Genomic DNA, 130505 nt, shown 5'->3' on the forward strand with positions numbered 1-130505 from the left:
AAAAAAGTGTTGAAGTTGCGCGACTGTATATATTAGACCGTGGTGAGGAATGTTACAACAGATGTGCTAAACGTGAGGAATGTTATAATGTTAGGTTAGGTTAGGTTAGGTTAGGTTAGGCTTGGTTAGGTGTGTAAGATTATATGAATGGTTACCACAGTTGATGGCACTGCACTCATTCTCCCACTCCACCTCAAATTACGTCACAACGACGAAATATGGCCGCCTTCTTCATTCAAGTACGACGATTTTCCTATATAAGTAAAGAACCTATTTAAGGCGGGTTGGGTGGGACCACAGCTCTCCCAGTGATCACATCGAGTTTCTACTACTCCACACTACAAAACTAAGGCATTTTCAGTGTTTGTTTTTAATTCCCTATACTGGCAATACCAAAATCCCTTCTAAATTAAACGATTTTCACTTCCTAAATCACGGGAACTACCTCAACGCTAATTTCACCAAGATAACTATTTCAGTTCATCCATAGACGCATAGCCGTGGTGGGGGGAGAACGGGCGAAATTATATGCTATTAGACTACCATTTCTACTATTTAATAGGACACTGTAGCTACGTTGTTGAAATAACTTGAGACCTATTAAAGGTTAGATTGCAAAACTGAAACAAGAACACAAAACAAACAGGGTAATTTAGTAATTTGAGGTAGGCCTATGCCTGTTTCAATTCGTAAGCGTAATGATGAGCATTCGATAAACACAGACACCCTTATTTTTTTTTAAGATAAATTGCTGGCAGTGAGGAAATCGTACACGTATTGAAGCTTTCCGAAATAAACATAATTAAATAACGTTATCGCGCTTTAATATATTGCAGTAAGGTTATTAATGTGCATCAAGTGTAACCACCTACGAAATATTATCGTTATTTCTCATTTTTGTAACAAAATCAATCTAAAACACTCATATTCCATTAGATATACATTGGCCTTTCCATATTCCATATCGCTTCTGCCCTAGATCAGCTGATCGAACTCTGGTGCTATTATCCAGTAAGCAAGCAAGCAAGCCTTCTATCTATTTTATCGAAGGATAGAACGTAATGGTTGCCAAGAATGGGTTTTAGTGCTCACCGGTTTAAAATCAGTGTTAATATTATAAATTGGAAAAACTGTTTAGTTTTGTTCTAAGCTTACCAAGTAGTAATGCTCAGACAAAGAGGATGTTTTATCTCATGAACAATAATTGGACAGATTTTCGAAACATGAGCATGACGAATCAGAGGTGAAAAATGCAGTCGACTTCAATTATTACGCGAGACAAAATCTGTCTCAAAATACTCCTAATTTGAGCTTAGCTGCCGAAGTATAGAATAAAGTTGTTTTTTTAGTACCTAACTGAACTGACTAATTTGTCTGTTTTCTATGTGAAATTTTGTCGATTCCTTAGTCTCCCGTATTTAATAAAAAAAAAAAGTTGGCAGCTCTAGTTCCAGCCTTCGAGCATGCGAGAGGTTTCAAATTTGTACAGGACGCCAATTGTGTGTCTAGATATATAACTACAGCGTCTTTGTGCGCGACTGTATGTATTAGACTGTGGTTATATGGGGAAGGAAGCCAGGTCTTCACAGTACTGTTTATTGCCTTTGTGCAGGTGGTAGTGTTGTGTAAAAGTGATTTAAAATACCTAAGTCGAAGAATTTGGAATTAAATAGTCTAAGAAATAAATATAAAAGATAGATTTTGATTCCGCAAAATGTGAAGAAAATATTACATAGATAGAGCAGCATTGTAGCTGCAAGAAACATACCAAAAACTTACAAAGGTCTTCGACATCAAATAATAAAACACATACACAATCTGAATTTAATGAGGATTTATGTAATATGATGCTTTCTGCAAATATTCCGTTCAAGAAACTTGATAATCTGACTTTTTTCATAGGTTTTCTGGAGAAATATACGAAGCAATATATTTCAAATGAGTCTGACATTCGTAAAAAATATTTATCTATCTGCTACAATGATACTATGACCAATATTAGTAAGAGTGTCAATGACAATAAAATCTAGTTTTCAATTGACTAAACAACAGACGCTATAGGCAGATACGTCGCAAATGTGATTGTAGGTCTACTTTCACGTAACTGTGCTGGTGAGAAATTTCTGTTGACATCCGAGACTCTCGAGAAAGTAAATAGTGAAACTATATAACGTCTTTTTCATAATGCGATGTGTCTTTTATGGTCAGAAAGGGTGAAATATGATGATATGCTACTTTTTATTACTGATGCTGCTCCATATATTGTAAAGGCAGGTAAAAATACGAAAATAATTCATATAACCTATAACCTGTCTTGCCCATGGACTTCACATATCTGTTCATTATTCAATGATGTCGACAACTTTATATCTACGGTTAAGAAAATATTTTTGAAAGCCCCTTCACGAATTGCAAAATTTAGAGAAATGGCGCCAGAAATTCCTCTCCCACCAAAGCCAGTACTTACAAGATTGGGTATCCGGTTAGAAGCTGCCAGTTATTATGCAGTCCTATACAATACAATTATACAAGTTATTAATGCTTTACATGATGGAGATGCATCTGCTATTGCAAATGCAAAATCACTGATATCTCGTCAACTGTTTGAGAATTAACAGTTTAATAAATAATAACTGTGCAATCTTGCCTGGTGCTACAAAATAATTAGACCAACGTCCAAAGGAATTAAAATAATAGAAAACGTGTTTAATACCATAAATAAGGCAGACCACGGACAACATGGAGAAAAGGTGAAAGAAAAATTCCAACAAATTCTGGAGTTACATGTAACATTTTGAATGGAGGGAAACACGACGATACTACAGCGCTGTTTTCATTTGCACCTCTAAGATCTTGTGACACGGAAATAAGCTTTTCTATGTTGAAAAACTGTTTGAGTGAGAGACGTCGAGCTTTCTCTTTCGATAATTTACGGATGTATATTTTGTTCAGTGTAATGCATCCTTGCAGTTAACATTTGAGATAAGTTTTTAAATCATCATAACTATATTACAACTTCACTCTAGTATTTATAGGTCGATTGAATGGAGTGATGAGGTTCTCATTACCAATGTACTCTCTTTCCGCTGTTTACGTGAGTGAATGACAACAGTATAGTCCGTTGACACTGAACTTAAGGCATAACGCACATTTTTCTCTCTTTAGTCAGGGGCGACCGGTCCTTAGGGGCCACCGAGGCCCCGCCCCACCAATATTTCGTCTCCCATATTTTTTTCGCATTTAAAATATGTAAATTTTGTTCAAGACAGTGTGCTGGATTCATAATTTGTTCAGTAAATTTCATCATATTACGCGATGTGTGTCAGTAAAACGTCAAATTTTGTATGACACTAAATATTGTGAGCTTGGGCCAGCGTCAAAGGGCCCCACAACTTCAATCACTTCAGCGCTTAACTGCCAACTGCCATGGTGCGCTGCGTGCAATGTTGCTTTCGCTACTGACGGAAATTCACGAAGCGTTACTTAAGTTACCGTTATGAGTATATGGTTCGTTGGGGCCGTCCAAGCTGGCCCACCTGGCGGACGGAAGCAACTGTCGCAGGTTTGTTCTGTGAACAACCGCACAGCTAACGGTCTGAGCGAGGTTCTAAAACAAAGTCTACAACCTTCCAATTTAGAGAATAAACTCATAGCTCACGCATATGATGGTGCTGCAGTAATGAGTGGAAACCAGGATGGGGTCCAGACTTTGATGCAGAAAACATTTCCTTATGCGAAATTTGTTCACTGCTACGCCCACCAACTTAATTTAGCTATAAGAAATACATGTTCAAAATGCATTAAACCAGTGAACTTGTTATTTGCAAATATTACTGGATTCATAGCATTCTTCTTCACTTCACCTAACGCAATGACCTACTGCGATCTGTGTGCAGTAAGGGCATACTAACCATTTCAGCAATGCGATGGAACTTTCAGTCCCGAGTTGTATCCTCCGTTAAGGGAAATAAAGTGCAGGTACTGAAATGCTTCAAAAGGATTGAAGAGGGAGATGACTCAAATGAATGGAATGGTATAACAGTAAGAGAAGCTTTTGGCCTAAGAAAACTTGTTAAATAATAATGAATTTTTGTTTTTCTAAATTTCTTTTATGACTTAATGAAACATGTTGATATATTATAGAATATAATACAGATGCAAACTGCAAATAGATTGAGAATATCTGACGCATTACAACATTTTGAATCAGCTGTAATGGAAATAAGAGAGAACACTAACAGTTATGAAACAAATGTCGATGATGAAGAAGATGTTCGTTTCCTCCAAGTAAGAGGCTGAAACTCAGTAGGCAAATAAATCTGTCGGCAGATGCCAAAGAAATATGCGATATCATTATCAACCAATTCAATTATGTTTCCTGCAATCACATATATTTGGCAGCTTTAATATGCTTGAGTCAAAAATATTTTCTTCATATAGAGATAAGTTCCCCATCAACCTGGCTAATATTTTCGTAAAAAAATACTGTCCTTTAATTTTGAACTATCAGTGATCTATCGAAATGATACATTTAAAGACATTTCCTACAACACTTGTTTCAACAGCTGTGTCAGAACGGAGTTTCAGCACATTGAACAGGATAAAAACATTTCTCAGAAACACCATTGGTCAAGATAGGGTGAATTCGTTGGCTTTCTGTTCTGTTCTTAAGGAGCATCTCCATAAAATTCCGAACTTAAGAACATGGTCATCGAAAAGTTTGCCAGAAAGAAGGACAGACGAGCACAACTTCTTTATAACTAATTCTCCAAATTGGTGAGTTTAATGTTGAATATGCGTTAGGCTATTATGTAGGTGGTAGTTTTAGTAATATTATTTTAAGTAGAAACAATTAACTAAAATGCAAAAAAAAATCTTGGTGCATTATTTAACGCATATCGTAAAATTTGTGAAATATTTGGCACCACCAACAAAAATGATCACGAGCCGCCACTGTCTTTAGTCATTATTATACGTTAAGACTTTATGACCTCTCTTGGTCTTAGGGAATCTGAATAACTACAGATTCGGAGATTTATTTTAGTTTGTTGTCACTGCAATGTACAGCACTACACACATTTCCTTTATTCAGAGACTTTATTAAAACGTTTTTAGTTATTAACAACCCACGTGCTTTTCTGAAACACATGCTGGTACTGGCAGTAGCAATTCCATTACTTTAACTTTCTAGCCGCTTGGGGCGCTACTGTAGCATCAGCTGTCGAATGTTGACAAAAAAAAGTATTGGTGTTGTGCGACTGGTATCCCTGATCACATGCTTGGCAGCAATCAGAAATTTGATTGACGAATTATATGTATGCTAATACATTTATCTCATTAGTAGACATGAAAATCGTAGAGTAAATTCGGTATATACATTTTGAAAAAATATTTATGGTGATGTGATATAGTGGAGAAAAAGAAGAGTTCGGAGATTATAGACTTCTTCCATATAGCGCTACTGAGCAGTTTTTGATCTGTGCTGAGCCAAAAAGAGTAATATAGCGGTAGATAATTTCAGAATAGTGCATTATCGTATTTCTTTCGTTTTTTTTTTCTTCGCAAAGGAAAGTGTTTTGTGGCCATCGTGGTTGTACATAACCTGTAAGGTGTGTATGTAATTAAATCATTTCTTATCGTTGTAATCTTATAAGAATATATAATAAATGTTAGAAAATATTATTCTACTTGCTAGATTTATGTAATTAATGCTTACATTTTTTAAGTATGGAGGTTTTTGACAGCTTCATAGGGAGCATTCAATGAACCATTCATCATCTTGCAACTGTGTTCCCTAATAACATAAATTATAGAACTAATATTGTCAGTATTTAGTTTCATGTTCGCAATTGCGTTGTTCTATGCCTAGATACACGTACCTATATATTTTGTGCAATTTATGTTACGTAATCGGGCAAATTGGAACGGTAAGTAGACTTATGATTTAAGGATCTGTTTTAAATGAATTTTCAATTAAATTTTGTCACGATATGACTTCTAATCTCAGCAGTAATAACTACCGGTAACATGGTATTACCACCCGCAATTATCGTCCTGTATGTTTAATAATAGGCAAGAGCCAAAATCAAAGCTGATTGGTAGTAGGCCTAAGCGTACTGTGGAATAAGTTATAAGGTATCTGACACACCATCGTATGAAGATAAGTTTAACTGTGCTATGGTTTATGTGTACAACGTACATAATGTGCGAGTATAAGGTTTCGTAAATTTTCGAATTATAATTTTAATAGAATTTGTATGTAGCATAACTTCGACTTATAACTCCAGGTTATGTTTTCGCCAGTTCTTCGTGTGTAAAGAAGTTTGAATAGCTATATGCCAGTTTTCATTCATACTATAGGAATGCTCAAAGTTATTGCTAATTTTATATTTACCGGTACATGATTATGTTTCAGAATGGCTCCAAGGTACGAATTAGCAGTAGGTCTTCGTAAAGGACACCGAACCACAAAAATACGTGTTGGGAAAACGAAGCAGGACAAGAAACATACCATTCGTCCATCCAGATTGAAGGGAGTAAGTCAAATTATTTACGACTATTGATTTATTATTATTTTTTATTTCAGTAAGTTATTGGATAAACTCCAGAACATGGATTGCACCCTTTCCCTCTTACTTAAAAATTCCAACCTTGTGCACACAAAATAAATTATTGGCACTTTTTCGTAAATATAATGATGCGCATTCGACAAACGCAGACAAATCTGCTCTTTTTGCAATCCGTGTTCTAAAATAAAGTAGTGACAACATAGATATAGGTAGCCAACAAGCAAAACTCAGCTCGGATTCCTCGCGGCACACATGGTATACCCCTCTTCTCCCCCCCCCCCCCCGCAGTAGGCGTGAGAGCATGCTGGGAACGGGAGCATACATCATCTGTGCGAGACAGTCTCATGTTCATTGGTTTCTGCACACTCTGAGTTTTCCTTGTTGGGTGCCTGTAGTACGAACATTTTATTGAACTTATATGGAAAATACATTTACATCCCTTCAGTATAATGACCAGCGTGTCCCTGTATCTTTTGCCAAATCCGTGGTAAGCGTTGAATGCTGTTAGCGAGGTTGTTTCTGTTGATCTCTCTCATGGACTGTCCTACTGCATGAAGCACTGATGCAATAACTGAAACCACATGTGCCGTCTCATTCTGACCTGTATGAAATGCGGTAGTGCATGGTTGCCACAAGCTTCAAGTAACCCTTGATGACATTGACGTACATTTCTACCATGGACTACCTCGATTTTTATCCACGATTGCTGCTCAAGTTAAGTAAACATGCTTTAGAGCAGTTAAAAGTAGCGCTCTACTTTAAGCTCGCACAATAATATCTGTTGTCATAGCAACCGGTTTTATCATTCAATACATCGACAGTATCTCCAACTACGATCACCAGTTGTCTCATATTGCATGCAAATACACATGATCCATTCCCGGCATTGTTGCCACTACTTCATTTACAACCTGTGTATAAAGAGATTACCAATAGCTCTTCGTCTGCAAACTGAAAGGAAAATGAAAGGCGGGATATCCAGGAATGAAATGGGACGATTGTAATGATTTATTCTCAGAAATTCTTATTTTAGAGTTAAATAATTGTTAAAATACCAGCCTTTCAAATGAAAAGGCTAAAGTGTGGTTAAAGTGCTTTTGTCACTAAAAAAAGAAAACTGCCATTTTTAAACTGCACAACAGTCTGCAAGTGTAATTAATAACTGTAGATGTGGAAACCTCTCCTCCATCTGGGAAATGTGTTGCAAACTTGGATCATTCTTCAAAGAAAATACATATTTTTCAAGAAATGCCTGATTACAAGGATTGTATCAATTGTTTTTCTCGGAATTACTTTATCCAGCAGAAATACCATATGGTCCACACCTGTGGAGTAACGGTTAGTGTGTCTAGCAGTGAAACCAGGTGGCCTGGGTTCGATTCCCGGTCGGGGCAAGTTACCTGGTTGAATTTTTTTCCGGGGTTTTCCCTCAACCCAATATGAGCAAATGCTGGGTAACTATTGGTGCTGGACCCTGGACTCATTTCACCGGCATTATCACCTTTATCTCATTCGGACGCTAAATAACGTACTAAAAAAATACCATGTGTTTTTACACGAACCATGCTGATTTGTATACTTATCACTTCCCATTCGCATTTTATTTTTTGATTTCTGTCTTTTTCTTTGGAAAGGTGTCAATAATGAATGCGTTTTCTTTTTCATTTCAGTCCCTTGAAATAACCAACTACCGTCAGAAAACAAATACAGTACAACTCATTATCTGAACACCAAATATCCAGGTTGCCAGTATGGATTGATTTTCAGAGAATATTAAAACTTGATGTCCCAATGTCACCTACAGGTGCCGCTTCCTAAAAGCTGTCCAAAATTACCAGTAAATTAATTTAAACATAAATCAGCATTGAAAATACCTTAATAGGCATCTGGTAACCGAATTCCAACACTAATTTATGTTTAAATTAATTTACTGGTAATTTTGGACATCTTTTAGGAAGCAGCACCTGTAGGTGACATTGGGACATCAAGAGTTAAGAGTTCCTTTAATGTTTCATTGAATGTATAGTACTTTAAAAAACATTTTTTATGTTTAGGTATTTGTAACTTTTGTTTTTTTAATACAGTATTGTACTTTGAAAATAACTTATTGCTAGAGTGATTTCACTTCTGACCCAGTCATCTAGATTTCTGCACATCCAGATTATGCCAATCCCCAGTTAGTTTGGATATTTGGAGTTGTACTGTAATGTGCTACTTTTGCAAAAAGATGTTTGACTATATAACAGTAGTCTATAATAATAATAATAATAATAATAATGTCCCACGCCATAGCGTCATGCTGAACTCTCATTCCAAATGAGTGCTCGTTGAGCCCTCATGGAGAAGGAATTTTCTCTATACATTTTGAGCAGTGTATGGGACCATTGCCCACCAAGCTTCTGATGAATTTGAGGAGCAATGCTAGGTAGCAAAAATCCAGTTTTGAAAACCAGTTGGTTGGAGGGGATCATCGTACTGACCACAACATACCTCCATACTGATTGGATGATTGTTAACCTCTGGTGAGCAATGTGGACGTGAGCCAGCAGTCGGTCTTGGCCCTTTTTGGGATTATAGTGATGTACCAAAGTACATATGATATTTCCATGCAGAAATTCTGCGTTATAATATAATGAGAAAAATTCTCTCCGGCACCAGGATTCGAACCCAGGTTTTCAGCTCTACGTGCTGATGCTCTATCTACTAAGCCACACTGGATTCCAATTCTGATGCCAGATTGAATCTTCTCATTTTAAGCTCCACCTCTTAGTTTCCCTATAGTGATCAACCCCTGCACATTAGTGTGATGGACATTGTGCTACTGTCGCACATCTGTGACACAATGCATGAGGGTTGGCCACTAAAGGGAAACTAAGAGGTGGAGCTTAAACTGAGAGGGTTCAATCTGGCATCGGAATTGGAATCTGGTGTGGCTTAGTGGATAGAGCATCAGCATGTAGACGTGAAAACCCGGGTTCGAATCCCGGTGCGAGAGAGAGTTTTTCTCCACTCAATCGATCCTTCACCTTCATGGGATGTTGTGCCACATATTATTAATAATAAGAATAACAACAGTAATAACAACGCAAGCCTACATTGCAGCTAAAATTTTTATGATCTCTTTCCAAACATGCTATCTCACATTCTTGTGACAACCTGGATGTTTGGGATTCCACAAAATTTCCTGATTCCTGTATACTTCATTTAGATTTGTAACTTATTCTATCCACTGCACTTTCGAAATTTTAAAAGGTAAAATATATTAGTAGTTCACACCAAACTAGGATGAAGTAAGAATGTCCTATCCACAGCAAATGCAGATTCTCTTTGTTGAAACAACAGATGATTGATAATGTGCCATCTACATCAACTGAATTGAGTCAGCAAACACATTCGTTCTTTGTTCATTCACCACGTGTATATATACGTGTTGGAAAATCGTCTGTAGCTGCATTTAGATTGGCAACAGGCCATGATTGTTTGGCCAAATACCTACATAGAATTGGAATATATCAGTCCCCTAACTGCCCATTGTGCAACTCAAACCAAGAAATGGATTCGGAACACCTCAAAATCTGTGCTTCAGTGACTGGCCATGATAATATCTTTGAAAAATATTGGAGTGCTAGAGGTCAAATGACTTTGTCAAACGCCTGGCATTAGAAAACAACAACAACACATATATATATACTCGTGTTTAAAGCACGATTCATATTCGTGAAAAATCAAGCAGTAAGCGTCAGTAATTCAAAAACAACTGAACCTGCAGTGTTTGCTACAATTTGTGTAGTGTGTGACTAGAGTACAAAACAACTTTTTACAGAATTGTTCGAACAAAACTGAAGAAAAGTCTGTAGAGTACGACTGGCTTTATACACAATGGTAGGCAGGTACAACTTATCTCGATCACTTTGTCTAACCAGGTCCAAAAGAAAATTTCAATAGTTTGGAAGAACATTAATAGCTGACTAAGACTTTTTAAAATCTTTGGTCCGAACTTTCCATCTGTATAGAAAACGGACTAGAAGAGGTTAACCAATTTCTGGGAGTGTATTTACAAGGCACATTGAAGTGAGAACTGTACTAGCAATGAAGGCAATAACTGACATCAGAGGACTGTGCTTGCTATCCATCTTAATACAGTAGATCTTGCTCAGAATCATAGAAATTGGTCTAGTTTCAACATATGCTGTTGAATTAATATAACTTCATCAAATGTATCCAGTGTTGAAGAAACTCAAGATGTAGACGAGATCAGAATGGCAGTCAATGCTTTCATCATTTCATTTGCAACCAACATGGACACAGCATTTTTGAGCAATTCTGATTTATTATGTATGACATATTATATTATCCACTACTCCATTCATAAGATGCTATCATGCAAATGACGAAGACTTCATATGATTTTGTCTGTCTTGTATACAATGCATTTAATTGTATGTAAAGTACATCAATTTTAAAATAACTTCAAATAAAAGTTGTATTATGCACTTTATATAGCATGATTTGTGATTGTTTACAGATTCAAACAAAACACACCAAGTTTGTCCGGGATCTAATCCGTGAAGTGTGTGGCCATGCTGGTTATGAGAAGCGAGCAATGGAGTTGCTCAAAGTTTCTAAGGATAAGAGGGCCCTGAAGTTTTTGAAAAGAAGGGTTAGTAAAAGCTTTGAAAGAAAGTATTAAAATCAATTTTTACCTGTTTTATTTAATTAAATTCCAGTTATTTCTAAGTAGAAACTTATATTAAACTTTATTTCCAGTTGGGTACTCACATCCGTGCCAAGAGGAAGCGTGAAGAACTGAGCAACATCCTCACACAAATGAGAAAGGCACAGGCCCAGGCAAAATAAATTTAATGTAAATTTATGTTCTTCTAATAAACTTTGAAACAATATACGTTTTTGTTTTTTGGTTCACATCTGGGAATACCTTTTCCTTTGGTTGTCAGATCTTTTATTTCTTGCATGAAACCATATATGCATGTACTTAATATGTACAGAACAACTGACATTGGATGTTGAAATAGAAATAATGAGAATGGCAGAGGTCATATACAATAAACAAACTTCGAAATCGCAACAAAAATAAGAGACATGGATATTTACGAAGAATATTGTCTTTAGGCGCTAACTTAAGTTTTGACTTACCTAGTTTATGAGAAAATTATGTAACTGTGGTTGTCATTGTTGTACTGAACATTTTCTCATCTGTATTAACATCTTTTCGCTGTAAGAAAAATCCTAATGTAAACAATAGCACGTGACTGAAGTGAGGCTTCATTGGCTAATGTTTGGCGCCATAGATTCTCAGTACGTGTTCCCGCCTACTGTTGTACATTCTGTTTCATGTTAAACAATTCCCGTTGCTCGTCAAGTAGACCTAACCTCACTATTGTGCATCTGTTTGCTCAGGAAGCATTTACTTTATAATTATTGTAATTAAAACTCACTTAACTTATTATATACTTTTAAAACTTTCTTTTTCTCCGTTTTTGAGAGGGTTTCCACTCTTATGTTTAATAACCACACACACCGAGGATGCAGAAGCCATACTTCAGTACCACGTGGTTAAGTGAACAACGACGAGTTCAAGTATCGCCAGCTTGTTACAAGAACAGACTACCTCGGTATTACTGTTGGTATTCATCCGCGTTCATAGTACATAACAAAATATAAAAGTAGCTTTTCTTTTACATAGAGTTTTACATATGAGTGAAGTTATATGTTTCATCGTATTTAACAACTACAATTCGATTTTTTATTTTCAAATAATACAAGATTATGGTTTCCAAATACGAACTATATTCTCCTACGTCATGTGAGTGTTTCGACTGGGAGCCAATCACGGGTATGACAGCCACGTGCTTGTGTTTACATTAGGATTTTTCTTACAGCGAAAACAGTATAGATGTTGAGCGTGTATTATTAATTCGTGAGAGCAGAAGTGATGCAAGTAACTGACAATCTAAGAATATTTTGTGATAAATTTTTAGCATAAAGGTCATCTCATATTATTCTTATATCCTCTCCTTTATAATTTGGTCTAATGACATCTGAATTGTAGTTTAGGCAAGCTTAAATGTGTAAATTTTAACAACACAGCAAAACTATGATTTTCTAAATAATGCCACAATTTTCAGCTCTTCTCGATTCTATGGTGTATGTATCAATTTGAAAGTGTCCATCTTTATTATTCCTTGGTCTCTTTCACGCTCACAGTTTTGACTATCATGTAAATATTTGTTGTTAACATATTTTCAGTGACGGACTCTGGATTTAGTCCATTAGTCTCCTGGCCTCCCAATATAACAGGACAATATTCTTCTGCGTTTGGTCAGGGTTGAGTTCGGGGCACCTTTTTATGTGGGCATCACCCATGATGGAGTCTTCTTTGCCTATGGTACAGCTGGCAGATTGGAGAATGTTGATCTTTCGAGGTGGGCTGCCAGGCAGTCATGTCCAGAGGCCAATCTAAATATGGCAACTGACTAGTTCCTTGGCTTGGTTTTATTTTATTCCCATAGGTCCTTTATTCCCTTTCACGTTAATGCTGCCATTTTCAGCTTAAGGTAGGCGCCCACTTACCAGATTGGAACCATACAGCATGTTCGGATTTTTATTCTTTGCATTATTTTAAATGGAGCATTGCTCACTTAACCATATCACCTCTGTCTGCATGACCGGATTCCGATCAGAATTCTTGCCAGAGAATTCTAAACGGATTTCCATACAGTCCAAGATGGAAATTGAAAATATCATGGCAAATATAACGATTGCAAGGCCTCCAATTGCGGTAATATTGAAGGTATAATGAAATGGATGATGCGAAGCTCATTTTATTAAGTCCAACAATATGAAGGCTTTATAATTTATGAAATAAAATTAGACTTAGAGCAGTGTAATATAGAGAAAGAACATATGGTACGAGATTGGGAAAATACTAAACTAACCAGGTATGTCCTTCATAGTTTAAGTTACAGAACTATTCATTTTATTTCCAGGTTCAGTTCAGAACATTACAATGAAATAATGTGCTCTAGTGGTAAATTACAACACTATTTGATTATTCATTCCGAAATGCGGACAAGTGAGCGATACTACAATAAAAATCCGAACACACCGAAAGAATTGTGTCAAATTCGTTTAATATTTGTATACAATATAGGCATATGGTTTTACTTCTCATAGGAGTTTTGTTTTTTTCATTTTCAGCGTTATCAAATCATTACATATTTTAATTGTTAAGGGATCAATGTCTCAACTCATTATGAAGGAACTCTAGAGTCTAAACATTACAGTTAATGACGGATTTATTATTTCATCATCCAATTTATTTTGAGTACATAATGTACCTAGATGTATTAAAATTGCATGTCTGTTATATTCCACTGCGTTGACTGCTAACTGGTGTGATGTCAGCGCCAACTCTAGGCAAAAAGCAGAATCTCATGCTCAAGCTGGTTTGAAGGTCATTGAAATCAGTCCTGATACATCAAAGGTACTGATGTGAAGTGTCTCCTATATGCTGGAGAGACTTTCTAGATGATTGGATGGTTTCTTTCAGGAAAGTGATGCACAGAACCTCTTAAAACATAAAAACAAATGAGGATGGCTCTGCTAACATAATAAGCATAGATTGCACATTCCATTTGATCAACATTGTAGGAGAAGCATAGCCTAGCCATGAATGAACAAATGAAGTTCCTTGACTAACGAATGCATTAGATTAGATTAGATTAGATTATATCTTTATTAGCCGATTGAATTACAAGTATTCATGCTATCGCAACTTCCATAGTGGGAAATGTTAAAACTTTTGTAACAATTTTTCTTGAGAGGTATGTAGAAAAATGCTCGTTGTGAACATTTTGGAGCAAGCTTTTGAATGCAGAACTGTGTGCTACCAGAAGTAATGAAATAGACTTTGTTCTCCATTTAATTTCTCTGTTGTTAACAAAAAGTAAACTACTACAAAAATCTGAATAACAGAAATATCTGAATATCACTTTGTGTCAAAGTTACTTACATTTACAGTAGCATTGTTTCCACTATACACTGAAGTGAATTTTCACTCTCACATGTGGCTTTTAACTGGGTTATGTACTCTCGTTTTCATTTGGCTACCAACATACGAGGTTTTTTCTGAATCCTGTACCCTTGGCTATCCCTCTAGTGCACTTTGCCAGTTGCAAAGGTATTTCCTAGGTATGTTTGATGTTTCACTACTGCTCTCACAAACTGAGTCTCGTAACTATCATAATTTAGCTCTCAGGTAAATGGTATTTTTATCCACTCCCCCTCCCCCCCTCATTATAGAGAGTAGTACTATTGCTAGAGAGAAATTTAAAAGATGTGAATCCAAAGTATACTTGCAGTTCAGCTATTCCACTTCCACACCAGAATGAACCTGCAATTTTTTTAAATTTAATAAAAATACATTTCAATTCAATAATATGAAATAATAAACTTAAGAGTTTTCTCTCTCCAGCATCACTTTTTTTTTTTTTTTTTTTTTTTTTATTTTCTACATGTGAAGGATGATGAGACTCATACCTTCGGTTCTAAATATGATTTAAGTTCGTAGCTCTGTATTTATTCTATCATTCATTGCTGACTTCAGGTATTTTGGAGGGAAGCCGACAAGATAGTATAGCAAACGAGTGATGGGTTTAATTTGTTTTAGAATTTTTTATTATTTTAGAAATTGATCTCTTATTGCAGAAACTTTTCATGTACCGTCCTTTACAGAAAATGTCATTTTGATGATAATGAGATTGATATAATAATTTCTGTAAGAAATTACCACAGAATTATGTTGCTAGACATTGGCAAAATTCAATAAATTCACAATTTTTATGTATCTGTCCATTACAACTTACCATATGCCACATTCCCGTTATGTACATAATACATGGACACTAAATAATAATGCAGCAAAACTTTTCAATAATTAGCAATGCAGCATTTTCTGAGGAAATATTTAAGACTTATACCAAATACCTTACTATAATAATCCGGACAGCTGTATACTAGCAGCATTGACATGAGTGCAAAATATTGTGAACCTGGCATCTAGCAGGGCGGTGTGGAATTACATCCACAAATACAAATATTAACATAGCGGGATTCCGACTATTGTTTAAAACGTGAGTTACTAATGTGGAATAATATTTTTTTTATCCAATGCCACCAGGTTGTCTTTCGACATTTCTGGTCTTCTCTCCTGGCTGTGGCTTAGTTGGGGCGCCTGGAAGGCGGAGTTACATTACCCCGATGATGTGATAGGATGATTATAATAATGTGGTGCCAGGAGAGGTCTTAAATCTAAACTTAACCTAAATTCCAGACCATGGACGAACACAGGAATAATCCCCTTTAAGGAAAAATTCCTGTGCTCTAACCGGAAATCGAACCCGGGACCTCATGAACTATAGCCAAAAGCTCTGACCACTAGACCATGAAGCTGGTCATGTGGAATAATATATGAAATATTTAAGAAATGTTGAATAGTATTTCATGTAAAATTATCTTATATCAAAGGTGCATATTATGAGAAATATTGCATACTTCATATTACTTTCCGTAATTAATTGTTACATATTTCTTCTTTAGTTTAGTGAGACAAAATCAATTCCAACATTAAGAATGAATTTACAATAATGCTTTATATACGCATTGCTGACAACTGCAAAGATAAAATTGATAGTAATCTGATGCTTGTAATAATTAGTAAAGGCATGTGGACAACAATAAGACTTAATTTGATAAAACCTTAAAATTTTTAATACATTTTAACTTATATTCATTTATTAGGTCTAAATAAAAAAGCTAATTTGTGTTTTTCTATCAACACAAAGACTAAGGAATTAGGCCTACTAAAGAATGTTGATGACTCACGTTTTGTGTTCCCTCGGAAATCGATTTGGAGCAATTTGTAATGCTGTAATTTTGTAGCAATTATAAACAGCACATATACACCCTGACATTTTAACACAACACTAATTAATAAAACTATTAACTACCCCAACAACAATATACATTGCAGTTGATTACAGTTTGTTTTGCGAGTATCGCCACACCAGCCGCCTAGGTAGCAGCACCTGGCGCAGAACTACTAGCTGTCCGATATTATTATAGTAAGGTATTTGCTTATACTTCATTATGGGTGTTAATACAAAAATTTCAGCATTCTTATTGTTTTTAGATAAACAGGATCAGAATGAAAAAGCAAAGAATAACAAGAGGATAACAAAATACAAAGAGATGCTGAAGACAAACAAAGAAGAATAGCAAAATTGTTTGAAAAAAAGATGCTCAGCAAAAAAAAAAAGAAGCCCGCAGCAAAGAGAAGATTGCTTTGGCAAATAGCAAGAAGAAGTTGAAGCTGAAAAGATTTAAGAGATGGAAAGAAAGAGAAAGTATAGAGCTAGAAAGAAAGAAGAATTTCAGAAGTCAATGTGAAAATTACTCTTTTAATAAAAAAAAAGCTGTAATAAAAAATTAATGTAAGAAATAACTGTCCGATGAGGCATGTAAAGTGCAGACTTTCTAGTATTGAGATGATATTAATCTCCAAGCACATAGGAAAATGGATTTCAAAAGTGTTAAGGACTTTAACAAAGGTGTTACACATTTTAAAAACTACATATGATGACAGTAAAAGAAGCATTTTCTTTGAAAATCCAGATTTTAATACGAAGCTTAGCAAATTTTAAGAGTTATGCCCATTGTCTTCACATCTTCAGAAATGCAACACAGTGTATACATTTGTCGCTATCATTCTAATTTTCAATTCACTGTTTATGCTCTAGCAAAAGTAGTTCCTGGCTTTCCATGTAGGTGCAAAGAGCTTTTAAAGTATGCTTCAGAAAGGTGTATAACTGGAGTGTGTAAAGAATGCAAAGTGAATATTACTGATTTAGTATCTGAGGAGTGTGACTTAAATAATACAGTAATGTACAAGCAATGGGTGGATCCTTCAGCAGGCCTAAACTGATGTCTTAATGATGGACTTAATTGAGGATGCTGTCTTTCATCTTCAGGATCAACTGTCAAATCTTAAAATTAATTGCTTTGTCAAGTGAGTGCAGGAAAACATTTTGAAGATAAGAAAGGTAACTTGGGCATTGGAGACTTGATCCTACACTTTGACTATGCAGGAAACTACTCTGCTGTGAGTCAGGACGAAATTCAGTGAGAAAGTGACTATTTTCACATGTGACTATGTCCTATGTAGTGGTAAGCAATGATTTATCCCATGATTAATATTCAGTATTTCAGAGGACAGTGATGGGGAGGCAGATGTGAAAATGCCATTAAAGTTAAAGAAAGGAAGAAATGTACTTATTGGTCCAGTTTATTGATGAAAGTAAGGCTCAGAGAAAGCATCAAAATGCTGGAATATCTTAAGGAAGTTTAGAGGATGAAGAAGTGAAATTAATGTTTATTTCGGAATATGTATTATATGACTCTCTTGTGTTAAATTCTATCGCACCTGGTTTACATGTTTCGACCTATCATTGGTCTTCTTCAGAACTGGTCGTTGCTGGTCTTGGCACCTCTTGTTTTGTTTCCTGTGAGGGTGTGTTTGTGTAGTGTAATGTGGAGTTAAAGAGTGTGTGTGTGTTCTGAAATTGAGCTGTGTGTTGAGAATTTCATTGGGGTGTGTAGAACAATATGAAATATACAGACACACAAAAACACACAACTCAATTTCAGAAAACACACACTCCTTGACTCCACATTACACTACACAAACACACCCTCACAGGAAACAAAACAAGAGGCGCCAAGACCAGCAACGACCAGTTCTAAGAAGACCAATAATAGATCGAAACATATAAACCAGGTACGATATAATTTAACACAAGAAAGTCATATAATACATATTCCAAGTGATACAGTGTTAAAAGTTGTGTAATCGATGTAGACCTATTAATGTTTATGATTGCTGCAAACAGTCCTAGAAGAAAAGTATTGAAAAGTAATGAACAAGCTGTGTCCTTTGTATATTTTAATCAAATTCTAGGTGGCCTTCTTGAACCCCAACTTGGAAAGAGTGATAAAATTAAAAGAATAATAAAAGAGTTAACATTAGCCCTAATAAATAAAATGTATGGTTTTAAGTAAAGGTATAAATTGTTGTTTAGTCAATTGTCTGAAGACAGGTCTGAACTTCACAAGTGATATCAAGAAGGCACCGCTTATGAGGCAACTAGGCCAGGGTATGGTGGCCAGTTCCTTTCTCCCCGAGTATAAATTATATTGCTGAAAAAAAGTTTCAGTACAGAAAATATATAATAAATATTTAAATTTAAGTAATCTGGTATCTAATTCATGATCCTTCAGTACTCAAACTGTCCTGTCCGTTCTTCCTTACTTATGTAACAGAGAGTAACAAATTCTGGGGGAAAAAAAAAAAAAAAAAAAAAAAAAAAAAAAAAAAAAAAAAAAAAAAAAAAAAAAAAAAAAAAAAACATTATTTTAATTTACAGCTTTAGGTATGTTTAAATAAAAGACTAAAGAACACTATACTTCACATTGTATTGACTAACTTCAAATAAATCACAGAAATTTCACCTTAAATATGCAGTAGTGTGGTGGATGTCTAAATTGTGTCCTGCCCGTTACATAATGAAATTATCAATTTTCAGCTTGCTTACGAAACATACTGCTTCCACTTTTAACAGATTGAAAGTACAGGCCTATCTACTGGATCGTACATAGTTATGACAATTTAGTTTTGAAAAACATATTACAAAATTGCTACTTTGTACTGAAGCAAACTCTCTAATTGTCCTTTCCATTACTAGGGAATGCCTGAGTTGTAGAAATGAAAACTGGTACCAACCCAAACAACTGGTGGGTGTAGGTGTTCGTAACTACTTTTTTTTTTTTCAGTGCTTGGATTTTCATGGTGTTTACTCATTAGTCACCCTTCAGTTGTAGTACTCCTTGTGACATCTATAAATTAGATATATGTCGCCAGCATGGAGCAAACTGAGTGGGGAAGTGATATACTGTCAGTCCAAGGAAAGTGTATATAAAATATATACATTGTATACAAAGAAATTGACGAATCTGAATACAGAAAGCAATTGAGAAACTAACAGCAGTTAATGGAATCAGTTGTCCTCCATTAAGAGAATAATAAAAGAGACAAGCAATAATTGTGACAGATGCTAGTTTTTGTGAGATCCCATAAGGATCAAAAATGTTTTTGTACAAAAGAATAAATTGAAATATTGATTAGTGTGTAATAGAGACATATAAATAATTTCTACATTATGGAAAGGAAGCGACCGAGACTCAAAACTTATTGGTTCCTACAGTCGCAGATTTTACAGGAAGAGTAAGTTCTGAAGTAGGGTTCCCAGACATTGGAAAAAAAAATACGGGACACTTATCAGTTATCACTAAGTAAGTTTAGTATACGCACCAATCAAATATGCCAATCTTTCAAAGTGTGTATGTATTAAAGTTTACTACACATTTAGAATTAGAATTAGAATTAGCAGCGAAATCCCATGAAGGGCAAGTGCCTCCTGACTATGTAGGGTGGCTTGTCAAACAGTTCCCGGTTAGCCACTCCGGGAATGATGGTCACTTTTGTAATGTCATATCTGAAGGGTCCACTGTTCACTAGTCACTGTTTAGGTTGCAAGTCACTTTGTGATTAGTTTCCGTTGTTGTCGGTCTTTCGCTGTTCTTGACCATAGGTGGCCGAATCTTGCTCTAAGTTCGTCTGCCCATCTTGTCTTCTGTCTTCCAGCGTTCTGTTTGCCAATCCTTGGGTCCCATGTCATAAGTATGTGTGTCCACCGGTTCACGTTGAGTCGCATCACGTGTCCTGCCCATTTCTTCTTCAGCTTGTCAGCCGTCTTTGCTGGGTCTTTGAGGCGTGTTTGTCTTCTTATGTCTTCGTTACGTAGTCTATGTCTGAGTGTAATGTTCAGCATCTTCCTCTCCATTTTCCGTTGGCACTTTCTCAGCATGTCCCGCTCTCTTTCCGTTAGAGACCATGTCTGTGCTCTGTATAGGAGAACTGGAAGGATGCAGCTGTTCATGACTCCGCTTCTTAGTTTTAAATTGTATGTCTTGTCTGTCAGAATGAAACTGAGGCTCCAAAATCTCTTCCATGCATTTCCGATTCTTCTTTGAATCTCATTCTGTCGTCTGTTGTGAAAGGACATTAGTTGGCCGAGGTAGATGTATTCAGTCACGTAGTCCAGTTGTCTGCTTCCTAATGTGATTGGTATTTTGGAGTTGTTAGTCATGACTTTTGTTTTCTGTGGGTTTAGTTGTAGTCCTACTTCCGTGCTGAGGTTCTGTAGCTCCACTATCATTGCTTTCAGTTTTTTGGCTGACGTGGCTAGGAGTACAATGTCGTCTGCAAACCGTATATTAGAGAGTTTCTTCCCGTCAATAGTTATTCCGTCATTGAGCTTTCTCTTTCTGAACATTTCTTCGAGAAGGCTGTTGAACATTTTAGGGGACATAGGGTCTCCCTGTCTGACTCCTCTTTCAAGTTTGAATTCTTTTTCTTCCTTGTCCAGTCTAATTTTTGCTGTGCTGTTGGCGTAAATTTTTGTTAATATTCTTATATATTTCGTTTTCACACCATGTCGTTTCAGTGCTGTCATGATGGGTATATGTTCAATTGAGTCAACTTTATAAACTAAGGGTACCGTCATTTCCCATAACTATGGTCCTGGAACACAACTATGGTCCACGACACAACCATTCAAATTTTGTACTCCATAATGTAGTACCTCGTTTATCTATATTTTTGCCGTACTGTAGTTTAAAGTCAAGTCCCTGCAGCTATCTACGAACGGTGTATGTTACTTCCACAATGTTCTTTGAATGGTTGTATCGTGGACCATAGTTATGGGAAATGATGGTAAGTAAACAAATAGTAGACAAAATTGTTAGGGAGCATATTTGCATTAAGTTTAAGCTTCCTTATGTAAGTTGCTTTCAAATTGTTTTTACTAAGTTATTACAGAAATAGCTACGAAATGCATTAAGTTACTCATGTGACAGACAATATTCTTATAAATTAATCTGCCTTTGCCTTATAATACTTCTCTAAAGAATGAATTTCACTTAACAATTGTTTATTTTGAAGAGTAATGTCATGAAAAGCAACACAGTCCTCACTGAAGAATGATTTTACGAGCACTGACTTTACTGTTTTTTACAGAAAATTTATTTTTCTCATCAGTCCATAGAGCGTTCATGCGAGAAAATAATCTTTCGACACATGCATTTGTTCCAGGGATACACATAATGAACTCCACTACCCTCTTCAAATTTGAGAGTTCTCCTTCAGTACTTTTAAAAAGATTCACCTAGATTTCATCTAAATGTTTGGTGTTGTCATCACTCACCCTGAGAAATTAATAACTCACAATAATGTTTCATCTACAGTCACCTGTAATGATGAAGTGCGATGTTTGTAATATGGAATAGACAGTGTAACTTTTCTGTTTTTTCTCAATTTAGAACTCTAAAATACGGGACGGAAAGCTGTCCCAAAGACTTTTCTCGGAACAATGGGATCCATTAGCGAGAAATGAGACGATCCTGTATTTTACAGGATGTCTGGGAATCCTATTCTGAAGGCCTTTTCAAAAAAAAATTTTTTTTTTTTTTCCCTGTAACCTTTTGGTTTGCAATGTATTATTATTTATACATTCTGTATTTGCTGTTTCTCAAAACATTCCCCTCCATCAACCCAATTTTGTCATTGACTTTCCACTTTCAATTCTTCTAAAATTTCAGAATTTCGTTTCTTTCTAGAATTACCATAGTGCATTTTCTATTCTTTCATTTTTTATTCTACCATGCAAAACAGCTGTTCACCTAGAAAATACATCGTACATTGATACAGAACAAGGTTTCGTGCAGACTTAACACTAGCCTATTGAATGTTCATTATAGGTATTATTCTTAATTTTAATATACACATATTTAATACAACACAATGTGCAAAAAATCGGGTTTTAAGGAACAAGCTTTATTCTTGTTCAATAGTGAATTGATTAATTATATTCAAAACACTGGTTCAATAGCAATGCTACTACAAGAAAAGAGACATTACATTTCAATTTAAATGTTATAGTACAATAAATTCATATAAAGATAGCGAATTATGAATACTATATTATACAAGAAACTTTATAAGCTCACATAGAGATCCTATTTTGGATCTTGAGAGAAGTACAGACATCCTATTGCAGGAAAAGTTTGCAATATCATCACATTATGAAGTGAAAGACAATGTAATTCAGTACCATGTATGTTAGTAAACTGAATTTTATCACCATATCACATAGGATACTTCTGTCCTTCCATCAACCTGTCAGTTTTTCTTTCATGTCTCGCCATGTAACTACTCGAATTTGTCCATTGAGCATTCCTAATGCAATCACCATATCATGAGGTTTCAGTTGTTCGAGTCCATCAAGCCATTGTGTTTCCCCTACTACCACTTGTGCCAAATCTGGTGTAGTTGAACTGCAAATAAAGAAACCACGTACATATTTTATAGAAACATGCATAGCAATAGAATCAGTGATGTAACAATTAAGTGAATGATAATGCTCGATAGTATAGGGAGTAGCAAAGGAACTTCACTTCCAGTTCTATGAAATTTTGTAATTAAATAACATAGCAGGGTCACAAACACAATGAAGACATCCTTAAGGAACTAAAAATAGAACTTATATTGGAGAAATATAGAAATGTACGAAAAATGGACAGGGATAGAATTCCACAATTATTGTAATTCTCAAGCACATGCCACAAAGAATAAGATCCTCTGAAGAGACTTCTGAATGACGGGCCAGAACAGGTCACACAGCCCCCAACTCTATGGCAGTTTGATAATATAAATTAAATGTCATTTTGTTTACCAAATTCTTTTGTACTGTTTTGAAAATGATTTCCAGAATTTACAGGACGGAAATATTTTCTGGCCTACACATTCACTCAAGGTCTTTATGGTTGCCTTCTCAAGAGTGCATTTTTTACTTAATAGTGGAATAATGCAGAAGTGTTTCTAATATTAGACCTCATGACTACATAACAGTTAAACATTGTGTTTGATTTATTTCACGAGGGCTGGATTTAGGATGGATCCTTGCACTAGGACATTTAGGCCCATTGTATGCCCTATATGCGATGATTGTCCAAGTCCAGTGGATGCCTTGGGTGGCATTCGTGAATAAGATGCAGACAGGCGGGCAATCGTTCCTGAGCCCTGCAGGTAGGTCCTATCATTTATACTGACAAGCCTTAGAACAGAGATCAGCAACGGAAACCAGTACTGCTCCCAGAAATCGCCCCAGCTTATTTTTACTATTACAGATGATAGATGAAATAGGAAAGTGGAGGGTGTTAGTGGAATGAAAGAGGGAAACGGGAGTACCTCAAGAAAAACCCACTTCGTCTGTTTTGTCCACCACAAATTCCACCCAGATTGACTGTGGATCGAACCTAGGCTGTCTGGATGGAAGGCACTGTAGCCACAGACACAGCACATTAATATGTTGGTAACACAAGTTGTGTCTGGTGGACGTATGCAGATAATTGAGGTGACATACTATAAAATCAGTATCACTAGCAAGAAAAATGCCAAAATTTTAAACAAAACTAGACAGTAAGGTTATTAGTGAGTGCTCTTCAGCACAAAGAGCAGGTCAAGACATTCCACAGTAACACCATCAGCCAGGACAAATACAGGAAGACTTAATGAAGTGAATAATGGAAATTTCAAAGAGGAACTATTTTCGAAATAACAAAGAAGTTTATGATTAAAAAATTACAATAACCTTCAATACTATTATAATTAATTTCGTTAATCGTAAAATTCTTCACAGGTACAAGTGCACTGTTAGCTGAATGACTGGATTGTTTACTTTCTACGTTGAAGACCTAGATTCAAGTTCCAGCAAAATTTGTGGTGGCAAAATCTTGCCCAAGGGTAGGTTTTCGCCAGGTACTCTCCTGTTACCATTTCACCAATTGCTTTATTATTCAAGATCCAACCCCCATGGTAAACTAGGAGCAGCACCAAAAGCAGAAAATTGCTCTAACAGTTCGAAGCATTATTCCTATACAGAATTTGCAGTTAAGTATAAACTACGGACTCTTATAGGCTGTTACATTCATAGGAATACCCTAAAGTTTTAGGAACCTGATGGAAACAAAGTGCGAAAAATTATTAAGTTTTTTTGTTCAATATATTGTTTTCATGACAAGTACACAATGTCGGAATTGTACTTTTAATGAGTGAGAAGTTTTACTTTTATATGAAGTGATGTACAGCTGGTACAAGGTAGTAGGAGTGCTTCTTTGCTATGTACTTGGTATCTTGAGAACAGTTGGTAAACAATGTCGGAATCGGTAATGTTCCTTCCTCTCAACCACTTCCGAAAGTAAACACATACTGTTTCATATTCTTCATTGTTGAGTCCACACCTGTGGAGTAACGGTTAGCACGTCTAGCCGCGAAACCAGGTGGCCCGGGTTCGAATCTCGGTTGGGGCAAGTTACCTGGTTGAGGTTTTTTCCGAGGTTTTCCCTCAACCCAACATGAGCAAATGCTGGGTAACTTTCGGTGTTGGACCCCGGACTCATTTCATCGGCATTATCACCTTCATCTCATTCAGATGCTAAATAACCTAAGATGTTGATAAAGCATCGTAAAATAACCTAATAAAATAAATTCATTGTTGACTGTCTGTTGATGAAATTGCCAGCTACCAGATGAAGAAAACAGACTGAAAGTGACTTCTGTGAAGGTAATTTTAATTAAATGTATATAATTTCACGAATATTGTAATGATAAATAAAACACTTTGTTAAAGACTTTTCAACTAGAGAAATATGACTGGTTTTGAAATACACATTACCAGGGTACGAATTGAATGTTTTCTCCAATGGGGGACATTAAAATAAAAAAAAAATCAATATTCATTATTTGTTCTTCATCCTTATCCAGGGAGTTTGGTCATCCGGTAAAACTGTTAAAAAACAGTCTGTGGATGCCTTTAAAATGAAAATTTAAATTATAACTGCTAAACAAAGGTTTTCCAACTCACTTTCGATAAAAATACTATACATAATAATTATCAGTACTGGCCGACTTGTATTGTTAACTCACTCAACTTGCATTAAAAAAAAAATTTGCATGAATGTGAGTGTGATTGTGAGTGTGCCGGGTTAATATTAATTAACCAATCATCACAAATATAATAATAAATTTCTAAATTATAGACATCAGCTCAAAGAATTTTGAGTGACCACAAGGGTCCTGAATACAATAAACATGTATAATAATGTGATGTGATACATTAAAGAAAAAAGAAAGTTAATTGTTGAAGGCAAATATAAGTTGATTAAATGAAATAGAGATGATGATGTAATATTTGAAGAGAATCCTTGATAATATTTATAAGAATAGACATTACATAATCAAAAGGAATGTGAAGTTCCTTAAGATAATTCCACGTGAATTTTGTGTTGAACCTCTACTGCCAAACAGCAAACCAATGACAGACCATTGTTTAAGAGGGACGTTGTACTTTTGAGAAAGATGCGGCAGACAAGGTTCATATATGGACTTCTTCTCAATATCAACCTCGGTGGCCTGATTTAGGTTTCTTTCGAAACGGATAGTAGGGTCAAGAACAAGAGCCCGTTTTAAGCGTCCGTTGATAGCAATAATGTCTGCCCGTCTAAAAGAACCATCTGATGATACACAATGTACTTCCTCATGAATTTCCCAATTTAAAGTTTTTAACGATATCGCCAAAGCATGTCGTACACGATGATGTCTAGCATTGATCAGCAGCTCGCCTTTGGGGCATTGTCCAAGCACGTGTCCAAGTGTTTCAAGCTCGCTACAGTCTGGATGATGGCAGCGGGTTGTGCTTAGAGTTCTGCCCGGTATTGTGCGAACCGCCGAAATATTGCTTGACATTTTTAAAGCATTGGTCCATTCTGAGGAAGATAGGCCCTTTCGATTGCTTACCCATGAGTTAGCCTTGGGGAGATCACTATAAACAATAACCCCTTTACCACGCAAGGTATGGTTTGTCCAAGTTTGGAATGCGTCATTTCTTAAGTGTTTACGAATTTTACGACCTGACCAGTTGATAGCATCAATAGCTGTGATATTCAATTTTGACAGAGCAGAAACTTTTTCACTTACAAGGTCCCTAACATTGTGGAGATGGGAGTCATCAACACGAAGAAGAGTATTACAGATATTTATGTGTTGCACATAAGCTTCCCAAGATGCTTTCATTAACGAAAGACCACGATATGTTTTAGGGGAGTAAAGCATTCCGTCTGGGTAGTCATGAGGAAGACCAATAAGCTCTTTGCAGGCTCCTCTGGTAACTTTATCTAAATCATTAAGAAATTTGGTTTTGATTTGGTAGAGTGGAGCACACTGTAAGGGATAAGTAAGAGTGGGCCAGAGATATTGATTCATAATCGTTACCTTCTGATCAGGTTTTAATAAAGGGGAGAGACAGAGTTTAGAGATATTTTTACTGAATGTGGTAAAAACTGCACATTTATCAAAAACGATTTCATCATTAAAATTAATACCAAGGTATTTAATGCGGTCATTAGGATTAGAAATGGATTGAATGAGCGAACCATTAGCGGACTGCCGCTGGGCAGCAACCTGAACACACGTTTCAGCGTCACATTGTTGACAAGTAACTCCATCTGTTAGCATAACCTTAAAGCATCTAATAGATGCTATAGAGTTACCAACAACGAAAAAAAAAAAAATGAAAATCGTTATGTACTGCATTAGTAGCATATAAAATACGGAAGTTATAAATTTGGCATCTGAAGGGGACAGATATTGTACTTGTCAGATGGAAATTAATAACATTTTAGCATGGGACACCCAATTCTCTAGGGGAGGGAGGGGGGATGCCAGGGATCATCCATCAATTCGCACTTGCATATTAATGTAATTAAATAAAATTATAATACAGTGACAATATGCACACGTGCAATGAAATGCAGTGGGAACCTAATTTGCTGAGTGATCATTAAATTATTCCAAAATGTACTCTATTATTAAAATATAAGTATATAGGTAGGTAGTAAGAGTGAAGACTAACGCAAACTTTGAAGTGTCATTTCAAACTGTCCTAATTTGTTTAGGTAGGGTACCTAAATATTCCTTAATATGAAAAATTGTTGACATGAAACCTAGGGCAAAAGTTACAATAAACTGCAGTAATTACCGGTAGGTATGTAAAGTGTTAAGTTAAATGTATGGATCTTACTCTGCTCCCGTGACTCATGGAGTGACAAGAGTTCGGATTAGAGCTCAGATTCAATTCCAGATGAAAGCAGAATTTCTCATTCCGTCATAACTTCCAGAATATCATTAGGGTTCACTCAGCCTCCCATTAACCTACCGTAAGAAACATTGGAAGCTCTACTTATTTGCTTCCCATGTGTCTCAATAATGTATATTAAAATACCTCTATCTTTTACTCTGTGACTACTTTATAAAAGAGATGTAAATTGCTGTTTACAATACCTCGAATGAGGAAGATGACATCCTCCAATCACATTTCCACTTGACACTTCAATAACTAATAGATTGTACTTGTTCATATGACTATGAGGCAACAGGATGAGTGCAAATTTCTCCCCGATAGCCAATAGTTTCCGTACTTTTCTCTTCAGATACACTTCACTTATTCGTGTCCTTGTTGCTAAACTTTCTAGCACAATTTGAGCATTGCCGTCTTCGTCATCTTTCACCATAGATTGCTTTATGTAGGACACTTTTCCATTCTGCACATAACAACCTGGAGTGCAAAAATTATGCACGGGATTTAATGGAATTTCTATAACAGAATTCTCAACTTCGTTGATATCTCCAAACTTACTGCCATCGCTAGACTCTTTTGGCCACGAAAATATTCTAACATGGTCCCTAGTTTTAGTCAGTAGTGAATGCTTCCCTTCGTACAAAGTTCTGTTATTTACACACCCTAACGCTGGCAACAAAGTCACTTGAATTACCCAATGACTGTGACACGAAATTGTTTTTATAAGAGTTCCTGTGCTAAGACACCAAATTTTGGCCATGAAGTCTGTGGCACCACTTAATATTAGATCTATTTCTGTACTAAGACAGATAGACATGATGACACCTGTGTGACCATAATATTCTCTGCGCAAACTGGCTTGACAACTGTCTCTACAGACATCAAGGCTCCAAGTTGTAATATGACCAGAACTATGTCCGAACACCAACATTTTAGCATCCTGCATCTTTAAGCAGGATATTCTTTTTGGTACCGAGAAAAGTCCAATTAATACATAATCATCTGTACGCCATATACCCACTTGGTCATCTGCACCTGGAAGAAAAATGAGAAGAACCGTGCATTCTAAGGAACTGATTCAAACAATGTTAGAGAATGAAATTCTAATTTTTACTAGTAATAAAGGCAATCGTACTTGCAATTAAATATCCTTTGCAGTAATCTAAGCCTGTTACTTGTTCTAAACTTAAACAGGTTGCTTGAATATCTCGATGATGAAAGGCTGACCCGTTATGAAGTCCTTCAATTTGTTTAAGAGTTGCTAAACACAGGACTTTCCAATTTACAGAATTATGTAGTACGGTGCCTATTCCCATTTGGTAACATTTTCTGCGCCATACATCAGTGAGTGACGATATCAATCTGAAAAATAACAGAAAGATGAAGTTGGTGCTTTACCATTATTTAATTTGAAATATTATCCTATATTACTGGTAAGTAGCATACCGTATCTCATTTTAAATTAATAGTAGGCCTACTACTTCAATAACGTACCCATTCCAATCTTTACTAACACAACAAGCAGATATTAGTGACTTTGTATCAATGTAATGGCATATTTGTTCCAGAAGTTCAGTCGGCAATGATATAAGAATATCTTGGTATAATATATTTGAAATAGTCTTTGAGATACTGTAACGTTGATTGGGGGAGCACTGCTGAAGGAATGCGTTGAATGTCGTAAATTGTTGTTTCGGCGATAAACACTTAAATTTTTGACACATCTCTTCAAGCCACTTCTGAAAATCTTCATCGTCTCCTGAAAGAAACGTATATAATTAACAGCAATTTGACACTTAATATTGAGGTTAACCTGTATGAGACTGTCTCCATATATAATTATAAAACCTTCTTGAACATTGCATTAACACATAATTATACATTATTTCACAAATTAATCAAAGTTCAAGTCATTTGCACTTAAAAGCAGGGAATTTCAAATAAGCTAACGTTTGTTTATAGCGCCTGGACGTTCTGCACTTTCCATTACTGGTGTTGCTACTGTTCATAAGGCATCAGCTAATTTTGACAGTTGGCACACGTGCAAGGTGCCGGGTTATGCTGAAGGGTGGGGAGGCGTGAGGATTGAGGATCGATACGAAGTGTCATGCTATTTTCTTGGAGGTTAATTGAGTAAAGCCAGTAAAAAAGTAAAGTAAAATAGCAAACATGAATGTTGTTGCAGCAGTTAAGATGTATATAACTAAAATGGCAGAAGAAAGTGGGCCTGGTATGAAAGTATTATTGATGGATAAACAAACAGTAAGTTTATTTAGGCACATTTGACATTTGGGTACCTATTATGTGAACCAAATGAAATGCATTTGATCACATGTCCCTGAATATTAAATCATAATTGATTTCGCAGATATTATCTACTAAGCGTATTCCATTAGTCACCAACATAACCTAACACTAACATCACTGACATTAGTAGCTATATCTGTCGGTGTCATATGTTTTTATGTGACATCCGAAGTTACTTTTTAGCTGCCTTCGTTTCTAGTTTAGTTCATCCACGACCAACGACACATCAATTTATTTGTACGGTAGGCTAGTCAATATTAGTTAATAACAGGGAGGCTGTGGCGTGTTGAGCTATTCTTTGATAATACGCAAATGAAATAAATTAAATTAAATAGCGAAGCAAATAAACAAACTTACGAAGTTAGGTACATCAACTGTCACATTAATATTTGAGTTAAGTTTAAACAAAATTAATTCAGTTTTTGTCTCTTTTAACATTCTCCTTGTTATAAATTTATAATAATTAACCAGATTAATTAAATATGATTAACTCTGCTGTTCTGTTAGATTTTACTATACGATGTACTGTTCGAGCCAATATGACCCGTTCTATTAAAATTGCATAATTACAAAATTACGTTTGCATAACTACAATAACATAGGTAGTTTACCATTATTGTTATTGTTAATACTACTGTTATTATTTATTTTATTTATGTTATTGTAGTCTTACATTCTTTTGTTTTTTTTTTAGTATTATTCCTGTTACAGTATTTTACTTAATTATATTATTCATTTGTTATTTTATTTTTGTTCATTCTTATTAAAAATTAATAACAAATTGAAGAAACATTTGACTCAAATGTTTAACTTATAATATAACACTAGGCCTTGAAAAATTATAGGCCTAGATTGAATCAAATGCTTGTGCTGTGTTACATTAACTTCTGTCTTATGTTTTGTGTAACATAAGGAACTATATTCTTTCTCATTGCTTACAATTTGGACACAAGTATGTGACATCACATGATATACATTTATAACACAATTCTTCCTCATTTCTTACAATTTGGACATAAGTATGTGACATCACATGATATACATTTTTAACACAATTGTTTCTCATTGCTTACAATTTGAACACAAGTATGTGACATGACCTTTACAAAATATATGTTTGCTGCAGTTTCCACACAACATGTTCGTTTTATTGTCATTGTTTGATGGACAGAACTTACAGCGTGCACGTTTTACAGTTTTTACTGTTGTAGACTCAGATACCGGTATTGTAATCACATTTTCAGGTTTTTGAATGTTCTTGACAATTCTGAGTGCTTTTTCTTGTCACAAAGCGTCCATATTTTTATTCTGTATTTTGATGGTTTGCTGGGAATATAAGCTTACATCTTGAAGGGACAACGATCTCAAAATCCTACAAACTGTTCATTGACAGTCACATTTTCGCCAGGATTGAAGAATTTAAGAAGGATCTTCATCCATTTCTCCCAAATGCAACGAATAGTATCAGCAAGTTTATCAGTGCGTCTTCATTCTTCTCTAGTAGACTTCTTATCAAATCGTAAGACACGCAATATCTTGCAAAAGATTTCAAGTAACATAGTTGCCCGAAAAATGTTTCTGCCCGTTCCCTGATCTTACAAACTTTTTGTTGACTCCCCATGAGATCGATGTAATCTACATCAGCAAGAAGCAAGAGTTTTACATAAGCCTGGAAAACAATACTGGTACTGTCGATATTTGTTCATTGCTGGCCATAAACTCGCCATCCTTCTATGTTTGTTTCCTCTATTATTTCATTTTAAATCATTGTAGAGAATATTGCTTCAAACGAACTTTTTATATCAGTTAGTGGTGGCATATCTTGTAACTTCTGGTGTAGTCTTGATGACGTTTGATGACGTGGAGGTGGATTCAACTGCTATTCTATAGCTTATTTTTTTAAAGAATTGACTTAACAATATTGACTGGTTGTTGACTGTCAGAATCGTCATCACTTTCACTTTCAGATTCATAACTTACATTATCTTCAAATTCTCAAACAGACTCTTCACTATTGGAGGAATTCACAATTGATACTAACTGAGCATTTGGAGTACAGTCTCGATCTTGTTGACTGTTCCATCTGTGTACCCTTTATCAATTTAAATTGCAATATCGCTGCTTCTGATGTGGCTTTATTTATGATATCTTGGTTTAATATTCTGTTTGTCCTGGGTAAGGAATTGTGGTCTTTTCTGCAGCCTTGTGTGATTAATAATAAGACTATCTCCAGTGTATGTTCCCATAGCAGTGTGACAGCTTACTTAGTGTGTTGGAATTTTAGAACGGGTTGTTTTCAGTTTTATACAACAATTGGTGTCGCTCTATCTTGTATGGTTTTCCTGGCTTACAGGCATGCTGGTTTAGATGTAATAACCTCTCCATTAGGGTAGTTACTGTGATACACTTTTCAATCGGTTTTTCCTGTGCTTTCAAGAGAAAGAATGATAGACTAATAGATCTGTAATTTTGTCTGGGTTTTCTCCTACTAGAAAACCGTCAGTCAGAAGACTTCCATTATTGATCCCACAAGTACAGATACAAGAAGTCAGCACTCATGGAACCCCGTAAATGGGTGTAAGGCTAACTACAACAGGGTTTCTCTCGGTGCTGTGAGGGGATTGTTGTGACACCACTACCACCACCTTTGTTCCATGTGGCCTTCAGCACTATTTCTTGGCTTAAATGAACCATTGCCCCATCAGGTGACAGCTCATCCTATCAGGACTCCCTGAAGGAGGTTCACCAACTAGGTAGCTTCCAGGGATTGAATTGTAGAAGGATAAGTTGCTTTTTTGTTGGTCAATCTGGCATAGGAGACCTTGCTATGACTAACACTTCCAGCACAGCTCGTAAGATTATTGATGCATGCAAGTCCTCTTCAAAGTCTTTCAGCTTATAGAAACAGCAGTTTATGATTGAAAACACTTTTTAAAATCTTCAAAAATAGATATTTAGGTCAGTTATGTTGAATTTACCTTATTTTGGAGGGAGTATAATATTTACATCTCTTGAATTTTAAAGTAATATATGTTTCGTATTACAGACAAGTATTGTGAGCATGGTGTATGGTCAGTCAGAAATTTTGCAGAAAGAAGTTTACTTATTTGAGAGAATTGACTCAGGAGGACAACAAGAAAGTATGAAACATCTCAAATGTATCACATTCCTGAGGCCAACAAAAGAAAATGTTGCACTTCTGTCTCGAGAACTGCGATATCCGAGATATGGAGTATATTATATATGTAAGTGTTCGCAGATTTAATTGCATTTTCGTCACTGTTAGGTTACATAACATTCGACATGCATTCATTTTAGGAACACTGAAAACATTGGAATGCTGATTAAAAATGGTGGCAAAATGGACCACTTTGGGTTAATGTTTGAATAACAGGAAGTATTACTACTGCTATTGCTGCTGCTGCCGCCGTCGCCCTTGCCACCAACCCTGCTGCCACTAACATTACCACTGCCATCACCACCACAACCATGACTACATGTACTACTGCTGCTGCTTCTTCCAGTACTACTATTTCTCCTACTACCACTGCTTATGCTAGCAGCAGGAGGAACAGTTTCTGCTGTTTTTCTGTGGGTTCCTCACTACATACAAATGTAGTGTATCTGCAAACAAGAATCTACATTACATTTCGCACGTTTTGAGAAAAGGTGCACTAAAATACACTATTATATACAGAGGTGGGATTTGCACTGTGAAATAACATACACCCTTGCAAGTCTAGTTTTTCAGGTAAAACTCCCTGTGAAGCAGACTTGAATAATTTCAAGAGAAAAATTGTTCCAGGGCCGGGTATCGATCCAGGGACCTCTGTTTGAATGGGATCGATACCAGGCCCTGGAACAATTTTTCCTTTGAAATTATTCAAATCTGCTTCACAGGGAGCTTTACCTGAAAAATTAGACTTGCATAATATATACATTACTGTAGGACATTAACAGAAAAACCACAATTCCAAGTCACACAGGAGAGTTCCTGGGTAGCTCAGTTGGTAGAGCACTGGTACGTTCAACCAGAGGTTCCGGAATCGATACTCGGCTCCAGAACAATTTTTTCCTTGAAATTATTCAAGTCTGCTTCACAGGGAGGTTTACCTGAAAAACTAGGCTTGCATAATATGTACGTTGCTGTAGGACGTTAACAGAAAAACCACAATTCCAAGTCACACAGAGTTTGTGTGCCCTTGATGTGGGTCTCTGGTGTCTGTCACTCCACTCGAGTTGTGTGGATGTAAGTGGAAAAATTGAGACGGTATCAGGTTGAGTTCCTAGCTCAGTTGGTTGAGCGCTGGTACGTTCAACCAGAGGTCCTGGGATCGATACCTGGTCCCAGAACAATTTTTCTCTTGAAATTATTCAACAAACACCCTTGTCCATACATGAAACTACTAAATATGTTATTTCATTGTAAAACTCAAGTACCAGTATAATAATAATAATTTGAGAATTAGATTGTAAACTACTGTTTCTCAATGCAAAACAGTACTGAAGTGTAATTGGAAACAGATCAGCTTTAAAAAGAGGATTAATTATATCGTGCTGTAGCTCTTATGGGAAATGCAGCATATTCATTCGACATGACATGGACCCTTGTTCTGGAATTTCAACTGGTCACTTCAATTCAGAATTTTCTGAATGTTTATGTTGTATATTATCAGAAGCTAAAACAAATTAATAAAGAGACGTAGGAGACGTCATAGACCCATGTTATGCAAATACCGTAACTCACTTTTTACATAAATGTTGTTGCTGTTGTTGTTGTTTTCTAATGCCAGGCGTTTGACAATAAAGTCATTTGACCTCTTGCACTCCAATATTTTTCAAAGATATTATCATGACCAGCCACTGAAGCACAGATTTTGAGGTGTTCCGAATCCATTTCTTGGTTTGAGTTGCACAATGGGCAGATAGGGGACTGATATATTCCAATTCTATGCAGGTGTTTGGCCAACAATCATGGCCTGTTGCCAATCTAAATGCAGCTACAGACGATTTTCGTGGTAAATCGGGAATTAACTGTGGATTTTGATGCAGAGAGTTCCATTTTTTCCCTTGGGATTGAGTTATCAAATTTTGTTTGTTGAATTCTAAGTATGTAGATTTAATAAATCTCTTCACAGAGTAATACGTAGATTTAGTAACAGGTTTGTAAGTAGCAGTGCTGCCCTTCTTTGCTAAAGCATCCGCATTCTTGTTTCCCAGGATTCCACAATAGGATGGTATCCATTGGAATACAATTCTTTTATTGAGTGATATTAATTGAGAGAGCATTTTAGTTATTTCTGCTGTTTGAGATGAAGGTTTTACATAAATGTAACATAGACTCTTGTTTGCGGTTACACTTTAAATATTGACAGTGCAACTAAACTTACTTTAGTACATAGCCAATCCAACTTACTCATTACTTTCGTTACTATTTTATTAAGCTGAGAATACTTTCTTAGTAGTTACTTCACGTTTTCTCTTGTTTCTGTACATAAACTGGCAATGTTCGCATTTTAATTTAAAACTTTTTAAAATATTAGCTTCATCTTGTTTATTTTGTTTCATGGCTAGGTGGTGCACAGAATGGAAAATAAGTGATGTGACAGGCCACATTTTGATATTTAACAACAGAATATAGATGAACAGTTACAGATCAATAGTCTAATGTAATTTGGCTTTAAATGGAATGGGCACTGATTCTTCTTCAGGGCCATATAGAATACCTTCTTGTAAGAACCCTTAAAATGGTTTTAATAAATGTGTTGGAGTAATTTCAGCCCTTACTAATCTTATGTTAGAATGGAATATGATTCCCAGTGTCATTCTAGAAGCTCTAACTGCATTAATTTATAAAAGGAAAGGTGAGAAAAATGACTCAATGAATTGAAGGCCTATTACAGTCAGTTCAGTCTTCCGTGTTTAATTAGAAAGTATTTGATCTTAAAGTAAGGTAGTATCTTAATGAAAATCAAAGTTTTGTAAACATATCTGAAACTCAGATCAAAACAAGTTTGCTTAATGGTTGAGATCTGGCAATAATCATGCTTGATATGATATGATGTGATATGATATATGATATGATATGATATGATATGATATGATATGATATATATTTTTTTTCGGTCCTGCTGACCCTGCACATTTCTGTATTTGGGCCAGCAGTCCCTTACTTACACTATTTACAACTTTAAACACAGACATATTGTAACTCTTGAAGCCTGTTTTTACTATGTCTTTCATGCCCCTTCACTTTCACTTAACCATCCTTCTAATTTATTCACTTCTTACCCTACTTCCCTTCTCTTATTCTCAGCTACACTTAAAAACTATTCCTACATTCAACTTCATTCCCCTTTTCTCATAACTAACTAAATATTGCCTTCTTGTAAATAACATAATACATTTAAACTTATGTAATGTAGAAGATCTAACCCTTGTTGACTATTTCACTAAAAACTTAACCTATTATTAAATTCGCTGTCTAAACACTTCTTACACAACACATTAGCTCTCGTACCCTAGAACCATGGTTTCACTTTATTTATAACACTATTTAAACAAAACTATTATTTTATAACACTGGAAATGTGCAACAGTTCAATTCCATTTATCCATTACATAACTAAACCTGCTATTATTTCAATCCACTGATACACCACTTTCATACTTGATATAACACAAGCATTCGACAATATAGGACATGTCCACTTGAAAAAAAATGTCTTGAGCAACAGACACTACCAATGAAACTGAAGAGTTCAGTTGAAACTCTAAGGCCAGGTGCATATAGAATCAGATGTGGCATGACATGGTTCTTTGTGTTGTGACATTTTTCTGTGTCGTGTCTCACAATGCCTTACAATAGCTTAACACTGTCTGCTCACGACAACTGATCTGCTGATTGTGTGAGTTTGGAAAACTGCTTAGCCTAGAAAATAGTGTCAAGGTGCATTTTCATTATTTTGGAAGAAGAAAAACAGAATAAACGTAGATTATGGGTAGTTCCATGGAATAAAAGACGTGACCTAAATGGACTCATGCAAGAATTAAGATATGTCTTGCCAAAACTCATTAATCCTCTTCAGATAGCGCCATTACACCAATTTTCAGAGCAATGTTTGGAAGATATTGATAATCTCTGACGAAGTGCTATCAAAGACATGTTATTTCTTTCATTGGATACACCAAATATTGTAGTATGTTACATACTTGTAAGAACTTTAGAGGACTTGGGCATTACGGTCCTCTGAGAACCTTAGCCTCTTTTATAACTGTAGCCCATCCTTTCCTATCCTTAGCCTTCTTTCTCCACCTCTTAACTTTAAGACTTCTCAAATCCTCTTCTGTTTCATCAATCCATCTTGTTCTTGGTCCCCCCCTTATCTTCTCTTTTTTTCTTGTATTTTCCCATTATAAACCCCCTTCACCAATTTGCCCTCATTCATCCTTACAACATGTCCCACCCATTCCAATCTTTTAAAAAATATATGTTGTTGTTGTTTAGTGAACTGTCAGAAGACAGGTCTGAACATAAAAAATGATACCAACAAGGTACCACTATATACGAGAAGGAATAAGCAACATCGATTTTGCGATAGTGCAGAATGTGATGCATAACTCTCGTGGAAGGTTACGTGAGTGTTTAAATTGTAGTGAGACACATTTAACACAAGTTATTTTCAGGACAAGTAAACATGGTAACCAAATAGCACATAACAGAATTTGTTTTGCTTGCATAGTTTACTTTATATGCAATATTATGACCTTGCAGAAATATTTAAAAAATCATACATAACCAGTGGCCAACCCTACATTTAATTTGCTTGGATAAAATATGTGACTTGTTAACTTTTATGCAGATGCCATATTATTTTCTTATTTTTGTGAATACAAGAAGAATAAAGTGTGAAGAACAGTGTTGTTAAAATTTGAATGATTCATGCACTTCACTTGTTTCTGATGTTATGAAAAATTTTCAGGGAATGATGCCATTGCCAGTTGTTTCAAACCAATAAAAAAATAATAGTGGCAACGTGTTTAGAGTTGGCAAGGAAACACAGTAAGATACATTTTAATATAAAGTAGTTTTTAGAGGAAGTTTACTCATGTTTTGTAATGCGTTTCAGATTTCAGTAACATTATTGCAAAAGCAGACATAAAAACTTTAGCTGAATCTGATGAACAAGAAGTGGTGAGAGAAGTTCAAGAATTTTATGGTGACTACTTAGCAGTGAGTCCTCATCTCTTCTCCCTAAATATCACTGGGTGCGCACAAGGTTGGTGAAAATTAATGAAACTCAGTAGGCCTACATTGTACAGATATGAAAATAAAATTTGGAGCTCCTTATTGTATAAGTTTCGCTTACAACACACTGCGCATGTACAATAAACAAGAGCCCCTGTATATATGCTACTTATGGACAGTTCTGCGATATTGTTACTTACCTACAGGTGGACTCGCATTAAGACTTGCTCCAAATTAATTCCATATCTGTACACTAAGGAATGAATAAACAACTTGGCTAAAATGTTACCAATAATGGAGTGGATTTGTTATGGAAATCTATAATTGTGTCAAATTTAATTTTTTTGAACGTAACATTTTTAGGGAAATATTTGGAATTGTGCAAAACTGATATACAACAGAATGGTTAAAATGAGATACTGGTAATAAAATAAACTGGAGACTAAGTTAGTATGTTTTGTGTCGACTTTCACATTTAATTTGAGGAATCAAGCGATCAGTGTTTTCGTATTTTCTTTACCTGATTTAGAAAATAGTAATACGTATGAATTGTTTATGAAGAAACCAGGAGTGTTCAAATAGCAGCATGGACTTCACTTGAACACAGCAGGTATAGTTGTGAATCTAGAAGCATGGAAATAGATACGTACTGATTTGCTTTAAATTGACACTTACTGTTGAAGTAAAGAGAATAACTAATTTAATAGACTGTTTCCAGGGACAATATACTTCATTTGTGTTATTCAATATTAATAAGGCTCGAATAGAGGGTAATTTATGCAGGAAATGTAAAACTTCAATTGAAAATATTCAGCATAGAATATCAGGTTGCCCCACAATGGCCCAGATAGATTATAAATTGAGGCATAATAATGTAACCAAAATTCTGCATCAAAAAATCGTTTATTAAGAGACAGTGTAACATATTTTCAATATAATCCATGCAAAATATTTTATATATAAAAAAAATTAGCAATGATAGATAGAGCAATTCCAAATACCAAATTTATAGTCAGCATACACAACCAAATATATCAACATAACTTTTGAAGAGAGCTGATGTACAAATCTTGTCATCAGTCATCAGCAATAAATGTAATTTCATGTTACTCTTCAAGAAGTTCTTAAATGTGTAGACATGAGTGAGAACACATTAATCTTAATGCTGTGTTGTTGATTACATGCTACTTTTTTGAAAGATTCTTTCGTAAACCTTATGAGCTATAGCCGGCAAGCAGACATAATAATGATGGTTGATTGGTAGCAAATGTTGAGCAGTTTATGATGTCATTCATTCTCTTGCACTCCAATATTTAGCATAAAGACTGGAAAATTGTGTATAAATTGGACAGTGAAGATGAATGTTCTTGATCCATATCTCCATTAAGATAATAGAAAGGACATATCGGAGATTCTACAGTACCAATTCTGTGTAATGTTTATTGAGACAATCACGGCCTTTAAGTATTAAGAATGTCATCATCATCATCATCATCATCATCTCTTACCGTGTCCTCATTTTGGAAGGTCGATTCCAAGTATACTTCCATTCGTCTCTGTCTTCCCAAGTTTTTTTCCTGTTTATTTCATTCCCCTTATATCCCCGTTCTTTAAGTTCTTCTGAATTTAATCTATCCATCCTTCGCGTGGTCTTCCCATTGGTCTTCTTCCTTTCACTTTTAAATTTAATATCCTCTTTGGCAGCCTTACCCTTTCCATTCCGTTAAGGTGCCCAAACCATTGTAATCTCTTATTTTCTAATTGTGTTGTTAATTTTTCAACCTTCAGAGTTTCTGTCTTGTGCATAATAAAATGTATAAGTTTTTTAATTTCACCTTGTATATTGAGGCCTGACAAGTCAGGATCCGTGGAAGTCACTTGAACCAAATGATGATCATAATGATGATGATGATAATGATAATAATAATAATAATATTAATAATAATATGTACTCTTTTTTTTTTTTTCATAAAAATATGTACAACCTCTTACTGCAGCCTAAGTTTGTATTGACCTCTTCTCAGTTAGACTTCAAGATTAATCTTTCATTGCCAGTAGCAGATCTAGTTTAATCTTCTTCCCTTAAATAAGATTACAGTGAGATAGTGCTGTTTCTTTAGTCAAGTATCGAAATATTTGACAATGTTACGTGCAAAGATTGGTTCAATGTTCAATATACCATGATTGTGTTATCATAAAAGTATATTTTCTATACCGGTACCTTGAATGCATATGTGTGCGTGCGTGTGTGTGTGTGTGTGTGTGTGTTAATTTAACCACTAATGATTATTCTTCATAATTTACTATTCTTTACATACTTTTTTTTTATTTTAAGGCTTAGCATGGAATCATACACATATGCAGAGAACTGTTCAAGGTATAACTGCAGTACTTCTGTCATTAAAGAAGTGTCCATTTATACGGTTCCAGAGCAATTCAGATATGGCAAAAAGACTGGCTGAGAAGATAAGAGTAAGTAATTATGTAAAACATTCTTTGTTTGACTCATCTCTTTTGTCACTTAACTGATCATCTCATTTTATCATTCAGATATTAGTATGCTTACTTGATTTCAGTTGTTTTGAATAAATTTGTACAACATTATACATATAAACTTTCTTAGTTATATTACAATAAATATATTAGCAAATCTTCTAACTACATTCAGGAAATTACAGACAAATTTTCAGCAATAACTTTTGGAATCTTCACGAATATTTTGAAATAGGAAACCTATTTCTCTTGATGCCTTGTTTTGACACTGTGGTTCAGTAAGTGAAGTACTGAAAATGCATCGTTACTTTTTGGTAATATATTTGCCTCTTTGTCTCATTATATGGTTCTTTTCAATATTAAACTTGGCTCTGATTGACTGGACGGTGTGACTTTTGGTGTTCCAAATAAGTACTTTAGTGCGATTCTTGGCATCTCTCAATGTAGTCCCTACCCGGAGATCTGATTGAGGGACTATTTTACCTCCGGAGAATTTTACACTAAGGGACGCCATGTATCATAAGCAGTGAAAAATATAGTGGGACTGCGTTGGTGTTAATCCAGCTTCTGTGGGTACCACTTCGTTACTTGTTAGCTTAAACAACAAGTTTAAGCCCCCTCACCACGACAAGGTGAGTACCCACGAGGGAGATCGTTACTTTAAGTAATAATTCATCTTTAATCACTTTATTTACATTCTCTGTGATTGTGTGATAATGCAAGGCAACAAGTTGGTAAAAATTGCTCAAAGTGTCGAAGGCTGACTTTTGTAGAGGTGTAATGCTGGGAAGTAATTGGCTATTTCGAATATACCTGGTACAAGTACCTCATAAATAATATCAAAAGCAACTATAATTATTATTAGTAGGTCCTCATTTGTTTCTATGACTCTCTTACATAAGTGTTCTAATATATGTCTCCATAGAAAGAAATCAAGCTATGTCAAATTTGGCGAATGTCCTTGCCATCCATACACAATAGGGCCACCTGTACCAATCCAACAACTAGGATAAGTTGCGTCTGACTTATCATTCATAATCTGTTTTAGTCCTGTCGAGTTGGAACTAAATTTTTTTTATACATTTCCAATGGATCCAACCATGTTGGTGAAATGTACTCTGAAAACTACCAGTAAATGTATGCAACCATGGAGATAACAGGTTCACCAGAGAAATAGACATTAACAGTTCCTGCCCAGAGATTTATTCTCATTTCTGTTGATTTAAAATGCAAATATCTAGTACCTAGACTATTCTCTATCCACATATGGCTGTTTCAAATGTTACATATATGTAATTTGTCATAAAGAATGCTTCTCTTGTCCACAGTATTAGGAAAAAGTGATTACTCAGATCAGCTCTGGAGAAATCTCTGGACAAATTCAGACTTACTTACTTACTTACTTACTTACAAATGGCTTTTAAGAAACCCGCAGGTTCATTGCCCTAAGTCCGCCATCAGTCCCTATCCTGTGCAAGATTAATCCAGTCTCTATCATCATATCCCACCTCCCTCAAATCCATTTTAATATTATCCTCCCATCTACGTCTCGGCCTCCCCAAAGATCTTTTTCCCTCCGGCCTCCCAACTAACACTCTATATGCATTTCTGGATTCGCCCATACGTGCTACATGCCCTGCCCATCTCAAACGTCTGGATTTAATGTTCCTAATTATGTCAGGTGAAGAATACAAGGACGAATTCAGATTGATGAAGAAAATCATCCAATTCTATTACTTGCATTTTTGAGAATAATATGAGCAGGCTTGGAGAACTGAGCAACAATTGTGGCATTACGTCACTCATCCCTTCCTTCCATTCCCGCGTCATTGACTTGGTAGAGGAGGAGATTTGTATTCAGTGTCTGTCTTCTGTGATTGCGTACGGGCCACAAATACGTCATTCAATGCCAGTGAACTGTGGACGGGGAACCAACGCTTTCCCCATGCTTTCCACTCCTCTCTTGCCAGTTCTGTATCCCTGGATATAAGTGTAGCTATTACGCAGAAGTCTAAAAGCATAACTGTGAGTCATGTTCATAGCATGGATATTAGTTCTATTACTTGTGAAAGGAGACGCACCAATACATTCTAGAACTCATCCTCAAATTTTGTAGTTACCTATTCTGATAAGGGAAGTTAGGCAGTCTTGTTTCCTCCATTTTATCTCCGCACTTCTTCCAGTTGTAATATTATTGTATTTTATCATTTATTGAGTATATTTTTAATTATTTTCTAATAATCTAATCATCTATAAAATGTAATTGTGTACACTTATTTGTCCTTTGTACAAAATTCCTTTCTGAATTTAGGTTTATGTTCTTGTGAGTACTCATGTGTCTCCCCCATATTGAAGCAAGGTAGAGTAGCACAAGTTATCTTAGAAGCTCTGGACTGTGTCACAACTCAGATGTTTGGAGGGAGGTGCACTGCTGTACACCGCATATTGGAAATATTAACTTTGTATATTTGAAATAAACTGTTTACAAATTCGTTTTTTATGCACACACACACTCAAACCGCACTGTTCACCTATACAAAATACATGTGACATATATTTCTATTAAAAACAACTAGCAGCAAAACCTCCCACATGTAAGATTTCGCAATTGAGATTAATGTATTTAGTTAAGTAATACAGCACTGTGAAAACTCTACTTTGCAGGAGAGGAGTTATTCTTGTCTCTTTCTTATATTCCAATTGCATCTCATATGTAGTCCATGACTCAGACATCGTGTACTTTCTCTACAGCCATTGTTTTGTGTAATTCCATCCTTGTTTTATTTCTTGTTTTGCTTTTTCAAAGCTCTAGAGATACTGTCAGAAATTTATGCATGAATCTCATGCCATCTCAAGGAAAAAAATGTAACTCTCTGCATCATAATTCACAGCTAATTCCCGATTTACCACGGAAATCGTCTGTAGCTGCATTTAGATTGGCAACAGGCCATGACTGTTTGACCAAACACCTGCATAGAATTGGAATATATCAGTCTCCTAACTGTCCATTGTGCAACTCAAACCAAGAAATGGATTCGGAACACCTCAAAATCTGTGCTTCAGTGGCTGACTATGACAATATCTTCGAAAAATATTGGAGTGCAAGAGGTTAAATGACTTTATTGTCAAACGCCTGGCATTAGAAAACAACAACAAACAACAACAACATATTTATATCTTTATCTGTTTCCTTTCATATGTTTATTTTGCAGTGCAGTCCTATATGATAAAAAAAGTCGTATTTTATTTTAGACATTTATTTTTTTAAATTATCTTCGACTTCATGGGTGGTGATTATCTAATAATTTATTTAAAGTATGATTATTTTTTCAGGAGGTATTATCCAAAGAGGCATCCCTTTTTGAGTTTCGACAGCCTGAAGTTTCACCTTTGCTGCTTATATTAGATCGTCGGGATGACCCAATTACGCCTCTATTGAATCAGGTCTGACTGCATATCTTTTTTTCATCGAATTGTTTACTAGAACTTACTTTTTTAATTTAAGTATCTTTATGTTTAATTAGATGTGAAATAAAACTATACATTATAAAGGTATTTATATGTAACAAGTTAAAAAAATTGAACGTTTTTTAAAATTGCTAAGGAAAAGTTTTGAACTGAATATAACAGTAATTGTCCACACCTGTAGAGTAACGGTCAGCGCATCTGGCTGCGAAACCAGGTGGCCTGGGTTCGAATCCCGGTAGGGGCAAGTTACCTGGTTGAGGTTTTATCCGGGGTTTTCCCTCAACCCAATACGAGCAAATGCTGGGTAACTTTCGGTGCTGGACCCCGGACTCATTTCACCGGCATTATCACCTTCATATCATTCAGACGCTAAATAACCTAGATGTTGATACAGCGTCGTAAAATAACCCAATAAAATAAAACATAACAGTAATTCCATTAGTAAGTGAATTGGATTGGAAGCATTTTGGAACAAGTTTAAACCGCACATTCAATATTTGAGTAGGATGAGGGGAAGGGAACGACTTATAATTTATTTTAATATTTGAATATTATTCTTTGTGGGACATATGTACCCATGAGCAGAAACAAAGCTTACTCCAATGTTATAAAACCATTAGAAAGTGATTTTTTAAGTTTTATGAAAATGGTATCTTCAAAAGAACGTAGATTTCTCTGAAAACAACCCTCTACAGAAATTTGGATCATCGTCATCATCATCATTAAAAGAAAACGTAAAATTTCTTTCAAAAACGTTCAAAAAGCTGCTAGTCAGTGAGTCAGTGTCAATTTGAATGCTCTATTTGTAGAGTATAGTGTCTTAAAAAACTTACTGTGAAAATTTTTAGAAGGAGAAGGAGGCTTGAAATGGTTGAGGATTTTTAAGCAGTGCAGTATAGTTGTTTTGGCAGAGGTGGTATCATGAGCCTTGGCTACATCATCCTTCACATCCTTCTCTCATATGGTTTTAAAGTGGGCAAATATTAGGAACAAGTGACAAGTGTTGTGTTGAATTAAATTTACCAAAGCAGAACTGCCCATCAATATGAATGATAATAATATGACTTGTTCAGAATTTGTGTCTAAGTTAAGAAATGAAAAATAATTATTGGATTGTGCTAGGAGCAACAGTCTTAAATAAAAGTAATATTAATCTGGCCCATAAAGTTCTCTGCATTATCTGCTGTCTTCTGAATTATTTTGAGGTGTATTATATCAGTTTTATTTCAATCCTTTACTTATGTTACTAAAACCAGGTTACTTGGGTTAGGTGTGTGTATATTGTTGTACTATATTTTAAGGTACTGAGACAGGATGTCCACACCTGTGGAATAACAGTTAGCGTGTCTAGCCGTGAAACCAGGTGGCCCGGGTTCGATTCCCGGTCGGGGGAAGTTACCTTGTTGAGGTTTTTTCCTGGGTTTTCCCTCAACCCAATCTGAGCAAATGCTGGATAACTTTCGGTGCTGGACCCCGGACTCATTTCACCTGCATTATCACCTTCATTTCATTCAGATGCTAAATAACCTAAGATGTTGATAAAGCGTCGTAAAATAACCTACTAAATAATAATAATAAAGAGACAGGATTAGTAATATTATGTATGTGTAAAATAGTAGGCAGTTATGAAAGGTTAAAAAAATCTAGAACTTACGTGTAAAAAGAACTCCAAATTTTTTGAACCTACGCTACTTCTGAAAAGTGGAAGGTGACAACTCTGTTTTTATTTCGAAAGTAATAGTTTACATGCACCTGGAATCCCTAGGGAAAGGGGAATTTTGAGCTGTAGGGGTTAGAGAAAAGTCTTATCAGAATAGCACTGAAAAAAAAATAATGCAATCTATGCTTAAAGAATGTGTTCGATAGAAGTGTTCATACACAATGGCACAGTTGGTGTGTTGTGTTGCGAGACCTAGTGAAGATGTCACAATAGCAATGTGAGGAAATTTGAGTTATAAAACTTCCATCATTCACAACTTCGGCATTTGAACAGTAAAGTTGTCTGCACTGAACTCTCATATCAATCTTTCAGTTTATTACCTTTAATAGGACTGAATGTACTAATATGTGTATTTTTTTCTCTTATTTTGTTTTGTGTAGTGGACATATCAAGCTATGGTTCACGAATTACTTACCATTACCAACAACAGAGTGAATCTTTCAGAAGTACCTGGTATTGCGAAAGAGTTAAAAGAAGTGGTTTTGTCTGCAGAACAAGATGAATTTTATGCAAACGTAAGTCATTATAAATTTTGTATAGTTGAAATGGTTGTCTTATATGAAATGAGGAAATTATAATATAGTACAGTGCAGTAGAACTGACCAAGAGTGATGGGTGGAGAGTACTCACACTAATCACACTGTCGTGTATCTGGAGCTCAGCACTAAACCTTAGTTTATTTTTTATTTATCTGCTTCTCGTATGGTTAGGATTGGTGGATTTGAGATCATATTTCAGGTGCCATGTGCTAAGGAGTTGCCATAGTCGACATGGGCTTTGTGGTGTACAATTTGATAAACGATTCTGCTCATTGAAGCAATGTATAGTGAGAAACATTTTTTTTTTGTTGACATTGTATTGTATTGTATTTATTAACATTTCATGGTATTCATATATGCTTACAGCTAGAATATGGAACAAGTCAAAAAACTTAATATTATTATAAAATCTTAATTTATAGTCACAGTCTAGATGAGATATATACAGACGAGATTTACAATATAGTCTACTAGTACAACACAAAGTTTTAGTATCAATTTCATGAAGTGTTATTGAATGTGATGAATTCACCTACAGAATAGAAGGCGTGAGAAATTAGGTACTTCTTTAATTTGGCCCTAAATAATTTTATGTTTTGAGTTTCATTTTTTGTATCGATAGGGAGGCTATTAAAAATTTTTACTGCCATATAACGCACTCCTTTTTGATAGCATGATAGACTTGCCGATGGAGTATGAAAGTAATTTTTTTGACGTGTATTTATGCTATGTACTGTTGAATTAGTTACAAAGTTTTCACGATTACATACGAGGAAGATTATTAATGAAAAGATATACTGACAAGCCATGGGCATTATTTGTAGTTTTTTTAAATTAGTCCTACATAATTCCCTAGATTTGGCACCTACTATTATTCTAATTACTCTTTTTTGTAATAGAAATATATTGTTACTATCTGTGGAATTTCCCCAGAATATTATTCCAAAACTCATTACCGAGTGGAAGTATGCAAAGTATATTGTTTTTAAGGTATTGATATTTACTATCTTTTGCATAGATGTAATAGCAAAACAAGCTGAATTTAGTTTGGGGGTAATTTCTTTAATATGATTTTTCCAATTTAATACATTATCGATTTTTAAGCCAAGAAATTTGGTTGTTGTTGTTTCTAATAGGGATCTATTATTAATTATTGCGCTAGAAATATGCGACGTTGAATTTGGACAGGATTTAAATTGAGTTATGTTAGTTTTGTTACAATTTAATACTAATTTATTGACTGAGAACCAGTCACATATTTTGAAGGGAATTTCCTCTGTTGAAGATTGGAATGTGTTGGAGTTATTGGCGTAATTACTATACTTGTGTCATCTGCAAATAATATGGGATGACCTACATCTTTTATTAGGGGGGCAAGATCATTTATAAACACTAGAAAAAGTAGGGGACCTAATATATGTATATATATATAAAATATATAATATATTGATAAAGAATAAATGATGCACCAGTACAGAAGGAGAACTATTGTTTGTCCACATACCACTTATGCTGTCCTAGTACAATATAGATGAAAACAGCTTCAGGGGCATATATTCTGGGTGTGTATGCCATAATGGGATACTTTAATTACTCTTATCCTAATCTCAATAATGATAAGCTATTAGTCATATACAGTACGAGGACACAGCTATGAAGAATTACATATTAAAATAGCAACAAAAGGTGCACGATGTGAAGTGTTCTTACAGAATTTTGTAATATTCACTGGAATTTTTCCCGTGGACCTCCCCAATTACGAGAGAATATATTCATGTAGCAATTTCGTATAGAAATTAATTGAATTCTCTTTAAACTAGAATGAGTTATCTGATGTGTTTACTGTTACATTTCAGAACTTACATTCAAATTTTGGTGAAATTGGACAAACCATTAAAGATTTAATGGAGGAATTCCAGAAGAAAGCAAAAAATCATCAGAAAGTAGAAAGTATAGCAGATATGAAATCATTTGTAGAGACATATCCTCAATTCAAGGTTTGTATGTTTCTGTTACTGAATATTTCAGTTAAATGTTATGAGAATTGAGATAAAAAAAACATATTTTCTTCTTGTTTTCATGTAATGATCTGTATATTGTAAAAATCTACATAGTTAGTCTATGAAACACAATGAAGAATTAAAAAATCAAGTGTAAATAACATTGTAAATAATTTTCGCATTACGTGAAAACTTTCTTGTCTGGTGAAGAGTACTGTATTTTGTTAAATATATACGTCTTGTTCTCTTTCAGAAAATGTCTGGAACTGTTGCAAAACACGTAACAGTTGTCGGTGAATTATCTTCACTTGTTACTCGACACCATCTATTAGAAGTGTCAGAATTAGAGCAAGAACTAGCTTGTCAGAATGAACATTCCCAACAATTACAGGTAGGGTAATATGTGCGGGATTGTTAATACAACTTTGGCGCATCATGGAGACGCTTGGATGAATGATGAGAAATCAAGTATCATTGGATAAAAAAAGTTTTTTTTTTTTGAGCATAAAGTTTTATTTTACTGTGGTTATGTGGTACTGCCACATCAGTTAATTGAACTAATGTTCTCTTTTTACCTTCAGCAACAATATTGAGTCTAAATGACAACTGTTCTGTCATTACAAGTCATTCCCAGTGTACTTCGTACTGATTATTGTGTAGGTTGTTTACTGGAATGTGTCTGTAGTATGGTAATGCATAAAGAACTGAACTATTTATTATTATTGTTATTATTATTATTATTATTATTATTATTATTATTACTACTACTACTATCATTATTATTATTATTATTATTATTATTACTACTACTACTACTACTACTACTACTACTATCATTATTATTATTATTATTATTATTATTATTATTATTAATAATAATAATATCATCATCATCATCATCATCATCAACATCATTGTAGATAGGTATCTAATACTCTTGATTTAACACTCGAGTTATTTTCTCTCTTACTTAGCAGTATTTAGATGTAAGACTTGTATTTTTTTGAAGTGCTTCACAGAGTGTAAATGATTCATATCCATTTCTTCTTCTTGAGAACACAATACACAATTTGGAGTAGACAGGATGCCAATCCTATGTAAATGTTTACTCAGACAATCATGACCTGTAAGGAGTCTGAACATGGCCACAGCAGATTTACGTGGTAGGTCAGGAATTAGGTCTTTCTAGTAAATTTTTCCAATAGGAATTTTTTGTAGTTTTAATATTTGGACATTATAATTATTTTTAATTTTATTTTTAATAACTTGTTTTATTGAATAATATGAAAAATTATAGTTTTGATTTTGTTCAATTTTAGTGCCTTTCTTTGCTAGAATTTCTCACATTACTGCTTATACCACAATGTGCGGAAATTCATTGAAGAACTATGATTTTATTTAAACTTTGGATTTGTTTAATCATTGAATGGATTTCTTTTATTTTTTCCATTTTTGGTTGATTTGTTGATACTATTGATTGTATTGTGGCTCTAAAGTCACTTAATATAACTATATTCTTGTAATGATGAATCCAAAAAAATAAATTTTGAAGGATTTATAAATAGCTTCAACTACTCCGTCAAAATATGTGGTATTTTTCTTCCACATTCTTATGGAAAGAAAAAAATTCAGAAGTATCACCTGCTCCAGCTTCTTCCTCAGGATCCATGAAAGAGTCATCTGTGTATATACAGCATGGAAGTGAAATAACCTTCCGGATTGAAAGGGGCGATAGAGTACACTTAAATGAGTAAAACCTATATTACGTTTTGTGATTCAATGCACGGTTAATTAGAAATTTCAGCAGTCCGGCAACAGAGCCGCTGACACACCCTTCTCATAATACAGATGTAAGAGGTCAACGAACTCAATCTATCTCGCTAGGTGAGCTACTCTGGCTACGACATTGCAATCTGCTCACATCATGTAGTGGCTTGAAATGAGTGGTTTTTAAATTAAATTTACACGAAAACCGTCCACGCTATTGAAATATGCCAGAAGGATAAATGATTATTTATTAAATTTCCTATTGATATGGACAAAAATCACGACCCTACTCGCAATAGTTACCGAATAAGAGGGTGTTAAACATTTGGGAAAGAAAATTTTTCTGAAAAACTATGAACTTTCCAGCAACAAGATATTACAATTTTTTGTTACACATAACATGAGCTATTCGCTCTGAAAATCTGCAAGGTTATTTCACTTGCACCTTATATACGTATGTCCAATTACTTAATAGATCATTACTACCATTGTCATAACTTGAAGTAGAAAATTCACGATTTTGTAAAATATATCAATATGTACAAACAAATATTATTTTATGCTTTCAGAGGATTCGAAAGCTAATAGGAAACACGAAAGTAAGGGATATTGATGCAGCAAGACTTGTTATGCTCTATGCTTTGCATTATGAAAAACACACGAACAATGACATAGTTGGTTTAGTGGATGCTCTGAAGCAAAGAGGAGTACCAGAACATTTGACAAAAGTGAGTAGTAATATTAATTTTCTGTATGTGCAGTAATATAAACGTATAATAATTTATTTTACTGAAAAGTAGTAATCGTCATTTTTAAATGTCTGTATGTGTAATTAAAAAAAGAATTCATTTGAACATAGAATGCTTTTTTATGCAATGATCTACCACTGTCAGGGCAAAATACGTCACTGTTAGATAGGTTAGATCAGCTATCAGTACCTTTAGCTAATGACTCGCAATTGATCTGTCCATTCTCTGTATCATCTGTGTTTTTATTTTCTTCCTGTGTTGTATGTTTTCATTGTTTTTGGGCAAAAGAATTGCACTTAAGTGCCTCTGCATTAAAAAACAAAAGTGTTAGCTAATCCTTCATTATGAGTTCAAATTCTGTAACTGTAAAACGTCATTCACAATACAAATTCGTTATGTAAAAGTAGTATTAACTTGAAAGTTAAGAAATCATTCCTTTAAATATGACCACTCACAATATGCTAATAGAGACACAACTGTAACAGCGTAAAATTAGATCCTTGCTAATTTCAAGCTTTTAAGTTGAAGTTCGCATAAAAGTGAATAATTCAGTCAATCACAAGATAGGAATGGTGTAGTAATGAAAGATCGAGAGTCAGACCGAATCACAGGAAAAAACTCATCATCAGAGCTTAGACCTACAGGGCTGATCCGCTCCTCGTTGGAATATGTGGCAGACCATCTCTCTAGCATTGTCTTGGTTTTACTACATTTCTTTGACTCGAAGGTCTATACTATCACCATCCTTCGCAAGTCTTTCATGGCTTTGACTCAAAAACTTAGAACTTTACACTCTTTGTCTTTACTCTTTCGAATTCAGCACACCTCAACACCAAATTACCTTTCGTCTCGTTTTTCTTCTCTATACTCTAATCACGATGTAAATACCAGATCACTTATCTGTGGCACACTAAATACATCTCTTCATGGAACATCTTGTTACTCCTCATCTTTTACAGTCTCTACCTCTTAACAATGGAATTTCTTGTCACAAAGTAGGCCTATTAGGGGTGCAAGACAATAAACAGTCACTGACTACATGGTAACGTCTTTCTTTAGACATGCATCCTGATAGTGCTGTATTTTCACAGTTGTCTCATAATAATCTCTTCCTATTATCTAACATTATTTGAAATATATTAACATTGTATGTACTGTACATTAGTTTAATTCTGCTATATAGTATGTATTTCATTGTTTAATTAATAGTTCATAGTATTTTACTGTTTAATTCATAAGTAGCTTTTGTATACACGTAACTTTTATCAAAATCAAATTGTTGTGTTCTTTGTAGCTTGTAAGTTCATTCATATGTTATGTATGTATACTTTTTGCTAGTTGAGTGAAAGAGAAGGTCTTACTGCCTTAACTCTGCCAACTAAAATAAATAATCATTATTATTATTTTTATTATTATTATTATTATTATTATTATTATTATTATTATTATTATTAAACATCTTTTTAAGGATGCAGTTCTCTGTCATCCTTTGTATACAGTGAAACCTGCCTTTGCAGTCACTTCATTTAAACGGCCACCTGGCCAAAAGGCCAATTTTCTCTGGAACCAATTGGATTTGTCATAAGATCAATACAAATTGTCTCTTTATTTAGCGGCCACCTCATGCTTCGGCCAGCGGCCGGGGTCTCTTTGGATTGGAACCTGACTATAACAGTCACTGTCCAACAAAAATTTTTTTCACGGATACTGTCTGACCTATTTTTTCGATGGTTAGAGGACAGAGAGCAATATCACGAGTACAATAGCTAAGTGTAGAACAGTACACCCTCCATATCTTGGGGTTAGTTGGTTAGTTTTATGACTCTTTTGTCACTTTCCACTCCGACCCTGCACAGCTATAAATTCTTACTCGCTTTTAAAGGATTGAAACACGGACATTTTCTATCGAAAATGTCACAGATGTTTTAGGTCAGTAGTTAACCATTCAAATTTTTTTTTTCCCTCCTCTTTCCATCTTTTTCTATTTGGACCAGCTTTTACGAATTTTTCTTCTTTTCATTCAGTTGATTCAGAGGAATTGTGACGTTAGTTTGAGTCTAACAATAAATCTAGAGTGGTATTAAGTTTAGAGGTGAGACGAAAAATGATTGAAGAAAGTGAGAAGGGAACATCTGCGAGAAAAATTGCAGAAATATTCAAATGTGGAAGGACACAAATACACGGTATAATTAAGATGAAATATTAAAATAATGGGAGGAAAATATGCATGGTGGCCAAAAAAGAAGAGAGAATCTGTGTTTAGTAATGTGAATGATTTCGTTTACGAATGATTCAGTGTGCGAGGGCGAAGAAATTGAGTTTTGAAAAGGCTAGTTGCAAGAATGGAAGAGGCTGACATTAATATGCTCGATTGTTGTACGCGCACAGTACTAAAAAGTCAATGAAATTCAGTACTTTCATGCTGATTCATAAAAAACCGCAACCTTAATCAAGCGGCCACCTGATAAAACGGCCATTTTACAAGGTAACTTCAGATGGCCGCTTTAGACAGGTTTCACTGTATGTTGAAACCAGTTATTACAACTAAATTCTTAAGTTCAATGAAAAGATAGAAACTAAACGTTTCGTTTAACCTAAGACTTTAGGTATAATAACTTTCAGGTGTTAAAATTGAAAACTAAGTGGTAAATTACCTAGTTGATTAGTTTCGACTTTGCATTAAGTCATCTTCAGAAATAGTAAAAGCCCTTGCTTTCTTCGGTTTCTTCAGTTCTTTTTCTGGGGGATGTGTTTGTGTCTGTCAATAGAGGTTAAGGGTGTTCGAGAATAAAGTGCTTAGGAAAATATTTGGGGCTAAGAAGGATGAAGTTACAGAAGAATGGACAAAGTCACACAACGTAGATCTGCACACATTGTATTGTTAAAGTTTGTGCATGCTGGGTACCAAAAATGTTGACCGTCCAGAATAAAGAGGCAAGGAAAACAATAGCTTCCGATCTGTTGTCGTGCTTCAATGTGGATGGGGAGGAGTTCTTGGCGAAAATTGTGACTGGAAATGAGACTTGAGTTCACTTTTTTGAACCTGAGTCCAAGAGGCAGTCGATGGAATGGCATCACACAATGTCGCCAAAGAAGAAGAAATTCAACAACAGCAACAATTATGTCAGGTGAAGAAATTCACAATTCAAGATAATGCGATCTGCAGGAAAAGTTATAGTGACATTCATTTAAGATGCAGAGGGTGTGATTCTGGTTGATTTTTTGGAGCAGGGGCACACAGTAAATTCTGTCCAATACATCAAAACCCTCAAGAAGCTTAAAGCATGTCTTTGGTGAGTTTGCCCATCAAAAGGCTACAGCAGATATTCTTCTTTTGCATGACAATGCAAGACCACTCACAGTCTATACACCACTGGCGAGATTGCGAAAATGGTTGGGAAGTTTTGCCTCATCCACCATACAGTCCTGACCATCAGACTTCCATCTGTTCGATCCACTAAAGAAGCTCATCATGGGCATCACTTTGAAGATGAGAAGGCTCTGAAAAATTCCGTGCGCCAATGACTGAGGAAGAAGGACCATGATTTTTACCACACTGGAATACCATACTCTTGTTTCAAGGTGGACAAAAACTGTGGAAAAGACGGAGATTATATTTAAAATTGATAAATTAATCGTGAATGTTGTGGCTGTTATGCTATGTAAATTTCATTTAATTTTCTTGTAAATTAAAAGAAAAAAAATAGAAGGCATTACATTCTGACTGCCCCTCGTAGATTCCATGGTGCATTGAGGATAATATCTAATATGGTAAAGAGGTCTACAGGTTCAGCACATTATTCCTAGAGATGGACGCTTTGACAAGATGATCAATCAGGCATCTATTTCTGGGGGGAGGGAGAAAGAAAAATATTGTTTTGATGAAATTTAATATTTTGTTTTGATTGCATATATAGAATAATAAAGCTTAAAAATAATAGATAACTTGGAGCAAGTTATAGTATCTAAAATAAATTTATAGTTAGCATTTACTTCTGATGAAATAATTTTTGTCTCTTCATTTGTAATTAAATAACCAATGTTGGAATTTTCTGTAATTTTTTTTACAGTTAATCAATAGCGTGATGGAATATGGGGGTGCACATGCAAGGCAAAGTGATTTGTTTGGAACTCAGGACGCAGTTGTAAAAATTACAAAAACTTTCTTTAAGGTAACTGGCTCTCATGTATTTTTAAACCAGTGTTTTTATTCATATTGTGAAGGAAATTTGTCGCACATAATATGTAACATAGACTAATAAGGATTTTAATTTTGTTAAATCTTAATTTTTAATTCTAATAGGGACTATCTGGCGTGGAGAATGTATATACACAACATAATCCTCTTATCAAAGAGACATTAGAAGAACTGATCAAAGGCAAGCTAAAGGAAACTGCATTTCCTTATCTGGGAAACGGTCAGCTTATGAGAAGGTAAGAAATATTCCTGGAGCTACCACACTTAATATTTGTGGAATATGCTTTCAAAATCATTAATATATTATATATCATCGGAGTAATGTAACTCAGCCTTCCAGATGCCCCAACCTCAGAAGTTGGTTACACATAAACCACTGTCAGGAGAGAAAAAAATTTCGAAAGACAATCTGGTGGTGTTAACCCCCCTTCCCCCAAAAAGAAAAAACAATAAGTTGTGAATATACTTAAAGATTAATTATAGGTCCTACAGAATTTATCTGTTATGGTAACAATTGTTATTAAAGGAGAAAAATTTGCTCCAGCACTGAGGATCGAACCCGAGTCCTTGGTTCTATGTACCAAGCGCTCTAACCACTGAGCTAAACCGAAGTTCAATCCACAGCACCGGATCACTAAGGCAAAAACACTAGAGGAGGGGGATTCGATCTGGTGCCGTGGATTGAACTTCTGTGTAGCTCAGTGGTTAGAGTGCTTGTGCTTGGTACGTAGAATCAAGGACTTGGGATCGCTCCCTAGCTCCAGAGCGAATTTTTCTTCTCTAATAACAATTAGTTGTGAAAATTTTGTTCAGCTTAGCTCAAACTTCAAATAGTACTGAATTACGCATTCTATGACAAATAATATGAATAATATTTCGTCGTTATAAGACATAAGTGATCATTTGATCGTGGTTTCTGTTTTTTGTTTAGCTATCTCAAGGGAAATTTATTTTTAGAATACAAGTTTAATTAAGAATTTTGTGTGGGCTCTGGCTCGTCTGCTAAACTCACTGCTGGATGTTGCAATTAATAATCATAGTGTTTATGATTTTTTCAAAGCCTACTTTCATTCTGAACATCTTAATTAAACTACTAGTATTCATCATCTACAGTTCTTATTGGTAGATTGGTTGATCTGTCATTAAATCAGTCGATGTTTTAGTCATAATATGACTGTCAGTATTAGAACTGGCTTTTTGGTTTTCAGTGCCAAATACATACTCGATAACTTTATTATTAATTCTTCACGATTGATATCTGATATCCATTTTCAATTATTATCTGTGTATTTCGAACTAGATTTGAGGGAGGTGGGATATGATGGTAGAGAATGGATTAATCTTGCTCAGGATAGGGACCAATGGCGGGCTTATGTGAGGGCGGCAATGAACCTCCGGGTTCCTTAAAAGCCAGTAAGTAAGTAAGTAAGTAAGTATTTCGAACTAGCAGATCAAGGTCACGTACAAACGAACAAAAGTACAAACCACGCATGAGTCACTGAACTGAAAACTGTGAACTGAAGCACTAGTAGAGGCTGTCTCAGCTGGCTTTAGTTGAGGAGAATGGTCCAGAATTGGGGTAAGCACAGGTGGCAAATGCAGTCCATTGCTTGACCTTGAGCCGCCAGTTCGAAACGCACAGATAATAAGTGTCCCATATTCAGGGTGGGACAAAGAAACGGAAGATTTTTAAATAGTGAAATGAAACTTTAGATACTGTATGCATAAAGATTAATTTTTGATCCTACAGAATATATCTGTTATGGTAACAACTGATATTAGAGGAGAAAAAGTCGCTCTGGCGCAGGGGATCGAACCTGGTTCCTTGGTTCTACATACCAAGTGCTCTAACCATTGAGCTATACCGAAGTTGAATCCACAGCACCGGATCGAATCCCTCTCCTCCAGTGTTTTTCCCTTTGTGGCCTGACTCCAAGTTCGACATGTATGTTGACATTTATATTAAGTGAACTGCTATTATACAAGGAGCACACTCAATTGAGTGACTTGGTGGCCGGGATTCCACAGTAATATGCACTGTTGCTCGAAGAATCTACGTAAAGATTCATTTTTGATCCTACAGAATATATCTGTTATGGTTACAATTGATATTAGAGGAGAAAAATTCGCCGGGGATCGAACCCGGGTCCTTGCTTCTATGTACTAAGCGCTCTAATCATTGAGCTACGCTGGAGTTTAATTCACAACACCGGATCGAATCCCTCTCCTCCAGTGTTTTTCTCTTTGTGGCCTGACTCCAAGTTCGACATGTATGTTGACATTTATATTAAGGTCGACCTGGTTGGCGAGTTGGTATAGCGCTGGCCTTCTATGCCCAAGGTTGCGGGTTCGATCCCGGGCCAGGTCGATGGCATTTAAGTGTGCTTAAATGCGACAGGCTCATGTCAGTAGATTTGCTGGCATGTAAAAGAACTCCTGCGGGACAAAATTCCGGCACATCCGGCAAAGCTGCAGTTGCGAGCATCGTTAAATAAAACATAACATTTTTTTATATTAAGTCAACTGCCATTATATAAGAAGTGCACTCAATTGAGTGACTTGGTGGCCGGGATTCCACAGTAATATGCACTGTTGCTCGAGGAATCTACGTAAAGATTAATTTTTGGTCCTACAGAATATATCTTTTATGGTATCAATTGATATTAGAGGAGAAAAATTCGCTCTGGCGCCGGGGATCAAACTCGGGTCCTTGGCACTGTATCATGCAGTATCATATACGTATTCTTGAATGTGAGAATCATGTGGAAATAAAGTTGTAGTTGGTTTGATTCTGAAACCTATTTATAGCTGAAAATTAGTAATCAAACTTGACTTGCCATTTCTCTTTACAATTACAGGCCCCAAGACATCATTGCATTTATTGTTGGTGGTGCCACATATGAAGAAGCTCTAGCTGTTCACCAATTAAATAAAAATAATTTTGGTGTTAGAATTGTATTGGGTGGAACGACCATTCACAATTCAAGCAGTTTCTTTGAAGAAGTTCAGCAAGCCATGCAGGGTGTTATCAGACGTCACACACGCATGAGGAATTTATGAACTCCGAAAGAAACTTCTCAGTGTAATGAGTGAGTGCAATATGTACATTATGAACTTGATTTGAAGTGGCATTGGTGGAGGTTAAGATTATTTATAATACAATATTAACAATAACAAGTATTAATATAAACGGTATAACTTATTTCTCTTATTGTGTGTTGTCTTTCTCTTTATTCAGTAACCTTGCCATAAGCAGTTGAGTAATCTTGCATTAACCTACTGTAACCTTTTTATGTTCATAAACATGTCATTACGAGATATGGTGCCAGTGGGGGCTTGTGTGGACAAGAGTGTTCAACCAAAGTCAACCCTTTGCTATCTTTCTGCCCCTTCCTTCCCACTCCATTGCAGCTGTAACTTATTTCAGAACACTTCCAATCAAATTCACTTGTTACTTTAATTTTTGTTATATTTAGCTTTTCCTTATAGTTGCTTCAAGCTTTCTTTATCTCGTTTATTTTCGTTATGCTTCCATCTATTGTACGTTTTGGTGCACATTTAGGTTAATTTACAGCTGCACCTTATTTCAGAACACTTCCAATTAAATTCACTTGTTACTTTAATTTTTGTTATATTTAGCTTTTACCTTATAGTTGCTTCAAGCTTTCTTTATCTCGTTTATTTTCGTTATGCTTCCATCTATTGTACGTTTTGGTGCACATTTAGGTTAATTTACAGCTGCACCTTATTTCAGAACACTTCCAATTAAATTCACTTGTTACTTTAATTTTTGTTATATTTAGCTTTTACCTTATAGTTGCTTCAAGCTTTCTTTATCTCGTTTATTTTCGTTATGCTTCCATCTATTGTACAGTTACCCTGAAAAAGAATGAGACGATTCTTGGTCGTCGGAAGTTAAAGTTCTACAGCGCGGTTCACTCGATATCGACGTAGGGATACATAACATGACAGATAGTACAAGAATTGTTACAAGGACCACAACAAGGACAAGGACCAGAATAAGGATCACGAAGAAGACTGCCATTTAAGGCCAGGATTTCACAACATAGCTCGAGTCCCAAAATATCATTGCTTCACTGTACCGAATGGCAAATGCCTGCTAAGGGATCTACATTCTGGACTGCTGCTATCACTGTCTTGTCTCAGTAGCTCATATAGTAGCGTGCCGGTTCCATTGTATAACTGAAACGTCTCGTGTTCGATCCCAGGTAAAACATTTTTTTTATTGAGGTGTAATTAATTTGTTCATAGTTCCTCGACTGTCTAATTTGTCGAAAAATATGGAATAATTTATGCCCAATTTCTGGGTCTTACAAGTGGGCTGAACCTCGTCAAAAAAATAAATCTTACTTGGAAGTTAAAAGTATTCTTCCTCAAACAAAAATCATAAGAAACAAAAAGAGACCTGTTAACTTAAAATCTTGTCCACATGCCATCAGCTTCTATTACAGCTCTAAGTCGATCCGGCATGGATGTCACGAGATTGTGGAATAAGTTCTGATCCCCGGCGAGATCTTCCCAGGTGTCAACAACTTGATCCCACAATTCGTCTCGATTTCGAGGGCGTAGGTGGGTATAGGTGGCTATCCTTCTCTTTTTCAATTCCGCCCATAAATTTTCGATGACATTCAAATCAGGTGACTTCGGAGGCCAATTAATGATTTCGATCTCGGGTCTCCTTTGAAACCATCTTTGAATGCTTGCAGCATAGTGCACGGGATGGTTATCCTGCTGGAACAGCAATGTTCCTTCGGGAAAATGTTCTCGGGCGGAGGGAAGGAATATATTTTCCAGAATGTGCTCGTAAGTTTCCGCATTAAACCGGCCATCGATGCGTTCTATAACGCCAGGTCCATCGTAAGACATCCACCCCCAACACGATATGCTAAAGCGCCCCGATCTTTCACGTCGGTGCACATAGCGCTGATCATGTCGGAGACCATCCTCACGATAGACACGGACAGGACCTTCGTAATCACTCGAGATGGTTGTTTCGTCGGAGAAAATTACATTTCTCCAATCGAAATCCACTCGATTGGTAGCGAAGGCAAGACGGTCGACAGCTTGTGCTTCCCCCAATATTTCCATTTGCGCAGCCCTCCGGCTCCTAATACCGCAGTTCCTCAACCCGCTGATCACAGTCCGTGAAGAGCCGGGAAAGTTAGATGCTGCTCTTATTTCGTTAGCAGTCAGAAAGGGGTCCTGTCGAACTGTCTCGAATAAAAGAGCATCCTCTTCCAATGAAGAAATCCGCGGACGCCCAGGAATAGGGCGATTTTCGACCTCCCCAAAATTTTGGTAACGATGAACCCATCTCGCGGCTGTACTTCCAGGAACACCGACCAAACGGCCAGCAGATCTAGCCCCATATCCAGCCTCAACTAGAGCTATAACTCGCTGTCTCATGTCACGTCAGTTCGCCATTACGATGAGAAATGAGAGATGACGATAATACTTTAGTGTAGACAATGACTATTTAACATGATATAGAATTATTGAAATAAGAGGCATCTTGCATAGTAAGAGTTAATAAATCAACCCTAAATTAAATATCTAAATAACAGGATATAACAGGAAGTCCAACTGTTGCGAAACTAATCAAATTAAATCTAATTACATTAAATAAACAAACCCCAAGTTATGACACCACATTGCTACAGCTAAATTGCATGTTATTAACATAAGCATTGAATAGGTCCGTGGTTGTGCGTTGGACGACAAAACCAAACATCGAAATTTCGAATCTTGCCGAGGAATGTAACTTCTTGCTTTTTATAATGTAAATCAGACTTATAACTACAATCATTCATATTTCTTACATTATTTATTAATATTTATAGCCAACATTGAATTTGTAAAGAAAAGACTTTAGAAATCTCATATGGAATTTGTGATCTGTAGTGACATAAACATAGATTATCTCTCGGAACTTTTCCGTAAAAGTAAATTAAATTCACTCCTTGAAAATGGAAACCTTATTGTAGGGTCATTTTCCCATAGCATACAAGCGGAAGTAACACAGCCATTGATAAACGTTTTGTACACAGAATTAGACTGAATTCCTATTCGACAGGACCTATAATCAATGGCTTGTCTGACCATGATAAACAAATCCTATGTGTTTCCAATGTCACTGAACAATTTCAAAATATTAATTTAAAAACTAAGAAAGGATCGTAATTGCTGTATCTAGTGATTATTTACATTTATGTCTACAAAATGAATCTTGGAAAAACATATATGATACTGGTACTACTGATATTAAGAGTAAATATATTGAATTTTTCACTTAATTTCATAATCACTTCAGTGGATGTTCTCCACTCAATGTTGTGAAAAAATTCAAAAGTTAAAACATGTAGATAACGCAGGGACTTCAAAATCTCGTGTATTAAAAAGAAGAATCTATATGTAATGAATTGCAATGTAATGATCTTCATGTTCTTAAATACTGCAAGAAGTACAGTGTAATTTATCAAAAATTATGAAAGAGGGAAATAGAATATATTTGAGTAGAAAAGTACAAAATTCAGATAATGCAATTAAACCTATTCGTAATATTATTAAATTTAAACTTGTAGATATCCTAAGAAAGAAAATATTTTGTTGTGTATATCAATTCTCGATGCCCGTGCGTCCTACTTTAAACGGTTCAAACCTACCCGCGCAAACTAGAGTCGCTGCTTTCTCTCTCTGAGAAAGCAGGTTGGCTCGCTTTTTTCCCTCTTGTGAGGGAGAAAGCAAAGATCGCGCGGCGACGAGTCACGTTGGCAATAGAAATACCCCCAGGCACTGTGACGTCAATGGCGTCCTCAACCACCATTGTTCCGAGGGGTATAAATATAACGCATCTCCGCGACTTCAGTCCCAACTCCACCTCGCCCCGTTCAGTGATCAATTGATCAATCTCAGCCCCCCTCGCGTATGTGGTACCTAAGAGGTTACGTCCAATTTCGGCTTCCCCTTCAAAATTTTCTAGAGCTCCTTCAGGGGAGCAGCGTAACCCGGAGTGAGACTAGTGGCCAACAGGCTTGGAGCTCACATATTTAGTTTTGTACAGCCCCCAACCCCTTGCAAGGACGCGTTTTGCGTACCTTTTAAATTTTCCTCCCAATTCTCCTTCGATTTTTCGATTTTTCGATTTCGACTTCAGTCACTCGTTCGTCAGATGGCAAAGAGGTAGCGCTAGCGCGACCTCCGTCACTGACAGCAGTCTCCCAACCAGGCCTACGCTATGGTTGTCTTTTGTTCGGACGTGTCTGCACATGGCCACCACTCCGGGAACAGGGAGCCAAGCTGCGCCCCTGTCTCCTGTATTCTTTCCTACACTAGCCTCACTTCTTACTCAAGCTCAAAGTTGTTTGCCCAAAGGGCAACCTGTTTTAGGGTCTTACATATGCCCTCTTCAGGTTACGATGTTTTGTCTGTAGCGACAGTTGAGGCTTGGTCCCGGCTAGGCTTCGCTCGTTGGACTCTTTACGGGTCAGCGTCTTCTCCGCTCACACCAGGCTGCTGCGTTGGCCTTGGATGCTGTTAATCTTGCAGATTATTGTGACTGGATGAAGCTGTTCTCTGTGTTGGTTGTGGTTTACTTTTGTCGCGCGGCCCTATGAAGGGCCGCTGTTGGTTGTTTGTCTGTGGTTGGTCGTGTCACGTTTCAGTGGTGCTAGTGATAGTTGTAGTTTGTTACCCACAAAGTGGTGAGCAACTTGTCTTCGTAAGAGCCGTCTTGCTGTCTGGTTAGCTGTTGCTAAAGTCGTTCGTCTTGTCTTGGGTTGGGCGTCTGTCGTGAGGAGTGAAATTGTGAACATCACAATTTCATCTCGCAGTCTGTTGATCTGTTGGTCGATGTAGCTTTCTATTTTCTGCATTGCAGAATTTAGAGCTGCTGCTACGATTTGTTCGGTGTTCTGTGTCTGTTCTGTCGTCTCGGTCGTTGTCGGGTTTACCGCACTGGCGTACGATATTCCAGGTCTTGGTTCGGGAAGTTGGATTGGACTGGATTGTGAGGGTTTAGGAATTGGTGGAGGGATCTGTTGGGGTGTTTGAACCGGGATGTGGGTTGGAGTTTGTTGGGTTGGGTTATATCGGGGGTAGTTTGGACAGCGTGCTTGGCCCGTATAGTGGGTATCGCTCTTGCAGCTGGCGCAGAACTTGACTTGGTTGTCTGGTGGGTGTTTGCAGTGGACGGGATTTTTTCCGCAAGTGAAACACGTCTTGTCGTTTCGGCAGTCGGTTTTGTTATGTCCATACTGGGCGCAGTTCTGACACGGTCTGTGGAATACTGTCTCGTGGGCTGGCTCGACTTTGTAATTACGTCCGGCTATGTTGATTCCACATAGAAGTTGGTCGGCTGTGGTCACGTCTTGTACTATGAGTCGAACCATCTGCGTCGGCTGGTTAGTCTGGGCGGAGGTTATTCTAGAAATGCGCTTGATTCCAGGGAACTTTTCCCGTAGAATCTGCAACAATTCGTCCTCCGGGATCTGGGTGCCGACATTCTTCATGACGACACTGATCTCTCGGTTTCGTGGAAGTCTTTGTCCTTGGTGAGATGGTGTATGGACGATGAAAAGTTGTGCGGACGGTCCAAAAGTTCTGGCCGGTATGGCTTTAACAAATCGTTCCGCCTCGTCAATTGTCGGGAAGGTAAGTGTCGTCGTTCCTGTAGAGTAGGCCCAGTATTGTCTCGGAGTTTCCATGTTTAAGTTGTTCTGTCTTATAAGCTTCTGGATGAACAGTGGGTTATTGTTGTCAGTCGTGTGTCTAGTGATTTTCACAGTCGTTCTGCTCTTGAGTCGTTCACTTGCGGCTGTGGTGTCTCGGTCTGGTGGTGGTGTGGTTGCAAGGGAATTCTGGGGAGCAGGTTGTGGACTGGGCGTGACCTTCTCGGCTGCCGTGGTCGAACCGGCGCTCGCGGTTGGTCGAGTCTTCTTCTTGCGCCGTGACTTGGCGTTCTGCCAGTCTTGGTCTACCTCTCCTTCGGATTCATTTGAACCTTCAGAAGAGGCAGATTCACTCGCGGTGTAAAAGTACGAGTCCTGAATGTGTTGCAGTGGAGGGGTTTCGGGTCTGGTGGGTTCTGAGGAAGGACCTTCTGAGGGCCGGTCGGGTTTCACGGATCGGGATGGTGCAGGAGGGTCAGTCGGTAGCGTCCAAGGTCCTTGTAGAGTTGCGGTCGGTGGCGCAATGTAGCGGGCTTTCTTCCCGAATTGCTTTGGGTCGGGTCTCGTAGCTTTCTGTAGTTTGAGTCGTGTCGAGAATGTGAACACTCTCGTTCTTGGTCCAAGTGTCAATGTGTCGGCTCGATGAGGAGGTTGGAGCGTCGCTAGTAAGTCTGGGTCAGCGTCTTCGACCATTACTGATCGGTTCGCTCTTTCAGACGGCCAGTTTTTTAGTTCGGTCCATGGGTCTAGTGTTGTCAATTTAGTCTGTAGCGTAGTGGTCTCATGGGAGTTAGTTGTAGGTTGGTCGAGTGTAGTCTCAGTCGTGGTAGAGTGAGTCTTCTTTTTCTTCTTTCCCTTCTTGGTAGTTGTCGGAACGATGAAAAGTTGACCGCCGTGTTCGTCCGTGACGACTGCTGCGTCAGGTGGTTGTCGCGGCGGTCCGCGCCCGCCGCTGCTGGTGCTCATCTCAAGGCCAACCGGCGATGCTGTGACGCGAAGTTCTCGGAGATGCAGTGGAGCCTCTGCTGTACGTCTCTGTACCTCGTCCGTCGGCAGAATGATGATGATCTGATGATGTCTCGATGAACACACTTCTTACGTATTCTTACGTATTCTAAACTTATTTTATTCTAGTCTCACTACAAGCCTCATCACCACCTCCAACCCGCACACTTCTCTCCCCTGATCACCCTTATCTCTCACCATCCTGACTTCGACTCCCAGCTCTTATCCCGGCTTGTTCGATTAAACACAACCATCTCCTCAGCCCCCCCTCTAGAGTCGGTAAGTCGCGAGTGCGCTCTGTTGATCCGTCGATGATAGAGGTCACCCTTCCCCGCTCCTGAAGTCGGTAAGTCGCACAGTACGCTGTGTTGATCCTCCGATGCCAGGAGCTTGTTCTCGAAGTCGGTAAGTCGCACAGCACGCTGTGTTGATCCTTCGAATTAGAGAACTAACCTTCTACCTCATTCCATCTCTCTCGTTATCCTACCCCCCCACAACACACCTGAGAGCAAGCCGATTTTCCCCAGGCACTCCCGTTACCCCTACCTCCCTCTCATTCAAGTCGTACTTTACTATCACCCCTCATAACTCTACTCGCATCGAAGCCTCAGGACGAATTTCTAAACTAAACAATTTCTATCTCGACTCTCCCGTTACCCCTACCATAGAACTAGGAGGGAACCACAGTTATACTTTCTTTGTTAGCCTATTTCTGTAATAAACAAATGTTATTTTAAAAAACAGCTTTTCCTTTAAACTTCACCACAGTTTCATATCATCACCCCACCCACCAACTGCAGCCATCTTGTCACGTCACTCCCGTTTCCCCTCCCCACCTCGACAACACGTCGGAGAGCGAAACGACCAGGAGTCCGGCGTACGACAATTTTTTCATTAAAACCAATGATTATAAAGTAGAGGATCCCAAATCTATTGCAAATTCTTTTAACGTATTATAGTATATAGTGCAGAAATATTATTGACAACTTAAACATTCAAGATTTTGCAAAAGATACTGCAATTGGTTACTTAACAGATGTATTTAATAATTATTATTAATATATATAATTAGTCAATAACTGCAACAGTGCTTATACATTGAATCATAACATGAATAAAATTGAATGCAAACACGTAGATAAAATAGTTAAAATTAACTGCAGGGGTGAGAATGAAATAATCCAAAGCCATACTTTTAACAAAAATTGTATTTTGCGAGTGCATTTCTTACACATATGGGAAAGCTATTAATAAATTATTATAATAATTACTCAACAAATGACATAGCCTAAGGACTCTAAACCTTTGTAAAAGTTTGTCTATTATTATATATTTTTTAATTTCATTTTAATTGTTAGTTTTTAATATATATGCATTTACATTGTATATATGTGTGTGTATAAATGCATTCATTAGATTAACGTTTATAATATTATAACTTGTAATTTTGTATTGTTTGCGATCATTAACACTTAATCTCAGGACTTTGTAAAACTATATTTCAACGTTACTTAGCTATTTCAACGTTATTTAGACAAAAAAAAAAATTGTTGTGTAGACTAAGAATCGAACTCGCACTCTTCTACACAACACGCAGAAGTCTTACCGTCTGAGCTATGGAAACGACATGAAAGCTTTCCTTTCTGTGCGGAGTGTCGATCTAGTCATGAAGGTCCATTGTCGATTTAACTACACGATTTATGTATATATTTATCTTTTATTTACGTAATATTATCATATTTTTTGCAGTTTTTTAATTGAATTTCGGAACGATGCTAGTAACAAACCAAATAGCCTGAATTTAAGTAACTCAATATTCGTTATCTTGTGTATCGGTGCTCTGGTCTCCGATCATGCACAGTGTCTTACATCTGAGACTTAGGAATATTCAATCGTCTCATCCTTTTCCAGAGAAACTGTACGTTTTGGTGCACATTTAGGTTAATTTACGGCTGCACCTTATTTCAGAACACTTCCAATCAAATTCACTTGTTACTTTAATTTTTGTTATATTTAGCTTTTACGTTATAGTTGGTTCAAGCTTTCTTTATCTCGTTTATTTTCGTTATGCTTCTATCTATTGTACGTTTTGGTGCACATTTAGGTTAATTTACAGCTGCACCTTATTTCAGAACACTTCCAATCAAATTCACTTGTTACTTTAATTTTTGTTATATTTAGCTTTTACCTTATAGTTGGTTCAAGCTTTCTTTATCTCGTTTATTTTCGTTATGCTTCCATCTATTGTACGTTTTGGTGCACATTTAGGTTAATTTACGGCTGCACCTTATTTCAGAACACTTCCAATCAAATTCACTTGTTACTTTAATTTTTGTAAGCCGAATCACGTAAGTGAAATGGGTAGGCATTGGATACACTTTTATTTTTATTATATTTTGCTTTTTTTTTCGTTCACAGCTTTCTTTATATTGTTTATTTTCGTTTTTCGTTATGTTCCATGTATTTGTAAGTTTTTGTGCACATTTAAATTAGTTTACAAGTTTTAGGATGAGTATTAATTCATATTCTGAATTTTATAAACGCAAATGGTTAATTTCGTTGTATATTTAATTATAACTTAAACATAAAAAAAAAAAATGTTTATAGGATCAGTATTTCCAAGTAGAAAGGGACTGAACATTCCCGATTATTAATTGATATGCACTATGAGAACTAATGAAATTAAGTATGTATAACAGCAAAATTAGTGCGACTGTTCTCACTTGAACCAACCAGAATGCTGTCTCTGTTTCTGAAAATAAATCTGAAGGTAATTACATAAAACATTGCAAATAAAAGTAGAAAATATGATCACTCTGCTTGTTTGTCATGCTTTAGCATTGAACGGCTGGCACTCCATCAAATACTTGTAACGTGATTCACAAGTCAGTGTCTGCTACAGTTGTAGAAAGATGAAAGGAAAAAAGAAACATTAATATTAATTATTCAATGGCTTTCTTACATATTTGCATGGAGTGAATACTTAGATTGAGTTTCTATTTATTAATAATGCCGTGCTGCTTTCATCAGAATGTGAATTTGGACATACTAGTTGCAAACAGGTTAACTGATCAATTTTTGGCTCAAATTGTTGCATAATTCAAGCAGATTTTCGAGTGTTAAAAGGTTCCTCTTCAACAAGTATGTTAGCTTATGTTTAGTTTACATTATTTACACGGCATACTGAAAACAGGTGGCCAATAGCTCAGTTGGTAGAGCAATGGTCCTGGTGTCCATTCAGTTTTCTGTAAAATTGAGTGCTAAGTTTTCCCCAGGAGTAAAATGGTGGTCAGAGCGTGACCACATCATCTCATTCTATGAGTAGTGCAGAGATCATGAAAGCATGGTGCTTTACCCTCATGTCCCCCAACCACATTCATGGCATCTAAAGCGGATACCTTTTTTATGATAGAAATGAATTTACTGTATATCGTTTACTTAGACTCTTACATACATTTATTATGTAAAAAATTACGTCTTAACATTGATTTCATAGAAAAATGATAAAACATACTATACTAGCAACTGTAAAAAAAAAAAAAAAAAACTTGTGAATGGAATTAAACATGAAAATAATATACTGATTAGGGTGGAATCACTTTGAAAATCAGGTTGTCAAATGGTTTTCCCGTATTTGGTAGAGCAATCACTGTTTAGATAAAAGTCTTGTGTTAAATATATTGAATATTTTATTCTTTTATTAAAATAATAGAACGGGATTAAATTGGTATTTCTTCTTGATTGTTGTTGTTAAGTCAACTGTCCGAAGACAGGTCTGAACCTCACAAGTGATACAACAGGGCACCACTTACGAGGCAACGGGTTAGGATGGCCAGTTCCTTTTCCCCTCCATTGCATACATCACTGACTAGTTATATGTTACACTAATCTGACTTCAGATGCATACAAACAATTATTGTGCTTCTTCTGACACATATCGTCAAATGAGATTTACTGCCTGATAATATATTGTGATTCAATAAATCAAGTACGTATAATATCTATTGAAAACACCATCTTCGAAATTTTTTGAATGAATGGAACATTTTCAGTTATAGGATCTTTATATAAGTATTTTGATAATGTGTAGGTATACCTTTAAGATAAATAACCGAAAATAATTATCGAACATGCAATAAAACACAGAAAATAACATAGTGATCCACTTATTGTGCAACTTTCAGTTATAGATTCTGTATAGTATGTTATATTTAAATACTAGTTTCGATAATATATATGCCTTTAAAACAAAGGACCAAAAATAATTATTAGAAATAATAAAGCATGTAAGGTAAAGATGAAGGTATCCCTATTATAGGTCATAGTGGCCCATGGGGTAGTGGAAGGTTATAAGGCCCCCGTCGTTTCTAGACAATCAGCATTAGTACCAATAGGGATGTCAGTTCTACATGCTTGCCGTTTTTAATTCCAAGGAAATACAGTAATCCCTCCCCCCTCCTTATCTGCGGAATCTGTATCTGTGGTTTGCGTTATCCACAGTTAACCTCGGTAACATATTTTTTTTTCCGTAATTTAACGCCTAATCTGAAGAGTTTTATAGAAAATCTACACAGCAAAGCACTCGTGTTCACAGTTATTGTAATCATGTACAACACAACGTAATGTATTATTATTATTATTATTATTATTATTATTATTACAGTATTATTATTATTATTATTATTATTATTATTATTATTATTATTATTATTATTATTTGTTTCTCCTAATGTCTTATTGTTTGTAATTTGTCACACTATATCATAGTTCCAGTTATAACATGCATGTACACACTAAGCATGCGCAATATGTTATAACTGGAACTTGGAAAATTCAAGTGGCCCAAATTTTGTTTCTGTGTCTGTACCTTATCAAAATCGAAAAAAGACTTATTTATAGGGTTCGTTATTATCTGCAGTTTTCCATATCCACGGTAGGTTTCGGTACATATCCCCTGCAGATACAGGGGAATTACTGTACCTCTGGTACTTATTTCTATTAGAGACTACAAGTAAACCCTGGTGCCTTAGTGGGGCTGGGAGAATTAGACCAATGGAGAAAATCTGTAATTCTATCAGGAATCAAACCCAGTTCTTCCAGCTTGCAGCGCAAAACCCTGACAGCAACACTACTGTGGGCCCTAAAGCATGAAAAAATTTAATATAAAATGTAACTAATGCCGAGTTCTTGGCAACAAAGCCATTAACTCTCTTGCTCTCCAATATTTCTCACACACAGTGGATTTAGAAGAAAGGGCTGGACATTGCTGAAGATGATTCTATCCATTTCTTCCTGAGATCTGTACAAGAAGAAAAAATTTCAATTTTGTTCAGATTTCTCTGCAACCAAATATTGCATATATTTCTTCTTTCACACGAATCTTCAAGACTATATAACCAAGAAATTATATTAAATTAATGTTCTATCTTGCTTCATATCAATTCAGTTTTTTGTATTATTAATATTGATATTCCTTTTTTTGGAATTCACTTTCTTATCATATTAATCAGTTAATGTAATAGTTCACTGTGCACCTAAATAAAGGATAAACTTTCAGAACACAAAAGGCGGTTTTTATAATCCCAAAATTAAAATACCTGACATCATTTATAAACTGTATGGCTTCAAGTAGATGTAATTAATTTTGCTCAAAAACACACAAAATAGCTACTTTTATACTGTAACCCTGAGTGCATGATTAGCCGAATGACTAGAGTATTGATAACCCAGGTTCGAATCTCAGCGAGTCCAAGTGGAATTTGTGGTGGACAAAGACAGTACTTGGTGGTAGGTTTTCACAGGGTATTCCCATTTCCATTACTGGAATTCCACCATTACTCCATTAACATCATGTGGTACTATGTAGTTCACCTCTCATGGTGCACAGAGGGCCATGCCTACAGTACCAACAAAAAGAACATTTGGCGTGTCGCTTATAGGTGGGGACACTTGGGTAAATGATGCAAAGTCAAACCGGTCATTTAATAAAAAAATATATATATTTTATATTTAGAACATACTGAAAAACATTATTCATTAAATATATTTTCATATTATTCACTTAAAAATAGCCAAAATTAGGCCTATGGAGAAAAGATACCTATTTATACCCTTTTCTCCTTTCCCAACAATAGTGCATTATGAACACTGTTTATCTTGTGCTGTAAAGTGATAACATAGAACCATTTTGAATAATCATCTTTAAAAAACTGACCTCGGAAGATTTCTGCTGGCTTTTAAATGAGTACATTTCGTCTGCAGAAAAGTAAAATGCTTTTATTTTTATTAATTTCCTTAATTGTTATTGTTACATTAGTTTGCAAATTAATTCGTGTAGATATTTCCTGAAATGTTTGCCTCATAGCCGGTTTCACCAAGCTTCACCATGTTTTTAATGATTCATTAATTTATTTACTGGTTCATTAAATTATTTTTGTAGCTCACCAAGCATTTTTAGCCCTAACAAACCAGTAAAGCTATCATTAGTTTAGTGATAAAAATTTCTGTCTTTAAATTTTTAATGGTTCACTAGCTGCAATACAAAATGGCGGAATGTTTCGATGCAGAATTATTACATCTGGAACTGCTCGAAAATCAAGAGCCAGATGGAGATAATATGTTTGTTTCAGCAAGCAATTCAGAACACGTTACGAATTAATATCGAACTTCTTTCAATGCATGCGCCAGTTGTGTACAGATTCAGAACTAGTTCGGTATTTTACATTGTTGGAATGTTTCTTGAACTATTTTTTCAAATGTTGCAAAACACTTGGAGGGAATTGGAATATCATTTGAACATTGCAGAGCAAAAAAGAGGTGCTCACATGGAGATATACTGAACTGGATGTAAAACCTGGACAGTTTTATATAACATTAAAACAAATTTTCAGTTAATTACTCTCATGGCTAAGTCAAATTTTTCTTTTATTTCTTAATACCTCTAGCCCGGACATAGTGTATATCATCCTCCCTCAAATGAGATGACCACTGGAATCAGGCATGCAATAATTACAATAGCTATAATTATGGCGAAAATAAGGATAATAGTACTTTTCCCTTCTTTTTGTATATTTTGTAACCGCATTGCTTCAATGTTGGTCCACATGCGAATAACATAGCAGGTACACGATTTGCGATATAGTAGGCTGTGGTTTCATAAAAATGTTGTGATATAGTTATGAAAAATTCATTGAACACACCTATTTATCCGTAAAGAAGCATTACTTACTGTTCATTAAATGTTAAGAAAATTTGGTTGAACAGCTCGCATTTTAGTGAATTGTTAAATATTTCAATGTTCACTAGTTAATGTTTCATTTGAATGTTTTATTGAAGCTTGGTGAAACTGGCTATCAGAGTTTTGAAATAGAAGCATAAGATTTTTTTACATAAAATAAAGTTTTTTTTTTTTTTTGCATAATGGATAAGCAGTTTTGAAAAGCCATTAATTTACTAATATATTAAGGCATAAAATGGCTCTGAAGTTTACAATTAGAGTCATAATTATTCTGTCGGGTGGTGATTGAACCAACCCTGCTCTATGGCAGTGAAAGCTGGCTGGTATGTAAGAGGGATATCTGCATAATGAACAGGAGCAGACATGAAGGTGTTGAGACATTGCAGAAAGAAAGGCTGGACCTTGTTTGCAATGAGAGGATCAGGGAAGAGTTGAGACAAGAATTCATAAATTTTGTGATAAAATTATGATATTCGATGTCCAACATTTATGGTTAAATTGGCTCTTAATGACACTGAATGTGAATAAAATCAATCAAATATCAGAGAAGAAATTACTGTACACAAACAGTATGCCAAAAACCATTTTTTGATATCGAAGATATTGAAATCATTTATTTGCGCGAAAATCTCGAAATTTAACTTTTGTAACATCACAATATTTTCCCTTGAGAGACAGTATATTAGTAACAATAACAGGGGAGTTGCTTGCTGGACATTGAGGAAGTAGGACGTGTTTGGTCAGTGTCTATGACAGTGTTCAGTGCAGAGGTTAGGGGTATACAAAGTAATGTAGGAGCTCAGGAAGTTGGTAGAAGAACTTGCGAAAGATGTGAAGCAGGGGTTTGAAAAGTGTAATGCTATCGTAAAAATTCGGGAACGGTCTTGTGGTCTGAAAGGTATGGCGGAGATGTATCCTGTACTGAAGCTGTGTAAGGACTCATCCGGACTTGTAAGCTCATCCGGCTTCAGTACAAGATACATCTCCGCCATACCTTTCAGACCACAAGACCGCTCCTGGGCACTGCGTAAATCCAAGCATGATGCTCCATATCTTTTCCAACGAATTCAGTGATATAATTATAAAACAACTACTTGTAAATGCAGTCTCATGATAGTCACTGTGTAAAAGGTCATAAGAAAATAATTGTTTCGCATCTGAAAGGACTGTATAAGCTGCAAAACCTTCAACTTAGATTAATTTAATTTAATATGTCATCATTTTAAATATGTGCATTCATTAATGTTTTATCTCATATTTATATTCTACTTTTTAATACAATATGGTTAATGTAACCCACTGCATATCAGCACAAGAGTTCAATAGAGGTAATAGTGATCTGAAGATGGTTTATAAAACAGAAAACGTTCATCTAGTAAAATGAAATAAAAACATCACATTGTAATATTAAGATAAGTTTATAACGGACTTAAAGAAAATTTTGTTAAATTATGTATATGACTGAAACATGGATGAGTGCTAATGATAAGGTACAGTTTACGAACCATTGTAGTTTCAATGCATGTAGTAGATATAAGGGGAAGAGAGGGCATTGGCCGGAAGGGATTAGTATGTTCTATGAAACACATGATTTGATGAAAGTTAGAGGAATTGATATTAATTTAGAAAGTGTGATATGTGCTAGTATAAGGAATGGCGCTATACTAATGATAATTATTGGCTTATACAATCAGCCATCATCATCGAAGTATTGCAATCTGTTCTTCTACAAAGACCTGGCGGAGAGAGTGGTAGATTTGCGGTGTAATCTATCCCGATGTTAATTGGGGATTATAATCCGAGGATCAGAATAGAAAATATTTCTTTCGGAGATTGGGCGGATGATGAAAAGAAAGTGAGAAAAGCGAATAGATGCAGTAAAGATAAGGTGGTTAATGTAGAAGGTAGGGAACTACTTGCATTTTGTGACGCATTTAGCTGTGAGATTTTAAATGAAAAATATGGGAGAGATGAAAAGGGGGATTTAACGTTTGTTAATGCCAATGGGGGAAGTGCTGTAGATTTTATTATATGCAGCAAAGACATAATACCATTAATTAAGGATTTCTGGATAGGAGAAAGGACGGGCTCGCATCATTTTCCTGTTTGTGTGCAGCTAGAAATAATGGACGAGACTAGGCTAACTGTGGATGGAAGGAATAAAGAGGCACAGGGAAGATCGGTACCAATATATAGGTGGAGGGATGAACATAAGGACGTGTATATACAGAAATTGGAAGATGGTCTGAAGGACGTTGACTCACTCATGGCAGAATAGATCACATTAATTATTCAGGAAGCAGGTTCTGTAATGAAGCTAAAGGGGAACCGAAATAAGACACAAGAAACTACTAATTTCTATGACAATGATTGTAAGAAAGCTAAAAGGGAAATGGATCAAGCATTGCAGGGTTTTAGTTAGGGGGCGATGAGGATCGAGGAATATATGTAGCATGTAGGAAGCTGTGTAAGGACATTGTATTCGAAAAAAAGACACAATGGCAATGTAACATAGCTGAAGAAATCAGACATGTCGCAGGATGAGGGAATGCGACGGAGGTGTGGAGATCAGTGAAGAAATTGTGGAAGGGCCCATATGTGGGAAACATCTTGCCAGAGGCATGGAAGAGCCTCTTCCAGGAAGTTATACGAGGGAGGTGGGGAATTACGTGGTGTAGACTTTAATTTACATTCAGTGCTGCAAGTATCAGAAATTGATATTATATTAGATAGCGAATTTACAATCAATGAGGTGACGAAAGTTTTAAGTAGTTTAAAAACTAACAAAGCACCGGGTATAGATGGGGTACCTCTTGAATTTCTCAAAGAGTGCATTAATATACAAGCAACTACAAGTAAAATCACGGACATGTTTAACAACATTTTCATGGGAGAAAGTTATCCTAGTGAATGGACATCAGCAATTATATGCCCAGTCTACAAAAAGGGAAACATGTCGGTACCTGATAATTATAGGGGGGTGACGCTTTTACCAACAATGGGCAAAATTTACTGCAAAATTATATATGAGAGACTGAGGAAGTGGATACTTCAATAAGATAGGCTCTCTAAATTTCAGGCTGGTTTCAGAGAGGATTACAGTACTACAGGTAACATATTTGTTTTGGACACATAAAGGCTAAAAGAAACACAAAAGAAGAAGGGAAAACTGCATTGCGCATTTGTAGACTTTAAAAAAGCATTAATTCGGTAGAACGTGAAGTATTGTTGTACAAGCTGTGGGAAAAAGGAATGTCGTCGAGAATGATTAAAGCTATATCAGCAATATACGAGAAAGTAGAGTTTTGTGTAAAGTACGATCGTAACAAAGTTTTGGAAAATGTGGCTACTCGTAGAGGAGTTAGACAAAGGTGTATACTCGCACCTCTTCTTTTTAATATATTCGTAGATGACATACTAGAGATGGTCGATAAAATCGAATCTGAAGCTCCAAATTTAGATGGGATCTCCATACCTGCACTCTTATCTGCAGATGATCTGATCTAATGGACTTCAACAGGAACTTTACTGTTTGGAGAGTTATTGTAGTCAGTGGGGCATGACTATTAATACAGACAAGACCAAGACAATTACTTTTAAAAATGGATCTGTATATAGTAGGGATGAGACCTGGACTTACACCAGATAAATATTAGAAAATGTAAAACATTTCATATATTTAGGGGTTACTTTATCAATAAATGGAAGATGGACTAAGCATACTGACATAACGAAACGCAAGTGCGGGGTAAAGAGTGCGGAAGTATGGAAATTGACCACTAAAGTGCCAAATATTCCTGCAACAACATTGGAGCTAGTATACGGAGCTGTGGTCAGGTCGTCTATGTTGTATGGGGTGGGAATCTGGGATTGGGAAAATACGGAAAAATTAAATAAGATACAAACGGATTTCCTAAAACAAATACTTGCAATTGGTAGAAGCACAGCTAATTGCGGGGTGTTAAACGAGTTTGGGCTTCAAAACGAAGCAATTCGTATGAAAGTCAGGGTGATAAAATACTGGCTGAAAATTATATTTGGGGACCAGTCGATTCCATGGTCGATTTGCTACAGAGTTCAACAAAGAGAGGGGTGGGGAAAAAGGGTGGGTTTATAAACTGCAGAGAGGGCTGCATCATATAGGAATGGGATGGGTGTTGGGAAAAAGGGGAAAATAATAGAAGAAATGTATGGCGTAATGTGAAGATGCATTTAATTGACATTGAGAGGCAAGAGATTGAGCTCCAATGTTCGGAAAAATCCTCACTACATTTACAATCAGATCTCATGATAATTGGGGGAGGTGTGATTACATAAATTCTTGTAACAAGACAGTAGAGCAGGTTTAGCATGGCTAAGATTGGGGAATGGAAGGGTAATAATATTGTCATTGAAGGAGAGCATCTCTGTTCTTTGTGTGGGGAAAAGGACTCCTGGAGATACATTTATCCCAGTGTGACGAAATGGAACATATTCAGAGAAAATATCTTCCACCCTCGATGCTAAGTTAGAATAGGGGTTCGCTTGCATGTCTTCACCTCATAGGGAACAGAGAATGCAAACAAAAGATTGTTCCTCTTGAAGGCAAGACAGCTTAGAACTTCAGTTTATGATGCGAATTGACGAAGGGATAATGGTAACTATTCAGTTATACACTTTTATGCCTGTTTGTATGTTAAGTCAGGATGTATTATATTATAATGTGTTTTGTTTGTATCATTTTCATATTAATCTGTGTGTTCTTTTGAAGAGTGGTTGTATCTAATCATAGGTGAGGGGGGTGAAAAACTACAAAGTAGGACTTGTTTTATACAGCACATACGGTCAAAAGACCCTTGCATTGGATTTAAGAGAAATGTATGATAGTGTAGTGCATCTGTATATATAATATTGCTGAATAAATCCATCTATCTACCTCTATCTCTAACAATAATAGGAGCAATAGGAGCAGTAGCTGTAATGGTGATTGTGGTGACAGCAACAGCAGTAGCATTATTAGTTTATTTAACGACATTTTCAACTATACAGATTACTTAATGTAAATTTAACGTGGGCGAGATATGGCTGACGAATTTTTCCCCAAGTCCTCTGTCTATGTAAATCTAAGACATAGGGCACACAGCTTTACTATTCTCTCTGAGAAAGACATGCTATGGATTTTATCGCCCTTTAAAATTCACCACCTTTAGATGCAGATCACCAACGACTTTATATTATAATAAGAAAGTAAAAGTAACAAGGTGGTGATCATACAAATCTATATATTGGTACCACTAATCAGTGAATAAAGAGGCAACATTGATCCTTAAACGTTCTTTAATACACTTTACACTGAAAGCCCATATGGTGAATTATGTGAGGAGAAGAAATAAAGCTGTAATTTTGAATATTTTTACCAATGAACTTAGAAACAGAACAATCAATATGCATGAAGCATTATTATTTTAAATTTACATTCTTTTTTCCAAACTGAGAAAAGTATCACACCAACAAAAAGCTACAGCTACAATATGTTGCACTATAATATATGAAAATACGTATAAAAAAATTCAATGCATTACTTCTGACATTAATATACGACTACATATTGGTCATGCAAAATTTGCATATAAATTCGATGAAACAGTACTATACAATTTTTCCTACGATTCTTCATTATCTGCTGACTCAAACAATTCTTCATAGTCATCTAATCTTTCACCAAGATCATCCCTTGCTGACACCTGAAAGTATACAAAAAGAAAAAAAAATTAAGTTACATAATTGTGTGTAAATAACTGTTCAGGAATGTTGTTACAATAATACTAAAAATATGTGAGAAATGTCTCATCTTCAAATGTAAAGAAAACATATCGTTGTGGTTTAAATAAGTTTCTTCAACTCTTTTGCATCATTAATCAGAAACGTGATTGTGTCATAAATAAGAAAAATCTCTTGAAATTAATTTTTTTCAGCACAGTATTTTCTCTGCATTTATTCTGTAGAAAGGAAAAACAAGATTTAAAGATTTTTTTTAATGTGGAAGATTTTATTCTGTAATATTGTAGACTGTGTGCAACCCATCCCTTTCCAGCCCAGAAATTATTTTGTTTTACGGTGAAAAATTATTTTATGATAGAAATCAGAAATTTGTTTTCAATTTACAGTCACTTTCAATATTGTAGTGAATGGTGAGTGTGTTAATAGAATTGAATATTACTCCTACGAACTTATTTCCTAAGGAAGTTTCGTTATTTCAAACATAAAAATCACATTTAAAGTCCATGCTATTTTTGTGCAATTCTAGAAAATCATAATATGTATGCATTTTACATATCAAATGAGAAATATTATTCAGTGGGACCATAAAACATAATAGGATTTATTTTACATGCCAGACAACATTAATTTATATATTCTGAAAGTTCAAACCCTTTTTAAATACAGTTTGCGAAATATTGTTTCGAAGTAATGCAATAAATACCGATAACTTTTAATGCGTACATCACTTCTAAATCTGTTTACAGTAAGGACAGCTTTATCCTTGAATGTACTAACATTTAATTTGCAAAATAATAAATGAATAAACAACATATCGTCTGTTTACAAGCAAACCACATTAAGTTAAAAATATTACTTCTCAAAAAAAAAAAAAAAGTCGACCTGGTTGGCAAGTTGGTATAGAGCTGGCCTTCTATGCCCAAGGTTGCGGGTTCGATCGCGGGCCAGGTTGATGGCATTTAAGTGTGCTTAAATGCGACAGGCTCATGTCAGTAGATTTACTGGCATGTAAAAGAACTCCTGCGGGACAAAATTCCGGCACATCCGGCAATGCTGATATAACCTCTGCAGTTGGAAGTGTCGTTAAATAAAACATAACATTTAACATTTCTCAGAAAAAGGTGTGTATAATGTACATAACATTTGTGTATAAACTTTTAATTGAAAAATTAAAAACACATGACGAGAAACAACTTACTTAAAATAATATTTTGAGGATTCAGTTTTCTTAAGAGCTTTGAAAATGCCTTTTTCTCAGAGGTTTTTGAATGAATGTGTTTTGCTTGTAAGCCGATGATATAAAGTTTTGCTCTGTTGCCATTAAGTTAGTTCAGACATATCAGTACGAAATTTCAAGCTTCCATGATGTGATTGAGTTGTGCAAAAGATTTTGAGGTGAGTTGATTTATTTTCTCTGATGTTTAGGATTTATTTACTCAGGATCATATCGCTCAAGATCAGAGACCTATTCCACAAAAATATGCAGTCGTACATTATAAGTAGAATTTCTTGTAACAAATACAAATCAGAAAAATTGTGTTCCACAATAGCTTCTTGTCTGCTTGTATTTCATAACTACATACTCGTATTTATTAGTTAAAAGTAATGTTCGCATTGCTCAATGCCACAATAGTTAGTAACTTACTATTTTCTCTTACAAGTTTTTCCTACCCTTTTAAATGTTATTTATTAGTATTTTATACAGTATATTTGCATCAAGTGATTTGAATATTTGGTCAATAGCAGTCATGAAAGTGATAGTAAAGTTAGTAATATTTGCTGCATATTTATAAGAGAGCACAATATCAAAATTTTGCATGATATGGGACATAGGTAGAACATTCTACATACAGAAGTAAAGCACTACTAACTAAACATCAATTACACTGTTTACTTATTCATGATATCATAAAAATCAAAAAGTGTTTACTTTAAGTTGTTTGAAACATAAATGAATTATTACGTCACTTGTGACAGTGAACTAATTATGTATAAGTACCGGTAATGTATGTGGGGAACTATGCTAGGTAGCGAAATTCAGTTTCAAAAGCCATCTATAAAGTCTGAGAGAATTATTGTGCTAACTACACATTACTCTTGTACTGGTTAGAAGATCGTCACCTCTGCAGAGGCATGTGGACATGAGGCCAGCAGTCAGCTGATCGGCTTTGGTACTTCATGGACTGTCACATCACAGATTACAATAAGTAATGTCTTTGCTAGTAATATACAAAACATATATATTGTTTTGTAAAACATCAAAATACAACTCTTCACAAAAATTATGCAAACAATAAGAATCTTGAATGAATATGTATTATCTCGCCCAGTGTGGAACTATTTCGAAAATCCAAACTGATACAGCGACACAGCATGTAAATTACTATTGAGAAGCCAGAAAGAAAATTAACTCCAATTCCACGAGCATGTGCAACTAACTTACTTTACAGGAATTTTTATTTGTAACTTGTAAATTATCACTCTGTATTTCTGTGGACTAGATCCCAGGAAAGGTTATCTACTCTTTTGGGTCCAATATACATAAGTGAGTCAGTAAGTGACAAATTGAAGTAGAGACCTACATTTTTTAATAAGGTGCCTGAGTCTATCACTGCTAGATGTCAATATCAAGATAATCTATGTCCGTAAAAGTGGCACAAACAAAACAAAAAGCAGCAGTTGCAAGATGGTAGCATTGTCTAGCAGAGATTTTTCTGGGCAAAGGGTCTGGCAGCAAAGAATATTTATAAAGAAATGCTGCCTTTGTATGGTAAACATGGTCTGTCTACAATTGGGTGCAGAAGTTCCTTGAAGGATGGAAAAGTACTGAATATTGAGTCAGTCGGCCAGTGGAGATTGTCACGGAGGGAAATGTGCAACAAGTTGGCAACTTGTTCTGAGGAGACAGGATGAAGGGGGGACGATGTGCTAGCCTGAATAGTCACAGGTGATGAGTCTTAGGTGCATTATTACCAGCCGGAGACAAAGTGTATATCAATTCTCAGCTCAAGTCACCATTGGTATACTCGTACATAGGTGCCACCACCTTGCAACTGTTGTTTCTTTGTTTTACTTGTGCACACATTGATAATACTGCCATCTATTTGCGACAGCTTCAGTGTCTCATTAAAAATGTAGGCTGATCCTTCAATTTGCAACTTATTGACTCTTCTCTGTACTTCAAATAAATGAACCAATCATAACAGACGAAATTAACCAAGTGATCCTTCGAGGTTTCGACTAAAGAAATATGACCTGAGAATTAAATCTGCAAATAGTTACGAAACATCAGAGAATTGAAATCGTTATTCACATTTACAAAACTTAAAATCTTCTTGGGTGCTATTCATAGACATTTCGCAGCATGCGTTACGAGCATACTAAGCTAGCCCCGGCTATCCACTGGTTACTAGTACAGAATTCAAATCAATCCTATCACTAACACTGGTTTATGAATACGAAAAACGCTGATAATCCACCAAAAGCCCACGCTAAAAATGTCTATGAATACGGCCCCTAAAGTTTAGATATGGTTGCCTGTACGTTAAAGTTGTCCATTAGGATGTAAGATAATATTTTATTAAGTAAGGTGGATGGTTTAGTCTGGAATTGAAGATGTTACAGGAATCTAAAGCAGCAAAATTATTTTGTTCTTGCAACATCTAAAAGATAGGAAGGAATGAACTGTATGTGATTGTAAAAAATTGTAGCCTACATTTTCTCGCTATTGTTAACAAACACAAAAACCCACACAATTAATTCAAACTTACGAAGTGGACGAAATTAAGGTGCTGCAGAAATGTCCCGTTATTTCTTATAACAAGTGGGATTCATGATGTTTGCTATCAGCTTTACATATTCAGGCTCTAAAAAGCAATATATTAGCTATGAGAAGACCATATTACAAGCTATAATAAGAAGCTTAACAATCTGGAAATACTATCTTCCACTACGGTTTTAGCAGTAATATATCTAATTACAAATCGAGCAGACGTAGGTTCGATTTCTGATGTCATGTTCACCACTATACCAAGGAATCCCACTACTTGTGAATGTCTAATGTTGGTTCATAATCCTCGCATGAGTGCCAATGGAACAGGCCAAAGAAGTCAATCTTTGAAGGCAGATGAATTTACTAATTAAGTACCATACAGTATTTATTTAGCTCATTAACAGCACTCTTTTGGTGCATTAAAAGACAATGACAGAGCATTTTTTATTTTATTTTAAAGCATAACACTAAGCAGTTTCTATGCTGAACATAAAAAATGAAATCAATAATCTGTTTATCACATTCCTACAAGTATTATAATTTATATTTAGAAACTTAAGCAATTTTGGTACATGTAGTATTTATGAATCAACATAACGAAAAAACATATACTAATACGCAACTGTATACAAGACACTAAAAAAAAAAAAAAAAAAAAAAAAAAAAAAAAAAAAAAAAAAAAAAAGAATAATGATTTACCGTATTCTCTCTTAATAGAAAAATTTTCTTCCCTTTCATATACTAATATGCTTACCTTTTGTCTGCTATTCCTGTAACAAAATATACTTTAGTAAAGCTGAAACAATATATAAAAAAATGTCGTATAGCTCATGAGAAAAACCAAGCAATGCAATTAAATTCGCTAAGACATTTTTCGTAGATTATAAAATTATACAAAAGAAAGACGAGATGTGTACAGTAGTGGCAAAAAAAAAAAATGGACCGACCCTTGTAGCTGATTTCAGAGTCTTGTTCACTCCAGAGCATGACAGACTGGTAACTTAAGACTTTCGTGGTTCGAATCCTGCCTGGGAAGGAAACTTTCTTTTGTTCCTTATTCAAATTTATTTCCAATACTTTTCGATTGCAGCGATATTTTACTATTTAATTAATTATTATTTCCAGAACATGAATTTTACCAGCAATCGAAAAGTATTTGGGAATAAATTTGAATAAGGAACAAAAGAAAGTTTCCTTCCCAGGCAGGATTCGAACCACGGAAGTCTTAGTTACATGTATATCATGCTCTGGAGTGAACAAGGCACTGAAATCAGCTACAAGGGTCGGTTCAGTTTTTTTTGCCACTACTGTACATATATAAATATGAGGTTATTATTCTAATAATAAAAATATGAAATTGAATTTACAATTTTTTCGATGATGCACTAATGGGAAAATATATTTGGCAATAAATATTAAACTTGTAAGGATAACTTCAAAAATAAATGAACTTGTGACTTTTCCTAAAACAAAATTGTAAATTATGTTTCAGATATACCAGAAGCTATGGAATGCATGGTAGTGAATTCACATCTGGTATAAAAGTGTTCACAATTCTCTTATTTTAAACCAAACTATATAAAAGGACTTGAAATAGGTAAGCTATCTTAGAATTGTGCAAATATGATGTACATAAGCAATTTCAATGTCAAGCTTAATAGTTCGTTTCTATGCCTCAAAAAACTATTAAAGCAGTCATCTATAAAGGTTGTTGTAAAATATTTCATTCAAAATTACTAGGCATATTTGTTTATAAATATAAGCAATAACATAAACTATTTATTCAATCATTTATGTATTCATTGTATGAAGCATATTGCTGATAGTAGTGCTACAGGATGGGCCAATAACGAGGTAATTTCATTGCATTTAGTGACCTTTACACACAATTCTAACCATGAGCCAGAATGAGATGCAGAATCATAGGTTTTGTGTGCCATTCAAGAATAAGTAAGTAATTGTAAATCACGTTCAGAGCCGAGTAAGCATGAAAATGAACTCAATTGCACACAAAAAAATGTATTTGTAAATGCAACACCACATTCTTTTGTATGTACTGTAATTACTTAGCATGTGAAGTTTAGATAATTATGTCGAAAACTTTTTGTGAGATAATAACCATTCTGCTAAAAAAAAATTCAATTTAATGTCCTTTTCTTGTTAATCAATATGAACCTTAGACGTTACAGAACCAGAGAGAAATCTTTCCTGAATCATCGCATGTATGTAGTTAGCATGCTGAAGGAAAAGAATTTGTATAGAGAAGGCTTTGGGCATTAGTCATTAATTGGTGAAATGCTTGAAATTATCCTAACTACAGAAACTATTTCCACATGAATAATAAAGAATTCACTGATAATTATTAGAGTTCAGTGACAAGTTACGTAAAAGAGAAAATCTAATGTGGAAGGTAGATAACAAAGTAATGCATGTTTGTCAACACTATATAAGACCAAAAGGGGTAGAGTGAAAGTATGCACATGGATTTGAGCGCTACAGTAGCTTGTCTTTGCATTATCAGATACACACATGCCCTAAAAGCTAAAGTGACATGTGTTTCTGGCTATTCTTTCCTCTCACTCTCGCTTACTATCAGATCTTACCTACAAGACTAAATTGCATTCAAACCAAATCCTGGGGCTTTTTTAATATGAATTTAATGGAGGGGGACACTATGGCCCAGCATTGCGACCTTGTTCAGCTCTATTGCGCTAGCCCTCTGGTGATGCATTCCCAAACCCACATCGGCCAACCACACTAAGGTTCTCTGGTCCAAGTTTCGAGCAGGCAACCCCACTCGTCCCTAGGCCAACCCCATCCATGCACCGCTGGCCGGCATTCGGGGAACGCTACGGAATGATAATGAAATGGAGAAATGGTGATGGAATGATGTAAATGCCTAATCTGGGGAAAAATGAGAGAACCCCGGGAAAAACCCCAACTGTGACCTTGTCCGCCACAAGTATCACTACGGATTTTTTCAATAAAAAAATCACAGACCTGACCAGGAATCGAACCTGGGCCGCCTGCGTAACAGTCTGAAGATCTGACAATTCAGCCACCACAGAGGCAAATCCTGGGGTTAAAACTGTATGTGTAATGGCTGTTACCATACTCGGGAGATCAAAAGTTTAATCATTCAAATTACGGAAGTTGTTTCCTTTCTTTAAACATCTTTAGAGAAATTAAAAAGTTACAAACAGTTTCGTTCCACTCATACATTTAACTCTAAAAGTATTTAAAAATAATCTACATTGCTTTACATTACTGAACAACGTTAAATACTGATAATCATTTTGTATATTTATTATATCATATTGCTGTAATGTTATGGCATTATGCTTGTATTTACATTATATGAAATATATTTTTTTATGGTGGTATAAAATTGAAATGTTGGACGTTTGTATTATGCATAGTTACAAAAAGTGAAACTAAAAGCATATTACTTCTAATATGTTTACAACTAATTTGTAGAGTAATGTGGAACAAATAATCTTGTAACAGTTACTATGCGTGTCTGTGACAGTACGATGCTGCAATTTGTGTATTTCATAAAATGGTGAAGACTGATTGTTAAAGTGATAGCTAAAAAAATGGCTATGGTTACAAGTTTCTGGCATGTGGTCAACAAAGCAACTGCAAACAAATATTTAACGAACAACATACGTTTGTTCGTCCATTCCAGTTTTGTAAAGCTCTTGCCATTCTGTCCCACCTCCATAACAAGGTGAGATGGCGCCAATTCTCATGAAGGTGCTCTTGTGACCAAAATTGCCATTTGTCAGGAATCTGTAAGTGGTTGGCGTGGAAATCATGCATACCAAATTTTGTGATGAAATTGCTGAAATTTTAAGTTATGATAATCGTGTTAAATGTAGCTCCCTTTACAGTGTTTTCGCGAAGATCAAATGAACTGAGCAACAAGAAAAAACGAGTTTAAAAATAACAGAAGAAAAATTATTTTTAAAAGAATGTAACATAAGAGTAGAGATCGGTTTACTCTACCTGAACTAGTCCAGTTGACAAAGCATAGCCAGTCATAGCTACAGTTGCAAATAAGCCAGCCAATATTTGGTTTCTTCTACGATTAGGAAAATCTGACTCAGAATCTGTAGTTTTTGCCCTTGTTCCTTCTTCTGCAGTCTTCTTTGCTTCATACTCTATTGAAAGATCATTACCAATATTATATTGTGTACAATTTTGAAACTGGAAAATATGATTTCCTCATACTTAATGCTAACACTAATACTGAAGGTCCAATACCTGATTATGATTTTTTTTTTTTCCTTATTGGTCAGTGAGGAATTAAAAATCGAAATACAGTACTGAGAGACTTAATGTTTTAACCGTGCTAAAATATTATGTCCTAGTAGGATATCACTAATGTATTCTATTGCGCCCTGACTGATGACTTTGTATTCAGTCTCTTGTGGAGATACTGTCTAGACCTATCTACATTAAATTATAAATACTGTATAATTCATTCATTCATAGTGTTCTGCCCAAGGGCAGGTCTTTCACTGCAAACCCAGAATTCTCCAGTCTTTCCTATTTTCTGCCTTCCTCTTTGTCTCCTATACTGATAAGTAGAGCCCGGATGTTTAGGCATTTATTTTGGTTAAAATACGCAGGCATATAGGCACTAAAAATAGTAAAAATAGGCAGTGAAATAGGCATTTATTAATCATGGAAACAGACAAATACTTAATAAACTATCCCATACGGTACTCACTTTCCTTGGTTACATGTCACAACAAGATGCTTTTTTAAGTTGTCAACTGTCATAGCAAGCCGCTATTCAGAGAGAGCCTATATCTTTCTGTCTCTACTTTCTTTCAGAGATCGGGAAAAACTGACTGTGTATTGTCTCAAAAAGAGGGGTGTGAGAAGGGATTAGAGACTTCAAAGTACACATGACTTGTGCGTGCAAGCGACAAAAGTAACAGGACCTGGAGACTTGCTTCTAATACTTCCCTCATCCCATTTCTTTCGCTGGTAAACCACAAAGTGACCTGAGCACTAACAGTTATACTGTTCAAACATGTTTGTTAAGTGACATAAAAGATGGAATCAGTAGGGGAGAAAAGTTTATGACTTCTTGGAAACATATGTATTGCTGGAGAATAAGATTCTCAGCAAATATTAGTGTGAGGTGAATATATATTTTTAATTTGCACAACCGTTCTTTTTTGTTCTTGGATATAATTTATTTGCGGTTTATTTTAAATGCATTAAAAATATAGAGAATGTACAATAACGATGTAAAAAGGCAGTAAACTTGAAATAGGCAAAAAAAAAGGCAAAATAAAAATTGGGCCTATCGTCCCCAAATGTGTGGAAATGTGTTTATCTCTAATAGGTCTTTCATACATACACTCAGTTTAAAAAAGGCATTTTGCTTAACATCTGGGCTCTCCTGATAAGTAATTTCTTTAATGGAATACTGAGCACAATATACATAAATATTCAGAATTAGTAATATTTTATTCAATGACTCTTTTCAACTGCAGAAATTATGTAGTAATCAAAATTCAACATGTTCGAGAAATGGCCGACAAATTTTGTTTTGAGTCGATAGGCTTCTTTTACATGCCATAAATACCTCAAAATCTGTGCTTCAATGGCTGGCCATGATAATATCTTTGAAAAATATTGGAGTGCAAGAGGTCAAATGACTTTATTGTCAAACGCCTGGCATTAGAAAATAACAACAACAACATGCCACAAATCTATGGCATAGGCCTCCCAGCTTTACTTTCCTCCTGATGTAAGTCATGCTAAAAATTTTATCGCCCTTTAAAATCCATTGCGCCTGGCTGAATTTAAACCTGTGAATCTCAGATCCAATGACCAGCACAGTAACTATAAGATCACAGAGAACGATGAAATACTCGAGAATGATCCTTTTATAAACTCATAATAAATTTTCAAAAATCTAGGTTCACTGAGCTTGAGTTTAGAGTTATTGTGTATAAATGTTGATTCACTAATTACAGAAAACTGGAAATGGGATATGCAGTACTTATAGCAGTTACATTATGTTTACTAATGGCATATTCTCTTTTGTGTGGAGAGGGAAGACGTGAATAAATGATCATTCTTTAAAGGAGCATATCAAACAAAACATGGAGTATTTTCGCAATCACCTGACTGAAGATTATCACATGTTCCTCCGTAGAAATGACTGCGAAAAATTTACATATCATACACATCATAATGGAACAAAATTCAGAGATAGGCACAAGATTGTGCCTCGTTAATTTACGATGGAGCAGAAATATGAATGAATTAATGTGTCAGGATTATGCCTATGAGGCAGATTGTAGCAAACAGAAAACATACCGTATTTACTGGCATATTAAACTCTCTTTCTTCATCTTTTTTTAATGGAAAAAAGTATGGAGGTGTCATATGTGCATATGTAAAAGCAGTAAGGAAATAACATTTTTAAAGTTTGGTAACAGTAGTTCTAAATATATCAATTAGTTAAAAAATATATATATTTTCTCCGTGAAGTCCATTACATTCAATTTAAATGACACAGAGTAACTTGCTGGCTTTTTGCTCATTTTTACATTCACACCTGACACTGATCTCTTTCTCTAAATGACTGACTTCAGAAGTATGGTATGCGAAAACTGCTATCATCATCAGAAGAAAAAAGGGACTTTGTTTCTCTGTGCTGTGAGAATGAAAGAACAGGACAGAGAGTATGGTCGGTAGTTTGAGGAAAAAACAGACAAAGAGAGATGATCCTCTTTGTCAGTGCAGAGACAATTGAAGTACAGGGACAGCTGGATAGAGGGTAGTTTCAGAAGCGAATTTCATCTTGCAATCTTTCGATGAGCATTTGTGATTGATAATGTACACTTACTTACAAATGGCTTTTAAGGAACCTGCAGGTTCATTGCCATCCTCACATAAGCCCGCCATCGGTCCCTATCCTGTACAAGATTAATCCAGTCTCTATCATCATATCTCATCTCCCTCAAATCCATTTTAATATTATCCTCCCAGCTACGTCTCGGCCTCCTTAAAGGTCTTTTTCCCTCTGGCCTCCCAACTAACACTCTATATGCATTTCTGGATTCGCCCATATGTGCTACATGCCTTGCCCATCTCAAACATCTGGATTTAATGTTCCTAACTATGTCAGGTGAAAAATACAATGTATGCAGTTCTGTGTTGTGTAACTTTCTCCATTCTCCTGTAACTTCACCCCTTTTAGCTCCAAATATTTTCCTAAGAACCTTATTCTCAACCATCCTTAATCTCTGTTCCTCTCTCAAAGTGAGAGTATTGATAATGTACACTAATGTGCAAAAGTCTTAGGCAGGAATTCTGAACCTAGAGCCTTGCACTGTACATTTTCGGAGCAGTCTAATATCCTCTTTTACATTTTGCTCTTAAAGTAGAAGGGGTCTAATAAGCGAATAAATACGGTATTGTGCATGACCTCCATACTGCTTAACAGTCTTGTGAATGAGGTTCAGAATGTGGTTACAAAGGAGCTCAACAACATTCAAAAGGACATTTCTGATATACATTAAAAAAAATTGGAACTTACGTTAAGTCTGAAAGAGGAGTAATTCGAAAATTAAAAATAAATTTCATTGGTGTCTCACCTTATTGATAGCCAATTTTACAATTTTTGTTTAATAATGTTTCAAATATTGTTTTTCTTAAAATAATAGTTATATCCTATTGCACTTATTTTTTAGCCAATGAGAAATTAAAAATTCTTCTGTTTTTAACGGAATATGATTTGAGATTTGTATTTGAATTTTAATACATAATTCGAACATACCTTGAATTGCATATGGGAAATATCGTTGTGTAATGCGAACAACAAATTTGACTAGATTACTACATGCTTTGAGGTAATTCTGAAGTGCTGGTGATGGGAATGGTACTTTTAAAAGAGGAGCGAGATATGCATAAACAGTTGCATCCAACGATGTAGGATGAGATCCAAAAAAGAAATCTTGTTCTCCAAGACGTACTGAGAGAGTAGTTAGGCATTTTTCTGCTTCGCCATACACCTGTAACAATCGTACAATTGCTACATAACAAAAGATATAATTATGTGTGTTGTGTGTGTTGTTAATCAACTTTTCTTCTGAAGTAAGCATAAAAGATCATACATACATCTGTGTACCTCTATATATCCTTATACACTTTTAATAAGATTTATTAAATCTACATACTTAGACTTCAACAAACAAAATTTGATAACACAATCTCAAGGGAAAAAATGGAACTCTCTGCATCATAATCCACAGTTGATTCCCGATTTACCACGCAAATCATCTGTAGCTGCATTTAGATTGGCAACAGACCATAACTGTTTGGCCACACATCTGCATAGAATTGGAATATATCGGTCCCCTAACTGCCCATTGTGCAACTCAAATCAAGAAATGGATTCAGAACACTTCAAAATCTGTGCGTCAGTGGTGACCATGACAATATCTTTGAAAAATATTGTCAAACCCCTGGCATTAGAAACAACAACTTTTAATAAGAAACTAATCTGTTTCACATTTGTACTAAATTAAAGCACTTAATGATACAAAACAAAGTAGTAATTTGCAAAGGCAAACCACCATGCTGAATTTATACAAAACTATATATCCATTTTTCTGAGAGTTAAGTTCTTAGGTGTATTACAAAATAGTTTAGAAAAAAAAATATATAAGTATGTAGATGTGTATATTTATAATGTCTATTATCTTTATTTTGCTTTAAATAGGCCTATAGCTCAATTCCTTACAAAAACAATTTTGTGATAAGCTGATTCTTTCATCTTGTTCTAGATAACTTATTGTATTACACCTGAGATTTCATTCATAATAAAATATGCGAAGACCATATTTATATTCCTGTATACTCTTTATTATTCTACACCCAGGCCATTGTAACTTTGCACTTGATAGTTATTATTTGAGTTGACAACCCTTCCTATGAAAAAGTTGAACCCATGCAGTAGTCTTCTGAACCAATCAGAACACAGCATTTTCTATCAGCTGCTCCTGCTGCTATGTGAAGCACTGCTGTGTTGCCATTTTGCTGCTTGCTGTGTCATATGGTGTTACTACCACGTATGTAATTTGTGTTTTAGTGTTATAAAGTTATAAATAATTTGTAGCACTGCTATGAAATGTCACAAAAAAGACGTGGTTCAGAAAATAACTAGCACAGTGAGAATCCTTTGTGTAAATACTTAGGTACTAGAATTAGTGCGAAGGAATCGTAAATTTTATAGGGAGAAGAAGGACTTTGTCCATGTAGGCTAAATAAGTGTCCCTCCTTTTCTGCAGATAATGTACGACAGTGTATAGCAGAAACGTTAGGCTTTTCTAAGAGGACAATAATAAAGAACAGAGTTACATAATAATTACTATTTGAATTAACGGAGCACAATAGCAAACTCAAACTCCGCCTAAGTTATGTCAGCTATTGTGTAGTGGTCATTGTGGTAATGTCGCATCTCTAACTACCAGCATTACGCAAAGCTGACAGGTACAAGATTATTACAGTGTAAGATCATATACTCACATAAGATTCAATAGTTAATGGATCATCATCTTGATCATATAAGGCTTCCAGATGCGTCTTTGCTTCCCGTTCATACCTTCCAGGGTAATAGTAGTTGTAAGGCAGGGGAAGTGCCTTTGCATACCATGGTCTGATTAATTCTACATAATTTTTTGTATCTACCCACCTGTAATAGAAATTCATAGTTTATGTAAATAAATTCAAATTTATAGTTCAGTATAGGAAAATACATATTATGTAATTTAATATGTAACTTAGCAACATCAGAGACGATGTAACTGTGGTTATTTCATTTGTGTAGCACCAGTAGTCATTTTTCTCTTAATGAGAAATTAACTGAAATATACAACTATCCATTAAACACTTCCATATCATTGTGCCAAAGCCATCTACATAGAAAGCCAGAGCCTTAGGTCGGCAACGCTGTAAATAACTGTCAAGCAGATGCCTACATTACCAAAGCATGTTGTTGTTTTTAATGTCGATTTTCAATGTAAATGAATTTTATAAGATAAGTGTGTGTTGATGAAATCACAGTATTCACGGTCATACCAAACATTAATTGTTTATGTACTTACTTAATGGCTTTTAAGAAACCTGGAGGTTCACTGCTGCCCGCCATAGCAAGACCAATCCAGTCTCTATCATCATATCCCACCTCCCTCAAATCCATTTTAATATTATCCTCCCATCTACGTCTCGGCCTCCCCAAAGGTCTTTTTCCCTCCAGCCTCCCAACTAACACTCTATATGCATTTCTGGATTCGCCCATATGTGCTACATGCCCTACCCATCTCAAACGTCTGGATTTAATGTTCCTAATTATGTCTGTGAAGAATACAATGCATGCAGTTCTGTTTTGTGTAACTTTCTCCATTCTCCTGTAAAGTATTTCAATATGAAATAAGTTGATTCCTTCACTCTGTCATGTAATGTCTTTAATAATTCAAAGATGTAAAAACAACTAAGTAATATCACTACTATTGGTGTAGTGAGCAAAATTCATGATTCGAAGCTGCGTTCATGGAGAATCTCAGACTCATCTCGCTACCATCAATTCCACCAATGTTAAATAAATGTAACATGCTAATATAATGCAACATGGAAACACTCACCATACATACTGAAGTGCAAGGTATAGTTGCGCCTTGAGCAGCTGTGTATAAGCAACTACCTCAGCACACTGTTTAGGAGTGAGTCCAAAGTCTGCGCTGAAATTCTAAAACAATATTAATTAATAAAAGCATGTTTGATTTAATGTTTTCCAATTCAGGTTTTGAAATTTACATAATAATAGATTTATCTTGCTTTCTCTTACTAGGTACCAAATTAAGCATAATTTTAGGAAACACAAGACACTTTGACGAAACAGGGAAAAAAATATCTTGGTAGCCTATCTTTAACAGCATGGTCACATGTAAAATTACTTTACAAGCAAAATAAGTTTTCCAAATTTCCATGTTTGTGTTCAGTCAACAGTCCGAAGACTGGAACCTTTTTGACACCAATAAGGCATCACTCCATATTCTACTACATAGGCCCTAAATTACAAAAAAATTAAACACTACAATACAAACATTAAAATTATGAAAAGGAAAACTCTTCTTATATTAGGCCTACCTTTTTTCTTAGATATGCTGCTATTTCTGGGAAACTACTTAAAACTTGTTTACCATGTTTGAATACTGGTAATCTTCCATTTGGTGTCCAAAATGGATTATTGGTCACACAGGTCTGTAAAGGTACACCCGAGAACTTTGCATATGCCTGCAACAAAACTCAATTTATTAGTGACAAGTTCGTAATTGAAAACAGGTAATTCTCCACAAAAGCTAGGCTATACGCTGAAGGAAGCAAAACGATTTTTTTACTTCACTGGCTTCTGTAAGATGTAGGCCTATATAGTGATGCACAATACTTTCAACATACAAATCATTTGATACTTGTTGTTTAGTAAACTGTCCGAAGACAGATCTTAATCTCAAGTGATACCAACAAGGCACCACTTACGAGGCAACTAGGCCAGGAGATAATGGGGTAGGGTGGCCAGTTCCTTTCCCCCTGTTTGATACTTATCTGTATATTTTAACGCTTTGTTATAGGTCCCTTCCTCCTCCCTTGTTACCAATATAATACTAGAGTGTATTACTTCTTCGGTAAGCACCTACGTACAGGGTCCGCTAAAGTTTACCATTGCTTCATACTTTTCTTGTGTTTAATGCATAAATATGTATGTTAGTTAAAATATGGACCCGACGCTGCAAGGCACAAGGGATAGATGAAGAAGAAGAAATTAAAATATGAATATTCATTCATGTGCTAAGAGACATGTGTAATTAGCCTATAGTTTGTAGAGTATGATTCTTCCGCTCACCCCACCCAGTGTATTTACATTGTAAATATTAATGATAATACGAGAATACGGTTCCTCACTGAATATTCTCATCAGCATGTTTATCATGAGTCATGCTTATACAAGATAAATTTCCTCGCCAAAACTTCCACGAGTAATACTCTATCAGTCATCTTTCTGTATTACCCTTATTATTATTTGTGAATATTATGTAGTTATTTAATGCTACTTACCATGACTTCTAGACAATGGAGATCTACAGAGGGAAGACCCCAGTCACCTCCCCAAATATTCAGTTCCATTGGTCGGTTCATTTTCAAAAATGTATGTGTTAATGATTTCTCAACACAAGATTAATTATGTCACTGTCCTTAACTCAACTAGACTACATATCAATAAACTAAACGAACTAGTTTCATCATATGAATGTCGCAACACGCATTGTTAAGAGAACATTGTTGAATAGTCATAACCTCAATTCATCATCCATACGATCATCCATGAAAGCAAACATGTAAATATCGATTTATCGATTGTGACAATTTGCAGACATTGTAGATGTAGCCAACATTCGAGAACTAATATATTACCTACTCATCAAATATACCTACTTCATTGCTTCATCTTGAGGGAAACAAATGAGTTAACAAATTCAATTAAATGCGTGCCGAACTTTCAAACATTATTTGTGAGAAATGAAAGGATATTTACGAAGGAAATAGTGGAACTAATTTGTGACCTATGGTTATTCATGTTCATAATCGAAGTATATCTTTAAGTAGCACGGAGGAAAGTATTTATGTCGATAATTTCAACATGCAAAGAGAGAAAACACTAATGGTTGATACTAGGAACATTGATCAGGTAGATGAGGTTAGGGCTAGTACAGATTAATGAATGTTAGTGAATTCAGACTTAATTTTATAACATTTTTCATCTTCGACTAGTTATTACATATGGTACAATGGTACATACACGTGGCACTTAATAGTGGTAGCTTGTGATTGTGAGTTTTATGTTCCACTGTGTTTTAACCCTCCGCCGGCGTGTAATTGTGTTAATATTGCAAGTTAGTGGTTAGATTAGGGGATAAAGTAAGTGGCACGAGACTGAGGAATGTGACAAGGTTAGAATGGGGCTAACTGAGCGATAGGAGACAGTGGACTGTGACAAGGTTAGTCACATATCTTTATTGTCTCCCTACGTCTGGCCACAGTTGGTGCCGCTAAAGCAAACAGATACTTACTTACGGGTTTTAAGGAACCCAGAGGTTCATTGCCGCCCTTACAGAAGCCCACCATCGGTCCCTATCCTGAGAAAGATTAATCCAGCCTCTCATCATATCCTCCCTCAAATCCATTTTAATATTATCCTCCCATCTACGTCTCGGCCTCTCCAAAGGTTTTATTCCCTTCGGCCTCCCAAGTAACACTCAATATGCATTTCTGGATTCGCCCAAACGTGCTATATGCCCTGCCCATCTCAAACGTCTGGATTTAATGTTCCTAATATGTGAGTGCCTATGATTGAGGTTCTGGCTGATATGTAGGCCTATACTTATTATCAGGCAGTAATCTCACTTGACGATAGGCCTATGTGTCAGAGGAAAATGTTATGTTTTATTTAACGACGCTCCAACTGCAGAAGTTATATCAGCGTCGCTGGATGTGCCGGAATTTTGTCCCGTAGGAGTTCTTTTACATGCCAGTAAATCTACTGACATGAGCCTGTCGCATTTAAGCACACTTAAATGCCATCGAACCCGGAACCTTGGGCATAGAAGGCCAGTGCTATACCAACTCGCCAACCAGGTCGACGTGTCAGAGGTAGAACAATTGGTTGTATGCATGTGAAGTCTGATTAGTGTAGCTTAATAGCTAATCGGCGATGTATGCAATTGAGGAGGAAAGGAACTGGCCATCCTACCCCATTATCTCCTGACCTAGTTGCCTCATAAGTTGTGCCTTATTGGTATCACTTGTGAGGTTCAGACATGTCTTCGGACAATTGTCTAAACAACAACAGCAACAGTTAGGCCTATGTCAGGTGAAGAATAAAATGCATTTCTGCATTATGTAATTTTCTCCATTCTCCTGTAATTTCATCCCTCTTAGCCCCAAATATTTTCCTAAGCACCTTATTCTCAAAAACCCTTAACCTCTGTTCCTCTCGCAAAGTGAGAGTCCAAGTTTCACAACCATACAGAAAAACCGGCAATATATTGTTTTATAAATTCTAACTTTCAGCTTTTTTGAGAGCAGACTGGACGATAAAAGCTTCCCAACCGAATAATAACAGGCATTTCCCATATTTATTTTGCGTTTAATTTCCTCCCGAGTATCATTTATATTTGTTACTGTTGCTCCAAGATATTTGAATTTTTCCACCTCTTCAAAGAATAAATTTCCAATTTTTATATTTCCACAAGCCCTATTACCATATGAGCTATAGGGCATAGGGTAAAGGGTATTTTCCGTTATATTTAGACTTATATTTAAGTCTTCTGTGTAGTTTTGGAAGAATTTCAAAGTTTTATCGTCAAATAATAGAGAAAGGTACCATAAGTTTGTAACATTGGTGATTGCTGTTTTCTTTTTAATTCTGTGGTGTATAAGCTTGAATTCAATTTTAATCTAATTTTGTAATTGTAAATGTGTCGAATAACTGTATTATTAGTAAGCTCAGTCTACATAGGTAAATATGTGCCAAAGTTGTATCACCGTTATTTGTCAGATGTCGATGTATGCCTATCACCGAGCAAATTTATCACTTTGAATATTCTACTTAGATCTACAATTATGTGGTTGCGAGATTTTGTCACTATGGGAGTAGAGTGTGTTAATTTACACAGGTATAGCTGTGAACTAGAAATGGAGACCTTATACTGAAGGACAGCCATTTACACATTCTATGTAGGTACCATTGTTCTACACTTAATGTACAGACAAGAACTCAGCATTTGATCGCAATATAGGCTACATAGCAAGGTAGGAAGTATTTAAATTGCTAAATTTGTTTGTCACATCCTTTTTAGGCTAATTTTTGTGTTACAGATACGGAAAACAAAACTTACACAAGAAGAATTTAAGCATCGAAAGCGTGATATACTAGATGGAGTGGATTTGAGTCGTAAAGGTTGTATTGATGATCCTATTCAGGGTTTGGTACAATTTATCAACGAAGAAAGTGAATTCGTTACCACAAGCTCTTGTTCAGGAAGAGTTATTCTCTTTTGTGAGGTGAGTCAGTGTGTGATTGTTATTTACTATACTGGTACGTTTTTGTTGTGCCAGTTTATCAGAGGTAGGAGATGAACGAAATGTCATCTAAGGACATCACTGTTTTTACAAGGATTATCTTGAAGATTGTGATGAGTTGACTGATGCAACACTGCACCCTTGTGAAACATATGTACAGGATGGACTCAATTATGTTGTCCTTTTGGTAGAAACCCCAAAGCATTAACGGAGAAACTACAACAAATGAAAGAAATTTCGAGGCACTTGGGAGAGAGAATTAACAACGAGAAGACGAAGTACATGATTTGTGCAAGGGAGAAAGGAAGATTCCAAGGGGTGAGAGACCTGGAATGGGAAAAGGGAAGGTATGAGAGAGCTGGAGAATATAAGTATTTGGGGATACAAGTAACTGAGGACAACGTTAATAAGATTAAGTAAGAATAGCAGCAGGTAAGAGGTGTTAACAAGTTATTTAAATCCTCCAGGCTCTCAAGAAGGCTTAAACTAATTGTGTACCACGTCATAATTCGACCGGTGGTGCTCTACGGATGTGAGACGTGGACACTTACCGAACGAGATAAAAATAGGCTTTGAGTGTGGGAGAGAAAGGTGTTATGGAGGATCTTTGGGGCGATCTGTGAAAGAGAGGAGTGGCATATTAGCATATAGTAGAATCCCGATTATCTGTCACCCTATTAATCGATTGTCGGATTATCCGGCTTTTTTTAGTGCCATTTTTTTTTGCTGCAGAAATAGAAATATGCATTACAAGAGTGGTATGTTGAAGTTTTCATGTTCGAGGAAAAGTTTGAAAAAGCGAAACGTAGTTGAGTTTTTTTAATTTCCGAGAATTGAAAGAAAACATACCGCACGTGTATCGTACATTATTTTGTGCGAAGATCGTTTATTACATACCTCTAAGAGGAATTTCTAATTAGTTGCAATGAAATCTCCATCTTGGTTTCTGTTCAATGACGGCAAATTTGCAAAACAAATATCTATCTTCAACATTGTTGCTTTAAAATGTTTTCTGTGTTTACTATACTCCAGCAGGCCGTGATATACGTCTGTCTTTTTTTTCCCCCAGTCTATGATGAGTCTGGAATCTTGTTGATTTTTTCACGGCTTCCTTAATGTTACTTGCATCACGAATGCAGCAACTTTAGAGGAGTTGTAGAGTTTACTTAATTTTTGCAAATATTTAAAAACAATAATTAACAGTGCAATTTAGGTGAAATTGCAGCGGTAAGTTTTCAATTTATAATTATTATTATATTGAACGTCTCTAAAAATAATATGTTAAAAGCCTAAAGCAGTAAAATCAATATGTCACTTAAGCGGTAAGAAGAGGGAAATTGTTATGTGTGTTAGGTTGGGAATACTGAATGTGGAATTTTAGACTTTCCATGGATTGGTTTTGTGTGGAAACCAAGCAAATACGCACAATCTCGCACAAAAATTATGAAGTACTGTATGTTTCTACATAGGGTTATTACAAGCCTTTACCCTTACACAGTATGTAATAGGAATGCTTTGCTGTCGGTAATAGAAATAGTTAGTCTACTTATAAAATAGTTACTACAGTACCTGCTTTCAAATAAATTATCCCAAGAACTTCCACAAACCCGCGTACTATTCTGTCATCTTTACTATATTAGTGTGGGCATTTTGTATTATTTCTAAGCAAAATGTCTTCAACAGTTGCCAAAAGAAAACGTGCTGTGTTAATTACAGAGAAAATTACAACTAATTGAGAGATTTGGGAAAGGAGAAACTATGGTTAATGCTTGTTCATAGTAGAAGATTGGCATTAGGCGACAACTTTACGCGGTTTAATAATAAAAAAACAAGGATAAAGTGCATAAAGTATGTAAATCTACAATACGAGACTTCTACTATTCCTATCCTTCCACAGACAATCAACCATCGACCTGACCCTTAAGAACTCGTAGTTGACAACCGAATTTTTAGTGAACTCCTGATCAACTACATAGCACGTTAAACACAAGACCATGAAGGAAATTACGAAATTGTAGGTCAAAATATTCTGCACCTGATTTGTGAAAATCTTTTATGCTACGGATTATCCGATTTCTTTGATTAACCATTCAGTCCACCCCCTTCATTACCACGGATAATAGAGGTTCTACTGTAATCAGAAACTGTATCAAGACTATGGAGAAATAGACCTGGAAGTGGAAGCAAAGAAAAGACTATTGTACTACTTGGGTCATGTTATGAGAATGGAAGAGGAGAGAGTTCCCAAGAAGACCCTTGATCAATATCCAGAAGGTAGGAGGAAACAAGGGCAACCCAGGAAGAGGTGGATGGATGATGTCAGAGAAGATGTGCAGGTGCTGAAAATAAATTGGTAGAGGTGTGCTGTGGACAAGAAAGATAGGGCAAGAGCTGTAGGAGAGGCCAGGGTCCTTCATGGACTGTAGTGCCAGAAGAATGAATGAATGAATGACATGTACACAGTTTTGGAAGTTAATTTTTAAAAATGTTGTTGTTTTCTAATGCCAGGCGTTTGACAATAAAGTCATTTGACCTCTTGCACTTCAATATTTTTCAAAGATATTATCATGACCAGCCACTGAAGCACAGATTTTGAGGTGTTCCGAATCCATTTCTTGGTTTGAGTTGCACAATGGACAGTTAGGGGACTGATATATTCCAATTCTATGCAGGTGTTTGGCCAAACAATCATGGCCTGTTGCCAATCTAAATGCAGCTACAGACGATTTTCGTGGTAAATCGGGAATTAACTGTGGATTTTGATGCAGAGAGTTCCATTTTTTCCCTTGGGATTGTGTTATCAAATTTTGTTTGTTGAAGTCTAAGTATGTAGATTTAATAAATCTTTTCACAGAGTAATACGTAGATTTAGTAACAGGTCTGTAAGTAGCAGTGCTGCCCTTCTTTGCTAAAGCATCCGCATTCTCGTTTCCCAGGATTCCACAATGGGATGGTATCCATTGAAATACAATTCTTTTATTGAGTGATATTAATTGAGAGAGCATTTTAGTTATTTCTGCTGTTTGAGATGAAGGTGTGTGTTTAGAGACTATTGATAGAATAGCTGCTTTGGAGTCTGACAATATAACTGGATTCCTAAATTTATTGATGTGGCATAGAAGATTCCTGAGACTTTCCCTTATTGCAATGATTTCACCATCAAAACCTGTTGTTCCATACCCAAGAGATCTATAAAGTGAGAAGAGACAGCATGTAACACCTGCACCGGCACCTTGTTCTCTGGAGATCAAGGATCCGTCGGTGTATAAATGAAGCCAGTTTTGTGGAGGGTACCTAATATTAATTGTCTCTAAAGACAATTGTTTCAGTATTTCAGTATTTACTTCTGATTTCAGTATTTCTTCTGTTAAATTTAGATTATATTCTATATTTAATAGAGTTAAAGGGTTTGGTTTAATTTGTAAGTTTTCTTTTAAATTCGGGATATTGATTTTCTGTTTTAATTCTTGAACAATGGATATGAAACTTTTTTGAGTTTTCAGTCTACAAAGAGGACTGTATGAATGCCAATTGTTTCCTGGTAATCTGATAAGTTTTTCATATTGAATCAGTGCTTTTTCTTCTATTGTCATTTTGATGCTGTTAATATTAGTGAGGAATCTCATAGAATCTATTGGAGTTGTTTTGATTCCACCAGTAATGAGTCTGAGAGCTTGGTTTTGAACATATTCTATGTCGTTTATGAAAGGTGAAGTAATTAAAATTTCTCCACAGTATGTCAGCATTGGCTGTATAAACCATTTTGTATGTAGTGTTCAAAGTATTCCTAGAGCATCCCCATTTCTTTCCTGCTAGTCTTTTTAGAAGGGAGAATCTTTTACGAGCTTTTTCAGAAATGTATTTCAAATGGTTGCTCCATTTTTTAAAAATGTAAATAGTTCTTTATGATGTTCCATTCTCACTTAGTTACCTTGCGCTCTTTTTTAGATTTATGTGAATTTTCATGTGTTCTGAAGTGTTTAATTTGTTCGTTCTTTTTTGCACTGTAAGTTAACAGATATGACAAAAATGTCACCCACTACAACCCTTCATTTTATATTAGCTTAAAAACCTGTTAATCCTATTGAATAATTATATTTTAAAAGTTCTTTATTCGTATCTATAGGATGACATTAATGTTTCATAATTGTTTATTTTCATGAAAAAATCGTGTTATTTTCTGTAATGGATGTGATAATTAGCATGTAACATGTTTTTACTTTATTTTACATGAAAAATTATTGCTTCTCAGATATCCTGTGAACACATTAAGCTATAAGATGTTGAGGCATTTTACTACACATTAGCATCTTATTTTCACACCACAATTAATCATTTCATTTTTTTAGTGTGATGTGTCTGTTATAAAAGAATGACTGTACAATATACATAGAGGTAGCCTATTTATGTGAATTACGTATATCTATATAAACCATACAGTTTATAAATGAAGTCAAATGTTTTAATTTTAGGATTATAGAAAATGTCTTTTATGTGAACTCCAGAGGAACTTGTTTGGGCGCATGTGAAATGATTTAATTTAGGTAATTGTTTTGAATGAAATAAACTAAACATATATGATTTACAAAATAATAAAATAAACAAACAAAATTCTCATTTAAAACTTATAATCAGAAAATATGTATCACCTTCATAATACACATTTTTCACTTTTTTTTATTAACCCTGTAGTCCATTAGGATACATTTTATACTAAAACATTAATTTTTCTTGTAACTTCAAGTATTAATTGAGAAATATGCTTTCTGCTCAATTTTTCAGCATTATCAATAGCTTTTGTTCAGTAATTGTATTGTGTAATTTATTTGCAGGATATTTCAAACAGCAACAGTAAAAAAGGCTGTAAATGGTTATACACAAATCATGAAAATGTAAAAGAAGATGACATTTTTAACAGTATTGATCCAAAGGAAGGAAATAATATTCTGAAATATGAGCCACTTATACTTCATGTTCAGTGTCGCACACTGGAAAGTGCTAAATTAATGGTGAGTGAGCATACATTTGTAAAGGTTTAGTATTAGGAAGAATACAGATACAGAATTAAAATCTGGAGCGAGTCTTGATGGGAGTCCACCGGTATGTAGACAACAATTTCACATGATTATCCACAAGTATCATATACAGTATACAGGGGTCGACCTGGGTGGCACAGTCGGTATAGTGCTAGCCTTCTGTGCCAGGTGTTGCTGGTTCGATCTCAGCCCAGTTCGATGGCATTTAAGTGTGCTTAAATACGACAGGCTCATGTCAGTAGATTTACTGGCATGTGAAAGAACTCCAGGACAAAATTCGTCACATCAGTGATGCTGATATAACCTCGGCAGTTGCGAGAGTCGTTAAATAAAACATAATTTAAATTTATATACAGGGGCTCTTTTTACTGCACACGTGCAGTGTGTTGTAAGCGAAACTTATACAGTAAGGGAGCTCCAAATTTCATTTCTGTATCTGTACATGAATAGTGTTATGTAGGAAACACCGTTGCAAACAATGGGTGATCTTACTGAGCATATTTTCATAGCATTTGATACCATCAGAGATGAATGTACAACCCAGAGAATTGCACACTTTGTAATGAATGAAGTTGGCAGTCGTCATTTCGAAATTTGTTGTAAATGTAAAAGGGTATAAAGTTCCCCAAACTTAAATTACTCTATTATTTTTTATTTCCAGTGATTAGCAGTGACATGACTCATCATATTAGGGCTGTCAATCCACCATTTCTCATTCCGACCATGGGTCCCTTAATAAAAATGTTCACAATTCCTTATACATTTATGAAACGTCATTCCTTTACACCTTACATATTTGTCAAGGTAGAGCATATAGTTGACATTAGCATTCTGTTTCCTGCGGAAGTAAAATTTTGGTTACAGTACTAACTGGATTAGCACTGCATGTGACAAAGACTTTAAGATAATGTATAAAAATAATGCAAACTATTTTAATTGTACGTCAAGCAATGATTAATGAAATTTAAGACTGAAAAAGAACGAAAGATAAAATAACTTGAAAATGGTATCAAAGTACATTCCAAAAGTAAAAAATATTACAGTAGAACCTCGATTATCCATCCCTGAATGAACCATTCTGCATATTATCCATCGCCAAAAGAAGAGCGTTATTTTTAAACAGTGTACATTAATGACTGATACTGCTTTATTATATCTCTGTTTATCAGGCAGTACATCTCATCTTGACGATGTGTGTCGAAAGAAGAACAACTGTTGCATACATCTCAAGTCTTATAAGTGAATTATGTTACTAGTCGACATATGCATTGGAAGGGGAAAGGAACTGACCTCCCTACCTCATTATTTCCTGGCTTAATTGCCTCATGAGTGATGTCTTATTGGTGTCAATTACTGTATGAAGTTCCAACCAGTCATCAGACTGCTGACTAAACATGCATTCTACTTTCTGAATTGTGCCTAAATTACAATCTTGTAACTTTGCCCGAAAAGAGTAATTCTCAGTAATTACAATTAGTAAGCTTAGAATGGACATAAAAATAGAAAATTAGTTGTAGGAAAGTACAGTAGAACCCCGATTATATCTGACACCCTATTAACCGGTAGGAGAAAAGTTTTCTGGGCTATCAGGCCATGGTCCATTGTTTGTGTGACCAAACATTTCGTTCACTGCTGCGGTAAACATCTTCAGTTGTGTACCGTAGAGTACTGGTGCGGCTGGTTCTACTGCACATGCCGATGAAGATGTTCACTGCAGCAGTGAGCGAAACGTTTGGTTACACAACCAACAGATCACGGCCTGATAGCCGGGAAAATGTTTCTCCTATTGATGCCAGCCGTGAAAGCCTACACTCGAATATTACCCTATTAACCGATCGGCGGATTATCCGACTGTCTCTCTCTTTCTCTCCCCTCTCTTCTTTTTTCGCTGCAGAACAAAATATGAAGTCCTATACAGTTACTGGTTGGAGTGTGTTTTTTTCCCAACTTGTAAATTAGTCATTACCTGCTTTCACACTTCCACACAATTGTAAAATCCGTTCACCATTCAGTCCTTGTCCTACTGTTGAAGTGGCCGTACTGTATAACTTATATTATGTAAAATATCTTCCATGGGTATCGAAAGAAACGAAAAAAACGCAAATAATTTAGAGGTTGGGAAAGCAGAAACTTTATTTCATGTCGAATCAGAATATGAGATTGGCATTACAGCTGTGCGTGATTTAATAAAATAAAAAAAAAAAAAAGAGAGTAAAGTGTGTAAGTATGAATACCTATGTAAATCTACAACACGAGACCTCTATTCCTATATACAGTAGCATGCAAATTAATCCGAACACGACATATTTTTACATTTTCTGTCATTATTGGCCTCACTGCTGCTCATACCGCTTTACTTGACATCTGTAGTACGTGTAATTCCATTGTTGAAGGTCTGTCATTATTTTTTTTACAATATGTGACATTTTGCCTGTTGTTTTGTACTTATAAGCATTTCAGTTGTGTTAAAGACTTAATACTGCAATCCTGTGTACATTCTGTCATTTTTTCAAATGGATACAACTCCACGAAAACGGTCTAAAATTATAACATTAGCAGAGCATTCTTCTATGACACAGAGGCAAATTGCTGCAGAATGTCACATCAGTTTGGCTACTGTTAATTCGATCATAAAACGATACAAGGAAACTGGATCCATCACACCCCAGAAAAAAGGAAACTGTGGCCGGAAAAGGAAGACTTCACCTGCAGATGATCGTTTAATTGTCAGGAAAAGTAAATTAAGTCCTAGACTAACTGCTGTCGACTTAACCCGCGAGTTAATGGCTACCACTGGGGCGAATATTCACGTCACAACAGTGGGGCGTAGGCTTTTGGAAGCAGGACAAAGGGCTCGTAAGCCTATTAAGAAGCAACTGCTAACTCCTGTTATGTGCAAAAAACGCTTAATGTGGGCAAAATTACATCAACACTGGACAGTGAATGACTGGAAGAATGTACTTTTTTCCGATGAGTCTATTTCGAGGTCCACGGCCACCGTGTTTCTTACGTACGGAAAGGACCCGAAAAAGTAACAGCAGCTCATCTCCAACAAGCACCCAAATACCCCCCTAAAGTAATGTTTTGGGGTTGTTTTACACATGAAGGGCCTGGAGCATTAATACCTGTCAAGGGAATGATGAATTCTGACAAATATATTCACTTATTGGAAACCAGAATCGTACCCCAGCTGCAAAAATCATTTCCGGATGGCAGAGTTGTGTTCCAACAAGACCTGGCACCATGCCATACGTCTCGAAAAACGACAGAATTCTTCAACAAGAATATTCAGGTACTCTCCTGGCCAGGCAACTCACCCGACATCAACCCCATAGAGAACTTGTGGTCAATTTGCAAAAGAAGAATGCAAAAAATGGATTGTTCTACAAAGGGGAAGATGATTTCTGCCGTCATTGGTGTATGGTTTCGCAATGAAGAAATGAAGAATATTTGTGGGAAATTAGTGGAATCCATGCCAAATCGCCTCAGAGCTGTTATTAGGAACAAGGGAGGCCACATAGATTACTGAGGTATGTCTTAGATCCTTTTTTTTTTATCCCGTTTGAGTGTTTTTGCATAAGTAATTATGTTGTTCGGATTAATTTGCACGTTACTGTATTCATACAGTAGACAACCATCACAAGGAGTTCCCTTGGCCCTTAAAACCGGACTAACTAACTAGCATGTTAAACACAAGACCATGGAGAAAATTAGGCCTATGTATTATGCACTTAATTTATGAAAATCTTTTATGGTACTGGTACGGATTATCTGATTTTTTCGATCAACCGTTCAATTCACTCCTTTCATTACCACAGATAATAGGGGTTCAACTGTACAGAAAAACGTAACTGCCTTTTTACATGGCGCAAGTTAGATTTAGCCATTGAAAATGATAATATGGGTTACAAGGTTACAAGTTTTTTTTATTAACTGTTCATTATTTTCCATCTATTAAAAGTGATAATCGAGGTTGTACTATTATCGAAGACTTTGAAAAATAGCTGCCATGTAGATTAACAATTTGTTATAATTTAAAAAAAAATATTTGTTCTAGCATACATGTGCATTAGAATCGGGATTTCGTAATTCTGGGATTACCTTGGGTAAGCACGGAAAAATTATTTTGGCAGTAAGAAGCTGTCTGGGTCTGGAAGTTCCATTGACTGAAGATGGAAATGTGTTGGTTTCTAAAGAGGTGAGTCCATTTTACTCATTCACTGACTAACACAGAAATGGTTCAAAATTATGTGCATAAACTTTAGGGGTGATAACAGGAACGTAAGTAAGTGCAGTCCATATAGTCCTAGCAAGTGGCAATAATATATGGCACAAACAGGTCATTAGAATGATAAAAAAGAGAACAAAATATGTAAATGTAACAGTCAGCAACATTTTAATTCCAAACAGTTGGCTGAATCGTGACATGAATGGTGGTCAGGGAAACACTGGTTTTTCCATGATGCTGTTATGTGTTTGTCTCAAACAGTTTGCATTGTGTGTAACATGTTTTGTGTTACATGAAATGTTTCAACAAATGGATCATTTTCCACATGTTCGATTTGACGAAAACCAAACAACCAGAAATGAACTATGTTTCCACAGTTATCTGTCAACACTGTAGAAGGACCAATGCTGACTACAGCTCTCAGACTTGTTAGATTTGGTAAATCATTGCTCCCCTCTGCTGCGAGTTTTGTCTAGGCAAAGTCTTGTATTGCTGTACCATATCAGTATTAACATGTTCACTTGTAATACTTGTAAACACACAATCAGTTCATGACTAGCATATGTAATGACATTTTTGTAACCAATACCTTGTGGACAAGAGCAAGACATCTTGTTTATATTGTTACAAGACTTTGTGAGCAACAGAAGGCACAAGGGGTACCCATAAGAATAAGGTATCGGAACATGTTTGTGCGATGCTGCTATTGTGTAAAGTAAATGTATGCAAAATACATAAATTATTTTACAATTCATATTTAGAAAGTCTGAAAAGTTCTATAGAATTAATCACAACATAAATTTCAATGTCAGTCAGAAAACTTATCTGTTTATTGCAAATTACATTATGCAAACAAATTTTGAAAATATATAATGAATGTTTTCGCACTTGTTATGGCATCTTCAGTTTGACATAGGCACTTAATAATACTAATAAATAATAATAATAATAATAATAATAATAATAATAATAATAATAATAATAATAATAATAACAACAACAATACGAGCAATATCCATTACATTTTACATGCTGAAACTGCTCAGGAACAGGAAAAAGTCTCTAGTGGATAGACAAATGAATAACTGACTTATGTATACCCAATGTTTTATGATTTATTTGGGTATACAAAGAATTTTCTATAAAATTTAATTTGTTCCCTAGACAGTTTTGATGCGTGTACTTCAAATCAAAAGTATTTGCTACTTTATTATAAATAGGTTTAACCCTTTCATTCACTGCATCCTCTACAGAGAAAGCAACTTCAATGCCGCTTCATGGACAATGAGTTGTTGAGAGCAAGTCCTCTCAAGTGGACAGTTCATATCTGGAAATCCAGGCATCATGCTGTAAAAATGAGACTGCGCAATTCACAAAAACTTAAAAGGAGTCAAGAACAAACAATTAGATTTTTCCAAACAAAAACATAATTCGTGACTGAAAGGGTTAAGAAACTTTGCCTGTTTTCAATCTTCTGATGTAAACTATGTATAAAAGAGAAGTTTAATTAAAGTCAGCAAGCTATTTAAGATATTTCTCAAGGGAAAAAAGTATTAAAATGAAGGATATTGCGAGTGTTGCCCAGAAAATACACTACTTTTTGTGAAAAGTGCAACACCCAGAAAGAGTGGTCCAAATGACTTCAAACTCGGGAGATGTGTAGAACAGTGTACCACCAATAATTGATTACGTTTCCAGAGAGATGGTGTACACATAGCCCCAACAATGACGTCTCTTTATGTCACCAGCAAGGTCAGTGTTATGCCTTGCTCAGTCATTGCAGAGCTTCCAAACGAAGTGGAAACGTGAAAGCTAGTGCAGGTATGCCTCGTCGACGTGGAAGGACTCAATATCAGCGCGTGAGTGAGTTCAAATAGGGCAGAATGGTTGGTCTCCGGGAAGCAGGTTTGTCATACCATGACATTTTGGCTCGTACAGGGCATGCTGCTACGACAGTGATGCGTGTGTGGAACCAGTGGATAGAAGAGGGTTGTATGCAGAGACAAGCGGGTACTGGACCATATAATGTGACCACAGCACGGGATGACCGCCACTTTGTCGCAGGGCCATGATAGACCTTACAGCTTCATCTACAGTGAAGTCGATGTTGGAGTACTGCAACGGGTGTGGACCTGTCTGCGTCAACAGTTCATCACTGCCTTTTGAGGGCTGGACTAGTGGCTCACATGCCATTGCATCAGCTTCCATTGTCCAGAAACCACCAATATCTCAGACTGCAATGGGCACGTGAATGCCATCACTGGCATGCTGAGTGGCAAAATGTAGTGTTTTCAGACGAGTTTCGCTTCAACTTGTCCTACAATGATGGCCACATATGTGTTAGATGCTACTGTGGTGAACGTAATCTGAGAGCCTGCATTGTTGAGCGGCACAGTGTGATGGTTTGGGGCATCATTGGATACAATATGCGATCTTGCCTCCTACGTATTCAGGAAAATCTGAACAGCAACTGCTACATTAGGGAGGTTTTTAGAGCCCGAGGTATTGCCCTTCCTTCAGGCAACTCTACATGCTATATTTCAGCAGGACTTAAGGTCGGACAATGCCCAGTCACATGTGGCGAGGATTGTGCAAGCCTTTTTTGAAGAACAACGGGTATTACTGCTTCCCTGGCCTGCACGTTCGCCAGACATGTCGCACATCGAACATGTCTGGGATACCCTGGTTGGTTGGCAACTTGATCGTCATTATCCTCCAGCACCCACTCTTGACGCTTTGTGGACCCGCTTACAAACTGCTTGGAGCGTCGTGGCATGGAATCAGAGAGGGCCTGGATATGTTCCTGGGGGAACTCTGGAAATGCTTCATGGTGAAGAAATCATTACTGCAATGTAATATTTCGATAGCACAAATAGAGAAATATGGTTTTAAGGATTGTTTCCAGCAATTTTACTAATTGAATTGTTGACATCTTCTTTTTGTAAAAAGAAGGAAGGTTGGAGAATTGGTAGAATTTCACTTAGACAAGATAGTAAGTTATATAGTTCTATACCAACTTTTGACACAAAAGACTGACGTAATTTTTACATTATAATTTTAATAGTATGACATGATAAATTTACAATATGAAGAAGACATTAATAGAAATGTTAATGCTTGTCATATGTCTACAATTAAGTAAACATTCATATCACCCAAACAATTTTACACATATTTAATTTTCTAATCACTTATCACTATTGTCTATTAATACAATAAAAAGTTATCTCATTGAAAGGTTCTCACATTCATAAAACTTGTCAGTTACAATAATTATATATTATAGGCCTAATGAAGATTATTTGAAATTTCTAACTTCTAATACGAAAGTGAATGTCACAAAGATGACACGTACTTTCTCATTATACATTTTACACCAATGAATTTCCCTTGTTATGTTATGACTTTATTTTCTTGAGAATCATTTTTCAAAAGACATGTGAAGGAAATAATTTAATATGCACCCAAATAAGAAGAATGAACTTTGGATTACATGCAAAAAGTATTCTCTATAACCCAAAATTAGACACTTGACTTAACTTTTAAATTGTACAGTTTAAGTATGTTTATGTAATACAATTTTCACAAATTTACATAAAATAACTACATACATACTGTATATTGTAATAATTTCTAATATTTTTCTGTTGACGAAAATCGGCATTTACAAGCTATGTATAGAGTATGTATATTAGTGGTATATTGAGATTTCAGCCTTGTAACTCTAAATCTGTAAGTTGCTTTAGCAGCTCACAAAATGTATAAGAAATGTGTTTACAAGAGATGGTAAAAACCTGAACAATGAGACCGATCTGCTGCGACTTAAAAAAGTCGCAACAAAATTAGAAATTATTTTAGTCGAACGTTTTTCTGACGATTTTAAGTGATTCACACCCAGAACCACTTTTTTGCTTTAAGTGAAAACTCAAAATCGATTTTTTTTGCAGCACTACACTACTGTAATAAAGTTAAAAAATAGTTACGGTAATTCTAATACCTAGCACTTGTTGATTTACACAGTGAAAAGAATGCGATAGAAACTGAAAAATAGGTCGAATTGGCAACTGTTTTGTACCGAAACTGGCAGAAGTATCGTAGCTGGAGGAAGTATAGGAATTTGAGTGTGCAAAATAGTTTTAGTTCACGAAATTATTGACTCTTAACAATTAGAAATAATGTTAAATGAAATAACGTGTTAAAATACTCTAAGTATTATCGCTGCGGTCTCATGCTTAACATTCAGCAGGTCTCTAAAATTTAATTGTAATATTGTTTTCAATTTTTTGTGTCGCCACTCCAATCATTTGCCTCAATTTCAATGTTGCAACAAATAAGCTGCTTCCATTATAAAATGACACCTACTTGTCTAATCCACGTGGACTAAAACCGAGGTTGCAATGTCTTGTGCTGAGGACGAACATTAAGGTATGTGATTAAAAATTATTATTAAAGAGTTATTATTAAGAGTTACGAATGTCAACGTACTCGTACATGAAACGATAATAATAATAATAATAATAATAATAATAATAATAATAATAATAATATAATATCCATTTAACAATATAACAAACTAGTGCTTATTCTTATCGAGGAAGTAGACATGACAACGTGACACTTAGAGTGAAACCTACAGAGCAACAATCGGTCGGCAAAATTATGTTTTAAAGGCACACAGCACGTTATTGTATGATGCCGACATGTTAAGTATGAGGCCGCGGCGATAATACTCGAATCAGCTGAATTATTACTTCAGTAATTATAACTTCTGTTTTGTTCTTTCTGTTTTCAGTATGTGACATTCCTTACAAGGAAAGCAAACGAAAAGATTGAAGAAAATAAAGTGAGAACCCAAAGGTTTTTTCTTAATCTTCGTTCTGCTCTTAGTAATAAAGAACAGGGTATTAACAGTGGAAGGAAATAGGTTAGAATTCATGTAAAATGTATATATTCTAGTTTATTGATTTTATATATTCATCAGTTACTTACATGAAGTTAGTGTAATAGTATATGAAACTACATGTATTTAATCTTTTACAGTATTTGAGGTTTCAGAATATTGTATAATAAACTACTATAATGAGGGAAATAATTATAATCAGTATTATTATTTTTTTCAAGATTACTTCATTTGCTCCTCGAACACTTCGTATGATCTCATTATTCAGTACAAAAACTGTTTTGCTCTCTTCAATCAGCTTCTGTTTCGTTTCTTCATTCAGCACTTCTGCAATTCCATTCATTGCCGTCATAAGATCCTTTTTCATGTTTGGAATGCTATTCTCACCAAAATCTGTCACTGCATCTTCATAAGTCTGTTGACTTGACGTGAACTTGCTGAAAACAACACGTTTCTTCCTCAGTATTTGACCACCTGACATGAGACCCATGTATAGATGATATATGTAAGCCACGAGTTGATCTGGATCAGAATTTTCTAGTTCTCTTAAATGTAGTAAGTATTTTACCACACTTTCCCTAGGTTTATAGTCTTTCGCCCAGTCACTGCCTAAATAGAAACTTAAGTCTTTCTCAAAGCTTTCTGTTCTCTGCATGCCTTCGATACAGAGTTTTCCAACATGTGTATCTTTCAGCCGTACCATAGCTTCTTCAAGATAGCGGAATATTTCATAAAATACAAGCAAACCTTCAGCCCAAACAGAGTTATCTGAAAGTGCTGAAAAAAAACAAAAAGACAACTGATAGTTGAGACAGAAATAATAGTAAAATTGTTATAGATCCAGAATTTTATAATGACTATTGAAAATAAATTCTATCGTAAAAAATTTATATGTGAATATACAATGTAAAGAATGATTACATTCAATGCTCATTAAAAAAAAAAAAAATCTTTCTATGCGGACACACAAAGTTACTGGGTGCATTCTCTTTTTCCCCAAAATAATATCACTTTCTTACGTGAATAATATGATTGCAACCAAGAGCCTAATTTCTGTAATATATTTTTTTAAAGAAACAAATGCAATTGAATTCCAAAATTGCTTTAATAAAACAGATTACTGTGCTATGAAAATAATTCACAAATGACATCTGACTCACTGGCAGGATTAGCGTAACAGCCGATTCTAATAAGTGTAGGTATTCTCTTTCATATCGCCTGTACCTGCTTACAATTGTGACTGAAGAGTAACTCGATTGCCTGCCATGCACACTAACCTAAGTAATGGTCAAAATATAACTTCTGTTAACCATTCAAGTATATTCCAAATGGAAGCTTTCTTTTCGGTTTTACTTAAAGTATGCTATCTCAATTTAATTATATATAAAATTACATAAAATTGTATTTTAGATCAGTTCAATATAACAGATGGGACAGCAGTATAAAACAGGACAGTCCTGTACAGAGCAAAACATATTGTCATCTTATCTTCAACATAAGATTAAAATTGGTTGTTAGTTCGTTTTTTGAAGTGTAAGTTGTAAGTAAAAAATGTAAAATTATTTCAGGCTTCTACTGGTAATCTTCATTTGTGGACGAACATCATCCTTTACAGTTTTATGGAGGGATATGTGGTAGATATGAAACAGCTTCAGCTAACCATTCTTTTAAAATGTGTACGTAATTCCAGTGACGTAGCATGAAATTTTGAGCAGAGAAAGCTAACTCAAGTTGTCTTTCATGTATGAGGAAACGTATTGCAAAAATATAGTCTTAAAATAAATAGTAGTCCATGTCAAGTCAGCAGTCCGAAGATTGGTTGGAACCTCATAAGTAACACCAATAAGGAATCACCTCAAATGGTAGTGAAATATGATTTCATGGTTTACACATATCTCTAAGAGATAGACACATACAGTACGTATAATTTAACATTAGCTCACGCCCTGTCATATTTAGAGAAATCACAATATTAATGGTCAATAGATACAGTGTTAGTAAAATTACGTCAATCAATGTTAAAATCTTTATCAGAAGATTATTTTTGACTACATAAATTAGTGTCAGCAACGGTTATTTCACTCATTATTTATTATATCAGCCACAGTGCACACTAACACTTCAATTGAACACAACTCACGAAAGGGATAACTCGGAAGCTAAATTCTTTCTAATGGTAAAGCTAGCTTCTTGCGAGCCTTGTGACCAGGATAGTTTAATTAGAAATGGATGAAAAATCTGCAAGGTGGGTTACACAGAAGACTGCTTGAAAGAAACGAGTTTGTGGAGGGGATTGAAAGCTAGTGTGTGCAGGCTTCATGTTTACTGCTGTATCACAAATCATCCTGAGCTGCCGCATCACAACATTTAAGGCGTAAATATAAATTGTATTAAAATTAATAAATAATTTTGTCCATAGACTGCAGGTTTATTATGAAATTATTATGAACTGGGGAAGCTGAGCTTTTTAGCTTACAATGACGCTACACCACTGCTTAATTCATTATTAGAGTGCAAGGTTGTCCGTGTATTGAATAGCAACCACATACAGTAAAACCCCGTTTTAACATTCCTGTTTTTAAGGAATAATCTGTAAAGTCGCAGCCAAATTACCATAAGAATAACGTAATTAATTCCCGCTTTTGAGGAATAATTTTCAAGTGGATTTTGTGACAATGAAGCCTGAAATATCGAATCGACTTTCAATAATCAATAGTATCAGCATATATGATGATGCATCTCAATTGATAATAATGCGGCACCATGCAGTGGCGTTATTCTTTATGGTCTTGCTTTGCGTTGCTTTCACAGAGTATGAACTATAACAATTTTGTTGGGCCACCTGTGCTTATCTTCTTAAATAGTTTTTTATAACATTAACGTTTTCGATACTACTTATGTATCATCATCAGATGTTAGAGCATTGTGTTGACAATATGTAATGAAAACCTAGCCTCATGGTGTTTTATGAGTTTACTATTTGGTTTCATATTACTTATCGTGATGTCTAAGCCTTGTTAGAGTTAACATAGTGGTAGTCCGTTATGATTTCTTAGCCTAGGTCAGTGTCTCTAGTTCACAATAAAATACAATTAAAATGCAATATAAAATACAATAAGATACAGTTTTAAACAATTTAAAACACTATATAAAATATAACATGTAAAGTTCTATGTGCACTTGTTGGAATGGCTGTGTTGGTCAATCGTTTATGCCGTTAAATAGGGCGGTTTCTGCTGGTCCTAATTCAAAAATCATTGTCTGGAAAACGGAACACTTTTAAAGGTCACTGAATTTCTGTGGTTATCTATGCTGTATGTTGTTATTAAGACCATAATGGGCTTTTCACTTATAACCAGTATCACTCTAACTATTTAAAATTCATTGATGTCTACTAATATGCAAGTATCGGTGATTAGACGTATGTAGTTACAAGCTGTTTAATGTCGAGCTCGGTGAATCTAGCAAAGCCGTGCGTGTCTGCAACAATTACATATTATTAATAATATATTGCTTCGATGTTGATTTGTGGTTGGAACTTATTAATAATTGAAGTTTATGCAAGTGAAGTGACTTACGATTTTGCTGTTTGTCGTGCTGTTCTTGTTAGTTGCATGGCTTGGACTAGACTGACGGGCTCGCTCACAATATATTTCTTAATGAACATCGAATGGTATCGAAGGTGGGGAGGGAATTGGAGGTATCTGATTGGCTGTTGTATGTGTTTGTCTTGGCGGAAGCAGTTTAAACAGATTAAATAGTGGATTGTTTGTGTTGGTTATTTGTTCATTAAGAAGGGGTTGTCCTGAGTTGAATTCTTTTACAATATGAAATTGCTCAGCAGTATCTATTGTAGAGTTGTTTGTAATTCTTAGTACTTTTAATGTGTCGTTTATATTGGTTAATTCGTGATTTTCATCGATGAGGTGTTGTGCAAATTTGGATTTATTCCTATTGTAAATGAAATCTGAACATACCTTTCATAACTTTCATGTTTTTAAATTGTGTGGAATAGATTTAAAACACACTTACGGAATTAAATAAAGTAGAGTGAGAATTGCAATTATTTTAATGTATACCTGAGATGACGACATTGCTAATACTTACTTATTTACTTATTGGCTTTTAAGGAACCCGGAGGTTCATTGCTGCCCTCACATAAGCCCGCCATTGGTCCCTATCCTGAGCAAGATTAATACAGTCTCTATCATCATATCCCACCTCCCTCAAATCCATTTTAATATTATCTTCCCACCTACGTCTCGGCCTCCCCAAAGGTCTTTTCCCCTGTGGCCTCCCAACTAACACTCTATATGCATTTCTGGATTCGCCCATACGTGCTACATGCCCTGCCCATCTCAAACGTCTGGATTTTAAGTTCCTAATTACGTCAGGTGAAGGATGCAATTCGTGCAACTCTGCGTTGTGTAACTTTCTCCATTCTCCTGTAACTTCATCCCTTTTAGCCCCATATATTTTCCTAAGAACCTTTTTCTCAAAAACCCTCAATCTCTGTTCCTCTCTCAAAGTGAGAGTCCAAGTTTCACAGCCATACAGAACAACCGGTAATATAACTGTTTTATAAATTCTAACCTTCAGATTTTTTGACAGCAGACTAGATGACAAGAGCTTCTCAACCGAATAATAACACGCATTTCCCATATTTATTCTGCGTTTAATTTCCTCCCTATTGTCATTTATATTTGTTACTGTTGCTCCAAGATATTTGAATTTTTCCACCTCGACATTGCTAATAAAATGGGAAATAGTTAAACACACATTTATTTAAAAATAGCACCATATAGCTCTTTGTGATATGTAAATACGTAATATTTGACAGTTCATTCAAGCATATGGCCAGACTCGAATTCGAGCTAAGTTTTTTCGAATATTTTTTTTAATAATAATATTAAGTAGGCTAACTAAAACCTATGTAATGCACAGGTCTTTTTTACTTGCTACTGTGACATCATACCTACTTTTTTTTTTTTTTTTTTTGCTAATGGCGAGTACTTAGCTGTTCGTCAATCATCCATATGAAGCCAGTTGTGTATAGACCAATTTGTCGCCAGAGTTGTTGCCCAGGGTGCGTCATAGGAGGCTGGTCTATACTATACCAACAATGGAATGGTGATGAAGACTTGTTGGGATGCTACAGGGGAACCACAGCTTCTGGAGAAAATTTCTCTAGCCACTAGACCACTATGCAGCTTATACGAAAAATATATACCAGAGTTATTCCACAGTGCTCAGGCAGTCCATGTAGATAGGTTTCTGTCATGCACAGTTGTTCCTTGTGCAACATACAGTCAAGTTTCCAGAGAGTTTTTCGAGAAATTTGTACTATAGTTTTAAAGGATTATTCACATTATAGCCTATGTAACACACTCTTTCCCGTTTTCCTTCTATTCTGTGTCCGTAAGTTTAGTATTTAGAGTTTTAAGTGTGTATATACACACCATGTTCCACACATTCAATTACGGAATGTGTATGGACATATTTTGATAGTGTGCATATATGCATACAAAAGAATCTCTTCCATTCTGTTCATTGATATTTCCTCCTTTCCTTAATCGAGATGTGATATTGATTCTATCTTTATAATTGTGAAACTTTAATAGTTGTATCTTTTAGTTTACTTTGTTTTCATTTTGGAAATTGATCAACGGAAAACTACTTGCATTTCTGAGGCAAAATTTGTACTAAATGATTTATAAAATAGTAAATACAGTGATAATTTCAAAGGAATTATATCTACTGTAGACCACATTTGGAAAAAGTGATCATCAACTTTGGTTGAATATACAGTGAAAACTCAGCTACACTGAGAACACAATGTCATAGGTACGGCTAAGTAAGATGCTACACTTAGAACATAAGGTAATTTAATGGAACTGACATGGAACGGATAGGGAAGGGAAGGCAGAGGTATAGTGTTTTTTTTTTTTTTTTTTTTTTTTTTTAGTAGATTATTTTGGTATAGTGTAAATCAAACTTTATTATTTATATGTTGTGATCAAGGTATTCCTTTATATATTTTATTATTACCAGTAAGTCCTCTGCTAAGACTGAAGTGGTAAGTTTTCTAGTTATAGATTGAGAATGGCGGTCAGCATGTTTTGAATTTACAGTGTTCAAAGTTCACGTGGTCTAATGATATAAGACTAACACCTACAATTTTTCTTGTCAACACCTGTTGAAGTATAATTTCTACTAAGCTAATAGCTTTGTCTGTCACTTTCTTTTCACACTGGCAGATGTCAGAATTTTCCAGTTTGCTAAGATTTTATTTAAGTTAAGTGCAATTTCAAAAGCATCTGCTGCAATAAGTGTGTTTTATCACATAAATAAGAAGCAAGCATTTTTGATTTCTTGTTTAAAGCAAAGTTATTGATTTCAGTTCATTTTTTTTTTCAGTCTTAACCTTCACCAAGTTAAATTTAACTTCAAGTAAATGTAACTTATATGATGAAATTTCGTTTGTTAAAATTGATCATAAATAATTTTATTTTCTTTATTTACATGAAGACAGGTTTTCATGCGCGTCTTACTGTGGTTAGACATGTTTAGCAGTACTGCCTAATTTTGATTTGTATGTATGTTTAGTAAACAATCCGAAGACTGGTTGGAACCTCATAAGTGACACCAATGGAAAATCACTCATGAGACTACCAAGCCAGGAGAAAATGGGGAAGGATGGCGTGTTCCTTTCCCTTCCATTGCATACATCTCTGACTAGTAACATTGTTCATTAATCAGACTTGAGATGTATGCAACAGTAATGTTCTTCCTATGATACGTATCAAGTGATAAGAGTAGCCTACTGCCTGGTAACAGATTTATCAGCCAGAACGTTAATCACAGAAAATTTGATTTATAATCAAATAGGCTAAATTAATAGGAGTTACAATGGTGTTTGCAAAATATTATTTGTACCAGTTTGGTCTTAAACTCAACGCGTAAAAGATAGGCTATATATGACAAAGATGACGAACGTAGAAATGGGGGTATTCATATAATAGATGGCATAATCAATTTGGAGGAGCAACAGGCTAAAGTTCATTGCATTAAGAAGTGTTAAGATGACAATAAGTGGTTGATATTTTGCGTGGTTGTGATATTTTAAAGCACTGTATTCAAAATTATGAGTATAGAATTTTAAAGTATTAGACTGTGCCAAAATATATATACCTTACATACAGTGCTACTACAAAGGCTTTACCCTATTCCATAGCCTTGTATTATGAAAAGTATGAGACATACATTATTGAAAGTTATACCAATAAAAAGAGAAATTCATCAAGTTTTTGGTCCATCAACTGCTACAAGTGCTCGATGTGACTTCCTCGCATCATGCGACAAACATCCACTTGATAGTCTAACTCCTGCCACACCCGCTGGAGCATATCATGATCAACTCTAGCCACTGCCGCATGGATCAGGTTATTAAGTTCTTCAAGATTAACTGGCAAAGGGGGTACATACACTTGATCTTTGAGAAACCCCCATAGAAAAAAATCACAGGGAGTCACATCTGGCGACCAAAGAGGCCAACGGAGAACACACCGATCGTTGTTAAAAGCCCGTCCACATCAGTGTTGTGGTAGATGCTCATTAAGATACTCACGCACTTCCAGATGGAAATGTGGTGGAGCCCCATCTTGTTGAAATAAAAACCCTGGTTTGTCTTCATGTAACTGAGGCATCAACGGGCTTCTAACAACGATCGGTTCTCCGTTGGCCTCCTCGGTCGCCAGATCTGACTCCCTGTGATTTTTTTCTATGGGGGTTTGTCAAAGATCAAGTGTATGTACCTCCTTTGCCAATTAATCTTGAAGAACTTAATAACCTGATCCATGCGGCAGTGGCTAGAGTTGATCGTGATATGCTCCAGCGGGTGTGGTAGGATTTAGACTACTGAGTGGATGTTTGTCGCGTGACGCGAGGAGGTCACATCGAATACTTGTAGCAGTTGACCAAAAACTTGATGAGTTTCTCTTTTTATTGGTATAACTTTCAATAATGTATGTCTCATACTTTTCATAATACAAGGCTATGGAATCGGGTAAAGCCTTTTGTAGTAGCCCTGTATATACACACACACACACAATATTAACAGTAAATTATCCCTGTTCTTATGCACAATCTGATGATTGTAGCCTAAGCTGTATTTCAAAATGAGTAAGGAATCTTTGGGTCCTATTCCAAATCAATTTGGCTACTCCTATACCCATGTTAAATTATTCCTATTTCAGAGGTGAATAAAACAGAGTGTACCTGTATAATTATCTGATCAAATTGTGTAACTTAACACTATTTTTTTAGATAATAGGCTAAATGCAAACCTGAATTTACAAATTAAGTATTAATCTTTTAATGTCTTATAATTAAAGTCTTCTCATGATAATCTGCAAATATTTATTTCGGTCTTGTCCCTTTCTAAATATATAAAATTAACTCAACATTGTTACTTAAAAAAAAAAAAAATAGTCAGATTTTAAGGTTAAGAACGATACTTCGTATTCTGGTTATTAATGTGACTGTAGTTCTGTAGCTTAATGAAAAATGTTGATCATTGTTTCACATCAAAGGACTTTGACAGATATACGTACTACCAAAAGTCTATACTTTTCAACATGACGTTTCCATCGTTTACAAGAACTCACCAAAAGCAAGTTTGGCATTCACTAATGCATCACTGATGGCATGTATTTCCCTAGTTGCTTTCCTCATTTGCTTCGTAAACGTTTCTTCTGTCATTTTAATGCTTCAAGGAGGTTAAGTTTCAAGAATGTTCGTTTTACAATACAATCGCAGTTTTGATAAGTCACGCAAATTGTGTGACGTCGATTTTAAGTCATTATTTAAAATAGTATTGGTGGGTATAATCCAATTTAATGTTGCCAAGTGTCATGGCGGACGAGCGCAAGGCTACTGGTGACAACGAGCACAGAATTGTATTCTGTGCTCGTTGACTGGTGATTCAAAATTATGCATGTATGCATGGCAGCCAACACTACACTATTTAGCGATGAGAGAAAGGCTGCAATCATAGACAAATAAATAGAGGCTGCAATCATGTATTTGAAAAGCCAATTAGTTGTAACTATGAAATAGTGGACGTAGTTTATAGACAAAACACCAGAGTCGCATTCATACGATGCATCCTAGAGCTCTATATAGACAGAGTACCGCAAAGGTCGCCGGTGGACTCAAGCGCTCGCTCTGTTAACATTGCTGGAATAGGGAAATTGACGCGCTCTCTCAGTTTTTATGCTGTAAATTCCATTCTAGGGCACTGATAATAATTGTAAATATACTGACATGTAGCTAAATGTCTCACGCATGACACTATGAACTTTTAAATGTAATATCTCAATTAGAAGCGTTGCAAATACATGTTATTCGTGCATCAGCTCTGGCAAGACGGGAGAGCAAATATATAATGTAGGCGTATTGCAAGTAAGTTATTATTCCATGATATGTTTTGAACTAGGAAACTCAGGCAGACCATAACACTCTTGTTTTACAAGTAGAATTTTAAGAAGTATATTATGTAGTTTGATGGCAGTTACTTACATACGCTATTGAACAGAATACATGAAATAAGATATTATTCAGTTTCAGTGGAATTCTTTACGTTCACATTTGTTTGCAATATTCTCCAATAAAAGCTCAATATTTTAGTAATTTTAGTACATTTGTTTTTAAAGCAAACATACTCTTATAGATAAATAAATTACGACATTGAAATAATATTATTTGAAGCAAATACTCGAATATAACATTATTATAATCATGGTCATTTTCGGTCACTCTTAGTAAAATGCGTTGCCTGAAATATGTTTGTAAGTCTAGCATTAATTTTCAAGATTGATGGAAGAAGTGCGTAGCTAAAAATGCAGTTATGAAAAAATTAGTAAAAAAATGCACCAATAAAAAATTTAGTTAAAATTCTCATACTTTTATAAATGAATCTTTACAATAGTTCGTAAGTGAAATTACACTTTACTCAATTTTTTAATGCTTCAATAATAATAATAATAATAATAATAATAATAATAATAATAATAATAATGGCTTTATTTAACCTGGCAGAGTTAAGCCGTAAGGCCTTCTCTTACACTCAACCAGAATTGAAACTTCCTTACATAGTTGAATAACAACTGGATCGGAATTATGTAATTACATACTAATACGATTTAGGTACACAATGAAATCAAAAGAGGTAGTTACATAAAAATTTACCTTATAAAATAAAAATAAACATAGTGGAATACATATGAATGTTGTTAGAATCAAATACTAATCACACAAAAACAGAAGCCGATAATTCAATAAAAAATGTACACAATAAAAATAAAAATAATCACATTGGAATACATATTAGTATTAGATTACAAATAAGTAAGATTCACATAATTAAAGCAGAAACCGACTATTGAATAAAATGTACACAATAAAAAAATAGACTAATAATAATAAATAATAAATATAATAATAATAATAACAATGGAATACATATTGGTGTTAAGTGATAAATAAACACGATTTACATGATTACACAATAAAAATAAGAAACGAAAAATAAAAATAAATACAGTGGAATACGTTGCATTAAATATTTGCAACACTTTAGGTATGGCAACTCATCATAAGACATTTTTCTAATTTACATTTTAAAGAAAATAAAGTTCGGCAGCTCTTGGCTTCAGATGGTAGTGAATTCCAGTGACGAGAAGTAGCAATAGTGAAAGATGGTTCAGTAATCTAATTTTATTATTAGACCTATGGTTTCTCATTTTCTTGAGTAACGTCCTTAGTCCAGTTTCAGATGCTTGTTTTTAATAAAATAGTGTAATATCAAGGTTTATGACTTAGTTCAAACTATTGTTACATTCTACAGGCACCAGAGAATCATATTCTGCAGTAATTATCTGAAATAAGTACGTAACCTGACTTAGGGAGTTCTTCCATCTATATTGTCAATTTTAACATTGCAAACTTTATAATGGGACCTTAACTACTTCAAAGTTCGAACTGCCTCTCTCATTCCAACACTTCTACTACCACACTTTGCACTACTCCTCGATTTATCATGCCCTTTTAATTAATAACAAAATGATATTTTGTTTCATTTCATTTAGGAATATCTGTAATATATTCGGAGCCTTATTTAGAGGATAGTTTTTAGTTATACTGGTCAATAATGTGTTGTAACTTTACATTGAAACTTTACTCTTCGCTATGTAGCATACATGATCGTAAAAGGGGAAGAGGTTTGTTGAATACAGTAAGTTATTCGGAAAGACAGAGTCATAAAAGGGGAAGAAAAATATTGACCTTCCGTAAGCAGTAACTAAAGAGAGATGTTAAAAGGAAACTAATTTTTAGAGTTCAAGTAATGCTTTTTTTCTTCTAGTGATCCTCAAACACCCACGGTGAAAGAATGATGGACACCGAATTTCTAAAACGAAACATTGAAAGGGTCACCCAACCCACTCACCGCGTTACGAAAACAATAACTTTAAAAATGGGTAACTCCTTTTTTATATAGAATGAAAGTCTCTACTTTTCAGAAATGTTGAAGGGCAAGGTTTGCCGTTTTTTCTTCTTTTCATTGAACTTGTGAGACCGTCATGTCTCGTTTTTATGGTTTTATTTTTCTCCCAATTCTAAGTGCACGTGTAACAAAGGTTTTAGGCCTATTTTCAAGAGTCTTACATGTGTCAATTTTCCTTTCAAAATAAAGAATTTTTTGTCCTTCAGCTTTCTAACATCCTTCTCCAGTACTACTTTGTCTTTAAACGTCAGTTTTTTTTTGTCTGGCAGCTTCAGTCTGATAGTCACTCTCGACTGTTGTACAATAGTTTGTGTTAAGTTAGTGCGAAGTGTTAAGTATATGTTTTTCGAACAGTGGAAGTGGATCCTTTTGTAGGGAAAAGCGGATAGGGTTTAATGACAAAAAAGTCATTATTAGTTATTAATATTCATCCATGTGTTTGTGTTAAAAACCTGTGTAACATGTGTATGAAAAACCGCGTGACTACAGTTTCTAGCATAATAAACTTACGAAATATTAAGTTTATTAATTTTCGTACAGTGCCATTTGTATGGATCGGTGGCTAATAAAAACAATAAATGTGACGAAGAAAAAAGATCAGAATATCGTAATCGCCTGGATGTTGCACCAGACAGCGAATTCAACCTTGTTCGATTTTCCCCAACTTCAGAGAAATTTGTCAGACGAGGTAACAGCAACTTCCTCCGTGATAGAAATCATAAAGTATTATTTTCATAGCTGTGCATGCAATTACTGAAATTATATAAATATTAGTATACAGCAGTACAGAGCTCCACTGTAAGCTTGTCCACTTTATATTACATTTTTCTTATATAATTCGTACTTAGTATATGATAATCTACTTTCTAAATGGACACGCGGTTTATCCTTGCCACCCAAATTTTTCTTCTTTTCTTATCTCTCTGCCCTTGAGGTATCCGATAAAGATGAATACCTTTCTCTTGCTTGTGTAACATCCATATGCATAACATTGCGGCATTTTACTGCCTTTAAACTAAGAAGAAAATTGGTATTTAACTGAATTAAATGGTTTTCTTATGCTACTGCTAGCGGGCTTTGGGTCCAGATGCGCGCGCGAGGTCACGTGAACCAATCAGAGCGCCGCATTGTCTGCAAGCGGTAGGGAAGACAGTTGCGGTACTCTGTCTATATAGAGCTCTAATGCATCCAGCTCAGGAAAACCGTGCGGCAAAGGAAGTGTGAAGGTAAAATACACACAAAACTTTACGTTTTATAACAGCTGTAGGCCTATGTTTTATTAGTTTCATTAAATATAGCCCAAGCTATACTCAATGCAACAAACCAAAGCACCTAAACACGGATGAATGTATTCAGCAAAAGAAAACTACATAATTTTTGGCTTCGTCACAAATTTAATTACCTTACAGCTAATTTAACCTAATATAAAATCATGTAATTCAGTGCTCACCAAGTGATTTTAAGAGAGACAACGCATATAACTAACAGGAGTAAAATATTGAAAAGTGGTGGCGAAAATTAAAAAAAAAAAAAAAATCCAATAATTATTTAGAAAAAAATCATTTTAAAATGAAATTAACACAGGGACTTTTTGAAAACTTTAATTGAATAGTTACCTCGAAAAGAGATCTAACCAACAAAAAATCGAAATTTGAGTTTTCAGTGAAAAATTTCGAAGAAATGTCGCCGCCTAGCGAACGTAAAGTGAAAGGTGATTGCCATGTGTAATTTCCAAAGTCTGAGATTTTCAGCTATAGTGATACGTAATTCGTTTGAATTTTATTTTTTCTGTATTTTGAAGGACCACAAGGACAGAATTCGAGGACCAAAGATGGTCTGCGGACCATAGTTTGAGAAATGCTGTATTAAACAATATTAAATATCTACTACATATGTAATGCAAACTACGCTCTCAGAGACGCTCTGCGCTCTTCACTGAAGCTATATAGTGACAATTATCTTGAAATGCGCAAGAAAATATAACATCAGAATATGTATGATAAGAACTTTGTGTTAAATTTTAACTTACCTTGTTAACATGTTTCGACCTATTTTCGGTCATCTTCGGAACTGGTCGTTGTTGGTCTTGGCGCCTCTTGTTTCCTGTGTGGGTGCGTTCGTAGTGTAGAGTCAAAGAGTGTATGTGTTTTGAAATTGAGTTGTGTGTTGAGAATATCGTTGGGGTGTGTTTTCATGTGTCTGTATATTTCATATTGTTCTAATGTGTTGAGTTTCTGGCTTTTTGGTTGGATGTGCAGTATTTCCATGTCTGTGTTGATGTCTCTGTAGGTGTGGTTGGCATTTGTGATGTGTTCTGCATATGTGGAGGTGTTTTGTAATTTTGTTATGGCTGTGATGTGTTCTTTGTAACATGTTTGAAATGATCTGCCTGTCTGTCCTATGTAGAAGTTGTTGCAGGTGTTACATTTGAGTTTGTATACGCCTGTGTGATTGTATTTGTTTGTGTGTGTTGTTTGTGTATTGAGAGGTACGTTAAAATTTAACACAAGAAAGTTCTTATCATATACAGGGACATCATTTTATTTTTACTAACATTTTTAATATTAATCTGGCTATACCTTTCTATTAACGATTGAAACAGGAAACACCGTTTGCTACCCCTTCCACGACTGGAGTTCGATGCTACTGGCGTAAAATACAAATCACTTTACTAGGTATAGGAGGGAAGAAAAGTAGTTCATCCAATTATGTAAACTAGGAAATATCACAATTTTTGAGTCTGATAATTTTCATTAGGCTTTTGTTTAATCAAAATACAGTACTGTATTACCACTTAGTGTTTTTACTCACCAACTGAGCTATTCATTCGGACGTATTAATTATGCAATGTATATGGTACTTTACAGCACATTAACGTACAATATAGAGAATTAAGTTAAATTGAAAAGTAATCATAATATGGATATTTAAACACATTTTTTTAAAATGGTGGCCGTTCATTTCGATACAGGCTTCAGTTCTTTTGTGCATATTATCACACTATAGACTACTGATAATCCAGTTTCGTCCTTCGTACGAGTAGGCCTAACTCATGTTGAAATAAATCTGTACCTACTCTATAACAGATTACGTACCTTACGTACTGTAAATTCAATCTTCACTTCTGCCCGATCCGAAAAGATAAAATTACTCAGAAATGCTATCTACTGTCCGTTCAAGTTGTTTTGTCGCAGGGTCGTAAAAAGGGGTGTGAATCACATGACAGTTAATTACTTAACGAGGCCCTTTTATTTAAGTTATTTTAAACACTTTTATAATATTACGTAGACATCCAATTCCTAACAGAAATTAATGTATTCAGAGCTAAATCAGCCCAGCTACTATACTTTACAGAGGGGGAACAGAAGCAGGTGGGGAAAACCGGGATGCGACGTAGGCAAGCGGACGACAGTACCTGTGCGAAAATATGATTCAATATTGAAAGCTCTTTCGTCATTGGAGAACGCGAACATATTTCTGGAACGTACTATACTCCTAACTCTGTACTGCTTACGCGCCCTCGGCTCTGTGTCGTGAACAGTTGGAAGTTTACTAGTAGAAGGGGTGGGAGTGAAGTACATTAAAAAACTCAGGTACAATAAAAATTGAAGTAAAAATAAAATGATGTCCCTGTATATTCCGTAGTGATACAGTGTTAAAAGTTTTGTAATCAAGATGCGATCACTTTTGTACACGTTATGGCATTAGTCGCAGCAACATAAAAGAAATCGAAGTCTTAAAAACTTAAACAATTCTGATTCTATTAAAAAAAAACCTGGCAACCTGGATTTGTCCATCCCTTTGCACATGTATCTTTAAAAAAATCTGCAAGTTTAAAGATAAGTCAAACTTCATTTACACTTAAAAAAGTAATTTTAAGGAGAATGAAATTCCCCACCAACCTGAACGAGACGAATGGTAAAGACTGCATGTCCACGACTGGAGCCAGAATTGAGCAAGGTAACTGCAACACGCTTCCTGCGCATGCCATTGTATAACACCTCACATGCATGCTTACTAGACTTCACCTCAACCTCCACCACTCCATGGACGTACATGTTGTGAGCGCTATCCTCCCTAACTATTTTTGCCTGTAGGTTTCTGTAAGCAAAAATTACTTATGTACCAATTGAAAAAGAGGATTTTTTTTCAATTTCTATTTATTTATTTATTCTGGTGTAGTTAAGGCCATCAGACTTTCTCTTCCACAACACCAGGAATACAAATACAATAATAGAAATAAACAGAAAAAATACACTATATACAAAGTAAAGCTACACAAGAAATAAAGAGAGAGAGAGAGAAAAAAAACACTATAAACAAAGTAAAGCTACACAAAAATATACACAGCTTGCAGTCACAAACTTTAAATGAGTGATTAAATATCATAATTAATTGTATCCTAACTAATTAACTAACATAAACAAGAAACTTGCAATTTTAATCTAGATTAAAAAAGAAAAAGAAAAAAACACAAATCAATACTTCTAGCAATACCTAAAAACATTAACTAAGACAAAATTTTCCAATTTAATTTTGAATTGTGATAAAGTCCGGCAGTCCCTGACATCATTTGGTAACGAATTCCAGAGGCGAGGTATTTCTACAGTATAGGAAGATGAGTATAAAGACGTTCTATGATGAGGGATAGAAAGAAGTGCTTGATGTCAGTTTCGAAGAGTTGTAAGAAATTGAAAGTGCGATAACAAATAATTCGGAATAGAAGAATGCATGATTCTAAACAGAAGAGACAGTGAATGTATTGTTCTTCGTTCCTTTAGACGCACCCATGAAAGTAACTGGAGGGAAGTTGTTATATGGTCAAATTTACGAATATTGCAGATGAATCGTATGCACACATTATGAACACGTTGTAGTCTCTCAGCTAGGAGTGAACTTACATTAGTTAGCAAGGAATCGCAATAATCAAAATGGGGCATTACAAGCGTCTGAATAAGATTCTTTTTTAGACTAAGTGGTAGAAATTCTTTCATATGGAAGAAGGAGTGAACTTGAGAAAAATATATATATATATATATATATATATATATATATATATTTTTGCAAATGTGTGTTACTTAAGTGTTCCAATTTAGATCGATATCCATAAAAATGCCAAGATTTTTAACTGTTTCACTGTATTTAACAATAATCCCATTCAATATTATATGTGATATAGAACTACTATCAAGAGTGCTTCGTAGACGATTATGTCCCATTACGATTGCTTGTGATTTCTCTGGATTTAACCTTAATCCAAATTTGTGTGCCCACATTGAAATCGAATTCTAATGTTATTTAACTACGCTGTATCAGATGCGTAGTTGTTTAGAGTCGACGGAGTTGATATCAAAATTATATTTTGCGAGATGATTGAAGAAATCACCATGGGATTACCTGATATTTGTCTTACAATTGGGAATAACCTCGGAAAATAGCCAATAAGGTAATCAGTCCAAGCGGGATTCGAACCCATTTCAATGCACAGTACCACGTTAGTGAGAAAACGCACTACCGCATGAGCTACATCAGTCGCTCATTAGGCTATACAATAATGTATTTGTTTTGTAATATTATAAAATGAATTACCGGTACTGCATTCAAGGGCACCGTTGAAAATTTAAAAGAAAAATAACGACATGTCATCAACACCTGTCCCCTACACATCAACAACAACAAACCATGGATTAATTTCATACAAAAATAATTTATTGCAAACTTCGTCCAGTTCATAACTGAACTTCATTATTAGAGTACAGGGAGAAATGTTACAGGCTACTGTCCTACGATGTAAATACTGCTCCCTCACCTAGATCTGCCTGCATCATCTATGTTACTATCCAACAAGTCATAGACGGTATCTTGTAAATTTCTATGTAACTGACAAAAACTGCGTAACTGTTGTCTTCATCCACATCTTCGAGTTGTATATATTCTGGAATATTCTTGAATTCATCTATATCATCCTTCCTGAAACAAAAACAATATGCGTACGCGCGTCCACACACACACACACACACACACACACACACACACACACACATGCACAAACACATACACAAACACACACACACAAACACACATACACAAACACACATACATACACAAATAGACACATACACAAATACACACATACACAAACAAACACACACACACACACAAACACACACACATACACAAACACACACATACACAAACACACACATACATAAACACACACAAAACCTGTGTGCGCGCACACGATGGTGAGATACACTGAAACAGGTGGCAAAACGTATTCTGTCCTATATTTTTTTATTACCCAAACTGTAAATTTAACAAGAAACTAATATGATCTTCTAATACTCACTTCTTCGGAGTTTTTTGTGAGCTGGCAGATTTCAAATATGTTTGTAACTCACGGTGACGGTCCTTCGAGGCATCTCTATCACTCTGTATCTCAAATCCATTCATTTTGTCAGGCTTGATTCCATTCATTCATTCATTCATTCATTTATTGTATTCCATAGATCTTACATGAGCAATGAAGCTTTAAGATGTGGAACATGTCAACATTTTACAATATTACAATTACAATTTTTACAAATTTTTATAGTTTTACAGTTTAGTAATTCTCTACAATTTTTACAATGTTGTACAATTTTTTTACATTTTGGCGAGATGTAGTGAGATGAAATGAGGTCCGAGGATTCGCCAAAATATTACCCGGCATTTGCCTTTTCGGTGGGGGAAACCTCGGAAAAACCCAACCAGGTAATCAAATCAAAGGGGGTAATCAAATCAAAGGTGTTGATGCCAAGGACTCGCCATAGACCATCCGGCTTCAGTCCCACGGCTGTGGAAAACCTCGGAAGAAACCAAAGTCCAAAGGGGGATCTAACCCAAGCCCGAACGCAGCTCCGGATCAGCAGCCCAGCGAGTGTGCCGACTGAGCTACATCGATGGCTCTACTAAAATTATACAATACATAGCCAATCAGATTATTAAATTTACAAACGCAAACGATCATTCATAAGTTGAGCTATATTATAATACAAAACAATTTAATTAAATTTAAGTCATAAACAATTCAACCAGTTGTGATATACAGAAATTGATAATACATATCATGCAAACTACTTCAAATTACAAACACAAACAATTTATCAGTAGAGCTATATAGATTACTATTCAATTTAAAGCATATACAATTCATCGGCCAAAACTATACAAATATATACAATACAAAGTAGCATACCGGTACTTTCATTAAGCTATACAAATTTGTGCAATTAATATCAAGTAGATTAATTCAATTTATAATCATAAACAATTCATCAGTTGAGCTATACATATTACCATTCAATTTACAGTAGGTCTATATACAATTCATCAGTAGAGCTACACAGACTAGTAATCATTTTAAGAACATATACAATTCATCAGCCAAACTATACAAACATATACAATCAAATTAGTTCAATTTACAAACTTATTTTCGTTAAGCTATACAATTCATATGAAGTAGATTAATTCAATTTATAAGCTTAAACAATTCATCAGTTGACCTATACAGTATACTATTCAATTTACAGTACATACAATTCATCAGTTATGCTAAACAAAAAATACAATACATAGTAAACAGACTAAGTCAATATAAAAACATATTTTAGTTGAGCTATATAAAATTGTACATGTCATTTAAGTAGAATAATTCAAT

General features: G+C 35.4%; 6 protein-coding genes across 10 annotated transcripts; 3 read left to right on the forward strand and 3 right to left on the reverse strand.

The window, feature by feature from the left end:
- The first annotated feature begins 5448 nt into the window (after positions 1 to 5448).
- Positions 5449 to 11470, forward strand: RpL36 (ribosomal protein L36). The gene is made up of 4 exons (XM_069817021.1): positions 5449 to 5609; positions 6416 to 6536; positions 11095 to 11229; positions 11337 to 11470. The coding sequence occupies exons 2-4, from the start codon at positions 6417 to 6419 to the stop codon at positions 11424 to 11426; spliced, it is 345 nt and encodes a 114-aa protein (XP_069673122.1). The 5' UTR covers positions 5449 to 5609; position 6416; the 3' UTR covers positions 11427 to 11470.
- Positions 11471 to 19085: 7615 nt separating this feature from the next.
- LOC138693222 (F-box/WD repeat-containing protein 2-like) lies at positions 19086 to 30004 on the reverse strand. Its single transcript, XM_069817015.1, has 5 exons — positions 29906 to 30004; positions 29450 to 29714; positions 29091 to 29317; positions 28159 to 28990; positions 19086 to 23096 (listed from the first exon to the last, which is right to left on the reverse strand). Exons 1-5 carry the CDS (start codon positions 29940 to 29942, stop codon positions 22934 to 22936), a joined length of 1524 nt encoding a protein of 507 aa, XP_069673116.1. The 5' UTR covers positions 29943 to 30004; the 3' UTR covers positions 19086 to 22933.
- Positions 30004 to 89722, forward strand: Vps45 (vacuolar protein sorting 45). 3 transcript variants are annotated; one of them, XR_011330257.1, is made up of 14 exons: positions 30004 to 30217; positions 33309 to 33507; positions 38392 to 38541; positions 40846 to 40982; positions 44337 to 44447; positions 46572 to 46706; positions 48587 to 48727; positions 48984 to 49121; positions 51067 to 51225; positions 55317 to 55418; positions 55550 to 55680; positions 58303 to 58533; positions 83398 to 83502; positions 86748 to 89722. XR_011330257.1 is itself a non-coding variant. In XM_069817014.1 (13 exons), the coding sequence occupies exons 1-12, from the start codon at positions 30125 to 30127 to the stop codon at positions 58502 to 58504; spliced, it is 1698 nt and encodes a 565-aa protein (XP_069673115.1). In that variant the 5' UTR covers positions 30004 to 30124; the 3' UTR covers positions 58505 to 58533; positions 83398 to 84047. The 3 variants fall into 3 exon arrangements, 2 of the variants coding, with proteins under 2 accessions (XP_069673115.1, XP_069673114.1); XM_069817014.1 differs by lacking the exon at positions 86748 to 89722 and having other exon boundaries at positions 83398 to 84047; XM_069817013.1 differs by lacking the exons at positions 83398 to 83502; positions 86748 to 89722 and having other exon boundaries at positions 58303 to 58762.
- On the reverse strand, positions 77672 to 94350 carry LOC138693223 (metaxin-1). 3 transcript variants are annotated; one of them, XR_011330258.1, is made up of 8 exons: positions 94053 to 94349; positions 93087 to 93233; positions 92582 to 92685; positions 91467 to 91632; positions 89716 to 89950; positions 85914 to 86068; positions 81904 to 81999; positions 77672 to 78096 (listed from the first exon to the last, which is right to left on the reverse strand). XR_011330258.1 is itself a non-coding variant. In XM_069817017.1 (8 exons), exons 1-8 carry the CDS (start codon positions 94131 to 94133, stop codon positions 78016 to 78018), a joined length of 1092 nt encoding a protein of 363 aa, XP_069673118.1. In that variant the 5' UTR covers positions 94134 to 94350; the 3' UTR covers positions 77672 to 78015. The 3 variants fall into 3 exon arrangements, 2 of the variants coding, with proteins under 2 accessions (XP_069673118.1, XP_069673119.1); XM_069817017.1 differs by lacking the exon at positions 81904 to 81999 and adding an exon at positions 85575 to 85697 and having other exon boundaries at positions 94053 to 94350; XM_069817018.1 differs by lacking the exon at positions 81904 to 81999 and having other exon boundaries at positions 94053 to 94348.
- Positions 94351 to 94448: 98 nt separating this feature from the next.
- On the forward strand, positions 94449 to 111432 carry LOC138693224 (tRNA wybutosine-synthesizing protein 3 homolog). The gene is made up of 5 exons (XM_069817019.1): positions 94449 to 94683; positions 96873 to 97058; positions 101909 to 102085; positions 106170 to 106310; positions 111133 to 111432. Exons 1-5 carry the CDS (start codon positions 94561 to 94563, stop codon positions 111262 to 111264), a joined length of 759 nt encoding a protein of 252 aa, XP_069673120.1. The 5' UTR covers positions 94449 to 94560; the 3' UTR covers positions 111265 to 111432.
- On the reverse strand, positions 109379 to 120172 carry Ho (Heme oxygenase). Its single transcript, XM_069817020.1, has 2 exons — positions 119907 to 120172; positions 109379 to 112017 (listed from the first exon to the last, which is right to left on the reverse strand). The coding sequence occupies exons 1-2, from the start codon at positions 119998 to 120000 to the stop codon at positions 111392 to 111394; spliced, it is 720 nt and encodes a 239-aa protein (XP_069673121.1). The 5' UTR covers positions 120001 to 120172; the 3' UTR covers positions 109379 to 111391.
- Between the last annotated feature and the right edge of the window lie 10333 nt (positions 120173 to 130505).

This window comes from Periplaneta americana, chromosome 17 (assembly GCF_040183065.1).
Source record: "Periplaneta americana isolate PAMFEO1 chromosome 17, P.americana_PAMFEO1_priV1, whole genome shotgun sequence".
NCBI lineage: Eukaryota > Metazoa > Arthropoda > Insecta > Blattodea > Blattidae > Periplaneta > Periplaneta americana.

Bases quoted from the DNA above. Each gene is read 5' to 3' on its own strand.
- Vps45 (XM_069817014.1), top strand. From the start codon at position 30,125: ATGAATGTTGTTGCAGCAGTTAAGATGTATATAACTAAAATGGCAGAA. The intron at 55,419-55,549 runs GTAACTGGCTCT...TAATTCTAATAG, and splicing joins TTACAAAAACTTTCTTTAAG to GGACTATCTGGCGTGGAGAA. The intron at 55,681-58,302 runs GTAAGAAATATT...TTACAATTACAG, and splicing joins AACGGTCAGCTTATGAGAAG to GCCCCAAGACATCATTGCAT.
- LOC138693223 (XM_069817017.1), bottom strand. From the start codon at position 94,133: ATGAACCGACCAATGGAACTGAATATTTGGGGAGGTGACTGGGGTCTT. The intron at 86,069-89,715 runs GTATGTTCGAAT...ATCTTTCAATAG, and splicing joins TTTCCCATATGCAATTCAAG to AGTATGAAGCAAAGAAGACT. The intron at 85,698-85,913 runs GTAGAGTAAACC...AACCACTTACAG, and splicing joins TGTCAACTGGACTAGTTCAG to ATTCCTGACAAATGGCAATT.
- RpL36 (XM_069817021.1), top strand. From the start codon at position 6,417: ATGGCTCCAAGGTACGAATTAGCAGTAGGTCTTCGTAAAGGACACCGA. The intron at 6,537-11,094 runs GTAAGTCAAATT...GATTGTTTACAG, and splicing joins GTCCATCCAGATTGAAGGGA to ATTCAAACAAAACACACCAA. The intron at 11,230-11,336 runs GTTAGTAAAAGC...CTTTATTTCCAG, and splicing joins TGAAGTTTTTGAAAAGAAGG to TTGGGTACTCACATCCGTGC.
- LOC138693224 (XM_069817019.1), top strand. From the start codon at position 94,561: ATGGTTATTCATGTTCATAATCGAAGTATATCTTTAAGTAGCACGGAG. The intron at 102,086-106,169 runs GTGAGTGAGCAT...TATTTGTTCTAG, and splicing joins TGGAAAGTGCTAAATTAATG to CATACATGTGCATTAGAATC. The intron at 106,311-111,132 runs GTGAGTCCATTT...TTCTGTTTTCAG, and splicing joins ATGTGTTGGTTTCTAAAGAG to TATGTGACATTCCTTACAAG.
- Ho (XM_069817020.1), bottom strand. From the start codon at position 120,000: ATGACAGAAGAAACGTTTACGAAGCAAATGAGGAAAGCAACTAGGGAA. The intron at 112,018-119,906 runs GTGAGTTCTTGT...GTTTTTTTTCAG, and splicing joins GAATGCCAAACTTGCTTTTG to CACTTTCAGATAACTCTGTT.
- LOC138693222 (XM_069817015.1), bottom strand. From the start codon at position 29,942: ATGGAAAGTGCAGAACGTCCAGGCGCTATAAACAAAC. The intron at 29,715-29,905 runs GTTAGCTTATTT...CGTTTCTTTCAG, and splicing joins TCCAGGCGCTATAAACAAAC to GAGACGATGAAGATTTTCAG. The intron at 28,991-29,090 runs GTACGATTGCCT...TTTTTCTTCCAG, and splicing joins CAAAGGATATTTAATTGCAA to GTGCAGATGACCAAGTGGGT.